The sequence below is a fragment of the Lepidochelys olivacea genome (assembly GCF_965140295.1).
Source record: "Lepidochelys olivacea isolate rLepOli2 genome assembly, chromosome: 14".
In the NCBI taxonomy this organism is placed as follows: Eukaryota; Metazoa; Chordata; order Testudines; family Cheloniidae; genus Lepidochelys; species Lepidochelys olivacea.
Window position 1 is genome coordinate 41,888,263 of NC_140424.1, and position 141,427 is coordinate 42,029,689.

A 141,427-nucleotide genomic window follows, 5' to 3' on the forward strand; every position below is an offset into this window, starting at 1 on the left:
AGTGACTTGACCAGGTCATTCTCTTTAGTCCTGCAGTCAGTTCTATTGAACCGTCTTATGGTGAGCAGGCAGGCGATACGGATTGCTAGCAGTCGTACTGTATCATCTTCTGCCGGGCAGGCAAGAGATGAGGATGGCTAGCAGTCATATTGTACCATCATCTGCCGGGCAGGCAAGAGATGTGGATGGCATGCAGTCCTTCTGCACCGTCTGCTGCCAGCCAAAGATGTAAAAGATAGATGGAGTGGATCAGAACAAGAAATAGACCAGGTTTGTTTTGTACTCATTTGCTTCCCCCCCTCCCCTGTCTAGGGGACTCATTCCTCTAGGTCACACTGCAGTCACTCACAGAGAAGGTGCAGCGAGGTAAATCTAGCCATGCATCAATCAGAGGCCAGGCTAACCTCCTTGTTCCAATAAGAACAATAACTTAGGTGCACCATTTCTTATTGGAACCCTCCGTGAAGTCCTGCCTGAAATACTCCTTGATGTACAGACACCCCCTTTGTTGATTTTAGCTCCCTGAAGCCAACCCTGTAAGCCGTGTTGTCAGTCGCCCCTCCCTCCGTCAGAACAACGGCAGACAATCGTTCCGCGCTTTTTTTCTGTGCGGACGCCATACCAAGGCAAGCATGGAGGCCGCTCAGCTCACTTTGGCAATTAGGAGCACATTAAACACCACACGCATTATCCAGCAGTATATGCAGCACCAGAACCTGGCAAAGCGATACCGGGCGAGGAGGCGACGTCAGCACGGTCACGTGAGTGATCAGGACATGGACAAAGATTTCTCTGAAAGCATGGGCCCTGCCAATGCATGCATCATGGTGCTAATGGGGCAGGTTCATGCTGTGGAATGCCGATTCTGGGCTCGGGAAACAAGCACAGACTGGTGGGACCGCATAGTGTTGCAGGTCTGGGACGATTCCCAGTGGCTGCGAAACTTTCGCATGCGTAAGGGCACTTTCATGGAACTTTGTGACTTGCTTTCCCCTGCCCTGAGGCGCATGAATACCAAGATGAGAGCAGCCCTCACAGTTGAGAAGCGAGTGGCGATAGCCCTGTGGAAGCTTGCAACGCCAGACAGCTACCGGTCAGTTGGGAATCAATTTGGAGTGGGCAAATCTACTGTGGGGGCTGCTGTGATGCAAGTAGCCCATGCAATCAAAGATCTGCTGATATCAAGGGTAGTGACCCTGGGAAATGTGCAGGTCATAGTGGATGGCTTTGCTGCAATGGGATTCCCTAACTGTGGTGGGGCCATAGACGGAACCCATATCCCTATCTTGGCACCGGAGCACCAAGCCGGCGAGTACATAAACCGCAAGGGGTACTTTTCGATAGAGCTGCAAGCTCTGGTGGATCACAAGGGACATTTCACCAACATCAGTGTGGGATGGCCGGGAAAGGTACATGACGCTCGCATCTTCAGGAACTCTGGTCTGTTTCAAAAGCTGCAGGAAGGGACTTTATTCCCAGACCAGAAAATAACTGTTGGGGATGTTGAAATACCTATAGTTATCCTTGGGGACCCAGCCTATCCCTTAATGCCATGGCTCATGAAGCTGTACACAGGCAGCCTGGACAGTAGTCAGGAGCTGTTCAACTACAGGCTGAGCAAGTGCAGAATGGTGGTAGAATGTGCTTTTGGACGTTTAAAGGCGCGCTGGCGCAGTTTACTGACTCGCTTAGACCTCAGCGAAACCAATATTCCCACTGTTATTACTGCTTGCTGTGTGCTCCACAATATCTGTGAGAGTAAGGGGGAGAGGTTTATGGCGGGGTGGGAGGTTGAGGCAAATCGCCTGGCTGCTGGTTACGCACAGCCAGACACCAGGGCAGTTAGAAGAGCACAGGAGGGCGCGGTGCGCATCAGAGAAGCTTTGAAAACCAGTTTCATGACTGGCCAGGCTACGGTGTGAAAGTTCTTTTTGTTTCTCCTTGATGAAACCCCCCGCCCCTTGGTTCACTCTACTTCCCTGTAAGCTAACCACCCTCCCCTCCTCCCTTCAATCACCGCTTGCAGAGGCAATAAAGTCATTGTTGCTTCACATTCATGCATTCTTTATTCATTCATCACACGAATAGGGGGATGACTACCAAGGTAGCCCAGGAGGGGTGGTGGAGGAGGGAAGGAAAATGCCACACAGCACTTTAAGCACAGCACTTTAAAAGTTTACAACTTTAAAATTTATTGAATGCCAGACTTCTTTTTTGGGGGCAAACCTCTGTGGGGGAGTGGCTGGTTGGCCGGAGGCCCCCCCACCGCGTTCTTGGGCGTCTGGGTGTGGAGGCTATGGAACTTGGGGAGGAGGGCAGTTGGTTACAGAGGGGCTGCAGTGGCAGTCTGTGCTCCAGCTGCCTTTGCTGCAGCTCAACCATACACTGGAGCATACTGGTTTGATCCTCCAGCAGCCTCAGCATTGAATCCTGCCTCCTCTCATCACGCTGCCGCCACATTTGAGCTTCAGCCCTGTCTTCAGCCCGCCACTTACTCTCTTCAGCCCGCCACCTCTCCTCCCGGTCATTTTGTGCTTTCCTGCACTCTGACATTATTTGCCTCCACGCATTCGTCTGTGCTCTGTCAGTGTGGGAGGACAGCATGAGCTCAGAGAACATTTCATCTCGAGTGCGTTTTTCTTTCTTTCTAAGCTTCACTAGCCTCTGGGAAGGAGAAGATCCTGTGATCATTGAAACACATGCAGCTGGTGGAGAAAAAAAAGGGACAGCGGTATTTAAAAAGACACATTTTATAAAATAGTGGCTACACTCTTTCAGGGTAAACCTTGCTGTTAACATTACATACATAGCACATGTGCTTTCGTTACAAGGTCGCATTTTGCCTCCCCCCACCGCGTGGCTACCCCCTCAACCCTCCCCCCTCCCCCCGGCTAACAGTGGGGAACATTTCAGTTCAGCAACAGGCAAACAGCCCAGCAGGAACAGGCTCCTCTGAGTGTCCCCTGAAGAAAAGCACTCTATTTCAACCAGGTGACCATGAATTATATCTCACTCTCCTGAGGATAACACAGAGAGATAAAGAACGGATGTTGTTTGAACGCCAGCAAACATACACTGCAATGCTTTGTTGCACAATGATTCCCGAGTACATGTTACTGGCCTGGAGTGTAAAGTGTCCTACCATGGAGGACGCAATAAGGCTGTCCTCCCCAGAAACCTTTTGCAAAGGCTTTGGGAGTACATCCAGGAGAGCCGCGAATGCCAGGGCAAAGTAATCCTTTCACATGCTTGCTTTTAAACCATGTATAGTATTTTAAAAGGTACACTCACCGGAGGTCCCTTCTCCGCCTGCTGGGTCCAGGAGGCAGCCTTGGGTGGGTTCGGGGGGTACTGGCTCCAAGTACAGGGTGAGAAACAGTTCCTGGCTGTCACAAAAACCGGTTTCTCCGCTTGCTTGCTGTGAGCTATCAACAACCTCATCATCATCATCATCTTCTTCATCCCCAAAACCTGCTTCCGTATTGCCTCCGTCTCCATTGAAGGAGTCAAACAACACAGCTGGGGTAGTGGTGGCTGAAACCCCGAAAATGGCTTGCAGCTCATCATAGAAGCGGCATGTTTGGGGCTCTGACCCGGAGCGGCCATTCGCCTCTCTGGTTTTCTGGTAGGCTTGCCTCAGCTCCTTCAGTTTCACGCGGCACTGCTTCGGGTCCCTGTTATGGCCTCTGTCCTTCATGCCTTGGGAGATTTTGACAAAGGTTTTGGCATTTCGAAAACTGGAACGGAGTTCTGATAGCATGGATTCCTCTCCCCATACAGCGATCAGATCCCGTACCTTCCGTTCGGTCCATGCTGGAGCTCTTTTGCGATTCTGGGACTCCATCATGGTCACCTGTGCTGATGAGCTCTGCATGGTCACCTGCAGCTTGCCACGCTGGCCAAACAGGAAATGAGATTCAAAAGTTCGCGGTTCTTTTCCTGTCTACCTGGCCAGTGCATCTGAGTTGAGAGTGCTGTCCAGAGCGGTCACAATGGAGCACTCTGGGATAGCTCCCGGAGGCCAATACCGTCGAATTGTGTCCCAAGTACCCCAAATTCAAGCCAGCAAGGCCGATTTAAGCGCTAATCCACTTGTCAGGGGTGGAGTAAGGAAATTGATTTTAAGAGCCCTTTTAAGTCTAAATAAAGGGCTTCATCGTGTGGACGGGTGCAGGTTTACATCGATTTAATGCTGCTAAATTCGACCTAAGGTCCTAGTGTAGACCAGGGCTCTAATTCTTAATAAGAGCGTCCACACAGGGATTTAATGAGGTTCTACTAATCCATTTTAAAAGTGAATTTGGATTATTTTTTTTCCTCAGTGTCCCCATGTCACACAATCTGTTGAAAACGCTCCCCAGAGAGAACCGGAGAGCAGAGATTGGGACTGTTTACTGTTTGGGTTTGTTTCATATATTTTTCATTTCTTTAATAATAAAGTAGTTGTTTGTTTGCTTGTCTTTAATTATGCCTTCCGCTAAGACATGCGGAGAAGAGCCCCATGAGACAGAAACAGTGTGTGTGTGTCACATCCCAAACGGAGATGCAGAGACAGTTATTAAGATTTGGCTCCCACCACATTTCGCTAGAGACTATGATTTTTTTAAGAGCCAGTTGCGGGCCCCACTCTCACAGTAAGGGGAGGTCAGGCTGGAGGCAGGGGGGTAACTGCAGGTGCGAGGCTGAGGTGTACCAGCAGTGGGCACTGTGTGGGCAAGAGGAACTTGCCCAGCTGCTGCACCCGCACTGGGGACTGACCCTAGACATACACACTCATACACACATGGACTTCACCCTTGCACCTGCAGGGATCCCCTCTAGGGGTCAGAAGGGAGTTGGGGCTCTGGGACCGGGTCTGCTCTCAACCACCCTGCTGAGTCCACTAACCCCGGGGGGCTGGGCAGTGCTGGTGGGAGATGCAGCTACCCCATTAACAACTGGGGCCACACACCCCACAAACCCAGTGTCAACCCAGCCACTGAGTCACACTCACCCCCCCCACACCCATTCAGATCTGGTCCCCATGCTCAACACAACCCCCCAGTGCGGGATAAACAGCCTCCCAGAAATAGGAATAGAACCCAAGAGTCCTGGCTTCCCTATGCTCTAACCACTAGACCCCACTCCCCAGAGCTGGGGAGAGAACCCAAGAGTCCTGAATCCCAGCCCCCTCCTGCTTCTAAACACGAGGCCCACACCACTCCCCTCCCAGAGCTGGGGAGAGAACCCAGGAGTCCCTTTAGAAGAGGAGGTGAGTCTCCTAAGGGGGTCTGGCTCACCCTGGCTAACTACAAGCCGTCAAGAACACTATCCCTGATAATGTCACAGCTAACCTGGTGGCTGAACTTTGTGACTTTGTCCTTACCCATAACTATTTTACATTTGGGGACAATGTATGCCTTCAAATCAGAGGCACTGCTATGGGTACCCGCATGGCCCCACAGTATGCCAACATTTTTATGGCTGACTTAGAACAGCGCTTCCTCAGTTCTCGTCCCCTAATACCCCTACTCTACTTGCGCTATATTGATGACATCCTCATCATCTGGACCCAGGGAAAAGAAGCCCTTGAGGAATTCCACCATGATTTCAACAATTTCCATCCCACCATCAACCTCAGCCTGGTCCAGTCCACACAAGAGATCCACTTCCTGGACACTACCGTGCTAATAAACAATGGTCACATAAACACCACCCTATACCGGAAACCTACTGACCACTATTCCTACCTACATGCCTCCAGCTTTCACCCTGACCACACCACACGATCCATCGTCTACAGCCAAGCTCTGCAATACAACCGCATTTGCTCCAACCCCTCAGACAGAGACAAACACCTACAAGATCTCTGTCAAGCATTCTTACAACTACAATACCCACCTGCTGAAGTGAAGAAACAGATCGACAGTGCCAGAAGAGTTCCCAGAAGTCACCTACTACAGGACAGGCCCAACAAAGAAAATAACAGAACGCCACTAGCCGTCACCTTCAGCCCCCAACTAAAAGCCCTCCAACGCATTATTAAGGATCTACAACCTATCCTGAAGGATGACCCAACACTCTCACAAATCTTGGGAGACAGGCCAGTCCTTGCCTACAGACAGCCCCCCAACCTGAAGCAAATACTCACCAGCAACCACATACCACACAACAGAACCACTAACCCAGGAACCTATCCTTGCAACAAAGCCCGTTGCCAACTGTGCCCACATATCTATTCAGGGGACATCATCACAGGGCCTAATAACATCAGCCACACTATCAGAGGCTCGTTCACCTGCACATCCACCAATGTGATATATGCCATCATGTGCCAGCAATGCCCCTCTGCCATGGACATTGGTCAAACTGGACAGTCTCTACGTAAAAGAATAAATGGACACAAATCAGATGTCAAGAATTATAACATCCATAAACCAGTCAGAGAACACTTCAATCTCTCTGGTCACGCGATTACAGACATGAAAGTTGCGATATTACAACAGAAAAACTTCAAATCCAGACTCCAGCGAGAGACTGCTGAATTGGAATTCATTTGCAAATTGGATACAATTAACTTAGGCTTGAATAGAGACTGGGAGTGGCTAAGTCATTATGCAAGGTAACCTATTTTCCCTTGTTTTTTCCTACCCCCTCCCCCCCCAGACGTTCTTGTGAAACCCTGGATTTGTGCTGGAAATGGCCCACCTTGATTATCATACACATTGTAAGGAGAGTGATCACTTTAGATAAGCTATTACCAGCAGGAGAATGGGGTGGGGGGAGAGAAAACCTTTTGTAGTGGTAAACACCCATTTTTTCATGGTTTGTGTGTATAAAAAGATCTTCTGTACTTTCCACAGTATGCATCCGATGAAGTGAGCTGTAGCTCACGAAAGCTTATGCTCAAATAAATTCGTTAGTCTCTAAGATGCCACAAGTACTCCTTTTCTTTTTGCAAATACAGACTAACACGGCTGCTACTCTGAAACCTGGCTAATTGGTTTGTCATGCTTATAAAGCCTGGCAGAATCTCTGCCCCTCCCTTTCCCATTTGGGCAGTGCGTCACAGGGAGGAAAGGAAAGCGAAAGCTAAGCAGAGGGGAAAGCCAGCTTCTTCTCTGCTTGCTGCTAAGCTGCACATCAGGGACCCAGGAGCAGCATCAGAACTGGTAGGTCTGGGATTCGTACCCCCTACCCCCACCATCCTGCTTCTCTCCTGTCTTCTCCTCGCACTAAGAAAAATAGCTTTCCTCCTCCCCAAGGTGTGGGGATTTCCCACTTCCTCCCCTGGTCTGGATCCTACCCCCTCTGTCCTTGTCTCCCCTTCCTGTGCCCCCCTTCTTTTTCTGTTTCCCCACTGCAGGACCCTCCCCGCTCCAGCCCCAGGGACATGCCCAGCATCCTTCCCACTGGCCCTGCACCCAGTTGGAGTGAGACTGAGAGGCAGAACCTGCTCCACTACCTCTCCCAACCTTCCCAAGAGGCAGTGGTACAAGGCCCCCCTTCTGCACCACAGGGGTGACAGGAGCCCCTCTCCCGCAGTACTGAATGCAGCAGTTAGGGTGTTCCTGCTTGGATAGGGGGTTGGGTCAGCTGTGCTCTTCCTCACAGCACCCCGGCCCCAGGTACTTAATGCCGTATAGAGATACAAGGGGCAGCTTCCTGCTGTCTGAGCATTCGGCTCAGACTCTCGGCAGACTCAGGCAGAAGTCACTGCATCAGTTGCACCTGAGAAAGCATCTCTCCCTCTCAGATCAATGGGCTCAGGCTCTGGACAAACTCAGGCAGACATACACAGAGGACACATTTGGGAGGGTTTCTTCGCAATCATTAGGGCTAGACACTTTCTTTTTGTTCTGAATGAAAGCTGAGATTAGAGATGTGAAGGTCTAGGAGAAAAAAACCTGTAAACGTCTGGGAAAAAATAGAAGGGGGTCCATTTTTTTCCTGACATGTGGGAGAATTGGAAATTTGGGGGCAATCGAAAAGAAAATGTTACATAAAATAGTTATTCTAAGAATTAACAGTGGAAGAAGAGGGAAAATCTTGAGGTATGCTAGCCTTTCCAAGAAAACAGCAGCTGTTTAAGTTACATTATACTGGTTCATAGGATGGCTAGTTTTGTCTGCAGTCACAGCACTTACTGTAGGTATGACGATAATGCACGATTAAAGAATCTGGTGACATTGCTATACAGTTTGGCTATATAGCCGGACTTTTTCTTCTGTATAAACATGATAATGTCAGGTCAGGTCTATTTATCAGGGGTTCTCAAACTGGGGGTCGTGACCCTTCAGCGGTCACAAGGTAGTTACATAGGGGTCATGAGCTGTCAGCTCTGTGGGGCTGACAGCACCGAGCCCCCATTAAATTAAATTGCCTCCCCCCTTTTTAATTTATAAGGAGGGGGTCAGAGGCTTGCTGTGTGAAAGGGATCACTAATACAAAAAGTTTGAAAACCACTGATTTCCATACTATTTCTGAACACGACAATACAGCCTTTGACCACATTTTTTCTCCTTGATTTAAAGAGACACGGTTCCTTTCCAAACGCCTATCAGGACCCGCGTCCTGAAAAGGTGGGACCTGGATTGGGGTACCCTCTGTCACCCCAATCTCTGTCCCCAAGAAGTCAGCTGTGTGCCTGCTCCCCTCTGGGTGGTCAGTTACACAGGTCCCTCTCAAAACCTGAGTCCCAGGCTGGGTGCCTGAGTGCACAGATGTTGAATTAGCCATTCGGTCCTGGGCCTCCTCTCCCAAGTGACCCGTGAGGAGACATTCATGAGCCTTCGCTATTCCTTCCCCTTGAGGCTGGCGAGGCAAAGCCAATCGCTTACAGGATTGCTCATTTCCTACAGCACCTCAACCTTTCCAGACGACTGTCCTCCTTCCAGGAGTCTGATCTGTCTTGCCTACCCCCAAGTTTCACCTCACTTAAAAACGACGTCCTTATAGAATCAGACATAACAATACAGACCTGTCACAGCCGCTCGCACTGGAAAATTGCTGCCTTTCTCATAGAATTATAAAATAAAGCAATTGGGAGATAAATATCGTACTTCCCTTTCAGTGTGTAGCATATGAAGCAGTATGAACAAGTCATGGTCTGTCTGAAATTTTAGTTTGCACTGACTTCACTAGGGCTTTTTAATTAGCCTCTTGTAAAATGTGGCAAATATCCAGAGGAGTTGATGTAATCCTTGGAAGAGCCCCTGGTTGAGAATCACTATCTTATGTGACACGCTTTGTATGAAATAGGACATAATTATATGACAGGAGTGAATATGGGGGTTCCAGGGTGCTGCTTTGAGGTACAGAGTGTCACACACCCCGCCCCCCCAGCCAGGCCTGTGAGGAGGGGGGAAACTCAGCAGAGGGGTGGCCTCCCCCGGCATTTGGGGGGGGGGGGGAGGGGCGCTCGTCCTGGCCACTGTCACCTGTAAGAACTTAAATTAAAATCAATCATAATTGGGACGAACAGGTTAAAAAATAAAAACCAATTTTTTTCCCTATCGAAATTCAAAAATTTAAAAATAAAACATCGAATTCTGCCCCGCCCGGGATTAGCGCAGCCCAACATCAAGCACCTGTGCCAGAGCGACAAGCCAATGCTTTCCAGCTTAAACATACCCCTGCCCAGCCTCCCAGTGGAGATGAACCTGTTGGCACCTTGAATGATTTATCTCCCGGACAAATAATGGGTGTGGCAGCAAAGCAGGAGTTCACTCAGCCTCTGGCATGCAGGGGATAATGGGGTACCCTGCTATGGGATGGGGGAGTGCAGTACACAGCATCCCTGGTGGAGGGAAAGTGGGGGACTCTGGTATGAAGAATGCAGGGCAGACAGATCCCTGGGCATTGGGGGGAGGGGCGATGGCAGGGCACACAGAGCCCATGGCATGGGGAGCGAGGGCAGATGGGGGCAGCCAGAGCCCATGGCATGGGAAGCGAGGGGAGTATGGGGGCAGCGAGCCCATAGCACGGGGAGTGAGGAGGGATGGGGGCAGATGGAGCCTGTGGCATGGGGACCGAGGGGGGATGGGACACAGTGAGCCCCTAGCATTGAGCTGAGAATGGGGGGGAGCTGGAAGTCGGGGAGGGGGGAATAAGGGTGACACAGGGGGAAGATCTGGGTGAGCAGCAGGGAAATAGAGGAAGCTGGGGGCGGGGGAGGAATGGAGCTCCAGGAGCGTGCCCCCCCTTCCCACTAATCCACATATTGCTAGAGAAGGCAGGTCAACGAATGCAGCTGGCACACGGAGCGGACAACAGGGGGCTGGGCTGGCCTTTTGTTCCTGGGGGCACTCAGTCCAGAGTCAGGGCCTGGCCCTTGGAAAAGTTCTGGCTCCCGCCCAGATCAGTTTTACCCTTATCGCCTGGCTCCACGCCCTGCCCAGTTACTCGGTCGCATCTGGCTGCACGTCCCACGTGTTCAGGGCCTGCCCCGGCCTGGCACAGGTGCTGCGTCGCTGGCAGCAAATCACAGGCTAAGCGGACAGAGCAACAGACGCCAGGTTTCCCGGCGGCGAAGGAGCTGGTTGGTCATGGGGCTTGTACCCTGTCCCCCCACCCCCACAACCCCACATCTCTCCAGCCCCCTCCCAACTCCCCTGAGAAAATTACCTTTCCTCCTTCACCCCCAAATGTGAGAATTTCCACGCTCCCATCTCCTGTCTGCCCTCCTCCCGCCTTCCTGGCTCTGGGAGGGGAGTAAGGCCTACTGGTTAAAGCAAGGGGGACTGGGAGTCAGGACTCCTGGGTTCTAGCTTCAGCTCTGGGGCTAGATTAGGTTCTAATAGTGAGAGATATACACTATAACTGGGGTTCTCAAACTGGGGGTCGGGACCCCTCAGGGGGTCGCGAGGTTATTACATGGAGGGGGGGCGTCGGTCGCGAGCTGTCAGCCTCCGCCCCAAACCCCGCTTTGCCTCCAGCATTTATAATGGTGTTAAATATATTTTAAAGTGTTTTTAATGTGTAAGGGGGGGGGTTGCACTCAGGGGCTTGCTATGCGAAAGGGGTCACCAGGACAAAAGTTTGAGAACCACTGCACTATATGCATGTACAGTGCTTAGTCAAATAAGCCCTCCCTCTTGGGTGGGGTCTGTAGGCAGTGCTGCAGGTATAGAGAATACAAGAAATTGGAGGATAATGGGATTCCTTATCAACATGCTGTCCCTTCACACCCTTCTCCCCCCAAATGGGTAGTGGTATTTCCCAGGCTCCACCCACAACCAAAACCCCATCCACTCACAACACCAGTACAAACTGCTTCTTGCAGAGGGACGTGTGGATCGTCAGACCATGCTAGTTCCTTTCTGTTCTTACATGCTTTGATCACCAAAGTGTTTGAAATGTAGTCATTAGGGTTCAGAGTCAATGTTCCACCATGGTGAAGGCGGCAGCCTCTCAGAGCGACTGGCCCAGGCTGCCTGCAGACTCAGGCATCACTGCTTTGGTGACACCGACTCCACGTTTGGGATGTTTTCTTCACTGCTGTGAGGGCTAGAAACAAACTTTTTTCTTTTGCATGAAAGCTGAGATACTGCAGCACAGTGGGACTCCACCCCCATCCCCCACTCCCTTAATCCACAATGCATCAATTTATTTCAGTTCTTGGCAGCTTTCAACCAGGAGGTCGGGGAATTTCTGTGCCAGCTGTGAAGGAACCTTTCGCCTCAGCATAGAATTCACCGTTGAATGCAGCAAGAAAGTGACCCCAATAGACGTCCTCAGGAAAAAGAATGAGCTGGAGGAGAAGGGGCTGATGACGGAGGGTTTGGCTGCCTGCTTCAGCCAGGCTATAGATCTGGTGGCCCAGCAGGACCCCAAGCAGCACTGGCTCTTGAAGAATGCCAGGATCATCATCCAAGGAGATGGACGCTTGCTGGAGTTCAGGACAGGAGACACCAGCCAACACCTGTTGGTGTGGTATGACCAGTACAAAAAGGAGGTTCAAGTCTCCTCCCCGTCCTAGGCTGGGAAGCAATCGTGCTGGATGGTCCCTGGGCCTTGGTCCCTCTCCTTACTGCCCCTAAATAAATGCCCATGATACCTCCCAACTGGAATTGGCTTCTGTGTGTGTAACTGCAGCCTGCCAGCCACACTTGGGTTACACTCTGGCTCTCACCAGCCTGGGTTGTACTGCAGGATGACCCCAACGCACTCCCAGTCTTAGATTCCGTCCCCCTTTCCCCTGAAATGTATGTCCTGTACTGCCCAGCCCTCTCCTGGATAATACAAAGTCAGTTTTTCTTTAATAGAAATAATATGCACACAACTTGCCATCCCAAATGGAGTTTCCCAGACACTTCAATTTAAACACACTGGATTAGATAAAACAATACAAGTTTATTAATTACAAAGAGAGAGATTTTCAGGGAGTAGAAGTCATGAGGCATAAAAGTGAGAAATGGTTACAAGAAAAATATAGATAAAACTCAACTAAATGCCTAACTTAACAAACTTTGTTAAATTTGAAGCTCATCACATGCTCTCAATAGTCTTACTGGCCAAACTTCTTAGGTCAGTTCAACAGCTGCTTCCTTTGTTCCGCATGGTGCAGTGAATCCATGGACAGAGAGAAAGGAAAGAGAAGGGGTATTTGTCCCTCATTTTCATAGTGTCAGCCCCTCCGTTAGAAAACATTTCCAGCTGAGATGCAGGAGACAAAGAGAGTGCAAGTAAGGATGTTTCCTGCTGTTCTTCCTCACCTGCTTGCGGTTCCTTTTCTACCCTTCCTGCTTGATGCCTCTGATTGCTGCTTAAATGCAAATGAAGTGGAGCATACGTTCCTTTGTTTAGGACAGACCTGTTTCCCAACTTCTGTTTGGGCAGGGCTGTGGTTTGGAAAAATGTGTTAACAAGACCATACACCAGCATCTTATAACTTCACATACACTGTTGCCACACATATTTTATCAGGACAATAATGTCCAGCAAATTATGAGTTTACAAATGATACCTCACAAGGTGTACTTTGTACAAAGATTATTATAACAGTGTGCAAGGGGTGAATACAGGGGTAGTCTGTCGCAAGGGGAGAGGGCCCCTGCCTCCTGCAGGCCACCATCCCCTAGCACTGTTCTAGGGTTTTGAGGTCAGCACTGACTGTGTGGGGAGAGTGCCTCCTACTGAATCCCCAGCTACCTGCAGTTCAGTGCCCCCTAGCACTGTTCTGGGAAATTGGGGTTAGCACTGACCTTGAGGGGCAAGTGTCCTCTACTGCAAATCCCACCCCATTCCCTGCAGCACAGCACCCCCTAGCAGTGCCCTGGGGCATTGGGGTCACCACTGACTGTGAGGGAAGCGTGCCCCCTTTAAATACACATGTTGCTATATATGTGTGTCAGAGAAGGTGGGTCAAAGACATATACCTGGCCCCTGGAGCAGAAGGGGAGGTAGGATTGGGGTGGCTCTTCCTTCCTGGGGGAGTTTGATCCACAGTCTGGGACCAGCCACCTGAGAAAGCCCTGTCTCCTGCCTGGAGCAGCTGTCCCCGTATCAGACAGTTCCGCAGAGCCAGAGGTGTGGTCTTCCTTCCCGAGCTTCAGGCGATGTTTGAAATGTCTCATGCAGGCCTGGTTGCTTGAGCAGCCCGAAAAAGGGGATCCCATTGTTTCTCTGTCATCCCATCAGCCTCAGCTTTCTGCATCACCGCTCAGGACGGGAGGCCATGCAGGACTCGGGTCTAGTTCCTATCCTAAGGGGAAAAGGGGCAGTAAGGAAGGGGAGAGATTGGAAGAGAGGAATGTGTGTTGGGAAGAGAAATGAATGTGAGAGGAAACACGCGAGAATGAAAGAAAGTCTCAGTAGCATATGGAATTTAATTCCCTTTGCTCTAACCCACTGAACCCCACTCACCTCCCCAAGCTGGGGCTAGAACCCAGGTGTGCTGGATCTTTACCCCCCCTGCTTTAACCCGCTGGATCTCACTCCCCGCCCAGACCTGGGAAGAGAAACTAGGAGCCCTGGCTCCCAGCCCCCCTGCTCTAACCCACTACACCCCACTCTTCTCACAGAAACAGGGACAGAATCCTGGAATCTGGACGCTCAGCCTCGTAGGCCAACCACTGAGACAAACCCTTCCATTAGAGGAGTGACCTTGCAGGCCTGGCCTCTCCCCACAGCCCCAGACCCAACTTCTGCTTACAGAGAGAGCTGCGCCTTTCCCTTCCCTTAAAGAAGATGGTCACAGAATCCTTGTAACCATCTCCCCCGCCCTGCACTGCTCCAGGGCCCAGAGGCAGCCAGTGGGAAGAGGGGTATGGGCTGGATAGAACTGAGCCACATACACTGGTATCCTGGCCCTTTGGGGGCTGGGATAAGGTGACCGGTGGGGGCTCTCCCCAAGCCCTGGGGAAGGAGCTGGCAACCACATGCATTAGCCAACCTCAGGTCACCTGAGTGCTGCAGATGAGTGTCCCTAGAATTGGGGTCAGAGCAGGGGGACGGTCTGGGAGCCAGGACTCCTGGGTTCTATCCCCAGCTCTGGGAGGGGAGTGGGGCCTAGTGGTTAGAGCAGGGGGGCTGGGCACCAGGACTCTTGGGTTCTATCCCCAGCTCTGGGAGGGGAGTGGGGCCTAGTGGTTAGAGCAGGGGGGGCCTGGGAGCCAGGATTCTTGGGGTCAGTGGGGCATAGGGGACGGGGTCTCTGGTACATTCTCTGTTTCTGCGTCTCTCTTTCTCTCTCTGGTTCGTGAACTGGAGAACAACACGTGGGCCTGATTCCCCGCAGAGAACAGCCCCAGATGCTGCCGGGAGTGGAGCCACCTTTCATGGGACACCGGGGAGGGATTTGGGACCAGACAGGCCCTGGAGACAAACCTCACCTCTGCCCCCTGGAGGGGGAATCCTTTGCAAGGGCAGAGCTGAGGAGCACCAGCCGGGGGGCGCTGTGTGCAATCACAGAGGCCGATCCCATGCTGGGTGAGGATCGGACCCTCCGCGTGTCCTCAGCTCCTGCGCTTCACCCTCTCCCCCTGCAGGAGGCGCTGCCCACGCCACACCCACTCATGCAGAGTGAGGAAGCTCTCCCAGAGTGGGGGCGGCACATTGGCCGGGGTGTGCACCCACGGCCTGAACGCGCTGGAGCTGCTGCGGCTGAAGAACGGGGCGGAGAGGCTGGGGCCCATGACGGAGGGGCTGGCCGCCTGCTTCAGCCGGGCCATGGAAGTGGTGCAGAAGCGGCCCGTGGAGCCCTGGACCAACATCCGGCTCGTCCTGCAGAGTGACGGGAAGTGGCTGGAGCTCCGCGCCGGCCAGATCAAGCAGACGCTGCTGGTCTGGTACGACCCCCACACCGGCACCGTGAGGGAACACCGCATGGGAGCCCCGCGCTGGGGCTTCTGTCCTGCGCCTCCTAGCGCCATGGCAAAATAAAACACCCTGCCACCCAGATCTCGCTCCTTTCTCCTTGTTCCGCCGAGCATTTCAGATCCGCTCCCTTCGCCTCCCAGGGTGAAGAATCAGGCTCCACAGACGCACTCGGGGGGCGGCTCTGAGGCAGAAGGGAGGCCGGAAGTGTGGCTCCTCAAACCCTGGCTCTGCCGTAGACTCTCTGCGTGACCCCATTAAAGGCAGAGTAAGGTCTCCTGGGGCCCTGGGACGGAGCAAGTGGGGCCCTGCCCCTTCCTCCTGCGGCCACGCCCCCATTCCGCTCCTTCTGCTTGCAGCCCCGCCCACAGCCTCGCCCCTTCTACCTGCGGTCTCGCCCACAGCCCACTCCATTCTGCTCCTTCCACCTGTGGCCCCGCCCATGGCCACACCCCATTCTGCCTCTTCCCCCATAGCCCTGCCTTCTGCTCGCTCCTTTCCGCTGCGCCCTCCCCCCCCCGGCAGCTTGCTCACCAGAGAAGCTCTGTTCCCTGGAGCCACAGTGGGGAGTGAGAGCTCCTCCGGCCACGGGGCCACAGCGGGTGGGGGAGAGATTTTTCCCGGGGCCCCAAATTGGCTGGGGCCCCGTGGGCCCATGCAGCAATCCACCACTGGGGTGACCTTGCCCAAGTCAGTACGTGTCTGTAAAATGGGGAGAATGAACCTGCCTGTGTCCATTTAGACTGTAGGGTTTTCAGGGCAGGGATCGTCTCGTGCTGATATCGGTTGCCGCCGATAGGTGCCTCTGAAATTTGTGCAACAGCAATCCTGGAGGGAGGGGAAACCATCCCAGACATTAAAAACCAGAGGTCCCAGGTGAGGAAAGAGCTGGGGGAGCGGAGATTACTAGTTAATTAAAGCACATAGGTGTCTCTGGGAGAAACTGCCACAAGCAATATTCTAAAATGTACCTGTTTGGCTTCGTTACAGAGCCCGTTAAACAGCTGCTTTTGCAACACTCAGAGGCTCCAGCTGAGATCAGGGCCCCGTAGTGCTGGGCGCTGCCCAGACACACAGCGAGAGACAGCCCCTACCCCAGCTGAGATCAGGGCCCCTTAGTGCTGGGCGCTGCCCAGACACACAGCGAGAGACAGCCCCTACCCCAGCTGAGATCAGGGCCCCGTTGTGCCGGGCGCTGCCCAGACACACAGCGAGAGACAGCCCCTACCCCAGCTGAGATCAGGGCCCCGTAGTGCTGGGCGCTGCCCAGACACACAGCGAGAGACAGCCCCTACCCCAGCTGAGATCAGGGCCCCTTAGTGCTGGGCGCTGCCCAGACACACAGCGAGAGACAGCCCCTACCCCAGCTGAGATCAGGGCCCCGTAGTGCTGGGCGCTGCCCAGACACACAGCGAGAGACAGTCTAAATACAGACAGGGTTGGGGAGGTGTATTAACCTCATTTTCCATCTGGAAAATTTCTTTTGTTAACGGTTCAAACCCCTTTCCACCCTCCTGCAATGAATAGCTGAGAAAGGTCCCAGGCTGCATGAGCGTCCTCTAGCAAGCGTTCCCCCAGCGCCATGGAGCTGAGATATGACCCTCCTTCTCCTATTTATACGGGAAAAAAACAAGGAGGAAAAACATCCATTCAGGCCTTTAATCTCTGCTCCATGCACCCAGTGCTCTGAACACAGCTCAGGAGACTTGAGAATTAAGAACATAACAACGGCCATACTGGGTGAGACCAAAAGTCCATCTAGCCCAGGATCCTGTCTTCCCACAGTGGCCAGTGCCAGGTGCCCCAGAGGGAATGAACAGACCACGTAATCCTCAAGTGATCCATCCCCTGTCACCCATTCCCAGCTTCTGGCAAACAGAGGCTAGGGCCACCATCCCTACCCATCCTGGCTAGTAGCCATTGATGGACCCATCCTCCATGAATGTATCTAGTTCTTTTTTGAACCCTGTTATAGTCTTGTCCTTCACAACATCCCCTGGCAAGGAGTTCCACAGGTTGACTGTGTGAAGAAATACTTTCTTGTGTTTGTTTTAAGCTTGCTGCCTATTAATTTAATTGGGTGACCCCTAGTTTTTGTGTTAGGAGATGGAGTAAATAATGAGAAGGAGTAAATATTCTCTCCTGGGTTGGACTAGTGAGGGCTGGGAGCCAGGACTCCTAGCTTCTGTGCCCAGCTCTGGGAGGGAATGGGGTCAAGTGGTTAGAGCGGGAGGGGACTGGGAGACAGGACTCCTGGGTTCTGTGCCCAGCTCTGGGAGGGAGTGGTGTCAAGTGGTTAGAGCAGGAAGGGACTGGGAGACAGGACTCCTGGGTTCTGTCTCCAGCTCTGGGAGGCGAGTGGGTTAGAGCAGTGGGGGTTGAGAGATAGGACTCCTGGGTTCTAGCCCCAGCTCTGGGAGGGGCACAGGGTACTTCTCCCTGCTCTGTGCCTCAGTTTCCCCTTCTGGAGCATGGGAACAATCCTGTTTATCCACTCTGTGTGTGTGTGTGTGTGTTTGAGAAGCAGTTTCTCCTGCTCCGTTGACAGTTTCAGGGGAAAGAGACAAAGCCCTGTGTGTGTGCGTGGGGGTGGGGGGGGGAGTTGCTCCATCCTGCTTGCGTCTGGGCCAGGGCCAAAGCCCTTGGGAGCTGAAGGTCAATAGCTGGGAGCTGTGTGTTTAGGGCAGAGGAGGCAGATAAGCTGGTGTCCCAGCCTTGGGGAGGCTGGACTAGGGTATGGGGGAAGGAGCTGGCATCCACGGGCGAGGATCCCAGCTGAGTGTCACAGTGGGATTAGAGTTGTGGGGGGAATGGGACACATCATCTGACGTTGCATCTCTTCAGCTGCCCCCTGCCCGACTCTTCTCAATTTCTCCATCACCTACCGTGTAAAGGCGACGGGACAGATCCCCCACGGGAGTCACTTGCCCCGGATCCACTGACCTTGGACTCATAGACTTTAAGGTCAGAAGGCACGGGCGGCATGTGAACCCCCATTTTGGGGAGGCCAGGCCCTGGTCCTGCCCCCTTCCGCCTGAGGCCCCAGCCGCTCTGACCCCCGGGCTACCGGCCGGCCTGAGCACTGGCCCAACTTCCAGGACGCAGGCCCAAGCGTGGAGCATGGGCGGGGCCACAGCCCGGGTCCTGATCCTCTAGTCTGACCTCCTGCCTGTCGCAGGCCACAGAACCTCGCCAACCCACTCCTGTGATAGACCTGAACCTTTGACTCAGTTCCTGGCATCCTCAAATCGTGACTGACAGGCTTCAAGTGGCAGAGAATCCACCACTGACACAGGTTTAAACCTGTGAGTGCCCCCCTGGCCCCCCCAGGCTGCAGAGGGAGGCTGCAATGTACACAAGGTGGCAAATTGGCCCTGGATTTCTAGCATCAGCCTCTGGCTAGTGGGCATCGGATCTGTTAGGAGCTTGGCTCTCCGTAGGTTGCTAGATGGGTGCACTGGTCTGATCTAGGGAGGCGGGATACCAGGCTAGATGGGCCTATGGGTCTGACCCAGGATGGTGATGGGGGAGGATATCAGGGTGGTGTGAGAGGGTGGGGGTGGATGTGCCCCTGGTTCTGATCTGGGGCAAAAAGGAGGTGGGGGAATACGGGGCTAGATGGGCCTATGGGTCTGATCCAGGGTGGCAGGGAGGAGGGGTGATACCAGATTGACGGGCCCGTTGATCTAGGGTGGCATGGGGCCAGGATGCTGGGCTGGATGGGCCCATGGATCTGACCAGGGGGATCCAAAACCCATGTATTTCCCACCTTGTCATCTAGGGGGAGGGGATCGAACAGCTGATCTGGCCCCAAAACCTGGTGCAAATTGATCATCGACCTCCATCAGAACCGAACTCAGCAGAGGGCACACGGCCCCCGCCCGAGACGCCACAGCCCCCGGGTAGAGCATCCCATGGAAGACGTGGTTCACTGCAGTGAAGACCTGAGCCAGACCGAAGTGCTGAGGAAGAAGAATGAGCTGGAGGAGAAGGGGCTGATGATGGAGGGGCTGGCTGCCTGCTTCAGCCGGGCCATGGAGCTGCTGAAGAGCCGCCAGCCTGTCTGCATGTGGCTGGGTCAGGACAGCAGGCTCGTCTTGCAGAGCGACGGGTGCTGGGTGGAGTTCAGGGTCGGAAACGCCCAGTTGATCCTGCTGGTGTGGTACGACCCCCACAAGAAGGAGGTTCAGGTCTCCCAGCCCTAAGAGGGGAGGGGATCAGTCCACCTATCAGGCCACTAGCCTCTTTGTGTGAATAAAGGCCCTTGGACCGCTTGAATCTGCCCATTGCTTCTTGCTGATGTTTTTGTAGGGCTCCCTGCAGCACAGTGCCCCCTGGTGGCATTGGGGTCAGCACTGACTGCAAGGGGAGAGCGCCCCCTACTGAGCCCCAGCAGCACAGCGCCCCCTGGTGCCATTGGGGTCAGCACTGACTGCAAGGGGAGAGCGCCCCCTACTGAGCCCCTGCAGCACAGCGCCCCCTGATGCCATTGGGGTCAGCACCGACTGCAAGGGGAGAGCGCCCCCTACTGAGCCCCAGCAGCACAGCGCCCCCTGGTGCCATTGGGGTCAGCACTGACTGCAAGGGGAGAGCGCTCCCTACTGAGTCCCTGCAGCACAGCGCCCCCTGGTGCTACTGGGGTCAGCACCGACTGCAAGGGGAGAGCGCCCCCTACTGAGTCCCTGCAGCACAGTGCCCCCTGGTGCTACTGGGGTCAGCACTGACTGCAAGGGGAGAGCGCCCCCTACTGAGCCCCAGCAGCACAGCACCCCCTGGTGCCATTGGGGTCAGCACTGACTGCAAGGGGAGAGCGCCCCCTACTGAGTCCCAGCAGCACAGCGCCCCCTGGTGCCATTGGGGTCAGCACCGACTGCAAGGGGAGAGCGCCCCCTACTGAGTCCCAGCAGCACAGCGCCCCCTGGTGCCATTGGGGTCAGCACCGACTGCAAGGGGAGAGCGCCCCCTACTGAGCCCCAGCAGCACAGCACCCCCTGGTGCCATTGGGGTCAGCACTGACTGCAAGGGGAGAGCGCCCCCTACTGAGTCCCAGCAGCACAGCGCCCCCTGGTGCCATTGGGGTCAGCACCAACTGCAAGGGGAGAGCGCCCCTTACTGAGTCCCAGCAGCACAGCGCCCCCTGGTGCCATTGGGGTCAGCACCGACTGCAAGGGGAGAGCGCCCCCTACTGAGTCCCAGCAGCACAGCGCCCCCTGGTGCCATTGGGGTCAGCACCGACTGCAAGGGGAGAGCGCCCCCTACTGAGTCCCTGCAGCACAGCGCCCCCTGGTGCCATTGGGGTCAGTGGTGTCCTGGAGGGGATAGCACCCAAGATCTCTCCCATCCCCTTGCCAGGGGCAAGAACATTCCAAATTCCCTCCCTCAGTCTCAGTACATCCCATCCACCAGCGCTACCCTCAGCAAAGCCAGGAATAGCTGGGGGCGGGCCAGGCCGACCAAGGGCACAGGGTGGGACTGGTGGCTCACCTGGGAGTGGCGGGGGGGCGGAGAGCATTAGTGGCAGAGGGGAGGTGGGTGGCAAGTATGAATCAGCCACAGTGTGTGTGAGAGGGCAGGAGCATGAGCCTTAAGGGCAATATCTTGCAGCAAGGAGTACTACAGGTTAACAGCATCTGCATTGCACAGAAGCGTGTGAACTCCCAGGATTGGGGTGGGGGAGGATGGGGATCTCTGACTCAGGTCCCAGGGATAGAGCCCACACCTTCACAACTGCCACCCCTGCATATATATATAAAGCACTCCAATCCAGAGCCCTTACACACACACACACACACACACAAACAGCTCTTCTATCATACACACACACACACACACGCTGTCCCCCCTGTTCAGGGGCAGCTAATCAACCGCACACACCAGGGTTCTGTCTCCAGACTAAACATAAGAACATAAGAACGGCCATACTGGGTCAGACCAAAGGACCATCCAGCCCAGTGTCCTGTCTTCCTACAGTGGCCAACGCCAGGTGCCCCAGAGGGAATGAACAGAACAGGGAATCATCAAGTGATCCATCCCCTGAATATGCTTTAATGCACTCAGGGTGGAGGAGTTGCAGAGGGAGGGTCAATCCATGGATTCCCAGGGGGTTTATTAGCAGGATCCTCGTTAATGAATCGGCAGGCGCCAACAGGAACTGGATGCTCTTGTCTGCAGGGAGGGTTCCCCCCATCAGGGGATTGTAAGTGCTCAGCTCTTCATTCACAGCCCCCTGGGCTGGGCACGTCCTGACTCTGCTCCTGTGAGACACACAGCGAGTGGGGTTAACAGCAGTGGGGATGAGCTCAGACTATGCAGGGTTTGGTCTATTTGCAAACGGGAGGGGAGACCTGCAGGGGAAACCAGGCGCTGCGTGGGCTCGGTGTGGGACGCTCACCCCCAGCAGTCAGTGCTAATCCCCGTGCACTAGGGGGCGCTTTGCTGCAAAGAGCGGCATGGGGGGCTCAGCAGGGGGCTGTCCCGGCACGGTCAGGGCTCCCCCCCAGTGCTATATTCTAGCAGTAGGGGATGCTGTGCTGGTGGAGTTCCCATGTCTCCCAGCACCTGTGAACCCCGGTGCCCAACGAGCAAGGTTCTCTTCTGCCTCCCAGAAGAGGCCCCCTGGCACACAGGATTCCTAGTAACTATTGGATTCTTCTTCGCTCCCTGTGCTACACAGTTACACAGCGGCCGCGCCCCTCCCCAGAGCCAGCTGTGTTTCTTTCTGTCATTGCCTCTTTTCTCTTCCATGCCATTACGGGCCACCTGCCCAGAGCCCCCACTGTCATTGGATCCATCCCTTCACCCCCACTTACCCTGCTGGGAATCCCTCTCTGAGCTCAAGCCCCCTCCGCTGGAATGGGGGCACACTGGGTTGGGCTGATACAGGAAACACGGGTGTCATTGCCCTCCTGGAGGGGTCAAGCAAGTGAAGATGAGTCAGAACCTGTGGCTTCCCACAGCAGATGGGTTCTGGAGTTCCCAGGGGATGCGAGAACTACCCCAGGCAGGAGAATGGACCATCTCGAGGAGCCCAGAACATCCCCTGGAAATGGGAATGTATTCCAGGGTACTAGTGGCACCCTCTATGGGATGCCAGCTCCAATCCAACCCCAGGGGTGGGGGGATTTGCCTGGCTCAGAGGGAGGGGGACATGGGGCCTTTCCCCTCTGGGGTTGCTGTCTCTCACCCCACTGATGCTCACCTGCGGGGCTCAGCTTCTTTACAAGTAGTGATGCCAAGATGCTGCAGCATTGGGTGAGGGCCGTCTTCTCAACCTCAAATGACTCTAGTCCAATGCAGAAGAAGTTCTGTTTTATGGGGTCATAGAGGGGCCACTGCTCTCTCTTGAAGGGGATCCTAGGGAGAAATTCAACAGAGCACACAGAGTTAGTACCCGGGCTTAACAGAGACAGGAACGGGCTCTGGCCAGAGTCTGTCTCCTGGAGGCAGGGGTCATTAGGAGCCAATTTGCAAAGTTTGGCCCCTTTCTAAAATGGCTGCCATTCCCTATTGTTCCCAATGAGAGTGAAGCCAGAGGCTGCCCTCAGTTAAGATGGCTGCTTCCACTTGTTCTCCTTATATGGGGTGACACTACAGGTTGCCCTTAATAAAGATGGTGGCTATCTCCCATTGATCTTGATGACATTGAAGCCACAGGCTGACATGAGTCATGATGGCTGCCATTGGCCTACAGCCCTTTCTAAAGGGAGACTGCCTCTAGGAAAGATGGCCACTGTTTCCAATGGGACTGAAGCCAGGCTTCCCTCAGGGAACATGGGCTGACAGACATAGGAAGAAGCAGTGTGGCAGTCTGAACAATATGGATGAGGGCGACAGAGAGGACACTGCAGTGTTAGTGATCATGGGAGTGCAGATAGGAGGGTCTAAACTGGAAGGCAGTCTGAAGCCACCATTTGCCCTCACTTAAGATGGCCCCTCTCACTTGTCCTTCCAAACAGGATGATGTCACATGCTGCCCTAACTAAAAATGGCTACCATCTCCCACTGCGCTCAATGAAATTGTTGCCACAAGCTGCCCTGAGTTGGCTGCCATTTTACTACAGCCCTATGCTTACCCAGTTCATTCCATTTACCCTTTTTATAAATTGGTACAACATTTACTATCGTCCAGTCTTGTGGAACTTTCCCGCTGCTCCAAGATGTACTGAAAATCAACATAGACAGGCCAGCAAGCTCCTCAGCCAGCTCTTTTAAAACACTTGGGTGTAAATTATCTGGCCCTGCTGATTTAGAAATGTCTAAGTTTAATAGCCTCTGTTTAACATCCTCCCAAGACTTTAGTGGAATAGAAAGAGTGTTATCATCCCCATGCAATGAGACTATATCATCTGTTTTTTTCCCCAAATACAGAACAGAATTATTTATTGAACACGTCTACCTTTTCTGCATTACTATTGATAATTCTGCCGTTTCCACCTAATAATAAATGAACCAATCCCATTATCAGGATTCTTTTTATTCCTAATATATTCAAACAACTCCTTATTGTCCCCAACTCTGCTGACCATAAATTTCTCCATGTGTCTCTTTGCTTCCTTTATCAGATGTCTACAATTCCTAATGTCTGATTTATATTCATTACTATCAACCGTCCCTTTTTTCTATGTATTGGATATTATTTTTTTAATTTTCCCAACTGCTTTCACTTCCCTAATCTGAGAATCAATGGTCCCAAGCTGGATGGTTAGGACTAGAATGGGGGACGTTGAAGACATTTTGTTGAGGTTTTACTTGCTTATTTTTAGTGCAAGGGAGTATGTCTTCTTATCTATCCCCCGGTGTATGCTTAAAAGTTATGTTGCCACAATTGTCTCAGTCAGAGATGTGAAAAAACCCACACACCTGACTGCCACAGCTGTGCTGACCTAGCCCCTAGGGGAGCTGTAGTTATGTTGATGGAAAGATGCTTTTGTCAATGTCGGTCCCGATTTGTTGGGCAGCTGATGTTCCTCCCCAGCTGGAGCAACCCCGTTTGCTGCTGCAGGTTGTATCGACAGGATGAGCTGACATAGCCATGCCCGTATAGTGTTTGTAGCATAAACATCCCCTGCGTTTGTGCGGCAGGGCTGGGAAAGGGCAGGCAGAGCTTTGAGGTCATTCACTACGAGCTGAAAACCTTGTTTCCTTGAATGAGGACGGGCGTATTCATAGGACCAGCGACATCCTGATGTGGGAAGAAGGGAATTATCGCTAACCTGGAATCAAGGGGCTCAGATATTACCTCCCTGAAGTAAGTTCAGCTCTAGGTCAGGGGCTTCAACCAAAGAGATTATCTATTTTTCAAAGGGACCCCTTCTTTGCCATGGCATTGAGAATATTCCTGCATATTGTGGACACCTGGCCAAAGAGTTAGAGCTGCTCTCACGGTCTGGATCAGGGGCACAAGAGGATTCTGGGGGATTCCCTTACCCGCTCCAGGGGTACACCGCAAAGTACTGCATCACCCTGCAGCTCAGCCCCACCTCGGCCTCCATGGGCGTGTGGCTGGCTCCTCCCACAGATGCCAGGGTCCTGAACAGGTAGGGAAATTCAGAGCCTTGCGGTACCCCCATCCACCCAGGTGTGGACAAACCGCTGCTGTGGTTGGTGAAGTAGTAGGCATACACGGGACTGCCGGTCTCCACCTCTCGCCCAGCCACCTTGGCTACTGGACACACAATGAAGTAGTCACCAAGGATTTGATCCATGGCCCATCGGTACCGTGCTTCACCCTACCCCTTTTCCTCCTGGCTGTACCGCAGTGCCACGGCCCGGACGGCCTCTTCTGGTGCCTCTGGAACTATCATCCTCACCACCTGCAGCAGCTCATCCCAGCTGATGGAGCTGGCATTCTCCACATTGAATCTGGAGCCAGCATAGATTACTATACAGGAGCCTTCGCTGGCGTTGATGCCGGTCAGGATGGGCATAGGCTGGCTCTGCTTAGCCTGCAGGAGTCTTGATGGTGTATCAGGAAGAAAATCCCCATCTCCTGTCGGCACAAAGGGAAACCCCAGCTGCTTCCTGCGGCACAAGATGGCAAACTCGTGTTTGGGGAACTCCCCTGCTGCCTTCCCCTGCAGGCAGCCTACCAGGCCGGTCTCATCTCTATCGGTGCAGCCCAGCAGCTGGCCCAGCCTCTGGCCTCTCTCCTTGGCCTCCTCCAGGGAACTCCAAATCCATGGTGCTGTCGGGGCTCCGCTCTGTGGCACAGCGCGGGTGAAGAGGGGCTGGCTCCTCGGGGAGAGTAGGTGGAAGCCCACTGAGGAACCGCCAGCACACTGGCCAACGAGCATCAAACGAGCTGGGTCCCCACTGAAGGCGGCCGCGTTGTCCCGCAGCGCCAGGCGCTCATCCCACAGGCCGGCGTTCCCTGGGGTGGCTGGGGGCAGAGACAGGAAGCCCAGTGCCCCCAGCCGGTAGTTCATGGAGGCCACGATCACGTTCTTGGTGGCGGCTAAGAAGCGCCCATCGCAAACGTCAAGGGAGGCTACACCAGAGACAAAAGCCATGCCATGGATCCAGACGAGGACGGGGGCTGGCTCACAGGGCTGGGGATGGGGCACCCAAATGTTGAGGAAGAGGCAGTCCTCGGACTGCGGTATCTTGGATTTGCAAATATAGGCACCAGGGTAACCAGTAAGTGGAGGCTGGAGGCAGGCGTCGCCAAAGCTGGTGGCCTCCAAGACGTGGCTCCAGGGCTGGTGGGGTTTTGGCTTCTGGAAGCACAAGGCCCTCATGGGGGGCTCGGCCTAGGGGATGCCCAGTAAGGCCATCACTGTGCTGGAGCCGGCCGGGAGGCGCTTGGCCCAGATGGGGCCACTGGTGGTGAGCACCACAGTGCCGTTGTCATCGGAGCCAAGAGCTGGGGCCCGCCAGGAAGAGGAGGAGCAGGCAGGGGAGCGCAGGGAGGAGTCCCAGCATCGCGGCAGCTGGAAGGGAAACCCTCCCGAGGAAGTTATAGGGAACGGGATCTGGGGTCTTTCCCCTCTAGGGGGCGCTGGCTCCCATCCAGTCCCAGCCACGCAAATCCAGACAGCTGTGGGAGCTCCCCATATCAGTCTTGATCCCCTTTCAAAAATACAGCATCTGGTCAGTCACCCCGTTCTCCCAGTCCCAGATCTGTGTCATCCCTGACTCCCAGGCCTCCTGCTCTAACCCATTAGGCCTCACTCCCCACCCAGAGTTGGGGATAAAACCCAAGAGTCCTGCCTCCCAGCCCCTTGCTCTAACCACTAGACCCCATTCTCCTGTAGTCCTGGCTTGACATCAATAATTGGACATGGGTGAGGCCTCATCTCTTGGGAGACAGGATTAGGGAGGTAAATAAATCAGCAGGCTGGAAGCAGAAAGTCTGTCTGAGCTGAAATAAGGGGGAACCCCCAGGGAGCCATTTACGACGGGCATGATAAAAATGGACAAGAGAAGCCTGGAACGTAAGATGAGGGAAAGAGTAAGTCGTCCAATGACAGTGCATGGACAGTGCATGCTGCAGAGGGATTTGTTCCTGCAAAGTGACGGAGCCAGTCCCAAAATACGGGATGCAATGTGTCGCGAATGCCGAGTAACGTGTAAACGTCTACAAAGGAAGAGGTTTGCTGCGTAGCTTTGGGAGTGGGGTAGGCCCTACGCCCGCCCCCTACACTTGAGTCTGATCCACTGAGCGTAGCTTTGCTGTGTGCCAAATACAGGGACCAGAGCGACCGGACTGGAGTGGAACTGAGTTCTTGGGGAACGGAGTGGAAGAGGTTGTGGGGTGACCACAACGTCCGCTCCCACAATTGGGGATAGAACCCAGCGCCCACCCCTGCTCTAATTGACTAGACCCCACTCCCCTCCCGGAGCTGGGGATAAAACCCGGAAATCCTGTCTCCCAGCCCCCATTGCTCTCACCAATTGACCCCACTCCCCTCCCAGAGCTGGGAATAGAACCCAGGTGTCCTGCCTGAAGTTGCCTTTCACAGCGCCTGCCAGAATTGTATCCCTGAGCCCAGCAGCTGTGACCCCGGGCTCTCCTTGGGCAGATGCTCTCTCGGGGATCCTTGCTGGTTCGGGCCTGTTGGGTGCCAGGAGGAGGCAGGCAATGGGTTCAGTAGTGAGAATTCACTGCACAGCCAGGAGGAAACAACCAAAGGCAGATCAGATGCTCCCTTCCCTTGCTGTCCCTGGCTCTGGGACAGGAGAGGGATCTAGTGGGTTAGAGCAGGGGGGCTGGGGACAAGGACTCTTGGGTTCTATTCCCAGCTTTGGAAGAGGAGTGGGGTCTAGTGGGTTAGAGCGGTGGGGACGGGGACCGGGACTCCTGGGTTCTATGCCCAGCTCTGAGAATGGGATCTGTGGAGAGGGTATCAAGTGAGTAATTACCAAGAGTGATCCCAATTCTAGCTGTTATTCCACTTCCTCCACTCCCTTTCCCCCTCTGTTCAAGTCTATATTTATGTAGCTGGCTCTGGATGGGAACCAGCAACCCAAGGGGGAAAGGCCCCATACCTTTCCCAATAACTCCCTCGCAGGGACGGGGCAGTGTTTCCTTCCAACTGCTGTGATGCTTGGACTCCTTCCCATGCTCCTCTGCTGCTCCTCCTTTCCCTGCCGGGCCCCAGCTCTGGCTCCGATGACGATGGCACCATGGTGCTCACTGCCACTGGCCCTATCCGGGGCAAGCACCTCCCGGTCAGCTCCAGAAGAGTGACAGTCTTCCTGGGCATCCTCTACGCTGAGCCCCCTGTGGGGGCCTTGCGCTTCCAGAAGCTGCTTCCTCACCTACCCTGGAGCCACGTCCTGGAGGCCACCAGCTTCGGCAATGCCTGCCTCCAGCCTCCACTTACTGGTTACCCTGAGGCTGAAACGTTCACACCCAAAACACCGCAGGCCGAAGACTGCCTCTTCCTCAACATCTGGGTATCCCATCCCCGGCCCCACACACCGGTCCCTGTCATTGTTTGGATCCATGGCGGGGGGTTCTTCTCAGGTGCAGCCTCACTAGACCTCGATAATGGGAGCTTCTTAGCTGCCACAACAAAAGTGATTGTGACCTCCATGAACTATCAGCTGGGGGCTCTGGGCTTCCTGTCCCTGCCCCCGGACACCACGGGGAATGCCGGCCTGTGGGACCAGCACTTGGCAATGCACTGACTGAGGGACAATGCAGCCGCCTTTGGCAGGGACCCAGCCCATTTCATATTCGCTGAACAGGATGCTGGGGCTGCGTCAGTCAGCTTCCACCTCCTCTCCCCAGGGAGCTGGCCCCTTTTCACCAGCACCGTGCTGATGAGTGGCACCCCAAACACACCATGGGCTTAGATTTCACTTGAGGAGGCCAAGGAGAGAGGCCAGAGGCTGGGCCGGCAACTGGGCTGCTCCAACGGTAACAGCATGGCCCTGGCGGGCTGCCTGCAGGGGAAGAAAGCAGGGGAATTCCCCAAACACGAGTTCTCCGTCTTGAGCCGCAAGAAGCAGCTGGGATTGCCCTTTGTGCCAACACCAGACCGGGATTTCCTCCCTGATACACCACCAAGACTCTTGCAGGCTGAGCACGGCCAGCTGATGCCCATCGTGGCCGGTTTCACCACCAGTGAAGGCTCCGACATACTGCTATTTGCTGCCCCGAGATTCAACTTGGAGAATTCCAGCAACATCGGCTGGGAGGAGCTGCTGTATGTTGTGAGGCTGATAGCGCCTGGGGCACCAGAAGAGGCCGCCCAGGCCATGGCACAGAGATACAGCCAGGAGGGTGAGGAGCAGGGGGAAGGGCAGTACCGATGGGCCATGGATCAAATCTTTGGTGACTACCTCTTTGTGTGCCCGGTAGCAGAGGTGGCTAGGCGAGAGGTAGAGGCCGGCAGTGCTGTCTACACCTACCACTTCGCCCACCGCACTAGCAGCTTGACTATACCTGAGTGGACAGGGGTGCCACCCGGCTCTGAGCTGCCCTACCCATTCAGAACCCCGGCGTCCGTGGTAGGAGCCAACCACACGGAGGCTGAGGTATTGCTGAGCCACAAGGTGATGCAGTATGCTGAGGTGTTTGACAGCGCCGGGTAAGGAAATCCCTCACATTCCTCTTGTCCCCCTGAGTCAGACCATGAGAGCCACTGTAACTCTTTGGCCAGGTGTCCGCAACATCTGGAAAGACCCGGCTCAATGCCATGGCAAAGAAAGGGTCTCTTTGAAAAATAGTTAACCTATTTGGGTGAAGCCCTTGGGGGGAGGGATAGCTCAGTGGTTTGAGCATTGGCCTGCTAAACCCAGGGTTGCGAGTTCAATCTTTGAGGGGGCCATTTAGGGATCTGGGGCAAAAATTGGGGATTGGCCCTGCTTTGAGCAGGGGGTTGGACTAGATGACCTCCTGAGATCCCTTCCAACCTTGATATTCTATGATAAGCCCTGATCTAGAGCTGAAATTACTTCAGGGAGGTAAAATCTGAGCCCTCTAGTTACAGGTTAGGGATAATTCTCTTCTTCCCGCATCAGGATGTCGCTGGTCCTACGAACACACCCATCCTCATTCAAGGAAACAAGGTTTTCAGCTCGTAGTGAATGACCTCAAAGCTCTGCCTGCCCTTTCCCAGCCCTGCCACACAAACGCAGGGGATGTTTATGCTACAAACCCTCTACGGGCATGGCTACGTCAGCTCATCCTGTCGATACAACCTGCGGCAGCAAACGGAGTTGCTCCAGTACTTGGGAAGAATCACCTTCCCAGAAAACAGGAGCTACCCTGGAGCACCTTTCCATCATCATAACTACAGCTCCCCTAGGGGTGAGGTCAGCACAGCTGTGTCAGTCAGGGATGCGTTTTTTTCACATCTCTGCCTGAGGAAACTGTGGTGATGTAACTGTTAAGCACACATTAGAGCATAGATAAAAAAAGACATGCTCCCTTGCATGAAAAATAAACAAGCAAAACCCCAAAAGAAACCTCTTCAACATTCCCCGTTTTGGTTATAGCCACCTAGCTTGGGCCAATTTCTTCCCAGATTAGGGAAGGGAAGGCAGCTGTAAAAAACAAAAACATAATAGACCACACATGGAAGAAAGCACAAATTGACAGTAATGAATATAAATCAGACATTAGGAATTATAGAAAATTGATAAAGGAAGCAAAGAGACACACAGAGAAATCTATGTCCAGCAGAATTTAGGACAATAAGGAGTTCTCTGAATATATTAGGAATAAAAAGAATCCTTACAATAGGATTGGTCCTTTAGAAGGTGGACATGGCAGAATTATTGATAGAAATGCAGAAAAGGCAAAAGCGTTCAATAAATAATTCTGTTCTGTATTTGGGGGGAAACCAGATGATAGAGTCTCATTGTATGGGGATGACAACACCCTCCATTCCACTAGTATCTCTGGAGGCCACCTTTCCTAGGGACAACCTGGCTGCCATGTGCAAGGGCTGTAGGCAAATGGCAGCTGACTCAGGGCAGCTTGTGGCTTCAGTCTCCCTGATCACAGTGAGATTTGTAAGGGCAGCATCCTAGTTGAAAGGACAAGTGAGAGACGCCATCTTAAGTAAGAGCAACACTAGACGCTCCCTTCCAGTTCAGATCCTCCTATCTATGGCCCCACACTCCCTGGCCATGCTCCCCCCCAACACCCCGCATGTTGCTCTGCTCCCCACACTGCCCTGATCGGTCTGTGAGCACAAAGGATGCCCATCTTGGCTGAGGGAAGCCTGGCTTCAGACCCATTACAAACAATGGAAAACAGTGGCCATCTTCCCTAGGGGAAGTCTCATTTTACAAAGGGTCGTAGACCAATTGTAGCCATTATTACTCAGGGCTGCCTGTGGCTTCAATTTCATGGAGAACAACGGAATAAAGTACCCATGTTTATAAAGGGCAACCTGTAGCATCACCCCATATGAAAAGACTGGGAGGCAGCACCCATCTTAACTGAGGGCAGCCTCTGGCATCCCTCTCATTTGCAACAACATGGGATGGCAGCCATTTTGGAAAGAGGCCAAACTTTTCAAGTTGGCTCCTAATCACCCCTGCATCTGGGATGTTAGACACCAGCTGGGGCACGTTCCTGTCCCCACCAAGCCACAGTACTAACCTCAGTGGGGAATGTTCATTTTCCATGCAGGAAACCCATGGTGGGAGAGGGCAGCGGGAAGCAGTGGCCCACCTACGACCCCGCAAAGGAGAACTTTGAGCGCATCAGCCTGAAGCCGCCCAAACCTGAGAAGGCATTACCCGCCTCACGCTGTGAATTCTTGGCATCAATGCTGTCAGAGAAACCAAAGGTCCCAGGTGAGCATCAGTGGGATGAGAGGATGGCAGCCCTAGAGGGGAAAGGCCCCATCTCTCCCCACCCTCTCAGCCATCAAGGCCCCCAACACTTGGGCTGGATTGGAGATGGTTCCCCTCCAGAAGCAAAAGATCCCAGCTCACATTCCCTTTTCCATGGGATCTTCTGGTCTCCTAGAGATGCTCCATTCTCCTGTCTGGGGGAGAACTTGCATATCCTGGGAACTCCAGATCCCATCTGCTGTGGGGCAGCCCCAGGTTCTACCCCATCTTCTCTTGCTCAGCTCCTCTGGGTAGGAAGATGACAACCTTGTTTCCTCTCCATCGGCTCCCCACGTAGCCCCCATTTCAGGGGAGGAGGCATGAGCTCAGACAGAGGGACTCCCGGTAGGGTGGCCGGGGATGAAGAGACGGATCCGAGAACACTGAGGGTAAGTGGCCTGTAATGACACAGAAGAGAACGGTGGCAAAGAAAGAATGACATACAGCTGGCTCTTGGGAGGGATGCAGCCACTGTGTAACTGTGTAAGACAGGGATTGAAGGAGAATCCAATAGTCACTGGGAATCCCGTGTGCCAGGGGGCCGCTTATGGGAGGCAGAACAGAAGCTTCCACGTTGGACCCTGGGGTCACAGATGCTGCGAAACACGGGATCTCTAGCAGAACAGCGTTCCCCACTGCTAGAATATATTACTGGGGGGCACTAAATGTGGGGGGACAGCTCCCTCCTGACTCCCCCCCAAGCCGCTCTTTGCAGAAAAGCACCCCCTAGTGCACAGAGATTAGCACTGACCGTAAGAGATGAGCATCCCATACTGAGCCTTTGCAGCACCTGGTTTCCTCTGCAGATCTCCTCTCCTGTTTACAAGTAGACAAACCCCCACAGAGTCTGAGCTCCTCCCCACTGCTGTTAACCCCACTCATTGTGTGTTCCACAGGAGCAGACCTGCCCAGCCTGGGGGGCCGTGAATGAAGAGCTGAGCAATTACAATCCCCTTATGGGGGGAACCCTCCATGCAGACCAGAGGATCCAGTTCCTGTTAGTGCCTGCCAATTCATTAACGAGGATCCTGCTAATGAACCAGCTGGGAATCCATGGATTGACCCTCCCTCTGCAATTCCTCCACCCCCAGTGCATTAAAGCGTATTCAGTCTGGAGAAAGAGCCCGTGTGTGTGAGGTTGATTAGCTCCTCCTGAGTAGGAGAGAGAGAGCGTGTTGGTGCGATGGGAGTTGTGTTGAGATAATGGGGAACAAAGATTACATCGGGGGTAAATGCTGCTCTGGTGTTTGAAGAGGCAAATGACAAAGTGCAGAGATCACACTCTGCACCCAGAGATATGGAACGCCGGAGTCCTGACTCCCAGCCTCTCCGGTCTAACCAACTAGACCCCAATGCCCTCCAAGATCTGCAACAGAACCCAGGCGTCTTGACTTCCAGCTCACATGTCTCTAACCCTTAGACCCCTCTCGTCCTCAGACAGGGGATAACACCCAGGAGTCCTAACTCCCAGCCCCCCTCTGCTCTAACCACTAGATCCCACTCTCCTCCCAGTCCTTGGGAGAGAACCCAGGAATCCTGACCCCCGGCCTCTCTGCTCTAACCCACTAGCCCCAATCCCCTCCTGGATGGTGCTCACTGGACTGTGAGGAAGAACTGTACACACCAAGGAGTCGAAGGAAATTGGTGGTTTATTGATGATATTTGTGGGCCACTATACAATACAAGCCACTGAGACAGATGTTTTCTCAGCCAGCTGGCAGGGTATGGGGAGGAGGCGAAGTGGGTATAGGGATAAGGAGAGTGCCCCAAATGCACACAGCACCCACTCCCCATGACCCCATTCCCTGCACAGATCTCCTCTGAGGGGCAGGGACTCTGTGGTCCAGTCATTCCTCAGCCTCCCTGCTCAGGAGCTGGTGGAGTTTGGGACAGGGGCCCTGACCCACCTGGGGGTTGGGCTGAGCCTCCACAACTCAGTGCACACAGATGGGAATGACAAAATCTGGAACCAGAGCCCTCGAGAGAGAGAGAGAGTAAAGGCCCCATGTCCCTTTCCCCATCCCCTGAACCAGCTGGTTCCCCCTTCCCTGCCCCTCCCCACATCAGATCCAGCCTCACCTAGAGGAGAAAGGCCCCTGTTCAACCACCTAATCATTGTCCCAGTAAGCGGGGCTGGTGGCACAAACCCCGAGAGCACATGGGCTTGGCACAACTGTTGCAAAACGCCCATCCCCTGGAAGGGCAAGCCCGCCAGATCCTGACTTCCAGCATGCCCTATGGCTCAGTTCTCTCTGTTCAACTCAGACCTCAGTTGAAGAAGCATTGAACCATTATTTCTCCCATCGTTAACTGCTGTATCTATTATTATTTCTCCTGCTCTGACAGGGTGAGTGGCACTTTGCACGCGGGCTGGACTGGGCCGTGCTGGGTTTATAATCTGGATAGGCAAAGAAGGAAGTGGGGTTGGGCTTGGGGCTCGCTCAGACCTAAAATCTGGGGTCTGAAGCCAGCTATGGTTGTGAGGAAAGCTGAGGGGCGGGGAGACTAGGAGTAGGTTTAAGGGTTACATGCTTAAGAGTTAGAGTCAGGTAGTCAGATTTGGGGAGCCAGGTTATAATTAGGGTGTTAGGGTTGGGCAATGGAGCTCAGGGGTTGCAGGTCCCGTTGGCTGTTAGGGGTAAGTATTAATACATGTGTGAGTGGCAGTGTAGACATTGACCCAGGGAGCCAGGACCGGGCTTCGTGGACAATAAACCTGGCTGAGCGCCTTCGCCACCGGACTGAGCCTGTGGTCTTCGTTTGCGAGTAACATCGAGCTCTGCTGAATGAACATGCTGCAGTATCTTCGAAGGACATTGCAGCTCCCAGGACAGAAGCACCGAGTGGCCTCAACAGGGTTACTAATGACGATCCCACCTACGGCACTTAGCCATGCTGGGTAGGGCTCTCGAGGCCTGCTGAACCGGCGATCTGCACAGAGCTGCACAGAGCACGGAAAGAACACGCACACACAAGTCAACTGATTACCCAACGTGTGAGTTGTTTGCATCAACAGAAGAACGAACAGGACAAGGATGCATTAATTAGCCCCAGGGGAAAAATTCACCTAATCTCTATTCACTCCTGACACACAAGCCCCTGGCTATCCCCTCACTGCCCTGGGCTTCCCCTCTCCCCACAGCTCCACCGACACTCCTCAATCCCAATCTGATCCCCCTGCTATCACGGCTCTGGGCTCCATCCCTCTCCCCCAGCTCTGCCGATCACCATCAGTCTCCTCCTGCAAACCCTGCCCCATCCAAGCCCTCACTTCTCCCCACTCCCCACAGATCCTGAGCCACAGCCTCTTGATTTCCCAGCTGTGGGCTTCCCCCCTCCACAGCTCTGCCAGTTCTCCGCAATCCCACCCAGCAGAAACTCCCCTGCTCTCTTGCTGCCCCAGATATCTATGCTAAATCTCCTTAGCGATATTAGGCTTGGAAAGATTACAATACAACGGTACACTTCATAATACATCGATTTTACTGCGCACACACAATCTGATGGAAAAATATTTCCATTGATAATCAATGAAATGTACAGATACTCAAAATAAGGAAAATCCCGCTTGAAAATGTATTGAAGTTCAACTTACTTTATATCTTTTGAGAGGGGGGGGTTGACAATTGATGTTTTACAGTGCATGAAACTTTAACTTATTGGCTCTCACCTGCCATTAAATAATTGTCTGACCTGCCCCCAGAATTTCCCAAAAGCTGAAATTAATAAAAATTGAAAAAAAATCCTTTAAAACGAACTTTGATATTATCCATCAAAATTATAAAGAAATAAACGTTGACTTCTGCCACGCCAAAGTAATATGCAGTCAGCATTCTGCCATGACTCACCCAACTTGGGTCAACAGTGACCAACTTGTGACTAGTGGTGGCAACTAGAAGAAACAAAACCCCTATTGCCAAATGAGGTTAAGAAGCAGCCCAGCACCTTCAGGCAATTTCAGACCTACTCCCACCCTCCCAGGAGGAACAAAGATGCCCAGAGCTGTCATTAATGATCCTGACTCAATCACATGATGTCAGAACCAGGATCTCGCCTGGAGCGGCTCTCCCAAGCTAAGAGGGCTGCAGCAAGGGCAGGATTTGAAAAGGAGACCTCGGAAAATCTGCAGATGCTACAGGGAGCTGGGCAGCGGTGCTGTCCCCAGACAGATTTCAGAGGGGTAGCTTTCAGATGTGTATCAGCAAAAACAACAAGGAGTCCTAGTGGCATCTTAGAGACTAACCAATGTATTTGGGCATAAGCTTTCGTGGGCTATAACCCACTTTATCAATGCATGGAGTGAAAATACAGTAGGCAGGTATAAATATACAGCACCTGAAAAGATAGGAGTTGCCTTAGCAAGCGCGGGGTCAGTACCAACGAGGCCAATTCAATCAAGTTGACAAGAAGGCGTCTGGCATTTGGATGTGCCCTACCACAGGGACGCATTCACTCACTAGGGTCCTCTCCCCTCACAGTCTGTGCTGACCTCCATACCCCAGCGTGGCATTAGGGGGATCAATGCAGCAGGGAGGGGTGTGGGGACTCACTAGGGGGCGCCCTCCCCTTGGAGTCGGTGCAGACCCAAATGCCCCGGACTGGTGCTGGGCTACAGCAAGTGCTCACCTGCTCATTAGCCATAAGCCCCGCTTGTCACTGAACATCCCCAGGCACTATCCTTCCAGGGTGGGGAATGCGCCTGGGTCCCCTGGCTAAACACCCCCTTTACTTCTTCCATTTTGCCCCCTACCCAAAAATCAACACTGTGCTTTCTTTGGACACAGGATCCCCAGTTCATTTCCTGTTACCCAGCTGCCCCTCCGCAGAGGTGGCTGCAATTCAGGGATCACGGCCCTTCAGGCCCTAGACCTCTCACCCTGTGAACCCAACTGGATCTCTGTTCCCAAAGCCCTTGACTCCTCCCCTGCAGCTCCACCCAGTCGGCCCCAATCCTCCTTCCCCCGTGTGTGCACAGCCCAATGAGAACATGGATTTGAGGATAAATAAGTCCCCGTGGCTGCTCCCTGACTGTTAATCTTGCTATCTGAGGCATCCACCCAGCTCCCATTCCTGCTGAGACGCAAGACACGACTGTGAGTGTGCCAAGGAGAAGGGCAGGTGAGTCTGTGCTACCCGGGGCCCCACTGGCTCAAAGATAGGGACAGAGGGGTCCAGGGAGTGAATGAAGTGGAAGAACAGCAGGAATTGGGATCAGTCTAGGCAGTTACCCACCTAATACCCTTTCTACAGACCCCATTCTCAGAACTGGGGAGAGAACCCAAAGAGTCCTGCCTCCCAGCACCCCCTGCTCTCACTCACTGGTCCCCACTGCCTTCCCAGAGCATAAGAACATAAGAATGGCCCTACTGGGTCAGACCAAAGGTCCATCTAGCCCAGGATCCTGTCTTCGCACAGTGGCCAATGCCAGGTACCCCACAGGGAATGAACAGAACAGGGAATCATCAAGTGATCCATCCCCTGTCGCCCATTCCCAGCTTCTGGCAAACAGAGGCTAGGGACACCATCCCTGATCATCCTGGCTAACAGCCATCGATGGACCAATCCTCCATGAATTTATCTAGTTCTTTTCTGAACCTTGTTACGGTCTTGCCCTTCACAACATCCTCCGGCAAGGAGTTCCACAGGGTGACTGTGCGCTGTGTGAAGAAATACTTCCTTTTATTCATTTTAAACCTGCTGCCTATTAATTTCATTGGGGGACCCCTAGTTCTTGTGATATGAGAAGCAGTACACAACACTTCCTTATCTACTTTCTCTACACCAGTCATGATTTTACAGACCTCAATCATATCTCCCCTTAGCCATCTTTTTTCCAAGCTGAAAAGTCCCAGTCTTATTCATCTCTCCTCATACGGAAGCCGTTCCATACCCCGAATCATTTTTCTTGCCCTTCTCTGAACCTTTTCCAATTCCAGTATCGCTTTTTTGAGATGGGGCGACCTCATATGCACACAGTGTTCAAGATGTGGGCATACCATGGATTTATATGAAGGCAACATGATATTTTCTGTCCTATTTCTGCCCGGTAGCAGGACTCTTGACTCCGGTCCCACAGTGGTATAACCCACCATACCCCACTCCCTATCCAGAACCAGTGATAGAACCCAGGAGCTCTGGCTCCCAGAGCCCGACACTCTAGCCCACTAGACCCCACTCCCTTCCCAAAGCTGAGGATAAAACCCAGGAGTCCTCAATCCCAGCCTCCCTCCCATCTCTAACCACTAGATCCCACTCCCCTCCCAGAATGAGAGTCAGGATTGATGCAGAGCAGGGAACACAGCAGGGAGCCAGAGCATGGGTGGAACCGACAAGGGGGTTCTATTTGCTAAAGGGGATCCATGCTGACATAGGGAGCATCCTCCTGCTGTCTGGATTTAGGTGGCTGGGATTGGATGGGACCCAGCACCCCGTAGAGGGGACAGACCATGTATCCAGTTCCCTATAACTCCCTCTGCGGGGGTTTCCCTTCCAGCTGCCGCGATGCTGGGACTCCTCCCCACTTTCCCCTGCCTGCTCCTCCTCTCCCTGCTGGGCTCCAGCTCTGGTTCCGATGACGATGGCACCGTGGTGCTCACCACCAGCGGCCCCATCCGGGGCAAGCGCCTCCAGGTCGGATCCAGCACAGTGACGGCATTCCTGGGCATCCCCTACGCCGAGCCCCCCGTGGGGGCCTTGCGTTTCCAGAAGCCAATTCCCCACCAGCCCTGGAGCCACGTCCTGGAAGCCTCTAGCTTTGGCAATATGTGCCACCAGCCTCTGCTCACTGGTTACCCTCAGACTGAAACACAGACATTCAAAGTGCCACAGTCTGAGGACTGCCTCTTCCTCAATGTCTGGGTGCCCCATCCCCGTCCCTCTCCGCCAGCCGCCATCGTCACCTGGATCCACGGTGGTGGGTTCTTCACAGGGGCAGCCTCACTCGACATCTATGATGGGCGCTTCTTAGCCGCCACTGAGAACCTGATCGTGGCTTCCATGAACTACCGGCTGGGGGCGCTGGGCTTCCTGTCCCTGCCCCCGGCCGCCCCGGGGAACGCCGGCCTATGGGACCAGCGACTGGCGATGCGCTGGCTGCGGGACAACGCGGCCGCCTTCGGTGGGGACCCGGCCCATTTCTTACTCTTCGGCCACGATGCTGGGGCTCGATCAGTCGGCTTCCACCTCCTCTCCCCGGGGAGCCGGCCCCTCTTCACCAGGGCCGCACTGCAGAGCGGAGCCCCGAACGCACCATGCGCTTGGATTTCACTTGAAGAGGCCAAGGCGAGAGGCCAGAGGCTGGGCCAGCTGCTGGGCTGCTCCGATGGTAACAACACGGCCCTGGTGGCCTGCCTGCAGGGGAAGGAACCCGGGGAGTTCCCCAAACACCAGTTCTCCATCTTGAACCGCAAGAAGCAGCTGGGGCTCCCCTTTGTGCCGACACCAGATGGAGATTTCCTCCCTGATACACCACCAAGACTCCTGCAGGGCAGGCACGGCCAGCCAATACCCATCGGGCTTGGTTTCGTCACCAACGAAGGATCCTACATATTATACTTTGCTGCCCCCGGCTTTAACCTGGAGAACGCCAGCTCCATCGGCTGGGAGGAGCTGCTGCAGGTGGTGAGGCTGATAGTGCCAGGGGTGCCAGACAAGGCCATCCAAGCCATGGCACGGTGGTACATCCAGGAAGGGAAGAAGCAGGGAGAGGCACAGTACCGATGGGCCATGGAACAAATCGCTGGTGACTATGTAGTTGTGTGCCCGGTACTGGAGATGGCAAGGCAACAGGCAGAGGCTGGAAATCCTGTGTACACCTACCACTTCGCCCACCGCAGCAGTGGCTTGTCTATACCTGAATGGATGGGGGTGCCACACGGCTCTGAGATCCCCTACGTGTTCGGGACCCTGGCATCCGTGGTAGGATCCAACCACACAGAGGCTGAGGTAGCGCTGAGCCGCAGAGTGATGCAGTACCTTGCGGTGTACGCCTGGAGCGGGTAAGGCAATCCCCCACAATCCTCTTGTCCCCCTGATCCAGAAGACTGGGAGAAAGCTAATGCCATGCCAATTTATAAGAAGGTTTAATGGGATCACCTGGGTAATTATAGGGTCTTGATAAATTGGAAAAGGTCCAGAGAAGAGCCACGAAAATGTCTAAGGGATTAGAAACCTTGCCTTATAGCGATAGACTCAAGGATCTCAATCTATGTAGTTTAACTAGGAGAAGGTTAAGGGGCCTGTCATAAATATAAAGGGAAGGGTAACAACCTTCCTGTATGCAGTACTATAAAATCCCTCCTGGCCAGAGGCACAAAATCCTTTTCCCTGCAAAGGGTTAAGAAGCTCAGGTAACCTGGCTGGAAGCAAGCAATCCAACTCCATCAGAATCAGTAAGTACAAGCAAGGGAATGCATTAGCTTATTTTTGTTTTGGCTTGTGATTTTCTCTGTTCTGAGAGGAAAGTGTATTTCTGGTTTTCTTTTTGTAACCTAAAAGTTTGGCCCAGAAGGAAATCCTCTGTGTTTTTGAATCTTTTGTTACCCTGTAAAATTATTTTCCATCCTGATTTTACAGAGGTGATTTTTACCTTCTTTTTTTTTAAATAAAATCCTTCTTTTAAGAACCTGACTGATTTCTCTATTGTCCTAAGACCCACGGCTTTGGGTCTGTGATCACTTTGTAACCAATTGGTCAGGATATTATTCTCAAGCCTCCCCAGGAAAGGGGGTGTAAGGCTTGGGGGGGATATTTTGGGGGAATAGGAACTCCAAGTGGCCCTTTCCCTAATTCTTTGTTAAATAACTTGGTGGTGGCAGCTTACCCTGATAGGGCGGCATCCTCGTTGAAAGGACAAGTGAGAGATGCCATTTTAAGTAAGAGCAAAACTAGACACTCCCTTCCAGTTCAGATCCTCCTATCTATGCCCCCACATTCCCTGGCCATGTCCCCCCGCACCCCGTATGTTGCTCTGCTCCCCACACTACTCTGACCTGTCTGTGAGCACAAAGGATGTCCATCTTTGCTGAGGGAAGGCTGGTTTCAGACCCATTGCAAACAATGGAAAACAGTGGCCATCTTCCCTAGAGGAAGTCTCATTTTACAATGGCAGCCATTATTACTCAGGGCCGCCTGTGGCTTCAATTTCATGGAGAACAACGAAATAAAGTGGCCAAGTTTATAAAGGGCAACCTGTAGCATCACCCCATATGAAAAGACTGGGAGGCAGCACCCATCTTAACTGAGGGCAGCCTCTGGCTCCACTCTCATTTGCAGCAACATGGGATGGCAGCCATTTTGGAAAGAGGCCAAACCCCTGCATCTGGGATGTTAGACACCAGCTGGGGCACATTCCTGTCCCCACCAAGCCACAATACTAACCTAAGTGAGGCATGTTCATTTTCCATGCAGGAAACCCATGGTGGGAGAGGATAGCGGGAAGCAGTGGCCCACCTATGACCCCGCAAAGCAGAACTTTGAGCGCATCAGCCTGAAGCCGCCCAAACCTGAGAGGGCATTACCCGTCTCACGCTGTGAATTCTTGGCATCATTGCTGTCAGAGAAACCAAAGGTCCCAGGTGAGCATCAGCGGGATGAGAGGATGGCAGCCCTAGAGGGGAAAGGCCCCGTCTCTCCCCACCCCTCTCAGCCATCCAGGCCCCCAACCCTTGGGCTGGATTGGACATGGCTCCCCTCCAGCAGCAAAAGATCCCAGCTCACATTCCCTTTTCCATGGGATCTTCTGGTCTCCTAGATTCTCCTGTCTGGGGGAGAACTTGCATATCCTGGGAACTCCAGATCCCATCTGCTGTGGGGCAGCCCCAGGCTCTACCCCATCTTCTCTTCCTCAGCCCCTCTGGGTAGGAAGATGACAACCTTGTTTCCTCTCCATCGGCTCCCCACGTAGCCCCCATTTCAGGGGAGGAGGCATGAGCTCAGACAGAGGGATTCCCGGTAGGGTGGCTGGGGATGAAGCGATGGATCTGAGGACACTGCGGGCTGAGGGTAAGTGGCCTGTAATGACACAGAAGAGAACGGTGGCAAAGAAAGAATGACATAGAGCTGGCTCTCGGGAGGGATGCAGCCACTGTGTAACTGTGTAAGACAGGGATTGAAGGAGAATCCAATAGTCACTGGGAATCCCGTGTGCCAGGGGGCCGCTTATGGGAGGCAGAACAGAAGCTTCCACGTTGGACCCTGGGGTCACAGATGCTGCGAAACACGGGATCTCTAGCAGAACAGCGTTCCCCACTGCTAGAATATATTACTGGGGGGCACTAAATGTGGGGGGACAGCTCCCTCCTGACTCCCCCCCAAGCCACTCTTTGCAGAAAAGCACCCCCTAGTGCACGGAGATTAGCACTGACCGTAAGAGATGAGCATCCCATACTGAGCCTTTGCAGCACCTGGTTTCCTCTGCAGATCTCCTCTCCTGTTTACAAGTAGACAAACCCCCGCAGAGTCTGAGCTCCTCCCCACTGCTGTTAACCCCACTCATTGTGTGTTCCACAGGAGCAGACCTGCCCAGCCTGGGGGGCCGTGAATGAAGAGCTGAGCAATTACAATCCCCTTATGGGGGGAACCCTCCATGCAGACCAGAGGATCCAGTTCCTGTTAGTGCCTGCCAATTCATTAACGAGGATCCTGCTAATGAACCAGCTGGGAATCCATGGATTGACCCTCCCTCTGCAATTCCTCCACGCCCAGTGCATTAAAGCATATTCAGTCTGGAGACCGAGCCCTGGTGTGTGAGGTTGATTAGCTCCTCCTGAGTAGGAGAGAGAGAGAGAGTGTTGGTGCGATGGGAGTTGTGTTGAGATAATGGGGAACAAAGATTACATCGGGGGTAAATGCTGCTCTGGTGTTTGAAGAGGCAAATGACAAAGTGCAGAGATCACACTCTGCACCCAGAGATATGGAACGCCGGAGTCCTGACTCCCAGCCTCTCCGGTCTAACCAACTAGACCCCAATGCCCTCCAAGGTCTGCGATAGAACCCAGGCGTCTTGACTTCCAGCTCACATGTCTCTAACCCTTAGACCCCCTCTCGTCCTCAGACATGGGATAACACCCAGGAGTCCTAACTCCCAGCCCCCCTCTGCTCTAACCACTAGATCCCACTCTCCTCCCAGTCCTTGGGAGAGAACCTAGGAATCCTGACCCCATCCTCTCTGCTCTAACCCACTAGCCCCAATTCCCTCCTGGATGGTGCTCACTGGACTGTGAGGAAGAACTGTACACACCAAGGAGTCGAAGGAAATTGGTGGTTTATTGATGACATTTGTGGGCCACTATACAATACAAGCCACAGAGACAGATGTTTTCTCAGCCAGCTGGCAGGGTATGGGGAGAGTGCCCCAAATGCACACAGCACCCACTCCCCATGACCCCATTCCCTGCACAGATCTCCTCTGAGGGGCAGGGACTCTGTGGTCCAGTCATTCCTCAGCCTCCCTGCTCAGGAGCTGGTGGAATTTGGGACAGGGGCCCTGGCCCACCTGGGGGTTGGGCTGAGCCTCCACAACTCAGTGCACACAGATGGGAATGACAAAATATGGAACCAGTGCCCTTGAGAGAGTAAAGGCCCCGTGTCCCTTTCCCCATCCCCTGAACCAGCTGGTTCCCCCTTCCCTGCCCCTCCCCACATCAGATCCAGCCTCCCCTAGAGGGGAAAGGCCCCTGTTCAACCACCTAATCATTGTCCCAGTAGCTGGGGTGGTGTCGCAAACCCCTAGAGCACATGGGCTTGGCACAACTCTTGCAAAACACCCATCCCCTGGAAGGGCAAGCCCGCCAGATCCTGACTTCCAGCATGCCCTATGGCTCAGTTCTCTCAGTTCAACTCAGACCTCAGTTGAAGAAGCATTGAACCATCATTTCTCCCAACGTTAACTGCTGTATCTATTATTATTTCTCCTGCTCTGACAGGGTGAGTGGCACTTTGTACGCGGGCTGGACTGGGCCGTGCTGGGTTTATAATCTGGATAGGCAAAGAAGGAAGTGGGGTTGGGCTTGGGGCTCGCTCAGACCTAAAATCTGGGGTCTGAAGCCAGCTATGGTTGTGAGGAAAGCTGAGGGGCGGGGAGACTAGGAGTAGGTTTAAGGGTTACAGGCTTAAGAGTTAGAGTCAGGTAGTCAGATTTGGGGAGCCAGGTTATAATTAGGGTGTTAGGGTTGGGCAATGGAGCTCAGGGGTTGCAGGTCCCGTGGGCTGTTAGGGGTAAGTATTAATACATGTGTGAGTGGCAGTGTAGACATTGACCCAGGGAGCCAGGACCGGGCTTCGTGGACAATAAACCTGGCTGAGCGCCTTCGCCACCGGACTGAGCCTGTGGTCTTCGTTTGCGAGTAACATCGAGCTCTGCTGAATGAACATGCTGCAGTATCTTCGAAGGACATTGCAGCTCCCGGGACAGAAGCACCGAGTGGCCTCAACAGGGTTACTAATGACGATCCCACCTACGGCACTTAGCCATGCTGGGTAGGGCTCTCGAGGCCTGCTGAACCGGCGATCTGCACAGAGCTGCACAGAGCACGGAAAGAACACGCACACACAAGTCAACTGATTACCCAACGTGTGAGTTGTTTGCATCAACAGAAGAACGAACAGGACGAGGATGCATTAATTAGCCCCAGGGGAAAAATTCACCTAATCTCTATTCACTCCTGACACACAAGCCCCTGGCTATCCCCTCACTGCCCTGGGCTTCCCCTCTCCCCACAGCTCCACCGACACTCCTCAATCCCAATCTGATCCCCCTGCTATCACGGCTCTGGGCTCCATCCCTCTCCCCCAGCTCTGCCGATCACCATCAGTCTCCTCCTGCAAACCCTGCCCCATCCAAGCCCTCACTTCTCCCCACTCCCCACAGATCCTGAGCCACAGCCTCTTGATTTCCCAGCTGTGGGCTTCCCCCCTCCACAGCTCTGCCAGTTCTCCGCAATCCCACCCAGCAGAAACTCCCCTGCTCTCTTGCTGCCCCAGATATCTATGCTAAATCTCCTTAGCGATATTAGGCTTGGAAAGATTACAATACAACGGTACACTTCATAATACATCGATTTTACTGCGCACACACAATCTGATGGAAAAATATTTCCATTGATAATCAATGAAATGTACAGATACTCAAAATAAGGAAAATCCCGCTTGAAAATGTATTGAAGTTCAACTTACTTTATATCTTTTGAGAGGGGGGGGTTGACAATTGATGTTTTACAGTGCATGAAACTTTAACTTATTGGCTCTCACCTGCCATTAAATAATTGTCTGACCTGCCCCCAGAATTTCCCAAAAGCTGAAATTAATAAAAATTGAAAAAAAATCCTTTAAAACGAACTTTGATATTATCCATCAAAATTATAAAGAAATAAACGTTGACTTCTGCCACGCCAAAGTAATATGCAGTCAGCATTCTGCCATGACTCACCCAACTTGGGTCAACAGTGACCAACTTGTGACTAGTGGTGGCAACTAGAAGAAACAAAACCCCTATTGCCAAATGAGGTTAAGAAGCAGCCCAGCACCTTCAGGCAATTTCAGACCTACTCCCACCCTCCCAGGAGGAACAAAGATGCCCAGAGCTGTCATTAATGATCCTGACTCAATCACATGATGTCAGAACCAGGATCTCGCCTGGAGCGGCTCTCCCAAGCTAAGAGGGCTGCAGCAAGGGCAGGATTTGAAAAGGAGACCTCGGAAAATCTGCAGATGCTACAGGGAGCTGGGCAGCGGTGCTGTCCCCAGACAGATTTCAGAGGGGTAGCTTTCAGATGTGTATCAGCAAAAACAACAAGGAGTCCTAGTGGCATCTTAGAGACTAACCAATGTATTTGGGCATAAGCTTTCGTGGGCTATAACCCACTTTATCAATGCATGGAGTGAAAATACAGTAGGCAGGTATAAATATACAGCACCTGAAAAGATAGGAGTTGCCTTAGCAAGCGCGGGGTCAGTACCAACGAGGCCAATTCAATCAAGTTGACAAGAAGGCGTCTGGCATTTGGATGTGCCCTACCACAGGGACGCATTCACTCACTAGGGTCCTCTCCCCTCACAGTCTGTGCTGACCTCCATACCCCAGCGTGGCATTAGGGGGATCAATGCAGCAGGGAGGGGTGTGGGGACTCACTAGGGGGCGCCCTCCCCTTGGAGTCGGTGCAGACCCAAATGCCCCGGACTGGTGCTGGGCTACAGCAAGTGCTCACCTGCTCATTAGCCATAAGCCCCGCTTGTCACTGAACATCCCCAGGCACTATCCTTCCAGGGTGGGGAATGCGCCTGGGTCCCCTGGCTAAACACCCCCTTTACTTCTTCCATTTTGCCCCCTACCCAAAAATCAACACTGTGCTTTCTTTGGACACAGGATCCCCAGTTCATTTCCTGTTACCCAGCTGCCCCTCCGCAGAGGTGGCTGCAATTCAGGGATCACGGCCCTTCAGGCCCTAGACCTCTCACCCTGTGAACCCAACTGGATCTCTGTTCCCAAAGCCCTTGACTCCTCCCCTGCAGCTCCACCCAGTCGGCCCCAATCCTCCTTCCCCCGTGTGTGCACAGCCCAATGAGAACATGGATTTGAGGATAAATAAGTCCCCGTGGCTGCTCCCTGACTGTTAATCTTGCTATCTGAGGCATCCACCCAGCTCCCATTCCTGCTGAGACGCAAGACACGACTGTGAGTGTGCCAAGGAGAAGGGCAGGTGAGTCTGTGCTACCCGGGGCCCCACTGGCTCAAAGATAGGGACAGAGGGGTCCAGGGAGTGAATGAAGTGGAAGAACAGCAGGAATTGGGATCAGTCTAGGCAGTTACCCACCTAATACCCTTTCTACAGACCCCATTCTCAGAACTGGGGAGAGAACCCAAAGAGTCCTGCCTCCCAGCACCCCCTGCTCTCACTCACTGGTCCCCACTGCCTTCCCAGAGCATAAGAACATAAGAATGGCCCTACTGGGTCAGACCAAAGGTCCATCTAGCCCAGGATCCTGTCTTCGCACAGTGGCCAATGCCAGGTACCCCACAGGGAATGAACAGAACAGGGAATCATCAAGTGATCCATCCCCTGTCGCCCATTCCCAGCTTCTGGCAAACAGAGGCTAGGGACACCATCCCTGATCATCCTGGCTAACAGCCATCGATGGACCAATCCTCCATGAATTTATCTAGTTCTTTTCTGAACCTTGTTACGGTCTTGCCCTTCACAACATCCTCCGGCAAGGAGTTCCACAGGGTGACTGTGCGCTGTGTGAAGAAATACTTCCTTTTATTCATTTTAAACCTGCTGCCTATTAATTTCATTGGGGGACCCCTAGTTCTTGTGATATGAGAAGCAGTACACAACACTTCCTTATCTACTTTCTCTACACCAGTCATGATTTTACAGACCTCAATCATATCTCCCCTTAGCCATCTTTTTTCCAAGCTGAAAAGTCCCAGTCTTATTCATCTCTCCTCATACGGAAGCCGTTCCATACCCCGAATCATTTTTCTTGCCCTTCTCTGAACCTTTTCCAATTCCAGTATCGCTTTTTTGAGATGGGGCGACCTCATATGCACACAGTGTTCAAGATGTGGGCATACCATGGATTTATATGAAGGCAACATGATATTTTCTGTCCTATTTCTGCCCGGTAGCAGGACTCTTGACTCCGGTCCCACAGTGGTATAACCCACCATACCCCACTCCCTATCCAGAACCAGTGATAGAACCCAGGAGCTCTGGCTCCCAGAGCCCGACACTCTAGCCCACTAGACCCCACTCCCTTCCCAAAGCTGAGGATAAAACCCAGGAGTCCTCAATCCCAGCCTCCCTCCCATCTCTAACCACTAGATCCCACTCCCCTCCCAGAATGAGAGTCAGGATTGATGCAGAGCAGGGAACACAGCAGGGAGCCAGAGCATGGGTGGAACCGACAAGGGGGTTCTATTTGCTAAAGGGGATCCATGCTGACATAGGGAGCATCCTCCTGCTGTCTGGATTTAGGTGGCTGGGATTGGATGGGACCCAGCACCCCGTAGAGGGGACAGACCATGTATCCAGTTCCCTATAACTCCCTCTGCGGGGGTTTCCCTTCCAGCTGCCGCGATGCTGGGACTCCTCCCCACTTTCCCCTGCCTGCTCCTCCTCTCCCTGCTGGGCTCCAGCTCTGGTTCCGATGACGATGGCACCGTGGTGCTCACCACCAGCGGCCCCATCCGGGGCAAGCGCCTCCAGGTCGGATCCAGCACAGTGACGGCATTCCTGGGCATCCCCTACGCCGAGCCCCCCGTGGGGGCCTTGCGTTTCCAGAAGCCAATTCCCCACCAGCCCTGGAGCCACGTCCTGGAAGCCTCTAGCTTTGGCAATATGTGCCACCAGCCTCTGCTCACTGGTTACCCTCAGACTGAAACACAGACATTCAAAGTGCCACAGTCTGAGGACTGCCTCTTCCTCAATGTCTGGGTGCCCCATCCCCGTCCCTCTCCGCCAGCCGCCATCGTCACCTGGATCCACGGTGGTGGGTTCTTCACAGGGGCAGCCTCACTCGACATCTATGATGGGCGCTTCTTAGCCGCCACTGAGAACCTGATCGTGGCTTCCATGAACTACCGGCTGGGGGCGCTGGGCTTCCTGTCCCTGCCCCCGGCCGCCCCGGGGAACGCCGGCCTATGGGACCAGCGACTGGCGATGCGCTGGCTGCGGGACAACGCGGCCGCCTTCGGTGGGGACCCGGCCCATTTCTTACTCTTCGGCCACGATGCTGGGGCTCGATCAGTCGGCTTCCACCTCCTCTCCCCGGGGAGCCGGCCCCTCTTCACCAGGGCCGCACTGCAGAGCGGAGCCCCGAACGCACCATGCGCTTGGATTTCACTTGAAGAGGCCAAGGCGAGAGGCCAGAGGCTGGGCCAGCTGCTGGGCTGCTCCGATGGTAACAACACGGCCCTGGTGGCCTGCCTGCAGGGGAAGGAACCCGGGGAGTTCCCCAAACACCAGTTCTCCATCTTGAACCGCAAGAAGCAGCTGGGGCTCCCCTTTGTGCCGACACCAGATGGAGATTTCCTCCCTGATACACCACCAAGACTCCTGCAGGGCAGGCACGGCCAGCCAATACCCATCGGGCTTGGTTTCGTCACCAACGAAGGATCCTACATATTATACTTTGCTGCCCCCGGCTTTAACCTGGAGAACGCCAGCTCCATCGGCTGGGAGGAGCTGCTGCAGGTGGTGAGGCTGATAGTGCCAGGGGTGCCAGACAAGGCCATCCAAGCCATGGCACGGTGGTACATCCAGGAAGGGAAGAAGCAGGGAGAGGCACAGTACCGATGGGCCATGGAACAAATCGCTGGTGACTATGTAGTTGTGTGCCCGGTACTGGAGATGGCAAGGCAACAGGCAGAGGCTGGAAATCCTGTGTACACCTACCACTTCGCCCACCGCAGCAGTGGCTTGTCTATACCTGAATGGATGGGGGTGCCACACGGCTCTGAGATCCCCTACGTGTTCGGGACCCTGGCATCCGTGGTAGGATCCAACCACACAGAGGCTGAGGTAGCGCTGAGCCGCAGAGTGATGCAGTACCTTGCGGTGTACGCCTGGAGCGGGTAAGGCAATCCCCCACAATCCTCTTGTCCCCCTGATCCAGAAGACTGGGAGAAAGCTAATGCCATGCCAATTTATAAGAAGGTTTAATGGGATCACCTGGGTAATTATAGGGTCTTGATAAATTGGAAAAGGTCCAGAGAAGAGCCACGAAAATGTCTAAGGGATTAGAAACCTTGCCTTATAGCGATAGACTCAAGGATCTCAATCTATGTAGTTTAACTAGGAGAAGGTTAAGGGGCCTGTCATAAATATAAAGGGAAGGGTAACAACCTTCCTGTATGCAGTACTATAAAATCCCTCCTGGCCAGAGGCACAAAATCCTTTTCCCTGCAAAGGGTTAAGAAGCTCAGGTAACCTGGCTGGAAGCAAGCAATCCAACTCCATCAGAATCAGTAAGTACAAGCAAGGGAATGCATTAGCTTATTTTTGTTTTGGCTTGTGATTTTCTCTGTTCTGAGAGGAAAGTGTATTTCTGGTTTTCTTTTTGTAACCTAAAAGTTTGGCCCAGAAGGAAATCCTCTGTGTTTTTGAATCTTTTGTTACCCTGTAAAATTATTTTCCATCCTGATTTTACAGAGGTGATTTTTACCTTCTTTTTTTTTAAATAAAATCCTTCTTTTAAGAACCTGACTGATTTCTCTATTGTCCTAAGACCCACGGCTTTGGGTCTGTGATCACTTTGTAACCAATTGGTCAGGATATTATTCTCAAGCCTCCCCAGGAAAGGGGGTGTAAGGCTTGGGGGGGATATTTTGGGGGAATAGGAACTCCAAGTGGCCCTTTCCCTAATTCTTTGTTAAATAACTTGGTGGTGGCAGCTTACCCTGATAGGGCGGCATCCTCGTTGAAAGGACAAGTGAGAGATGCCATTTTAAGTAAGAGCAAAACTAGACACTCCCTTCCAGTTCAGATCCTCCTATCTATGCCCCCACATTCCCTGGCCATGTCCCCCCGCACCCCGTATGTTGCTCTGCTCCCCACACTACTCTGACCTGTCTGTGAGCACAAAGGATGTCCATCTTTGCTGAGGGAAGGCTGGTTTCAGACCCATTGCAAACAATGGAAAACAGTGGCCATCTTCCCTAGAGGAAGTCTCATTTTACAATGGCAGCCATTATTACTCAGGGCCGCCTGTGGCTTCAATTTCATGGAGAACAACGAAATAAAGTGGCCAAGTTTATAAAGGGCAACCTGTAGCATCACCCCATATGAAAAGACTGGGAGGCAGCACCCATCTTAACTGAGGGCAGCCTCTGGCTCCACTCTCATTTGCAGCAACATGGGATGGCAGCCATTTTGGAAAGAGGCCAAACCCCTGCATCTGGGATGTTAGACACCAGCTGGGGCACATTCCTGTCCCCACCAAGCCACAATACTAACCTAAGTGAGGCATGTTCATTTTCCATGCAGGAAACCCATGGTGGGAGAGGATAGCGGGAAGCAGTGGCCCACCTATGACCCCGCAAAGCAGAACTTTGAGCGCATCAGCCTGAAGCCGCCCAAACCTGAGAGGGCATTACCCGTCTCACGCTGTGAATTCTTGGCATCATTGCTGTCAGAGAAACCAAAGGTCCCAGGTGAGCATCAGCGGGATGAGAGGATGGCAGCCCTAGAGGGGAAAGGCCCCGTCTCTCCCCACCCCTCTCAGCCATCCAGGCCCCCAACCCTTGGGCTGGATTGGACATGGCTCCCCTCCAGCAGCAAAAGATCCCAGCTCACATTCCCTTTTCCATGGGATCTTCTGGTCTCCTAGATTCTCCTGTCTGGGGGAGAACTTGCATATCCTGGGAACTCCAGATCCCATCTGCTGTGGGGCAGCCCCAGGCTCTACCCCATCTTCTCTTCCTCAGCCCCTCTGGGTAGGAAGATGACAACCTTGTTTCCTCTCCATCGGCTCCCCACGTAGCCCCCATTTCAGGGGAGGAGGCATGAGCTCAGACAGAGGGATTCCCGGTAGGGTGGCTGGGGATGAAGCGATGGATCTGAGGACACTGCGGGCTGAGGGTAAGTGGCCTGTAATGACACAGAAGAGAACGGTGGCAAAGAAAGAATGACATAGAGCTGGCTCTCGGGAGGGATGCAGCCACTGTGTAACTGTGTAAGACAGGGATTGAAGGAGAATCCAATAGTCACTGGGAATCCCGTGTGCCAGGGGGCCGCTTATGGGAGGCAGAACAGAAGCTTCCACGTTGGACCCTGGGGTCACAGATGCTGCGAAACACGGGATCTCTAGCAGAACAGCGTTCCCCACTGCTAGAATATATTACTGGGGGGCACTAAATGTGGGGGGACAGCTCCCTCCTGACTCCCCCCCAAGCCACTCTTTGCAGAAAAGCACCCCCTAGTGCACGGAGATTAGCACTGACCGTAAGAGATGAGCATCCCATACTGAGCCTTTGCAGCACCTGGTTTCCTCTGCAGATCTCCTCTCCTGTTTACAAGTAGACAAACCCCCGCAGAGTCTGAGCTCCTCCCCACTGCTGTTAACCCCACTCATTGTGTGTTCCACAGGAGCAGACCTGCCCAGCCTGGGGGGCCGTGAATGAAGAGCTGAGCAATTACAATCCCCTTATGGGGGGAACCCTCCATGCAGACCAGAGGATCCAGTTCCTGTTAGTGCCTGCCAATTCATTAACGAGGATCCTGCTAATGAACCAGCTGGGAATCCATGGATTGACCCTCCCTCTGCAATTCCTCCACGCCCAGTGCATTAAAGCATATTCAGTCTGGAGACCGAGCCCTGGTGTGTGAGGTTGATTAGCTCCTCCTGAGTAGGAGAGAGAGAGAGAGTGTTGGTGCGATGGGAGTTGTGTTGAGATAATGGGGAACAAAGATTACATCGGGGGTAAATGCTGCTCTGGTGTTTGAAGAGGCAAATGACAAAGTGCAGAGATCACACTCTGCACCCAGAGATATGGAACGCCGGAGTCCTGACTCCCAGCCTCTCCGGTCTAACCAACTAGACCCCAATGCCCTCCAAGGTCTGCGATAGAACCCAGGCGTCTTGACTTCCAGCTCACATGTCTCTAACCCTTAGACCCCCTCTCGTCCTCAGACATGGGATAACACCCAGGAGTCCTAACTCCCAGCCCCCCTCTGCTCTAACCACTAGATCCCACTCTCCTCCCAGTCCTTGGGAGAGAACCTAGGAATCCTGACCCCATCCTCTCTGCTCTAACCCACTAGCCCCAATTCCCTCCTGGATGGTGCTCACTGGACTGTGAGGAAGAACTGTACACACCAAGGAGTCGAAGGAAATTGGTGGTTTATTGATGACATTTGTGGGCCACTATACAATACAAGCCACAGAGACAGATGTTTTCTCAGCCAGCTGGCAGGGTATGGGGAGAGTGCCCCAAATGCACACAGCACCCACTCCCCATGACCCCATTCCCTGCACAGATCTCCTCTGAGGGGCAGGGACTCTGTGGTCCAGTCATTCCTCAGCCTCCCTGCTCAGGAGCTGGTGGAATTTGGGACAGGGGCCCTGGCCCACCTGGGGGTTGGGCTGAGCCTCCACAACTCAGTGCACACAGATGGGAATGACAAAATATGGAACCAGTGCCCTTGAGAGAGTAAAGGCCCCGTGTCCCTTTCCCCATCCCCTGAACCAGCTGGTTCCCCCTTCCCTGCCCCTCCCCACATCAGATCCAGCCTCCCCTAGAGGGGAAAGGCCCCTGTTCAACCACCTAATCATTGTCCCAGTAGCTGGGGTGGTGTCGCAAACCCCTAGAGCACATGGGCTTGGCACAACTCTTGCAAAACACCCATCCCCTGGAAGGGCAAGCCCGCCAGATCCTGACTTCCAGCATGCCCTATGGCTCAGTTCTCTCAGTTCAACTCAGACCTCAGTTGAAGAAGCATTGAACCATCATTTCTCCCAACGTTAACTGCTGTATCTATTATTATTTCTCCTGCTCTGACAGGGTGAGTGGCACTTTGTACGCGGGCTGGACTGGGCCGTGCTGGGTTTATAATCTGGATAGGCAAAGAAGGAAGTGGGGTTGGGCTTGGGGCTCGCTCAGACCTAAAATCTGGGGTCTGAAGCCAGCTATGGTTGTGAGGAAAGCTGAGGGGCGGGGAGACTAGGAGTAGGTTTAAGGGTTACAGGCTTAAGAGTTAGAGTCAGGTAGTCAGATTTGGGGAGCCAGGTTATAATTAGGGTGTTAGGGTTGGGGAATGGAGCTCAGGGGTTGCAGGTCCCGTGGGCTGTTAGGGGTAAGTATTAATACATGTGTGAGTGGCAGTGTAGACATTGACCCAGGGAGCCAGGACCGGGCTTCGTGGACAATAAACCTGGCTGAGCGCCTTCGCCACCGGACTGAGCCTGTGGTCTTCGTTTGCGAGTAACATCGAGCTCTGCTGAATGAACATGCTGCAGTATCTTCGAAGGACATTGCAGCTCCCGGGACAGAAGCACCGAGTGGCCTCAACAGGGTTACTAATGACGATCCCACCTACGGCACTTAGCCATGCTGGGTAGGGCTCTCGAGGCCTGCTGAACCGGCGATCTGCACAGAGCTGCACAGAGCACGGAAAGAACACGCACACACAAGTCAACTGATTACCCAACGTGTGAGTTGTTTGCATCAACAGAAGAACGAACAGGACGAGGATGCATTAATTAGCCCCAGGGGAAAAATTCACCTAATCTCTATTCACTCCTGACACACAAGCCCCTGGCTATCCCCTCACTGCCCTGGGCTTCCCCTCTCCCCACAGCTCCACCGACACTCCTCAATCCCAATCTGATCCCCCTGCTATCACGGCTCTGGGCTCCATCCCTCTCCCCCAGCTCTGCCGATCACCATCAGTCTCCTCCTGCAAACCCTGCCCCATCCAAGCCCTCACTTCTCCCCACTCCCCACAGATCCTGAGCCACAGCCTCTTGATTTCCCAGCTGTGGGCTTCCCCCCTCCACAGCTCTGCCAGTTCTCCGCAATCCCACCCAGCAGAAACTCCCCTGCTCTCTTGCTGCCCCAGATATCTATGCTAAATCTCCTTAGCGATATTAGGCTTGGAAAGATTACAATACAACGGTACACTTCATAATACATCGATTTTACTGCGCACACACAATCTGATGGAAAAATATTTCCATTGATAATCAATGAAATGTACAGATACTCAAAATAAGGAAAATCCCGCTTGAAAATGTATTGAAGTTCAACTTACTTTATATCTTTTGAGAGGGGGGGGTTGACAATTGATGTTTTACAGTGCATGAAACTTTAACTTATTGGCTCTCACCTGCCATTAAATAATTGTCTGACCTGCCCCCAGAATTTCCCAAAAGCTGAAATTAATAAAAATTGAAAAAAAATCCTTTAAAACGAACTTTGATATTATCCATCAAAATTATAAAGAAATAAACGTTGACTTCTGCCACGCCAAAGTAATATGCAGTCAGCATTCTGCCATGACTCACCCAACTTGGGTCAACAGTGACCAACTTGTGACTAGTGGTGGCAACTAGAAGAAACAAAACCCCTATTGCCAAATGAGGTTAAGAAGCAGCCCAGCACCTTCAGGCAATTTCAGACCTACTCCCACCCTCCCAGGAGGAACAAAGATGCCCAGAGCTGTCATTAATGATCCTGACTCAATCACATGATGTCAGAACCAGGATCTCGCCTGGAGCGGCTCTCCCAAGCTAAGAGGGCTGCAGCAAGGGCAGGATTTGAAAAGGAGACCTCGGAAAATCTGCAGATGCTACAGGGAGCTGGGCAGCGGTGCTGTCCCCAGACAGATTTCAGAGGGGTAGCTTTCAGATGTGTATCAGCAAAAACAACAAGGAGTCCTAGTGGCATCTTAGAGACTAACCAATGTATTTGGGCATAAGCTTTCGTGGGCTATAACCCACTTTATCAATGCATGGAGTGAAAATACAGTAGGCAGGTATAAATATACAGCACCTGAAAAGATAGGAGTTGCCTTAGCAAGCGCGGGGTCAGTACCAACGAGGCCAATTCAATCAAGTTGACAAGAAGGCGTCTGGCATTTGGATGTGCCCTACCACAGGGACGCATTCACTCACTAGGGTCCTCTCCCCTCACAGTCTGTGCTGACCTCCATACCCCAGCGTGGCATTAGGGGGATCAATGCAGCAGGGAGGGGTGTGGGGACTCACTAGGGGGCGCCCTCCCCTTGGAGTCGGTGCAGACCCAAATGCCCCGGACTGGTGCTGGGCTACAGCAAGTGCTCACCTGCTCATTAGCCATAAGCCCCGCTTGTCACTGAACATCCCCAGGCACTATCCTTCCAGGGTGGGGAATGCGCCTGGGTCCCCTGGCTAAACACCCCCTTTACTTCTTCCATTTTGCCCCCTACCCAAAAATCAACACTGTGCTTTCTTTGGACACAGGATCCCCAGTTCATTTCCTGTTACCCAGCTGCCCCTCCGCAGAGGTGGCTGCAATTCAGGGATCACGGCCCTTCAGGCCCTAGACCTCTCACCCTGTGAACCCAACTGGATCTCTGTTCCCAAAGCCCTTGACTCCTCCCCTGCAGCTCCACCCAGTCGGCCCCAATCCTCCTTCCCCCGTGTGTGCACAGCCCAATGAGAACATGGATTTGAGGATAAATAAGTCCCCGTGGCTGCTCCCTGACTGTTAATCTTGCTATCTGAGGCATCCACCCAGCTCCCATTCCTGCTGAGACGCAAGACACGACTGTGAGTGTGCCAAGGAGAAGGGCAGGTGAGTCTGTGCTACCCGGGGCCCCACTGGCTCAAAGATAGGGACAGAGGGGTCCAGGGAGTGAATGAAGTGGAAGAACAGCAGGAATTGGGATCAGTCTAGGCAGTTACCCACCTAATACCCTTTCTACAGACCCCATTCTCAGAACTGGGGAGAGAACCCAAAGAGTCCTGCCTCCCAGCACCCCCTGCTCTCACTCACTGGTCCCCACTGCCTTCCCAGAGCATAAGAACATAAGAATGGCCCTACTGGGTCAGACCAAAGGTCCATCTAGCCCAGGATCCTGTCTTCGCACAGTGGCCAATGCCAGGTACCCCACAGGGAATGAACAGAACAGGGAATCATCAAGTGATCCATCCCCTGTCGCCCATTCCCAGCTTCTGGCAAACAGAGGCTAGGGACACCATCCCTGATCATCCTGGCTAACAGCCATCGATGGACCAATCCTCCATGAATTTATCTAGTTCTTTTCTGAACCTTGTTACGGTCTTGCCCTTCACAACATCCTCCGGCAAGGAGTTCCACAGGGTGACTGTGCGCTGTGTGAAGAAATACTTCCTTTTATTCATTTTAAACCTGCTGCCTATTAATTTCATTGGGGGACCCCTAGTTCTTGTGATATGAGAAGCAGTACACAACACTTCCTTATCTACTTTCTCTACACCAGTCATGATTTTACAGACCTCAATCATATCTCCCCTTAGCCATCTTTTTTCCAAGCTGAAAAGTCCCAGTCTTATTCATCTCTCCTCATACGGAAGCCGTTCCATACCCCGAATCATTTTTCTTGCCCTTCTCTGAACCTTTTCCAATTCCAGTATCGCTTTTTTGAGATGGGGCGACCTCATATGCACACAGTGTTCAAGATGTGGGCATACCATGGATTTATATGAAGGCAACATGATATTTTCTGTCCTATTTCTGCCCGGTAGCAGGACTCTTGACTCCGGTCCCACAGTGGTATAACCCACCATACCCCACTCCCTATCCAGAACCAGTGATAGAACCCAGGAGCTCTGGCTCCCAGAGCCCGACACTCTAGCCCACTAGACCCCACTCCCTTCCCAAAGCTGAGGATAAAACCCAGGAGTCCTCAATCCCAGCCTCCCTCCCATCTCTAACCACTAGATCCCACTCCCCTCCCAGAATGAGAGTCAGGATTGATGCAGAGCAGGGAACACAGCAGGGAGCCAGAGCATGGGTGGAACCGACAAGGGGGTTCTATTTGCTAAAGGGGATCCATGCTGACATAGGGAGCATCCTCCTGCTGTCTGGATTTAGGTGGCTGGGATTGGATGGGACCCAGCACCCCGTAGAGGGGACAGACCATGTATCCAGTTCCCTATAACTCCCTCTGCGGGGGTTTCCCTTCCAGCTGCCGCGATGCTGGGACTCCTCCCCACTTTCCCCTGCCTGCTCCTCCTCTCCCTGCTGGGCTCCAGCTCTGGTTCCGATGACGATGGCACCGTGGTGCTCACCACCAGCGGCCCCATCCGGGGCAAGCGCCTCCAGGTCGGATCCAGCACAGTGACGGCATTCCTGGGCATCCCCTACGCCGAGCCCCCCGTGGGGGCCTTGCGTTTCCAGAAGCCAATTCCCCACCAGCCCTGGAGCCACGTCCTGGAAGCCTCTAGCTTTGGCAATATGTGCCACCAGCCTCTGCTCACTGGTTACCCTCAGACTGAAACACAGACATTCAAAGTGCCACAGTCTGAGGACTGCCTCTTCCTCAATGTCTGGGTGCCCCATCCCCGTCCCTCTCCGCCAGCCGCCATCGTCACCTGGATCCACGGTGGTGGGTTCTTCACAGGGGCAGCCTCACTCGACATCTATGATGGGCGCTTCTTAGCCGCCACTGAGAACCTGATCGTGGCTTCCATGAACTACCGGCTGGGGGCGCTGGGCTTCCTGTCCCTGCCCCCGGCCGCCCCGGGGAACGCCGGCCTATGGGACCAGCGACTGGCGATGCGCTGGCTGCGGGACAACGCGGCCGCCTTCGGTGGGGACCCGGCCCATTTCTTACTCTTCGGCCACGATGCTGGGGCTCGATCAGTCGGCTTCCACCTCCTCTCCCCGGGGAGCCGGCCCCTCTTCACCAGGGCCGCACTGCAGAGCGGAGCCCCGAACGCACCATGCGCTTGGATTTCACTTGAAGAGGCCAAGGCGAGAGGCCAGAGGCTGGGCCAGCTGCTGGGCTGCTCCGATGGTAACAACACGGCCCTGGTGGCCTGCCTGCAGGGGAAGGAACCCGGGGAGTTCCCCAAACACCAGTTCTCCATCTTGAACCACAAGAAGCAGCTGGGGCTCCCCTTTGTGCCGACACCAGATGGAGATTTCCTCCCTGATACACCACCAAGACTCCTGCAGGGCAGGCACGGCCAGCCAATACCCATCGGGCTTGGTTTCGTCACCAACGAAGGATCCTACATATTATACTTTGCTGCCCCCGGCTTTAACCTGGAGAACGCCAGCTCCATCGGCTGGGAGGAGCTGCTGCAGGTGGTGAGGCTGATAGTGCCAGGGGTGCCAGACAAGGCCATCCAAGCCATGGCACGGTGGTACATCCAGGAAGGGAAGAAGCAGGGAGAGGCACAGTACCGATGGGCCATGGAACAAATCGCTGGTGACTATGTAGTTGTGTGCCCGGTACTGGAGATGGCAAGGCAACAAGCAGAGGCTGGAAATCCTGTGTACACCTACCACTTCGCCCACCGCAGCAGTGGCTTGTCTATACCTGAATGGATGGGGGTGCCACACGGCTCTGAGATCCCCTACGTGTTCGGGACCCTGGCATCCGTGGTAGGATCCAACCACACAGAGGCTGAGGTAGCGCTGAGCCGCAGAGTGATGCAGTACCTTGCGGTGTACGCCTGGAGCGGGTAAGGCAATCCCCCACAATCCTCTTGTCCCCCTGATCCAGAAGACTGGGAGAAAGCTAATGCCATGCCAATTTATAAGAAGGTTTAATGGGATCACCTGGGTAATTATAGGGTCTTGATAAATTGGAAAAGGTCCAGAGAAGAGCCACGAGAATGTCTAAGGGATTAGAAACCTTGCCTTATAGCGATAGACTCAAGGATCTCAATCTATGTAGTTTAACTAGGAGAAGGTTAAGGGGCCTGTCATAAATATAAAGGGAAGGGTAACAACCTTCCTGTATGCAGTACTATAAAATCCCTCCTGGCCAGAGGCACAAAATCCTTTTCCCTGCAAAGGGTTAAGAAGCTCAGGTAACCTGGCTGGAAGCAAGCAATCCAACTCCATCAGAATCAGTAAGTACAAGCAAGGGAATGCATTAGCTTATTTTTGTTTTGGCTTGTGATTTTCTCTGTTCTGAGAGGAAAGTGTATTTCTGGTTTTCTTTTTGTAACCTAAAAGTTTGGCCCAGAAGGAAATCCTCTGTGTTTTTGAATCTTTTGTTACCCTGTAAAATTATTTTCCATCCTGATTTTACAGAGGTGATTTTTACCTTCTTTTTTTTTAAATAAAATCCTTCTTTTAAGAACCTGACTGATTTCTCTATTGTCCTAAGACCCACGGCTTTGGGTCTGTGATCACTTTGTAACCAATTGGTCAGGATATTATTCTCAAGCCTCCCCAGGAAAGGGGGTGTAAGGCTTGGGGGGGATATTTTGGGGGAATAGGAACTCCAAGTGGCCCTTTCCCTAATTCTTTGTTAAATAACTTGGTGGTGGCAGCTTACCCTGATAGGGCGGCATCCTCGTTGAAAGGACAAGTGAGAGATGCCATTTTAAGTAAGAGCAAAACTAGACACTCCCTTCCAGTTCAGATCCTCCTATCTATGCCCCCACATTCCCTGGCCATGTCCCCCCGCACCCCGTATGTTGCTCTGCTCCCCACACTACTCTGACCTGTCTGTGAGCACAAAGGATGTCCATCTTTGCTGAGGGAAGGCTGGTTTCAGACCCATTGCAAACAATGGAAAACAGTGGCCATCTTCCCTAGAGGAAGTCTCATTTTACAATGGCAGCCATTATTACTCAGGGCCGCCTGTGGCTTCAATTTCATGGAGAACAACGAAATAAAGTGGCCAAGTTTATAAAGGGCAACCTGTAGCATCACCCCATATGAAAAGACTGGGAGGCAGCACCCATCTTAACTGAGGGCAGCCTCTGGCTCCACTCTCATTTGCAGCAACATGGGATGGCAGCCATTTTGGAAAGAGGCCAAACCCCTGCATCTGGGATGTTAGACACCAGCTGGGGCACATTCCTGTCCCCACCAAGCCACAATACTAACCTAAGTGAGGCATGTTCATTTTCCATGCAGGAAACCCATGGTGGGAGAGGATAGCGGGAAGCAGTGGCCCACCTACGACCCCGCAAAGGAGAACTTTGAGCGCATCAGCCTGAAGCCGCCCAAACCTGAGAGGGCATTACCCGCCTCACGCTGTGAATTCTTGGCATCATTGCTGTCAGAGAAACCAAAGGTCCCAGGTGAGCATCAGCGGGATGAGAGGATGGCAGCCCTAGAGGGGAAAGGCCCCGTCTCTCCCCACCCCTCTCAGCCATCCAGGCCCCCAACCCTTGGGCTGGATTGGACATGGCTCCCCTCCAGCAGCAAAAGATCCCAGCTCACATTCCCTTTTCCATGGGATCTTCTGGTCTCCTAGATTCTCCTGTCTGGGGGAGAACTTGCATATCCTGGGAACTCCAGATCCCATCTGCTGTGGGGCAGCCCCAGGCTCTACCCCATCTTCTCTTCCTCAGCCCCTCTGGGTAGGAAGATGACAACCTTGTTTCCTCTCCATCGGCTCCCCACGTAGCCCCCATTTCAGGGGAGGAGGCATGAGCTCAGACAGAGGGATTCCCGGTAGGGTGGCTGGGGATGAAGCGATGGATCTGAGGACACTGCGGGCTGAGGGTAAGTGGCCTGTAATGACACAGAAGAGAACGGTGGCAAAGAAAGAATGACATAGAGCTGGCTCTCGGGAGGGATGCAGCCACTGTGTAACTGTGTAAGACAGGGATTGAAGGAGAATCCAATAGTCACTGGGAATCCCGTGTGCCAGGGGGCCGCTTATGGGAGGCAGAACAGAAGCTTCCACGTTGGACCCTGGGGTCACAGATGCTGCGAAACACGGGATCTCTAGCAGAACAGCGTTCCCCACTGCTAGAATATATTACTGGGGGGCACTAAATGTGGGGGAACAGCTCCCTCCTGACTCCCCCCCAAGCCGCTCTTTGCAGAAAAGCACCCCCTACTGCACGGAGATTAGCACTGACCGTAAGAGATGAGCATCCCATACTGAGCCTTTGCAGCACCTGGTTTCCTCTGCAGATCTCCTCTCCTGTTTACAAGTAGACAAACCCCCGCAGAGTCTGAGCTCCTCCCCACTGCTGTTAACCCCACTCATTGTGTGTTCCACAGGAGCAGACCTGCCCAGCCTGGGGGGCCGTGAATGAAGAGCTGAGCAATTACAATCCCCTTATGGGGGGAACCCTCCATGCAGACCAGAGGATCCAGTTCCTGTTAGTGCCTGCCAATTCATTAACGAGGATCCTGCTAATGAACCAGCTGGGAATCCATGGATTGACCCTCCCTCTGCAATTCCTCCACCCCCAGTGCATTAAAGCGTATTCAGTCTGGAGATAGATCCCGTGTGTGTGAGGTTGATTAGCTCCTCCTGAGTAGGAGAGAGAGAGCGTGTTGGTGCGATGGGAGTTGTGTTGAGATAATGGGGAACAAAGATTACATCGGGGGTAAATGCTGCTCTGGTGTTTGAAGAGGCAAATGACAAAGTGCAGAGATCACACTCTGCACCCAGAGATATGGAACGCCGGAGTCCTGACTCCCAGCCTCTCCGGTCTAACCAACTAGACCCCAATGCCCTCCAAGATCTGCAACAGAACCCAGGCGTCTTGACTTCCAGCTCACATGTCTCTAACCCTTAGACCCCTCTCGTCCTCAGACAGGGGATAACACCCAGGAGTCCTAACTCCCAGCCCCCCTCTGCTCTAACCACTAGATCCCACTCTCCTCCCAGTCCTTGGGAGAGAACCCAGGAATCCTGACCCCCGGCCTCTCTGCTCTAACCCACTAGCCCCAATCCTCTCCTGGATGGTGCTCACTGGACTGTGAGGAAGAACTGTACACACCAAGGAGTCGAAGGAAATTGGTGGTTTATTGATGACATTTGTGGGCCACTATACAATACAAGCCACAGAGACAGATGTTTTCTCAGCCAGCTGGCAGGGTATGGGGAGTTGGCGAAGTGGGTATAGGGATAAGGAGAGTGCCCCAAATGCACACATCACCCACTCCCCATGACCCCATTCCCTGCACAGATCTCCTCTGAGGGGCAGGGACTCTGTGGTCCAGTCATTCCTCAGCCTCCCTGCTCAGGAGCTGGTGGAGTTTGGGACAGGGGCCCTGGCCCACCTGGGGGTTGGGCTGAGCCTCCACAACTCAGTGCACACTGATGGGAATGACAAAATCTGGAACCAGTGCCCTAGAGAGAGAGAGTAAAGGCCCCATGTCCCTTTCCCCATCCCCTGAACCAGCTGGTTCCCCCTTCCCTGCCCCTCCCCACATCAGATCCAGCCTCCCCTAGAGGAGAAAGGCCCCTGTTCAACCACCTAATCATTGTCCCAGTAACCGGGGTGGTGTCGCAAACCCCTAGAGCACATGGGCTTGGCACAACTCTTGCAAAACGCCCATCCCCTGGAAGGGCAAGCCCGCCAGATCCTGACTTCCAGCATGCCCTATGGCTCAGTTCTCTCAGTTCAACTCAGACCTCAGTTGAAGAAGCATTGAACCATCATTTCTCCCATCGTTAACTGCTGTATCTATTATTATTACTTCTCCAGCTCTGACAGGGTGAGTGGCACTTTGCACGCGGGCTGGACTGGGCCGTGCTGGGTTTACAATCTGGATAGGCAAGGAAGGAAGTGGGGTTGGGCTTGGGGCTAGCTCAGACCTAAAATCTGGGGTCTGAAGCCAGCTATGGCTGTGAGGAGAGCTGAGGGGCAGGATGACGAGGAGTAGGTTTAAGGGTTACAGGCTTAAGAGTTAGAGTCAGGTAGTCAGATTTGGGGAGCCAGGTTATAATTAGGGTGTTAGGGTTGGGCAATGGAGCCCAGGGGTTGCAGGTCCCGTGGGCTGTTAGGGGTAAGTATTAATACATGTGTGAGTGGCAGTGTATAGAATCATAGAATCATAGAATATCAGGGTTGGAAGGGACCCCAGAAGGTCATCTAGTCCAACCCCCTGCTCAAAGCAGGACCAATTCCCAGTTAAATCATCCCAGCCAGGGCTTTGTCAAGCCTGACCTTAAAAACCTCTAAGGAAGGAGATTCTACCACCTCCCTAGGTAACGCATTCCAGTGTTTCACCACCCTCTTAGTGAAAAAGTTTTTCCTAATATCCAATCTAAACCTCCCCCACTGCAACTTGAGACCATTACTCCTCGTTCTGTCATCTGCTACCATTGAGAACAGTCTAGAGCCATCCTCTTTGGAACCCCCTTTCAGGTAGTTGAAAGCAGCTATCAAATCCCCCCTCATTCTTCTCTTCTGCAGGCTAAACAATCCCAGCTCCCTCAGCCTCTCCTCATAACTCATGTGTTCCAGTCCCCTAATCATTTTTGTTGCCCTTCGCTGGACTCTCTCCAATTTATCCACATCCTTCTTGAAGTGTGGGGCCCAAAACTGGACACAGTACTCCAGATGAGGCCTCACCAATGTCGAATAGAGAGGAACGATCACGTCCCTCGATCTGCTCGCTATGCCCCTACTTATACATCCCAAAATGCCATTGGCCTTCTTGGCAACAAGGGCACACTGCTGACTCATATCCAGCTTCTCGTCCACTGTCACCCCTAGGTCCTTTTCCGCAGAACTGCTGCCTAGCCATTCGGTCCCTAGTCTGTAGCTGTGCATTGGGTTCTTCCGTCCTAAGTGCAGGACCCTGCACTTATCCTTATTGAACCTCATCAGATTCCTTTTGGCCCAATCTTCCAATTGGTCTAGGTCCTTCTGTATCCTATCCCTCCCCTCCAGCGTATCTACCACTCCTCCCAGTTTAGTATCATCTGCAAATTTGCTGAGAGTGCAATCCACACCATCCTCCAGATCATTTATGAAGATATTGAATAAAACCGGCCCCAGGACCGACCCTTGGGGCACTCCACTTGATACCGGCTGCCAACTAGACATGGAGCCATTGATCACTACCCGTTGAGCCCGACAATCTAGCCAGCTTTCTACCCACCTTATAGTGCATTCATCCAGCCCATACTTCCTTAACTTGCTGACAAGAATACTATGGGAGACCGTGTCAAAAGCTTTGCTAAAGTCAAGAAACAATACATCCACTGCTTTCCCTTCATCCACAGAACCAGTAATCTCATCATAAAAGGCGATTAGATTAGTCAGGCATGACCTTCCCTTGGTGAATCCATGCTGGCTGTTCCTGATCACTTTCCTCTCATGCAAGTGCTTCAGGATTGATTCTTTGAGGACCTGCTCCATGATTTTTCCAGGGACTGAGGTGAGGCTGACTGGCCTGTAGTTCCCAGGATCTTCCTTCTTCCCTTTTTTAAAGATTGGCACTACATTAGCCTTTTTCCAGTCATCCGGGACTTCCCCGGTTTGCCACGAGTTTTCAAAGATAATGGCCAGTGGCTCTGCAATCACAGCCGCCAATTCCTTCAGCACTCTCGGATGCAACTCGTCCGGCCCCATGGACTTGTGCACGTCCAGCTTTTCTAAATAGTCCCTAACCGCCTCTATCTCCACAGAGGGCTGGCCATCTCTTCCGCATTTTGTGATGCCCAGCGCAGCAGTCTGGGAGCTGACCTTGTTAGTGAAAACAGAGGCAAAAAAAGCATTGAGTACATTAGCTTTTTCCACATCCTCTGTCACTAGGTTGCCTCCCTCATTCAGTAAGGGGCCCACACATTCCTTGGCTTTCTTCTTGTTGCCAACATACCTGAAGAAACCCTTCTTGTTACTCTTGACATCTCTGGCTAGCTGCAGCTCCAGGTGCATGCCCGAGCAATATTTTTATACTCATCCCTGGTCATATGTCCAACCTTCCACTTCTTGTAAGCTTCTTTTTTATGTTTAAGATCCGCTAGGATTTCACCATTAAGCCAAGCTGGTCGCCTGCCATATTTACTATTCTTTCGACTCATCGGGATGGTTTGTCCCTGTAACCTCAACAGGGATTCCTTGACCCAGGCATTGACCCAGGGAGCCAGGACCGGGCTTCGTGGACAATAAACCTGGCTGAGCGCCTTCGCCACCGGACTGAGCCTGTGGTCTTCGTTTGCGAGTAACATCGAGCTCTGCTGAATGAACATGCTGCAGTATCTTCGAAGGACATTGCAGCTCCCGGGACAGAAGCACCGAGTGGCCTCAACAGGGTTACTAATGACGATCCCTCCTACGGCACTTAGCCATGCTGGGTAGGGCTATCAAGGCCTGCTGAACCGGCGATCTAACCACTGGGATCTAGTGGTCGACCTGAGTTGACCACCTCAAAGAATTCTAGTAGATTAGTGAGGCATGATTTCCCTTTACTGAAACCATGCTGACTCTTCCTCCACAAATTATATTCATCTATATGTCTGACAATATTGTTCTTGATTATAATTTCAACCAGTTTGCCTGGTACCAGGACTCTTGACTCCGGTCCCACAGTGGTATAACCCACCATACCCCATTCCTTTCCCAGACCTGGGGATAGAACCCAGGAGCCCTGGCTCCCAGAGCCCGACGCTCTAGCCCACTAGCCCTGCCTTCCCAAAGCTGAGGATAGAATTCAGGAGTCCTCAATCCCAGCCTCCCTCCCAACTTGAACCACTAGATCCCAGTCCTCTCCCAGAATGGGAATCAGGATTGATGCAGAGCAGGGAATACAGCAGGGAGCCAGAGCATGGGTGGAAAGGACCAGGGGGTTCTATTTGCTAAAGCGGATCCATGCTGATGTAGGGAGCATCCTCCTGCTATCTGGATTTAGGTGGCTGGGACTGGAGGGGACCCAGCACCCTGTAGAGGGGAGAGGCCACGTATCTCGTTCCCTATAACTCCCTCTGGGAGGGGGTTTCCCTTCTAGCTGCCGCGATGCTGGCACTCCTCCTCGCTTCCCCTACCTGCTCCTCCTCTCCCTCTTGGGCCCCAGCTCTGGCTCCGATGACGATGGCACCGTGGTGCTCACCACCAGTGGCCCCATCCGGGGCAAGCTCCTCCAGGTCGGCTCCAGCACAGTGACGGCCTTCCTGGGCATCCCCTACGCCGAGCCCCCCGTGGGAGCCTTGCGCTTTCAGAAGCCAATACCCCACCAGCCCTGGAGCCAGATCCTGGAGGCCACCAGCTTCAGCAATGACTGCCTGCAGTCTCCACTTACTGGTTACCCTGAGGCAGAAACATGGACACCCAAAATGCCACAGTCCGAGGACTGCCTCTTCCTAAACATCTGGGTGCCCCATCCCCGGACCAATGATATGTTCCCCATGATTGTCTGGATCCATGGCGGGGGGTTCTTCTCAGGTGCAGCCTCCCTCGACATCTATGATGGGCGCTTGTTAGCCGCCACCGGGAACATGATCGTGGCCTCCATGAACTACCAGCTGGGGGGCACTGGGCTTCCTGTCCCTGCCCCCGGCCGTCCCGGGGAACACCGGCCTGTGGGACCAGCGACTGGCGATGTGCTGGCTGTGTAAGAACGCAGCTGCCTTCAGTGGAGACCCAGCCAGCTTCCTCCTTTTCGGCCTGGGCGCTGGGGCTGCGTCACTTAGCTTCCGCCACCTCTCCCCAGGAAGCCGGCCCCTCTTCACCCACGCAGCGCTGCAGAGCAGAGCCCCAAATGCACCATGGGCTTGGATTTCACTCAAAGAGGCCCAAGAGAGAGGCCAGAGGCTGGGCCATCTGCTGGGCTGCGCTGAGACACGGCCCTGGTGGGCTGCCTGCAGGGGAAGGAAGCAAGGGAGTTCCCCAAACACCAGTTCTCTGTGTTGCTCCAGAAGGACCTGCTGGCGTTCCCCTTTGTGCCGACACCAGACTGGGATTTCCTCCCTGATACACCACCAAGACTCCTGCAGGCCAGGCACAACCAGCCTATGCCCATCGTGGCCGGTTTCACCGCCAATGAAGGCTCCTACATGCTTATCTATGGTGCTCCCAACCTCAACCTGGAGAACGCCAGCAATGTTGGCTGGGAGGAGCTGCTGCAGGTGGTGAGGCTGATGGTGCCAGAAGCCCCAGAATTGGCCATCCGAGCCGTGGCAGAGCGGTACTGCAAGGAAGGGGAGGGGCAGGGCGAGGCACGATACCGATGGGCCATGGATGAAATTGCTGGCGACTACCCTTTTGTGTGCCCGGTAGCCGAGGTGGCTAGGCGAGAGGCAGAGGCCCGAAGTCCTGTGTACGCCTACTACTTCACCCACCGCACGAGCGGCTTATCTACACCTGAGTGGACGGGGGTGCCATACGGCTCTGGGCTGCCCTACCTGTTCGGGACCCTGGCGTCCGTGGGAGAAGCCAACCACACACACACGGAGGCCGAGGCAACGATGAGCCAAACGATGATGCAGTACTGCGGGAAGTTTGCCGGGAGCAAGTAAGGGAATCTTCTTGTGCCCCTGAGGCAGCCCGGGAAAACAGCTAGCCTGTAACTCTTTGGCCAAGTGTCTGTAACATACAGGAAGACCCGACTCAGAGCCATGGCAAAGAAGGGGTCCCTTTGAAACATAGCTAATCTGTTTGGTTGAAGCCCTTGATCGAGAGCTGAACTTACTTCAGGGAGGTAAAATCTGACCCCCTGATTCCAGGGTAGGGCTAATTCCCTTCTTCCCTCACCAGGATGTCCGTGATCCCATGAACACAACCATCCTCGTTCAAGGAAACAAGGTTTTTAGCTAGGAGCTAGTACTCTCAAAGCTCTGCCTGCTCTTTCCCAGCCCTGCCACACAAACTCAGGGGATGTCTCTGCTACGGAGACTATACGGGCATGGCTACACCAACTATCAAGTAGATGCAGCCTGCACCAGCCAAAAGGGTTTTTCCAGCAGTGGAGCAGCAGTCATATTTGTGGGTTTTCTCACATCTCTGACTGAGTTAAGAGTGGCAACTTAACTTTTAAGCGTACACCAGGGCATAGATACAAAGATACACTCCCTTATGTCAAAAATAAGCAAGCAAAACTCCAAAAAAAAATCTCTTCAACATTCCCCATTCTAGTCCTATCCACGCATCTTGGGTCCGTTGTTTCCTAGATTAGGGAAGGGACGGCAGCTATACAAAAAAATAACAATAATAACAATATACCACACATGGAAGAAATGAGAATTTGATAGCAATGAATATAAATCAGACATTAGCAATTGTAGAAAATTGAGGAGGGAATCAAAGAGTCACAAGGAGAAATCTATGACCAGTGGAGTTAAGGACAATAAGGATTTTTTAAAATGATAGTAAGAACAAAAAGAATCCTGATAATGGGATTAGTCCATTACTAGGTGGAAATGGCAGAATTATCAATAGTAATGCAGAAACGGTGGAAGTCTACAATAAATAATTCTGTTCTGTATTTGGGGGAAAAACAGATGATATAGTCTCATCATATGGGGATGACAACACTCTTTCCATTACACTAGTATCTCTGGAGGATGTTAAACAGAAGCTACCAAAATTAGACATTTTTAAATCAGCAGGTCCAGATAATTTGAATCCAAGAGTTTTAAAAGAGCTGACTAAGGAGCTCTCTGGCTCATTAATGTTGATTTTCAAAATATTTTGGAGCACAGGGGAAGTTCCAGAAGATGGGAAGAAAGATAATGTCATGCCAATTTATAAAAGGGGTAAATGAGATCACCTGGGCAATTATAGGGTGTTGATAAATTGGAGAGGGTCCAGAGAAGAGCCATAAGAATGACAAAAGGATTAGAAAACCTGTTTTATAGTGACAGAATCCAGGATCTCAATCTATGTAGCTTTACTGAGAGAAGGTGAAGAGGTCTATAAATACCTACCTAGGAACCAAATATTTAGTAATGGGCTTTTCAGTCTAGCAGAGTAAGGTCTGACATGATCTAAAGGTGGGAAGTCAAAGCAAGATAAATTCAGACTTCAAATAAGATATACAGAGGAATTAATGATTGGAACAATTTTCTAAGGGTCATGGTAGATTCTCCATCACTGATGATTTTTAAATTAAGATTGCATCTTTTTCTAAAAGATTTGCTCTAGGAATTGTTTGGGGAAACTCCTGTAGCCTGTGTTATAGAGGAGGTCAGATGAGATGATCACTATGGTCCCTTCTGGGCTTGGAATCTATGAATCTAGGAAGGGCCATTGTCTACCCTTTATCCATGTGTTCTCACACCTGCCACCCTGTTCCCATCCCTGCAGTAACACAGCCAATGTGACACATATTGTGAGCTCTACACATGGGAAAATCCCCAACTGTGCAGCATTGGGCACTGCATGGAGTGCCTGGGACATCTGCAAATTACACCTACTAGCAGGATGGTGCCCCTTCTACTTCCCCATCTACCCCACAGGGGGAGCGGGGGAGCTGCATATGCAGATTAGTCCAGGAAGCTGGCCTCTGTTCCCCTACTTTGCCTCCAGAGGGAGCCAGAGAGCACCTATTCCCACAGGCCACCTCCACCATCTTTCCTCCAGGCCACGTCCCTGCTACTTGCAGGCCTTCAAGCAGAGGGAAACCTTCTAAACTTAGGGCAGCCTGTGGCTATTGGCTCCTTTAAGAACAATGGCAGGTGGTGGCCATCTTTCCTAGGGACACCCTGGCTGCCACGTGAAAGGGCTGTAGGCAAAAGGCAGCTGACTCAGGACAGCTTGTGGCTTCAATCTCATTGACCACATTGGGAGATGGTGGCCATTTTTGGTTAGGGTAGCATGTGACCTCATCCTAGTTGGACGGACAACTGAGAGGCGCCATCTTAAGTGAGGACAAATGGTGGCTTCAGATTTCCTTCCAGTTCAGATCCTCCTATCTATGCCCCTATGTTCCCTGACATCCCAGTGTAATTCCCTGTCTCCCCACACACACACACACACACGCATGTTACTCTGCTCCCCACACTGTCCCTTCCTATGTCTATGAGCACAAAGGATGCCCATCTTCCCTGGGGGAAGCCTGGCTTCAGTCCCATTAGAAACAATGGGGAACAGTGGTCATCTTTCCTAGGGTCAGTCTCACTTTACAAAGAGCCGTAGCCCAATGGCAACAATCATAAATCAGGGCAGCCTGTGACTTCCATGTCAACAAGATCAATGGGGACATTACTCAGCTTTATAATGGGCAACCTGTAGAGTCACCCCATATAAAGAAAGTACAAGGCAGCAGCCATCTTAACTCAGGGCAGCCTCTGGCTTCACTCTTATTGGGAATAAGGGATGGCAGCCATTTTGGAAAGTGGCCAAATTGGCTCCTAATGACCCCTGCAACTGGGATGTCAGACTCAAGTCAGAGCATGTTCCCATCCCTGCCCAGGCCTAGTACTAATCTCTGCAGAGTGTGTTGAATTTCCCCACAGGATCCTCAAAGAGATAGGGGTCAGTGGGAGGCAATGGCACCCCTACAACCCCACAAAGCAGAACTTCTTTCGCATCGGACTGGAGCCGCCCCAAGTCAAGGAGACAGCCCCTGCCCACCACTGCACGTTCTTGGCAACACTGCTCACATAGAAGCCGAGCTCTATTGGTGAGTATCAGAGGGCTGAAAGGACAGCGGCCCTAGAGGGGAAAGTCCTCATGTCTCCCCACCCCTCTGACTGTTAAGGAAAAGTTAGCACATGTGACTCCATTTTGGTTTGGGGCCCACCATTGTTTAAATGCCAGCACATCATACACCAGGAGGAGTAATCCTCAGATATTGAATCCCTGTGAAAATCCTCCTCCTTGTCTCCAGCCTGCCTTGACTCCCAGTATCTGGTTTTTGTCAGTCTCTAACTCCCTGTCTCTTGGCCTTGATGTGAGGCCTCCCATCCTGATAATAAAAGTTACTGATGCATAGCTTTAGGACCATGCTGTGTAATTAACATACTGGTATAGCACGAGGAATGCACCAAGCAGGGATAGGTGGTAGATAAGACAAGGGTTTGTTTATTAGCTAAGGTTTCCGATGCACGAGAGCAACATGCTTTGCTAAAAAGTATATAACCTTTGTATAATCTGCATTCAGGGTCCCCTCCTGGCTAGCAGGGGGGCACCACGCTCGAGCGTAATAAACTTAGTGTCTTTTGGGAACTCTGCAGTTGTGGACTTTGTTTCTGTGCCTCAGCCTAGATTCGAACTGTGCGTGTCCTATCAGGTATAATTCGCAGCACTGGTGTGCGTGTCCTATCAGGTATAATTCGCAGCATTTGTGTGCGTGTCCTACAAGGTGTAATTCGTAGCACTTGTGTGCGTGTCCTACCAGGTGTAATTCTTAGCACTTGTGTGCGTGTCCTACAAGGTATAATTCGCAGCAGTTATGTGCGTGTCCTACAAGGTGTAATTCGTAACATGACCCAGCCAGTCCTAGAGGAGAAAGACTCTGAATCATATTCACACTTCCATGGGATCTTCTGGCCTGCTAGAGATGCCCCTTTTTCCTGCCTGGGGTAGATCTCTTGTCCCCTGGGAACTCCAGAATCCATCTACTATGGGGCAGCCCCAGGTTCGGCCCCATCTTCACTTGCTCAACCCCTCTGAGCAGGACAATAACACCCGTGTTTCCTGTACCAGCCAAACTCCATACACACCCCTTTCCAGTGGAGGAGGCATGAGCTAAGACAGGGTGATGCCTAACAGGGGTGGGTGAGGATGGAGGAATGGATCCAAGGACAGAGGGGGCTAGGGGCAGGTGGCCCATAATGGCACTGAAGAGAAAAGAGGCAGTGAAAAAATAACACACAGCTGGCTCTGGGGAGGGGCATGGCCATTGTGTAACTGTGCAGCACAGGAAGTGAAGGAGGATCCAAAAGAGGCTAGGAATCTTTTATGCCAGAGGCGGAGGGGCTCTTATGGGAGGTAGAGCAGAATGTTGCACATTGGACAGTGGGGATCACAGATGCTGGGAAACACAGGACCTCCACGAGCACAGCATCCCATACTGCTAAAATATAGCAGTGGGGGAGCACTGTCTGTGCGGGGACAGCCCTCTGATGATCCCCCCATGCTGCTCTTTGCAGCAAAGCGCCCGCAAGTGCACAGGGATTTGCACCGACTGCAAGGGGTGAGTATCCCATACTGAGCCCGTGCAGCACCTGGTTTCCCCTGCAGGTCTTCCCTCCCATCTGCGACTAGACCAAACCCTGCATAGTCTGAGCTCATCCCCACTGCTGTTAACCCCACTCGCTCTGTGTCCTGCAGGAGCAGACCCAAGAAGACATGTCCGGTTCAGGGGGCTGTGAATGAAGAGCTGAGCACTTACAATCCCCTGACAGGCGGAACCCTCCCTGCAGACAAGAGCATCCAGTGCCTGTTAGTATCTGTTGATTCATTAACGAGGCTCCTGCTAATAAACTCCCTTGGAATCCATGGATTGACCCTCCTTCTGCAACTCTTCCATATACAGTGCATTAAAGATATTCAGTCTAGAGACAAAACCCTGGTGTGTGATGTTGATTAGCTGATCCTGAGCAGGGGAGAGAGAGTGAGTGTGTTTGTGTATGTGTGTATTTGTGTGTGTGTGTTTTGGGGTTAAATGTTGAAATAATGAGTTACACAGATTACATTGGTGGGGAGGGTGAGGAGGTTAAATGATGCTCTGGGTTTTCACAAGGCAAATGACAAAGCCCAGAGATCACACTGTGCATTCAGAGCTAGAAATGAATCCCAAGAGTCCTGACTCCCAGCCTCCGCTGGTCTAACCAACTAGACCCCGATCCCCTCCCAGAGCTGAAATAGAACCCAGGCATCTTGGCTTCCAGCTCACACTTGTCTAATCCACCAAATCCCACTCTCGTCCCCAAGCTGAAGATAATTACTCTTTGGGGAGTTCTGTGCCAAAAAATTAAAAATTCTGTGCACATTATTTTAAAATTCTGCAAAATTCTGCATATTTTATTTGTCAAAGTAACACAATATAATCAGACGTGTTTCAATTATTTTGGTAATTTATCTCAAAATACCTGTCAGCAAGTATGTCTGAAACAATACAGACAACAAAAAAGATTCAGGAAATGTTTTTTGACAAATCATTTCCTTAGTAAGCATATTAATGCAGAACTTTGAGTAATAATTCATTTAAACTACAACGCAGAAACAAATTTCCCGCCCACCCCCAGAAGCAGTTGAAAGGCTTGGGGGAATCAGGGGTAACAGAAGAGCTAAGGGAGAGTGAAGTAATTGCTGGAAAGGAGCCTGTAAAGGACTTGTAAAGGATTGTTGGGAGTGGGTGGGAGAAATATTGGACAAGTGTTTTGGGGGGCAGGGAGGGATTGTTAGGGAGTTGGGGAGCCTCCCCCATGCAGAGCCTGGCTGACCCCTTGGCTCTCTCATGTAGTCAGGCACATCTGCCCCTGTCCCCATATGTCCCTGCACCCCATCCCCCCATCCCCACGTGTCCTTCTATCCCCACTCAGCCACTGTCCTCCACCCATGTGTTCCTACACCCTCTCCCCCTGTTCCCATTTGGCCCTGTGCCCCCATTCAGCCATCCCCTCCCCCATGTTTCCCTGTACACCCTCCCCCCTGTCCCCATGAGGCCCTGTGCCCCCTCTCAGCCACCTCCTTCCTCCATGTGGCCCTGCACACCCTCCCCATCCCAATGTATCCTTGAACACCCTCCCCGCATCCCCTTGTGGCCTTGCACCCCTACTCCAATTCAGCCCCTGCTCCAGTTTCTCCCCCCTTCCAGCTGTTATGAACCCCTGTCTGTGCCCCCCCCCCAAGAAGTTCCATGTGCCCCTCGCTGTCTGTCCCCACATATACCATGCCTCCTGACCTGGCCCCACTGGCAGGGCATTGTGAGGAAGGAAGCCTCTTCTCTTCCCTCTCCCCACCTGGGGCTGGCCAATGAGTGGATGCTTTCTGTTCTGGCACCACAGAGGATCCTAGTGGGCAAAATGCACAACTGCAGCAGAAGGCATTTTCTGTTGCGGGGATGGGGGTGGATTCTGCGTGGCACATGAATTCTGCGCATGTGCAATAACACAGAATTCCTCCAGGAGTAGATAATACCCCGGAGTCCTAACTCCAAGCACCCCCTCTGCTCTAACCACTCCCCTCCCATTTCTTGGGATAGAACTCAGAAGTCCTCTCTCCCAGCCTTCATGATCTAACCCACTGAACCCCTTCCCCTCCTTGCTGGTAATCAGTGGATAGTGAGGAAGAGCCGTACACACCAGCAAGTCTCAGCAAATCAGTGGTTTATTTATAACACTTGTGGGCCATTATATGATACAAGCCACAGAGACAGGTTCTTGCTCAGCCCTTAGCCTCCCTGCTCAGGGGCTTGTGGGGTTTGGCACAGGGGCACCTGCCCACCTGAGGGCTGAGCCTCCACAACTCATTGTGGGAATGATCAACTCCGGAACCAGAGTCCCCACTCCCCCGAGGGCAAAGACCCCATGTCCCTTTCCCCATCCTCCTGAGGCAGATGATTCCCCTTTGGGGGGCAGGGAGAGGGACTCAGACACCCCCTAGTGTGATAGGGGACAGACTGTCAGAGGCAAAGAGAGCAGGGAAAGAGGCTCAGACCACCTTAGAAGGGCAAGCCCTCCAGATCCCCACTTCTAGAATGCCCTATGGCTCAGTTCTCTCAGATCTCCTCGGATCTCAGTTGAAGCAGCATCAAACCACCATTTCTCTCATCATTCACTGCTGCCTTTATTATTATTTCTCTGGCTTTGAAAGGGCAAGTGGGGTGAATCAGATGGGCTGTGCTGGGATGGGTTTACAGTGTGGATAGGCAAGGAAGGAAGTAGGGTGGGATTGGAGCTGGCTCAGACCTAAAATTTGGGGTCTAAAGCCAGCTATAGTTGAGAGGGGGTTGAGAAGAACTGGCAGGCGGGGTGTCTCGGGGTAGATTTAAGGGTTAAAAGTTTAAGAGTTAGAGTCAGGTGGTCAAATGTTGGGACCAGAGTTATAATTAGGGTGTTAGGGTCAGTTTTTGGAGCTTGGCGGATCCAATTCCAGTTGGATGTTAGGGTTAAGTGGTAGGGTGGCTGGAACTGTTACGTTCAGGGTTAGGGTGATGCAGATAAGGTTACAGGAGAGGCAACAGGCTTGTAAAGTAGGACAGGGCGTGGGGTTGAATGGTGGGGTTCTTGGTTAGCATTAGTGGGGATGGGGTAGAGGGCAGAGGTGGGGACAGGATGAGAGGGCTGGGAGGCTGGGTTAGGTGGCAGGGTGATAGGGTTGTGGGATAAGAGAAGCATAATAGGGTTACAATTAGGGTGTAGAACAGGGGTCTCAAACTCAAAGGACCACGAGGGCCACATGAGGACTAGTACATTGGCCCAAGGGCCGCATCACTGACCCCACTCCACCCCTTCCATGAGGCCCTGCCCCTGCCCCACCTCTTCCCACCCCTTCCCTGCCCCCATTCCAACCCCTTTCCTGAAATCCCCACCCCAACTTCACCCCCTCCCTGCCCCCAGGGTGTGCAGGAGGAGTGCAGGGTGCAGCAGGGGGCTCAGGGCAGGGAGTTGGGGTGCAGGAGGGGTGTGGGGTACGCAAGGGGCTCAGGGCAGGGGGTCCGAGAGCGGGGTGCAGCAGGGGACTCAGGGCAGGTGGTCGGGGTGCAGGACGGGTGTGGGGTGTGGCAGGGGGTTCGGCTGCAGGAGGGGTTCTGGGGGCAGGCTCCAGCCCATGCACCGGGAGCAGGGCAGGCTCCCCACCTGCCTGCCCTGCCCCTGCGCCGCTCTGGGAAGCAGCCAGAACCTGGTGGGAGGGCCGGGGGGACACAGGGGTCTGTGTATTGCCTTGGCCGCGCCTCCAGGCACCACCCCCCGCAGCTCCCATTGGCTGGGAACGGGGAACCGCAGCCAATGGGAGCTTCGGGGGAGGTACCTGGAGGCGCGTCCAGGGCAACACACAGACCCCTATGTCCTGTCCCCCTCCCATCCTCCTCCTCCTCCCCCAGGTCCCGGCCACTTTCCAGAGCGGCAAGGGGGCAGGGCAGGCAGGCAGGGAGCCTGCCCTGCCCCCAGTGCAGGCTGGGCCAGGCCGGAGCCTCTGTAGGTAAACGCCGAGGGAGTTGGCGGGCCGCAGAAAATAACCCCGCGGGCCATGTGTTTGAGACCCCTGCTGCAGAATAAGGGTTGGTCGACAGGATTAAGGGATTGGCTTTGGGCACTAGCAATTGGGCGGGTTAGGTTTGGGGTTTCAGTGTTAGGGTTAGGGCTATGGATATGGGGTTAAGGCAAGAGTGTTAGCATTAGGGCTATTGGTATGCGGTTAAGAAATGAGTGTTAGGGTTTGGGTTTCACTGTTAAGGTTTCAGAGTAGCAGCCGTGTCAGTCTGTATTCGCAAAAAGAAAAGGAGGACTTGTGGCACCTTAGAGACTAACCAATTTATTTGAGCATGAGCTTTCGTGAGCTACAGCTCACTCCATTGGATGCATACTGTGGAAAGTACAGAAGATCTTTTTATACAGACAAACCATGAAAAAATGGGTGTTTACCACTAGAAAAGGTTTTCTCTTCCCCCACCCCACTCTCCTGCTGGTAATAGTGTGATGACTGTGATGACACTGCAGAACTGGCCTGGCTCAGGGGTGCAGGTGTCCCCATTCGGCATGCAACCAACCTGGGGGATCGCAATGGTGCACTCCCGGCACTGCAGGCCCCCCGCAGTGGGTACAAATGGGCACAGAGAGAGCGTCAGAGAGATGGACAGAATGGGGGAAAATAGAGAGATGGAGGATGGAGAGAGGTGCTTGCCTATCTGCACACAGAGCCCTATCTGCAGTGAGCTTATCCCTGGGGGTACACGCTGCAGAAGAATCCCCCAGCTGGCCCTAGGAGCTAAGCCAGCCAAAGCTGTCCCCGAGTCTCTGCACAGGCCGAGCCAAGCCACCCCTCCCCCAGACTTACCCCCCAGCACAAAGAACAGCAGGGCAGTGGCTGTGAGGAGCAAAGCCCAGGCCATGCTGGGCTACTCCAGGTCACTGGCAGACGCTGGGGCCAGGGAGAGATGATACCCCGACAGTATTCCTGATTCCTGAGAGAGAGCAGATTTGGTTCTAAGGCATGGGAACCGCCAGTGCAGGAATTTCCCAGAGGGGGAATTATACAGGGAAAGGAACTGTCCCTTTTTGGATCAACAGGAGAATAAACAGGATGCAGGATACATTAAATTAGCCCCAGGAAAACTCTTTGCTGACACCTATTTACTCCTGATTCATAGCCCCCAGCTATCCCCTCACAGCCCTTGGCTCCCCACAGCTCCGCTGATGCTCCTCAATCCCGACCCCCAGCCCTCTGCTATCCCACCCCCTAGGCATCCCCCACAGCTCTGCTGATACCCCTCAATGCAGATCCACAGCCCCCTGGTAACCTAGCTCTGAGAACCCACCCCCCAAAGCTCTGCCAATGACCCTCAATCCCAACCCACAGACTCCTGCTAACCCCTCCCTCAGCTCCCCCAGACCTCATGGCTCATCCAATGCCTGTCAGTCCTGAGTCCTGCCCTCCAGCCCTCTGCTATCCCGGCTCTGGGCTCCCCACACAGCTCTATCGGTAACCCTCAACCCCAACCCGCAGACCCTGCTGTCCCAGCCCTGGACTCCCCCATTCCTGCAGCTGTTAGTGTCCCTCAGTCTCATGCAGCACAGCTCCCCCTCTCCGGCTGCCACACCACAAATCTGGGCTAAACCTTTTCACCTAATATGCACTCAGAGTCCCGCTCTGACTTACCCAACTTAGCTCAGTTGTGACCAACTTGTGACCGATGATGGCAACTAGAAAAAACAAAACCCCTATTGGCGAATGACTAGGGGTATGTCTACACTACGGAATAAGGTCGAATTTATAGAAGTCGGTTTTTTAGAAATCGGTTTTATATATTCGAGTGTGTGTGTCCCCACAGAAAATGCTCTAAGTGCATTAAGTGCATTAACTCGGCGGAGCGCTTCCACAGTACCGAGGCTAGAGTTGACTTCCGGAGCGTTGCACTGTGGGTAGCTAGCCCACAGTTCCCGCAGTCTCCGCTGCCCATTGGAATTCTGGGTTGAGATCCCAATGCCTGATGGGGCTAAAACATTGTCGCGGGTGGTTCTGGGTACATATCATCAGGCCCCTGTTCCCTCCCTCCCTCCGTGAAAGCAAGGGCAGACAATCATTTCGCGCCTTTTTTCCTGAGTTACCTGTGCAGACGCCATACCACGGCAAGCATGGAGCCCGCTCAGGTAACCGTCACCCTATGTCTCCTGGGTGCTGGCAGACGCGGTACGGCATTGCTACACAGTAGCAGCAACCCCTTGCCTTGTGGCAGCAGACGGTACAGTACGACTGGTAGCCCTCATCGTCATGTCCGAGGTGCTCCTGGCCACGTCGGCTGGGAGCGCCTGGGCAGACATGGGCGCAGGGACTAAATTTGGAGTGACTTGACCAGGTCATTCTCTTTAGTCCTGCAGTCAGTCCTATTGAACTGTCTTATGGTGAGCGGACAGGCGATACGGACTGCTAGCAGTCGTACTGTACCATCTTCTGCCAGGCAGGCAAGAGATGAGGATTGCTAGTAGTCGTATTGTACCATCTTCTGCCAGGCAGGCAAGAGATGAGGATGGCTAGCAGTCGTACTGTACCATCTTCTGCCGAGCAGCCATGAGATGTGGATGGCATGCAGTCCTTCTGCACCGTCTGCTGCCAGCCAAAGATGTAAAAGATAGATGGAGTGGGTCAAAACAAGAAATAGACCAGATTTGTTTTGTATTCATTTGCCTCCTCCCCTGTCTAGGGGACTCATTCCTCTAGGTCACACTGTAGTCACTCACAGAGAAGGTGCAGCGAGGTAAATCTAGCCATGTATCAATCAGAGGCCAGGCTAACCTCCTTGTTCCAATAAGAACGATAACTTAGGTGCACCATTTCTTATTGGAATCCTCCGTGAAGTCCTGCCTGAAATACTCCTTGATGTACAGACACCCCCTTTGTTGATTTTAGCTCCCTGAAGCCAACCCTGTAAGCCGTGTCGTCAGTCGCCCCTCCCTCCGTCAGAGCAACGGCAGACAATCGTTCGGCGCCTTTTTTCTGTGCGGACGCCATACCAAGGCAAGCATGGAGGCCGCTCAGCTCACTTTGGCAATTAGGAGCACATTAAACACCACACGCATTATCCAGCAGTATATGCAGCACCAGAACCTGGCAAAGCGATACTGGGCGAGGAGGCGACGTCAGCGCGGTCACGTGAGTGATCAGGACATGGACACAGATTTCTCTGAAAGCATGGGCCCTGCCAATGCATGCATCATAGTGCTAATGGGGCAGGTTCATGCTGTGGAACGCCGATTCTGGGCTCGGGAAACAAGCACAGACTGGTGGGACCGCATAGTGTTGCAGGTCTGGGACGATTCCCAGTGGCTGCGAAACTTTCGCATGCGTAAGGGCACTTCCATGGAACTTTGTGACTTGCTTTCCCCTGCCCTGAGGCGCATGAATACCAAGATGAGAGCAGCCCTCACAGTTGAGAAGCGAGTGGCGATAGCCCTGTGGAAGCTTGCAACGCCAGACAGCTACCGGTCAGTTGGGAATCAATTTGGAGTGGGCAAATCTACTGTGGGGGCTGCTGTGATGCAAGTAGCCCATGCAATCAAAGATCTGCTGATATCAAGGGTAGTGACCCTGGGAAATGTGCAGGTCATAGTGGATGGCTTTGCTGCAATGGGATTCCCTAACTGTGGTGGGGCTATAGACGGAACCCATATCCCTATCTTGGCACCGGAGCACCAAGCCGCCGAGTACATAAACCGCAAGGGGTACTTTTCAATAGTGCTGCAAGCTCTGGTGGATCACAAGGGACGTTTCACCAACATCAACGTGGGATGGCCGGGAAAGGTGCATGATGCTCGCATCTTCAGGAACTCTGGTCTGTTTCAAAAGCTGCAGGAAGGGACTTTATTCCCAGACCAGAAAATAACTGTTGGGGATGTTGAAATGCCTATATGTATCCTTGGGGACCCAGCCTACCCCTTAATGCCATGGCTCATGAAGCCGTACACAGGCAGCCTGGACAGTAGTCAGGAGCTGTTCAACTACAGGCTGAGCAAGTGCAGAATGGTGGTAGAATGTGCATTTGGACGTTTAAAGGCGCGCTGGCGCAGTTTACTGACTCACTTAGACCTCAGCGAAACCAATATTCCCACTGTTATTACTGCTTGATGTGTGCTCCACAATATCTGTGAGAGTAAGAGGGAGACGTTTATGGCGAGGTGGGAGGTTGAGGCAAATCGCCTGGCTGCTGGTTACGCGCAGCCAGACACCAGGGCGGTTAGAAGAGCACAGGAGGGCGCGGTACGCATCAGAGAAGCTTTGAAAACCAGTTTCATGACTGGCCAGGCTACAGTGTGAAAGTTCTGTTTGTTTCTCCTTGATGAAACCCCCCGCCCCTTGGTTCACTCTACTTCCCTGTAAGCTAACCACCCGCCCCTCCTCCCTTCAATCACCGCTTGCAGAGGCAATAAAGTCATTGTTGCTTCACATTCATGCATTCTTTATTCATTCATCACACAAATAGGGGGATGACTACCAAGGTAGCCCAGGAGGGGTGGTGGAGGAGGGAAGGAAAATGCCACACAGCACTTTAAGCACAGCACTTTAAAAGTTTACAACTTTAAAATTTATTGAATGACAGCCTTCTTTTTTTTGGGCAATCCTCTGTGGTGGAGTGGCTGGTTGGCCGGAGGCCCCCCCACCGCGTTCTTGGGCGTCTGGGTGTGGAGGCTATGGAACTTGGGGAGGAGGGCGGTTGGTTACAGAGGGGCTGCAGTGGCAGTCTGTGCTCCAGCTGCCTTTGCTGCAGCTCAACCATACACTGGAGCATACTGGTTTGGTCCTGCAGCAGCCTCAGCATTGAATCCTACCTCCTCTCATCACGCTGCCGCCACATTTGAACTTCAGCCCTGTCTTCAGCCCGCCACTTACTCTCTTCAGCCCACCACTTACTCTCTTCAGCCCGCCACCTCTCCTCCCAGTCATTTTGTGCTTTCCTGCACTCTGACATTATTTGCCTCCACGCATTCGTCTGTGCTCTGTCAGTGTGGGAGGACAGCATGAGCTCGGAGAACATTTCATCGCGAGTGCGTTTTTTTTTCTTTCTAAGCTTCACTAGCCTCTGGGAAGGAGAAGATCCTGTGATCATTGAAACACATGCAGCTGGTGGAGAAGAAAAAAGGGACAGCGGTATTTAAAAAGACACATTTTATAAAACAGTGGCTACACTCTTTCAGGGTAAACCTTGCTGTTAACATTACATACATAGCACATGTGCTTTCGTTACAAGGTCGCATTTTGCCTCCTCCCACCGCGTGACTACCCCCTCAACCTTCCCCCCTCCCTGTGGCTAACAGCGGGGAACATTTCTGTTTAGCCACAGGCAAACAGCCCAGCAGGAATGGGCTCCTCTGAGTGTCCCCTGAAGAAAAGCACTCTATTTCAACCAGGTGACCATGAATTATATCTCACTCTCCTGAGGATAACACAGAGAGATAAAGAACGGATGTTGTTTGAATGCCAGCAAACATACACTGCAATGCTTTGTTCTACAATGAGTCCCGAGTACGTGTTACTGGCCTGGAGTGGTAAAGTGTCCTACCATGAAGGACGCAATAAGGCTGCCCTCCCCAGAAACCTTTTGCAAAGGCTTTAGGACTACATCTAGGAGAACCGCAAATGCAAGGGCAAAGTAATCCTTTCACATGCTTGCTTTTAAACCATGTATAGTATTTTAAAAGGTACACTCACCAGAGGTCCCTTCTCCGCCTGCTGGGTCCAGGGGGCAGCCTTGGGTGGGTTCGGGGGGTACTGGCTCCAGGTCTAGGGTGAGAAACAGTTCCTGGCTGTCGGGAAAACCGGTTTCTCCGCTTGCTTGCTGTGAGCTATCTACAACCTCCTCATCATCATCATCTTCTTCGTCCCCAAAACCTGCTTCCGTATTGCCTCCATCTCCATTGAAGGAGTCAAACAACACAGCTGGGGTAGTGGTGGCTGAACCCCCTAAAATGGCATGCAGCTCATCATAGAAGCGGCATGTTTGGGGCTCTGACCCGGAGCGGCCGTTCGCCTCTCTGGTTTTCTGGTAGGCTTGCCTCAGCTCCTTCAGTTTCACGCGGCACTGCTTCGGGTCCCTGTTATGGCCTCTGTCCTTCATGCCCTGGGAGATTTTGACAAAGGTTTTGGCATTTCGAAAACTGGAACGGAGTTCTGATAGCACGGATTCCTCTCCCCAAACAGCGATCAGATCCCGTACCTCCTGTTCGGTCCATGCTGGAGCTCTTTTGCGATTCTGGGACTCCATCATGGTCACCTGTGCTGATGAGCTCTGCATGGTCACCTGCAGCTTGCCACGCTGGCCAAACAGGAAATGAGATTCAAAAGTTCGCGGTTCTTTTCCTGTCTACCTGGCCAGTGCATCTGAGTTGAAAGTGCTGTCCAGAGCGGTCATAATGGAGCACTCTGGGATAGCTCCCGGAGGCCAATACCATCGAATTATGTCCACAGTACCCCAAATTCGAGCCGCCAACATCGATTTAAGCGCTAATCCACTTGTCAGGGGTGGAGTAAGGAAATCGATTTTAAGAGCCCTTTAAGTCGAAATAAAGGGCTTCATTGTGTGGACGGGTGCAGGTTTACATCGATTTAACGCTGCTAAATTCGACCTAAAGTCCTAGTGTAGACCAGGGCTATGAGAAGCAACCCAGGGACCTCAGGGCAATTTCAGACCCACCTACCCCCAGGAGGAACAAACAGGCCCAGAGCCGTTAATAATGTTCATGCCTCACTCGACATCTATGATGGGCGCTTCTTAGCTGCCACTGGGAAAGTGATTGTTGCCTCCATGAACTACCGGCTGGGGGCACTGGGCTTCCTGTCTCTGCCCCCAGCCGCCCCGGGGAACGCCGGCTTGTGGGACCAGCGACTGGTGATGCGCTGGCTGCAGGACAACGCGGCCGCCTTCGGTGGGGACCCAGCCCATTTCATACTCTTTGGCCAGGACGCTGGGGCTGCGTCAGTCGGCTTCCACCTTCTTTCCCCAGGGAGCCGGCCCCTCTTCACCAGGGCCGCACTGCAGAGCAGAGCCCCGAATGCACCATGGGCTTGGATTTTGCTTGAGGAGGCCAAGGAGAGAGGCCAGAGGCTGGGCCAGCTGCTGGACTGTACCGATAGCGATGACACGGCCTTGGTGGGCTGCCTGCAGGGGAAAGGAACCCGGAGAGTTCCCCAAACACGAGTTCTCCATTTTGAACCGCAAGAAGTAGCTGGGGCTGCCCTTTGTGCCACCACCAGATGGGGATTTTCTCCCTGATGCACCACCAAGACTCCTGCAGGCCAGGCACGACCAGCCTATGACAATCGGATTTGGTTCCTCCTCAAACGAAGGCTCCTACATACTAATTTTTGCTATCCCCAGCTTCAACCTGGAGAATGCCAGCTCCATCGGCTGGGAGGAGCTGCTGTAGGTGGTGAGGCTGATAGTGCCAGAGGCACCAGAAGAGAAGGTGCTGCAGTATGTTGCGGCGTTCACCAGAAGCAGGTGAGGGAATCCCCCAGAATCCCCTTGCCCCCATGAGCCAGACCCTGAGCGCAGCTGTATCTTTGTGGCCAGGTGTCCACATCTTCCAGGAAGACCCGGGTCAATGCCATGTGGAAGAAGGGATCCCTCTGAAAAATACTTAATCTATTTGGGTGAAGCCCCTGACCTAGAGCTCATCTTACTTGAAGAAGGTAAAATCTGAGCCCCCTAGTTACAAGTTAGGGATAATTCCCTTCTTCCCACATCAGGATGTCGGTGATCCCACAAACACACCCATCCTCATTCAAGGAAACAAGACTTTTAGCCAGTAGCCAGTGATCTCAAAGCTCTGCCTGCCCTTTCCCAGCCCTGCCACACAAACTCCAGGGCTGTCCATGCGACAAATACTATACAGGCATCGCTATAGCACCCATCATGTCAATACAGCCTGCAGCAGCCAAAGGGGTTGCTCCAGCGGTGGAGGAAATCACCTGCCCAAAAACCAGGAGCCACATCGACAAAAGCCGCTTTCCAACAACATAACTACAGCTGCTCCAGGGGCTAAGTCAGCACAGCTTTGGCAGTCTGGGTATGTTTTTTTCACGTCTCCGACTGAGATAACTGTGGCAACTTAACTATTAAGTGTACATCCGGGCATATGTAGACTGGCATGCTCCCTTGCAGAAAAAATAAACAAGTGTAAGCAAGGTCTGGATGAGCTCTTCCCTGACATCGAGTGATGAGCTGGAGAAGAGGATTTCAGGTGCTGATCTCGTTTGCATGGGCACAAGCCCCCTGCCTAGGGGCTTAGCATGATGGCATTTCTTTGCCCAAATGATCACTTTTGGCTGGTGTTGGATCCCCAGACTCTTTGTTATTGGAACAGGGGTAATAAAGGGTTGTTATCTTTGTTGTGTGAATCAAGGGCAGCAGAACTGCTTGTACCCTGATTGAGGGACTCACCCTCAACTAAACGGCACTCGCTAGGCAGGGGACATGGGTGCCAAAGCTCCGTGAGTTATGAAAAGGTGGGGATAAGCACTTGTGCCTGGTGGTGTGGGCTTTGCTTAAGTACCCTGGACATTCTTTAATCCTTTTTCTCTTTAGTGTGTGATAACCAAGTTGATTGAGAGTCTTATTACACACCGCAAAGCTGAAATCACTGATAACCAGCTCTAAGTATTAGATCTGCTTTGGGACAGTGTCTCTGATGCAAGAGACTGCCCAGTATGTATTAGTAAGCTCGTGCACTGACAGCTAAAATCACTGAGACCTGTGTTAAGTGGTGGGACCTGAAAACGTCATGGCAAGTGGGCTGGCAGGGTGGCCAGCAGAGAGGAGCAGTGAACAAGTGCCCAGACAGTGGAGCGAGCAAGGTACCTTCTTCCCCGCCACTCCACCCGGGGGGGGAAGTGAACTCTGCAGATGCACCTCTGAACTCTGGGCCTGCACTAACCAAGGACAACAACTGTGAGTGGGGTGCAGGGAATGGGACGGGCATGTCAAAGGGACATTTGGTTGCTGGACTTAAGAACCTGAGGGAAAAGGAACTGCCCAACTTACTCGGGAGTGGGTCTTTTGCTCATGCCTAATGTTTATGAACTCTTTTTGGGGCATTTTCCCAAATTAATGATGGGTTACTTCCCTCCTGTCATGAAAAGTTTCTTTCCTACACTCAGATTCCAGACTTCCGAGAGGGGAAGTACATAAGAACATAAGAACTGCCATATTGGGTCAGTGGAAGATGGTGACCGTTTTTATTAGGGCAGCATGTCACATCATCCTAGTTGAAAGGACAAGTGAGAGAGGCCATCTTAAATGAGGGCAAATGGTGGCTTCAGACTCCCTTCCCAATTCAGGTCTTCCTATGTTCCCTGACATCCCAGTGTCATTCCCTGTCCTTCCCCATCCACCCCCCCCCCCACCCCGCTGCATGTTGCTCTGTCCCCCACGCTGCCCTTTCCTGTGTCTGTGAGCACAAAGGATGCCCATCTGCCTGGCTTCAGTCCCATTGCAAACAATGGAAAACAGTGGCCATCTTCCCTAGGGAAGGTCTCACTTTACAAGGGGCTCTAGGCCAATGGCAGCCATTATAACTCAGGGCTGCCTGTGGCTTCAATCTCATAGAGATAATTGGAAGACAGTGGCCATGTTTATACAGGGAAACCTGTAGCATCACCCCATATGTAAAGACCGGGTGGCAGCAGCCATCTTAACTGAGAACATCCTATGGCTTTCCTCTAATTTGAAACAACACAAGATGGCAGCCATTTTGGAAAGGGGCCAAACTTTTCAAGTTGGCTCATCATCACCCCTGCATCTGGGATGCCAGCTGGTGCCAGCTCCCTGTTCCTGTCCCTGCCAATCCCTGATACTAACCTCAGTGGAGCATGTTCATTTTCCACAAAGGAAACCCATGGTGGGGAAAGGTAGTGCGAAGCAGTGGCCCCGCTATGACCTCACAAAGCAGAACTTTGAGCGCGTCAGCTTTAAGCCACCCCAAGTTGAGAAGGCATCTCCCACCTTGCACTGTGAATTCTTGGCATCACAGCTGTCAGAGAAACCAAGAGTCCCAGATGAGCATCAGTAGGATGGGAGGATGGCAGCCCTAGAGGGGAAAGGTCCCGTGTCTCCCCACCCCTCTGAGTCCCCCAGTTCCCCAAACGTGGGGCTGGATTGGAGATGGCTCCCCTCTAGAAGAGAAAGATCCCAGCTCACATTCTTATTTCCATGGGATCTTCTGGCCTCCTAGAGAGGCCCCATTCTCCTGCCTGGGGTAGAAATCGCATCCCCTGGGAACTCCAGAACTCATCTACTGTAGGGAAGACACAGGTTCTACCCCTTCTTCTATTGCTTGGCTGGGTAGGAAGATGACAACCATGTTTCCTCTCCAAGGTTCCCCCATATACCCTCCATTCCAATGAAGCAGGAATGAGCTCAGACACATGGATTCCTCGCAGGGTGGATGGGGATGGATCCAAGGACACTGGGCGATGGGGGCAGGTGGCTGGTAATGGTACAGAAGAGAAAGGAGGCAGTGAAAGAATGACATGCAGCTGAGTCTCGGGAGGGGCACAGCCATTGTGTAATTGTGTACAACAGGGACTGAATGAGAATCCAGTGGCTGCTGGGAATCCTGAATGCCAGGGGCCCTCTTAGGTGAGGCAGAACAGAACCTTGCACACTGGACCCCGGGGTTCACAGATGCTGGGAAACACGGGAACTCCAGCAGCAGAGCATCCCCTACTGCAACAATGTAGCACTAGGGGACAGCCCTGACCGTGCAGGGACTGCCCCCTGCTGAACCCCCCATGCCACTATCTGCAGCAAAGCACCCCCTAGTGCACGGGGAATAGCACTGACTGTAGGGGGCGAGTGTCCGATACCGAGCCCACGCAGCGCCTGGTTTCCCCTGCAGGTCTCCCCTCCCATTTGCAAGTAGACCTAACCCTGCATAGTCTGAGCTCATCCCCACTGCTGTTAACCCCATTCGCTCTGTGTCCTGCAGGAGCAGACCCAAGTTGTGCCCAGCCTGGGCGGCTGGGGATGAAGAGCTGAGCACTTACAATCCTCTGATGGGAGGAACCCTCCATGCAGACAAGAGCATCCAGTTCCTATTAGCGCCCGCCGATTCATTAACGAGAATCCTGCTCATAAACCTGCTGGGAATCCATTAATTGACCCTCCCTCTGTATCTCCTCCACCCCAGTGCATTAAAGTATATTCAGTCTGGAGACAGAGCCCTGGTGTGTGGGTTGATTAGAAGCTCCTGAGCAGGGGGGACAGTGTGTGTGTGTGTGTGTGTGTGTGTGAGAGAGAGAGAGAGAGAGAGAGAGAGAGAGAGAGAGAGAATTGTGGGTGGGGTTGGGAGTTAAGTGGTGAGATAATGAGGGACACAGATTATATAAGGGAGTAAATGATGCTCTGGGGTTTGAAGAGGCAAATGACAAAGCCCAGAGATCACACTGTGCATCCAGAGCCAGATATGGAACCCAGGAGTTCTGACTTCCAGGCTCCCCTGGTCTAACCAACTAGACCCCAATTGCCTCGTGGAACTGGGATAGAACCCAGGCATTTTGGCTTCCAGCTCACATTTGTCTACTCCACTAAACCCTACTCTCATCTCCAAGCTGGAGATAACACCCAGGAGTCCTAACTCCCAGCCCTCCTCTGCTTTAACCACTAGATCCCACTCCCCTCCCAGTTCTTGGGAGAGAACCGAGGAGTTCTGACTCCCATCCTCCATGCTCTAACCCACTAGAAACAAACCCTCCCCTTGCTGGTGCTCAGTGGACAGTGAGGAAGAACCGTACACACCAGGGAGTCTCAGTAAATGGGTAGTTTATTGATGACACTTGTGGGCCATTATACGATACAAGCCACAGACACAGGTACTTTCCCAGCGAGCTGGCAGGGTGCGGAGGAGAAGGCTAAGTGGGTATAGGGACAGGGAGAGCTCCACAAACACACAGCACAACCCCCTCCCCCTCCCATGACCCATATCCCTGCACAGATCCCCTCTGAGAAGCAGGTACTCTGTGGTCCAATCAGCTCTCAGCCTCCCTGCTCAGGGGCTGGTGGGGTTTGGGACAGGGGGGCTGGGCAGAGCCTCCACAACTCACTATGAACTGATGGAAATGATCAACACTGGAATCAGAGCTGACCCTATCTCCCTTTCCCCATTCCCATGAGCCAGACAGTACCCTGCAGTCCATGGGGCTGGATGACAGCCAGCAGCCCCGAGAGGGGAAAGACCCATATCCCATCAGCTACTCATTGTCCCAGTAGCTGGGGTTGGGATTGCGGACCCCCAAAGCATGTACTTTTCAGGGTGCCGGGAAAGGGGTTCAAACACCCTCCAGAGGGGCAGGGGATCCTCATGTCATAAATATAAAGGGAAGGGTTAAGAAGCTCTGATACAGTACTATAAAATTTTCTTCCCTGTAGGGGGTTAAGAAACTCCAGTAACCTGGTTGGCACCTGACCAAAAGAACCAATAAGGGGACAAGATACTTTCAAATCTGGGGAGGGGGGAAGAAGGCTTTGTCTGTCTGTGTGATGCCTTTGCCAGGGACAGATCAAGAAAGCAAGCAATCCAACTCCTATAGAGTTAGTAAGTAATCTGGCTAGAAAATGCATTCGATTTTCTTTTGTTTTTGGCTTGTGAAATTTGCCGTGCTGGAGGGATTGTGTATTCCTGGGGGGTTTGTTTGTGGGTTTGTTTGTTTTCTTCTTTCTGTAATTTAAGGTTCTGCCTAGAGGGATTCTCTATGTTTTGAATCTGACTGCCTGTGAGATTATCTTCCATTCTAATCTTACAGAGTTGTTCTTTTATCTTTGTTTTGTTCTTCTAATAAAGTTCTGTTTTTTAAGAATCTGATTGGGTTTTTAGGGTCCTAAAAACCCAAGGCTGGTCTTTGCTCATCTTGTTTATTCTCAAGCCTCCCCGGGAAAGGGGGTGTAAGGCTTGGGGGGATATTTTGGGGGAATAGGAACTTCAAGTGGTCCTTTCCCTAATTCTTTGTTAAATCACTTGGTGGTGGCAGTGTACCCTCCAAGCACGAAGAGTTTGTGCCTTGGGGAAGTTTTACCCTAAACTGGTAGAAATAAGCGTAGGGGGTCTTTCATGCGGGTCCTCACATCTGTACCCTTGAGTTCAGAGTGGGGAGGGAACCTTGATACCTCATATACAGGAACAGGCACTGAGGGCATGGAAAGAGGCTCAGACTCTCTTAGAAGGGCAAGCCGCCCAGATCCTGACTTCCAGCATGCCCCACAGCTCAGCTCTGTCAGATGTCAGCTGAAGAAGCATCAAACCACTATTTCTCTCATCATTTTCTGCTACTTTTATTATTATTTCTCCAGCTCAGACAGGGCAAGTGGGACTCTGCTGATGGGCCTTGTCGTGATGGGTTTACATCCTGGTTAGGCAAGGAAGGCAGCGGAGTTGGGATTGGGGCTGGTTCAAACCTAAATTTTGGGAGTCTGAAGCTGGCTAAAGCTGGGAAGGGCTTGAGGAGAGCTGAGGGGCAGGGTGGCTAAGGTTAGTCTTAATGTTAAAGGTTTATGAGTTAGGGTCAGATTTGGGGAGCAGAATTATAAGTAGGGTGTTAGGGCTGGGAACTGGGATTTATGGGTTCCGGTTGCAGCTGAGGGTTAGGGTTAAGTGGAAGGATGATGGGGCATAGTTGGAACTGTTCAGTTCAGAGCTACGGGGTGACTGTTAGGATTGTAGAAGATGCAACAGGCTTATAGGGTAGGGCTGGGTGTGGGGGTAAATGGTGGGGTTCTTGGTTAGCATTAGTGGGGATGGGGTAGAGTGTAAAGGGGAGAGAGCGAGAGCGCTGGGGGGGCTGGGCGAGGTGACAGGATTATAGGGCTATGGGATACAAGGAGCATAATAGGGTTTGAATTAGGGGGTAGAATAAGGGTTGGGAGACAGGATTAAGGGATATCATTTGGGCATTAGCAATGGTGTGGGTTAGGTTTGAGGTGTCAGGGTTAGGGTTAGGGCTATGGGCACACGGTTAAGGTAACAGTGTGAGGGATTTGGCTATGGTGTGGGGTTAAGAAATGAGTGTTAGGGTTGGGGTGTCACTGTGCAGGTTAGGGTGCTGGGAATAGGGTTAAGATATTAGGGTTATGGGCATAGGATTAAAATGTCAGTGTTAGGGTTAGGGCTATAGGCATAGGGTTAAGGTAGAATCATAGAATCATAGAATATCAGGGTTGGAAGGGACCTCAGGAAGTCATCTAGCCCAACCCCCTGCTCAAAGCAGGACCGATCCCCAATTAAATCATCCCAGCCAGGGCTTTGTCAAGCCTGACCTTAAAAACTTCTAAGGAAGGAGATTCCACCACCTCCCTAGGTAACGCATTCCAGTGTTTCACCACACTCCTAGTGAAAAAGTTTTTCCTAATATCCAACCTAAACCTCCCCCACTGCAACTTGAGACCATTACTCCTTGTTCTGTCATCTGCTACCACTGAGAACAGTTTAGAGCCATCCTCTTTGGAACCCCCTTTCAGGTAGTTGAAAGCAGCTATCAAATCCCCCCTCATTCTTCTCTTCCGTAGACTAAACAATCCCAGTTCCCTCAGCCTCTCCTCATAACTCATGTGTTCCAGTCCCCTAATCATTTTTGTTGCCCTCCGCTGGACGTTTTCCAATTTTTCCACATCCTTCTTGTTGTGTGGGGCCCAAAACTGGACACAGTACTCCAGATGAGGCCTCACCAATGTCGAATAGAAGGGGTTAGGGTTATGGGGATAGGGTTAAGATGTCAGGGTTAGCACTATGGGCATAGGGTCATGGTGTCAGTATGAGAGTTAGGTCTACGTCCATATAGCGTTACCGTGTCAGTGTTGAGGCATCTGCTGAGGCATCAGGGGATGTTGCAGAAAACCTTGTGGCTGCAGCATCGCCATGCTGAGCTCTATCACTGCTGGGTGCAAACGGACACCGAGAGGGAGTCCGAGAAACGGACGGGGTGGGGGGAGATAGAGAGATGTGGGACGGGAGAGAGGGGGGTGTCCATCTGTGCACAGCCCCCTGTAGCCAGCTCATTCTGTGGGGTACTTGCAGCACCAGAATCCTTACTGCTGTCCCTAGGGGCCAAGCCAGCCAAAACTGTCCCTGAGTCTCTGCACCAAATGAGCTGTGCCATCCTCCCCCAGACCTAACCCCCCCCGCAGCATGAGGCACAGCAGAGCAGCAGCTGTGAGGAGCAGAGTCCGGGCCATGCTGGGCTTCTCCAGGTTACTGGCAGATGCTGGGCCATGGAAAGATGATTCCCCAGCACAGAGAGACGACAGGTTCCCTGCTGCCCCGGAGGCAGCAGATCTGGTTCTGAGGCCTGGGAAACGTCCAGGCAGGAATTTCCCAGCGGGGGATCACTCAGGGAAAGGGACAGTGCCTTTTTGGATCAACAGGAGAACAAACAGGATGGGGGATACATTAAATTAGCCCCAGGAAAAAACTTTGCTGACACCAACTCATTCGTAACCCCCACCCCCACTCCCCACAGCCATGCTACTGCTCCTCAGTCCCAACCCCCAGCCCTCTGTATCCCACCCCTAGGCATCCCCCCACAGCTCTGCTGATACCTCTCAAAGCTGATCCATAGCCCCCTGGTATCCCAGCTCTGGGATCCCATGCCCCCCACAGCTCTGCTGATGGCCCTCGGTCCCAACCCACAGCCTCCTGCTAACCCATCTCTCAGCTCCCCCCACACCCTGCAGCTCATCCAATGCCCTTCAGTCCCGAACCCCAGCCCCCTGCTATCCCAGCCCTGGGCTCCCCCACTCCCACAACACTGTTGATGCCCCTCAATCCCACGCGTCAGCAATTCCCTTCCCCTGCTGCCACAACAGATATCTAGGCTACATTTTTTGGCATAATGTGCACTCAGGGTCCCACTGTGACTCACCCAACTTCAGACAAATGGTGACAACTAGAAATAACAAAACCCTACTGCCATGTGACTATGAGAAGCAACGCAGGGACCTCAGGGCAATTTCAGACCAACCCCACAGGAGAAACAAACATGCCCAAAGCTGTCAATAATGTTCATGACCCAACCACATGTTGTCAGAACCAGGATCTCCCCTGGAGGCGCTCTCACAAGCTAAGAGGGTGGCAGCAGTGGGGTCCTGCAGGGATCAGTTCTGGATCAGTTCTGGGTCCGGTTCTGTTCAATATCTTCATCAATGATTTAGATAATGACATAGAGAGTATACTGATAAAGTTTGCAGACAATACCGAGCTGGGAGGGGTTGCAAGTGCTTTGGAGGATAGGGTTAAAATTCAAAATGATCTGAACATGCAGGAGAAATCGTCTGAAGTAAATAGGATGAAATTCAGTAAGGACAAACGCAAAGTACTCCATTTAGGAAGGAACAATCAGTTGCACACATACATAATGGGAAATGACTGCCAGATAGAAGTACTGCAGAAAGGGATTTTGGGGTCATAGTTAAGGCTACGTGTTAGTCATATTTTTAGTAAAAGTCACGGACAGGTCAGAGGCAGTCAACAAAAATTCACAGCCTGTGACCTGTCCATGACTTTTACTATATATAGTACTATACTATATATGTGTAAGCAGAGTCAGGATGAGCTCCACCCTGACATCTGGTGGTGAGGTGTGGCAAGTTGTGGAGAAGAACTTCAGGGGCTGATCTCATTTGCATAGGCACACCCACCCCACCTAGAATGAGGCCATAGCTGCCCAAATGGTCACTTTGGCTGCTGTGAGATCCCCAGTGTCTCTGTTATTGCGGCAGGAAGAATAAATTGTTATTACCCTGATTATGGGAATCAAGGACAGTAGAACTGTACTTGGCTTTTTGTTATGATGGAGGGACTCACCATCAACTAAGCAGCACTCGCTAGGCAAGGGTCATCGGTTCCAAAACCCACTGAATGGAGAGAGGCTGGGGGTAGGTATTAATACTTGGTGGTATGGGCCCCCTGGTGAGGGCCTTACATGGTAATTGCACTTCCTCCTCGCTCCACTGTGGAATATCAGAGCTAGTTTTGATTCTATTAGGAGTCTAGTTACAGGCTGCTGAACTGAATTCACTTTGGGCTAATGGTGCACCAGCACTAAGGCTCCCTTACTACAAGCTGAAATCACAAAAGAGCTGAAACTGACTAAGAGCTGAAATCACTGAGCGTTGTGTTAAGTAGGGGGGGAGCCTGAGGATATATCGTGGAAGAGTTTGCGAGACGGCAGGAGCTGCTTGTGGGACGCAGAGCGGAGCAGTTCGTGGACCGGCTGGTGGAGCGGAGCGGAGCGAAGCCCTGTGGAGCTTTGGGGCAGTCAGCTTCAGATCATGTAAGGTGCCCCTTACCTCTTCCCCACCCCCATCTCCACCCAGGTTGGGAGGTAAAACTCTGCAGATAAACTTTCGAACTCTGGGGCTTCCCTGACCAGGGACAGAGATTTTTGGGTCATTGGACTTTTGGGACTTTGGGTGATTCGGGGTTGCTGGACTCAAGAACCAAAGGGAAAGGGCATGCCCCAATTTGCTTGGGGTGGGTTTTTTTGCTCATGGGTTGTGTTAGGAATCCTGTTGGTGGTGTTTCCCCAACACAATGCCACATTGTTTCTCTCTGTTATTAAAAGGCTTTTTGCTACACTCAGACTCTGTGCTTGCCAGAGGGGAAGTATTGCCTCTTGGAGGCGCCCAGCGGGGGTGGTATATATTTGTCCCAGGTCACGGGGTGGGGGCTCGAGCCGGTTTGCATTGTGTTATTGGAATGGATCCCCTAGATACTGAACCCGGCCCTTGTTGCTGCCAACTCTGACGGGCAGAAGGGTTGCATGTATATATTTTACTTTTTTATAAGTAAAACCTGGGCCAGGGGGGCCACAGCTGCTGGGGGAGGGCGGACTGGGGGCACCGCGAGTGCTGGGGACCTCTGCTGGTGCTGGGTGTGAGGCAGACAGCAGCACACGGTACAGGACCCCCACTGGTGCTGGGTGGGGAGGGTTGATGGGACTCGCAGGCTCTATACCCAGCTTCGCATGTCCCTGCAGACAGAGGGGCAGCCAGAGGGGCTTCATGTGTCCTAGGCAGAGGGGCAGCCAGGGGGGCTCTGTGCGATACTCCTACCACAAGTGCCCACTCCGCAGCCCCCATTGGCTGGGACCTGCAGCCAATGGGAGTTTGGGAGCAGCGGCTGCAGATGAGGGCAGTGCATGGAACCCCCTAGCTCCTCTCCCTAGGAACTGCAGGGACATTCCAGAGGGAGCTGGGTTCCACCCCCCCCCCCGCCACCCACCCACCAGCTAAGTGCCGCCCCGCATCCCAACCTTCTGCCCCAGCCTTGAGCCCCCTTCCACATACCCAAACTGCTGCTGCTAGCCCTGAGACAGTACTGGCCGCTACAGAAGTCACGGAAAGTCACAAAATCCGTGACCTCCGTGACAGATACTCAGCCTTAGTCATAGTGGATCAAAATGTAAATATGAGTCAACAGTGTAACACTGTTGCAAAAAAAGCAAACATCATTCTGGGATGTATTAGCAGGAGTGTTGTAAGCAAGACACGAGAAGTCATTCTTCCACTCTACTCCAAGCGGATTAGGCCTCAACTGGAATATTGTGCCCAGTTCTGGGCACCACATTTCAGGAAAGATGTGGACAAATTGGAGACAGTCCAGAGAAGAGCAAAAAAAATGAATAAAGGTCTAGAAAACGTGACCTATGAGGCAAGATTGAAAACACTGGGTTTGTTTAGTCTGGAGAAGAGAAGACTGAGAGGGGACATGATAACAGTTTTCAAGAATATGAATGGTTGTTACAAGGAGGAGGAGAAAAATTATTCTCCTTAGCCTCTGAGCCCTGGTCTACACTAGGACTTTAGGTCGAATTTAGCAATGTTAAATCGATTTAAACCTGCACCCGTCCACACAGTGAAGCCCTTTATTTCGACTTAAAGGGCTCTTAAAATCGATTTTCTTACTCCACCCCTGACAAGTGGATAAGCGCTTAAATCGACGTTGCCGGCTCAAATTTGGGGTACTGTGGACACAATTCGATGGTATTGGCCTCCGGGAGCTATCCCAGAGTGCTCCATTGTGACCGCTCTGGACAGCACTCTCAACTCAGATGCACTGGCCAGGTAGACAGGAAAAGAACCGCGAACTTTTGAATCTCATTTCCTGTTTGGCCTGCGTGGCAAGCTGCAGGTGACCATGCAGAGCTCATCAGCACAGGTGATCATGATGGAGTCCCAGAATCACAAAAGAGCTCCAGCATGGACCGAACGGGAGGTACGGGATCTGATCGCTGTTTGGGGAGAGGAATCCGTGCTATCAGAACTCCGTTCCAGTTTTCGAAATGCCAAAACCTTTGTCAAAATCTCCCAGGGCATGAAGGACAGAGGCCATAACAGGGACCCGAAGCAGTGCCGCGTGAAACTGAAGGAGCTGAGGCAAGCCTACCAGAAAACCAGAGAGGCGAACGGCCGCTCCGGGTCAGAGCCCCAAACATGCCGCTTCTATGATGAGCTGCATGCCATTTTAGGGGGTTCAGCCACCACTACCCCAGCCGTGTTGTTTGACTCCTTCAATGGAGATGGAGGCAATACGGAAGCAGGTTTTGGGGATGAAGAAGATGAAGAAGATGATGATGAGGAGGAGGTTGTAGATAGCTCACAGCAAGCAAGCAGAGAAACCGGTTTTCCCGACAGCCAGGAACTGTTTCTCACCCTAGACCTGGAGCCAGTACCCCCCGAACCCACCCAAGGCTGCCCCCTGGACCCAGCAGGCGGAGAAGGGACCTCTGGTGAGTGTACCTTTTAAAATACTATACATGGTTTAAAAGCAAGCATGTGAAAGGATTACTTTGCCCTGGCATTTGCGGTTCTCCTAGATGTAGTCCTAAAGCCTTTGCAAAAGGTTTCTGGGGAGGGCAGCCTTATTGCGTCCTTCATGGTAGGACACTTTACCACTCCAGGCCAGTAACACGTACTCGGGAATCATTGTAGAACAAAGCATTGCAGTGTATGTTTGCTGGCATTCAAACAACATCCGTTCTTTATCTCTCTGTGTTATCCTCAGGAGAGTGAGATATAATTCATGGTCACCTGGTTGAAATAGAGTGCTTTTCTTCAGGGGACACTCAGAGGAGCCCATTCCTGCTGGGCTGTTTGCCTGTGGCTAAACAGAAATGTTCCCCGCTGTTAGCCACAGGGAGGGGGGAAGGTTGAGGGGGTAGTCACGTGGTGGGAGGAGGCAAAATGCAACCTTGTAACGAAAGCACATGTGCTATGTATGTAATGTTAACAGCAAGGTTTACCCTGAAAGAGTGTAGCCACTATTTTATAAAATGTGTCTTTTTAAATACCGCTGTCCCTTTTTTTTTCTCCACCAGCTGCATGTGTTTCAATGATCACAGGATCTTCTCCTTCCCAGAGGCTAGTGAAGCTTAGAAAGAAAGAAAAATGCACTCGCGATGAAATGTTCTCTGAGCTCATGCTGTCCTCCCACACTGACAGAGCACAGACGAATGCGTGGAGGCAAATAATGTCAGAGTGCAGGAAAGCACAAAATGACCGGGAGGAGAGGTGGCGGGCTGAAGAGAGTAAGTGGTGGGCTGAAGACAGGGCTGAAGCTCAAATGTGGTGGCAGCATGATGAGAGGAGGCAGGATTCAATGCTGAGGCTGCTGCAGGACCAAACCAGTATGCTCCAGTGTATGGTTGAGCTGCAGCAAAGGCAGCTGGAGCACAGACTGCCACTGCAGCCCCTCTGTAACCAACTGCCCTCCTCCCCAAGTTCCATAGCCTCCACACCCAGATGCCCAAGAACGCGGTGGGGGGGCCTCCGGCCAACCAGCCACTCCACCACAGAGGATTGCCCAAAAAAAAGAAGGCTGTCATTCAATAAATTTTAAAGTTGTAAACTTTTAAAGTGCTGTGCTTAAAGTGCTGTGTGGCATTTTCCTTCCCTCCTCCACCACCCCTCCTGGGCTACCTTGGTAGTCATCCCCCTATTTGTGTGATGAATGAATAAAGAATGCATGAATGTGAAGCAACAATGACTTTATTGCCTCTGCAAGCGGTGATTGAAGGGAGGAGGGGCGGGTGGTTAGCTTACAGGGAAGTAGAGTGAACCAAGGGGCGGGGGGTTTCATCAAGGAGAAACAAACAGAACTTTCACACCGTAGCCTGGCCAGTCATGAAACTGGTTTTCAAAGGTTCTCTGATGCGCACCGCGCCCTCCTGTGCTCTTCTAACCGCCCTGGTGTCTGGCTGCGCGTAACCAGCAGCCAGGCGATTTGCCTCAACCTCCCACCCCGCCATAAATGTCTCCCCCTTACTCTCACAGATATTGTGGAGCACACAGCAAGCAGTAATAACAGTGGGAATATTGGTTTCGCTGAGGTCTAAGCGAGTCAGTAAACTGCGCCAGCGCGCCTTTAAACGTCCAAATGCACATTCTACCACCATTCTGCACTTGCTCAGCCTGTAGTTGAACAGCTCCTGACTACTGTCCAGGCTGCCTGTGTACGGCTTCATGAACCATGGCATTAAGGGGTAGGCTGGGTCCCCAAGGATACATATAGGCATTTCAACATCCCCAACAGTTATTTTCTGGTCTGGGAATAAAGTCCCTTCCTGCAGCTTTTGAAAGAGACCAGAGTTCCTGAAGATGCGAGCATCATGCACCTTTCCCGGCCATCCCACGTTGATGTCGGTGAAACGTCCCTTGTGATCCACCAGAGCTTGCAGCACTATCGAAAAGTACCCCTTGCGGTTTATGTACTCGGCGGCTTGGTGCTCCGGTGCCAAGATAGGGATATGGGTTCCGTCTATGGCCCCACCACAGTTAAGGAATCCCATTGCAGCAAAGCCATCCACTATGACCTGCACATTTCCCAGGGTCACTACCCTTGATATCAGCAGATCTTTGATTGCATGGGCTACTTGCATCACAGCAGCCCCCACAGTAGATTTGCCCACTCCAAATTGATTCCCAACTGACCGGTAGCTGTCTGGCGTTGCAAGCTTCCACAGGGCTATCGCCACTCGCTTCTCAACTGTGAGGGCTGCTCTCATCTTGGTATTCATGCGCCTCAGGGCAGGGGAAAGCAAGTCACAAAGTTCCATGAAAGTGCCCTTACGCATGCGAAAGTTTCGCAGCCACTGGGAATCGTCCCAGACCTGCAACACTATGCGGTCCCACCAGTCTGTGCTTGTTTCCCGAGCCCAGAATCGGCGTTCCACAGCATGAACCTGCCCCATTAGCACCATGATGCATGCATCGGCAGGGCCCATGCTTTCAGAGAAGATGGTCCATGTCCTGATCATTCACGTGACCGCGCTGACGTCGCCTCCTCGCCCGGTATCGCTTTACCAGGTTCCGGTGCTGCATATACTGCTGGATAATGCGTGTGGTGTTTAATGTGCTCCTAATTGCCAAAGTGAGCTGAGCGGCCTCCATGCTTGCCTTGGTATGGCGTCCGCACAGAAAAAAAGCGCGGAACGATTGTCTGCCATTGCTCTGATGGAGGGAGGGGCGACTAACGACACGGCTTACAGGGTTGGCTTCAGGGAGCTAAAATCAACAAAGGGGGTGTCTGTACATCAAGGAGTATTTCAAGCAGGACTTCACGGAGGATTCCAATAAGAAATGGTGCACCTAAGTTATCGTTCTTATTGGAACAAGGAGGTTAGCCTGGCCTCTGATTGATACATGGCTAGATTTACCTCGCTGCACCTTCTCTGTGAGTGACTGCAGTGTGACCTAGAGGAATGAGTCCCCTAGACAGGGGAGGAGGCAAATGAGTACAAAACAAATCTGGTCTATTTCTTGTTTTGACCCACTCCATCTATCTTTTACATCTTTGGCTGGCAGCAGACGGTGCAGAAGGACTGCATGCCATCCACATCTCATGGCTGCTCGGCAGAAGATGGTACAGTACGACTGCATGCCATCCACATCTCATGGCTGCTCGGCAGAAGATGGTACAGTACGACTGCTAGCCATCCTCATCTCCTGCCTGCCTGGCAGAAGATGGTACAGTACGACTGCTAGCAGTCCGTATCGCCTGCCCGCTCACCATAAGACAGTTCAATAGGACTGACTGCAGGACTAAAGAGAATGACCTGGTCAAGTCACTCCAAATTTAGTCCCTGCGCCCATGTCTGCCCAGGCGCTCCCAGCCGACGTGGCCAGGAGCACCTCGGACACGACGAGGACGACTACCAATCGTATTGCACCGTCTGCTGCCACAAGGCAAGGGGTTGCTGCTACTGTGTAGCAAAGCCGTACCGCGTCTGCCAGCACCCAGGAGACATAGGGTGACGGTTACCTGAGCGGGCTCCATGCTTGACGTGGTATGGCGTCTGCACAGGTAACTCAGGAAAAAAGGCACGAAACGATTGTCTGCCCTTGCTTTCACGGAGGGAGGGAGGGAACGGGGGCCTGACGATATGTACCCAGAACCACCCGCGACAATGTTTTAGCCCCATCAGGCATTGGGATCTCAACCCAGAATTCCAATGGGCAGCGGAGACTGCGGGAACTGTGGGATAGCTACCCACAGTGCAACGCTCCGGAAGTCGACTCTAGCCTCGGTACTGTGGAAGCACTCCGCCGAGTTAATGCACTTAATGCACTTAGAGCATTTTCTGTGGGGACACACACACTCGAATATATAAAATCGATTTCTAAAAAACCAACTTCTATAAATTCGACCTTATTCCATAGTGTAGACATACCCTTAGTCCTGCCATGAGTGCAGGGGACTGGACTAGATGAACTCTCAAGGTCCCTTCCAGTCCTAGGATTCTATGATCTCCTATCAATTTCTCTCAGTGGTGCGGTATGAACCCTAGTCTCCTGTCTATATGCCCCCTTCAGTTATTCCTTTCTGCCCCCTCCCCTAAAATCTACATGTGCTTTATTTGGACACACGATTCCTTATGAACTTCCGAGTACCCAGCGGAACGACCCCCATCCTCCGAGGTGGCTGCAATTCAGGGATCATGGCCCATCTATCCCTAGAACTCTCACGCTGTTTACCCAGCTGAGTCTGTTTGCAAAGCCCTTGGCTCTTCTCCAACAGCCCCATCCTCCAGCTCAGATCCTCCTCCCGCTTTGTGTGCACAGGCCAAAGAGGACACAGATTTGAGGATAAATAAGCCCCAGTGGCTGCTCCCTGGCTGTTATTCTCAGCATTGGAGGCTTCCCATTTGCTCCAGCATCCCCTCGTTCACCGCCGTCCTGAGCTGTGAGACACAGAGAGAGCCACAACGCTGCGATTGCGCCAACGAGAAGGGTAGGAGAGTCTGTGCCACTGGGTGCGAGATAGGGACAGGGGGTCAAGGGAGAGAAGGAAATGGAAGAAGTGGGAATTGGGATCACTGTTGGTAACTGCCCAGCTAATACCCTTTCCATGGACCCCATTCTCAAACATGGGGCTAGAACCCAGGAGTCCTGACTCCCAGCCTCCCCTGCTCTAACCCACTAGACCCCACTCCCATCCCAAACCTGGGGATAGAACTGAGGAGTCCCGGCTCCCCGCCCCCCACTACTCGAAACCCACTGTTAGGGGGCTTATTCCTTCACCCACTTACTTCCCTGGTCCTTCTCGCATGAACAGAGAGCAACAATACCCGAAGTCCAAAGGTGCAAACAATTCGATGTTTATTGGGGTGAACTTCCAGCAAGCATGATTCCAGTTTCCTTCCTTAGTATCCTCCTTCCCAGCTCTGACACCACAGAGCCTTACACCTGTGTCCCTGTTCCCATTCCTACCCTTAGCCAAACATGATTCCAACTTCCTTACTCCCATTCCCTGTTCCCATTTCCCCCTTTAGCAAAACATGATTCCAATTTTCTTATCCCCATTCCCTGTTCCCATCTCCCTCCCCCACACGCCCACCCCCTCCCACCCACTCACTTCCTCATTGACTACAGATTATATAGTAAAACTTGAGTTCTGCTTAGCTATACCTTAACCAATCATTTTTCTGAAATTTAACTAACCAATCCTAACATATTGTAACATGATTATGTAACCAATTATATCCCACCACCTTAATTAGTTTACACCCAGCAAAATTAATTATACAGCAGACAGGAACAATCACAGAACCAGAGAGATTATACAGACAAATAGCAAAGTGGGAACTATAATGACAAAACAATACAGAAGTGAGGATTTCACATCCCAGCTATTGATAAGTGAGTTCTTGCCAGACAGGATGCTATCAAACTAAGTTTCCTTTTACATTTTCTAGGCACTTCCCTTTCTCTGGAGGTGATAGGAATACAATCCTGTCCTGATAGTGCCTAACAGCCCAATAGCACCTTATTTCAATGTGACTAGTTTGGAATGTGAGGAGGTGACCAGTCGCTTCCCAGCTTATGGCTGCCTCTGCTGCTTAGCCAAAGGCCTTAGCCTAAGAACAGGGCCACAAACTGTCACAGTAAGAGAAGGCCCTTACACCAGCAGACAGTGATTTTGATTCTTTCTTTTATACCTCTAGAACTAGCCAAGTGATAAGAATACACCTAAATTCTTAGAGTATAGGCCGTTACAGACAGGCCTGAATATCTTTATCCGAACACCCACTAGACCCCAATATCCTCCCAGAGATGGGGATGAAACACAGGAGTCCTGGCTCCCAGTCCCCCTTCCCCACATTATAACCCACTAGACTTCACTCCTCTTCCAGAGCTAGACTCAGTGCTGACGCACATCTGGAGCTCAGCGGTGAGCTGGAGCATAGACAGAAAAGACATGGGGTTTGGGTTGTATTTTCTAAAGGGGATCCAGGCTGATATAGGGAGTTCTGACCTGCTGTCTGGATTTAGGTGGCTGGGTCTGGATGGGAGCCAGCACCCCTTAGAGGGGAAAGGCTCCAGATCCATTCCCTATAACTCCCTCTTGGGGGGTTTCCCTTACAGCTGCTGCAATGCTGGGACTTCTTCCCGCGGTCCCCTGCCTCCTCCTCCTGTCCCTGCCAGGCCCCAGCTCTGGCTTGGAGGATGATGACACCATGGTGCTCACCACCAGCGGCCCCATCCGGGGCAAGCGCCTCCAGGCTGGCTCCGGCACAGTGACGGCCTTTCTGGGCATCCCCTATGCTGAGCCCCCCGTGGGGGCCTTGCGCTTCCAGAAACCACTTCCCCACCAGCCCTGGAGCCAAGTCCTGGAGGCCACCAGCTTTGGCAACGCCTGCCCCCAGCCTCAACTTACTGGTTACCCTGAGATCGAAACATGGACATCCAAAACGCCACAGTCCGAGGACTGCCTCTTCCTCAACGTCTGGGTGCCCCATCCCCGGCCCCTCACATCGGCCCCCATCCTCGTCTGGATCCATGGTGGGGGGTTCTTCTCAGGTGCAGCCTCACTCGACATCTATGATGGGCGCTTCTTAGCTGCCACCAAGAACCTGATCGTGGCTTCAATGAACTACCGGCTGGGGGCGCTGGGTTTCCTGTCCCTGCCCCCGGCCACCCCAGGGAACGTCGGCCTATGGGACCAGCGACTGGCGATGCGCTGGCTGCAGGACAATGCAGCCGCCTTCGGAGGGGATCTGGTCCATTTCCTGCTCTTCGGCCAGGGCGCTGGGGCTGCATCAGTCGGCTTCCACCTCCTCTCTCCAGGGAGCCGGCCCCTCTTCACCCACGCCATTCTGCTGAGTGGAGCCCCGAATGCACCATGGGCTTGGATTTCGCTTGAGGAGGCCAAGAAGAGAGGCCGAAGGCTGGGCCAGCTGCTTGGCTGCACTGATAACGATGACATGGCCCTGGTGGGCTGCCTGCAGGAGAAGGAACCCGGGGAGTTCCCCAAACACGAGTTCTCCATCTTGCGCCACAAGGAGCTGCTGGGGCTGCCCTTTGTGCCGACACCAGATGGGGATTTCCTCCCTGATACACCACCAAGACTTATGCAGGCTCAGCAGAGCCACCCTATACCAATCGGGGCTGGCTTCACTGCCAACGAAGGCTCCTATATATTAATATTTGGTGCTCCCAGACTCAACCTGGAGAACGCCAGCTCCATCGGCTGGGAGGAGCTGCTGCAGGTGGTGAGGCTGATGGTTCCAGGAGCCCCGGAAGAGGCTGTCTGGGCTGTGGCACTGTGGTACAGCTGGGAGGGGAAGGGGCAGGGCGAGGCACGCTACCGATGGGCCATGGATCAAATTACTGGTAACTACCTATTTGTGTGCCCGGTAGCCGAGCTGGCTAGTCAGGAAGCAGAGGCTGGCAATCCTGTGTACGCCTACTACTTCACCCACCGCACCAGCAGCTTGTCTACACCTGAATGGACGGGGGTGCCACACGGCTCTGCGCTTCCCTACGTGTTCGGGACCCTGGCATCTGTAGGAGGAGCCAACCACACGCACACGGAGGCTGAGGTGGCGCTGAGCCACATGGGAATGCGGCACTTTGCAGAGTTTGCCAGCAGCGGGTAAGGGAATCCCCCACAATCCATCTGTAACTCTTTGGCCAGGTATCCACAACATCCAGGAAGACCCGCTCAATGCCATGTCAAAGAAGGGGTCCCTTAGAACAATAGTAAATCTATTTGGTTGAAGCCCCTAACCTAGAGCTGAACTTACTTCAATGAAATAAAAGCTAAGTCCCCTGGTTCCAGGTTAGGGTTAATTCCCTTCTTCCCTCATCCGAATGTCGGCAATCCTACGAATTCTCATTCAAAGACACAAGGTTTTTTACCTAGTAGTCAGTGCTTTCAAAACTCTGCCTGTCCTTTCCCAGCCCTGCCACACAAACTCAGGGGATGTCTCTGCTATGGAGACTGTACAGGCATATGTACATCCACCCGTCACGTAGATACAGCCTGCAGCAGCGAAAGGGGTGGCTCCAGAACTGGAGGAACATCGCTTGCCCAAAATCAGGAGCTACCTTAACAAAAGCATCTTTCCTTCAACATAACTGCAGCTAACCTAGGGCTAGGTCAGCACAGCTGTGGCAGTCAGGGGGGTGGTTTTGTCACATCTCTGACGGAGACAAATGTGGCCATTTAAGATTTAAGCGTATACCTGGGCTTAGATACAAAGACTTGTGCCCTTGCACCGGAAATAAGCCAGCAAGACTCCAATACAAATATCTTCAGCCTTCTGCCTGTTGGTTCGCACCACCCAGCTTGGGCCCAGTAATTCCCAGACTAGGGGAGTGAAGGCAGCTGTGAAAATTAAAAAAAAAAAGGAAAAAAAATCCAACATATGGAAGACAGGGAAAGTTGATCGTAATGAATATAAATCAGACTTTAGGAACTGAAGAGAACTGATAATACAATGCTCCCTTCTGGCCTTGGAGTCTATGAATCTAGGGAAGGCCACTTGCTAACCCCGCCCCCATGCATTCTCACACTTGCCACCTTCTTCCCCTCCCCGCAGTCAACATGACACAGACGGTGAGTGTCAAACATGAAGAAATCCCCGGCGGGCACTGCATGGAGCACCTGAGACATCTATGCAGATTACACCTGCGGGCTGGCGGGAGCCTCATCCCACTTCCCCATGTACCCACAGGGGGAGCCGGGAAGCTGCGTATGCATTTAGCCAATCAGCAGATAGAAAGGCTGACTCTGGTCCCTCTCTTCACCTCCAGAGGGAGCCAAAGAGCCGCTCTTCCCACAGGCTGTCGCTGCCATCTTTGTTACAGGCAACGTCCCTGCTACTTCCCAGGCTTCAGACAGAGGGAGGCCATCTTAACTCAGGGCAGCCTCTGGCTTCTGGCTCCTTAAGAACAATGGCAGGTGGTGGCCATCTTTCCTAGGGACAGCCTAGTTGGGACATACGAGGACTGTATGAAAATGGCAGCCAACTCAGGGCAATCATATTGTAACTTCAGTCTCATCCAGCACAGTGGGAGATGGTGGCCATTTTTGATTAGGGCAGTTCAGTTTGGAAGGACGAGTCAATCTAAAGAAAGGACATATGGTGATTTTGGACCATCTTCCAGTGCAGATCCTCCTATCTCTGCTCCCTTGTTCTCTAACACCCCTGTGACTTTCCCTGTCCCCTCATGTTACTCCACTCCCCACACTGCCTCTTCCTACATCTGTGAGCACAAAGGATGCCCATCTTCCCTGGGGGAAGCCTGGCTTCAGTCCCTTTGGAAACAATGGGGAACAGTGGCCATCTTTCCTAGGGGCAAACTCACTTTGCAAAGGGCTGTAGGCCAATGGCAGCCATCGTGACTCATGGCAGACTGTGGCTTCAATGTCATCAAGATCAATGGGAGACAGTGGCCATCTTTAGCCTGTAGCCTCACCCCACATGAGACAAACAAGAGGAAGTGACCATCTTAACTAAGGGCAGCCTGTGGCTTCATGCTCATTGGGAACAAGAGCGGATGGGAGCTATTTAGGAAAGGGGTCAAATTTTTCAAGTTGGCTGCTAATCACCCCTACACCTGGGATGTCAAGCTCCAGTTGGAGTTTGTTACCCTCTCTGCCAAGTCCAGGTACAAACCTCTGTGTGGCATGTTGAATTTTCCCCCAGGACTCCTTTGGGGTTGAGGGACAGAGGGAAGCAGTGGCCCCGCTACGACCCCACAAAGCAGAACTTCGAGCACATCAGCACGGAGCCACCCAAGGTCGAGAAGATATCGCCCGCCCGGCGCTGCAGTTTCTTGGAATCAGTGCTCGCAGGTGAGCATCAGTGGAGTCAGAGGATGGCAGCCCTAGAGGAGAAAGGCCTTATGTTTCCACCCCCCTGAGTCAGTCACTCCCCACACCTTCGACCTGGATTGGAGCTAGCACCCCCTAAAGGGGAGATACCCATTTCCATGGGATCTTCTGGCCTCCTAGAGTTGCCCCATTCTCCTGCCTGGGGTAGATCTCAATTATCCTAGGGACACCAGAACCCATCTGCTATAGGGAGCCTCAGGTTCTACCCCATCTTCACTTGCTCAGCCACTCTGGGAAGGAGGATGGCACCCGTGTTTCCTGTACCCCCACTTCCAGTGGAGGAGGCTTGAACGCAGAAGGGGATCCCCATCACGGTGAATGGGGATGGAGGGAGGGATCCAAGGATAGTGGGGGCAAGGGGCAGGTGGCCCAAAATGGGAAAAGGGGCAATGACAGAAAGAAACACAGCTGGCTCTGGGGAGAGGCATGACTGCTGTGTAACTGTGTAGCACAGGAAGTGAAGGAGAATCCCATATCCACTGGGAATCTTTTGTGCCAGGGGAGCTCTTAGGGGTGGCAAAACAGAGCCTTGCACATTGGACACCGGAGTTCACAGATGCTGGGAAACATGGAAAATCGAGCAGCACAGCATCCCCTACTGCTAAAATGTAGCACTGGGAGGAGCACTGACTGTGGAAGGACAGCCAACTCCAGAACCCCCCATGTCGCTCTTTGCAGCATAGCGCCCCCTAGTGCACGGGGAATAGCACTGACTGTAGGGGGCGAGTGTCCCATACTGAGCCCATCCAGCACCTGGTTTCCCCTGCAGGTCTCCCCTCCCGTTTACAAGTAGACCAAACGCTACATAGTCTGAGCTCATCCCCACTGCTGTTAACCTCACTCGCTGTATGTCCTGCAGGAGCAGACCCAGGACGTGCCCAGCCCAAGGAGCAGTGAATGAAGACTTGAGCAATTACAATCCCCTCACAGAGGGAACATTCCCTGCAGACAAGAGCATCCAGTTCCTGTTAGCACCTGCTAATTCACTGATGAGGATCCTGCTAATAAACCTCCTTGGGCCATGGATTGGCCCTCCCTCTGCAATCCCTCCACCCCCAGTGCATTAAAGCATATTCAGTCTGGAGACATGTTATCTGTCTGATGATTAGCTGCTCCTGAGCAGGGGGGATAGTGTGTGTGTTGGGGGTTGGGTTGGAAGTTAAGTGTTGTGATAATGAGGGACACCGATTACATTGGTGGTGGGGCTAAATGATCCTCTGGGGTTTGAACAGGCAAATGATGAAACCGGAAGATCACACTGTGCATCCAGAGCCAGATATGGAACCCAAAAGTCCGGACGCCCAGCCTCCCCTGGTCTAGCCAACTAGACCCCAATCCCCTCACGGAACTGGGATCGAACCCAGGCATCTTGGCTTCCAGCTCACATTTGTCTAATCCACTAAACCCTACTCTCATCTCCAACCTGGGGATAACACCCAGAAGTCCTAACTCTCAGTCCCCCTCTGCTCTAACCACTAGAACCCACTTCCCTCCCAGTCCTTAGGAGAGAACCCAGGAGTCATGAATTCCATCCTCTGTGCTCTAACCCACTAGACCCCAGTCCCCTCCGTGATGGTGCTCAGTGTACAGTGAGAAAGAACCATACATACCAGGGAATCTAAGGAAATCAGTGGTTTATTGATGACACTTGTGGGCCATTATACAAGCCACAGAGACAGGTTCTTGCCCAATCAGCTGGAAGTGTACAGAAAGGAGATTAAATGGGTATAGGGACAGAAAGAGCTCCACAAACATACACAGCCCCCCTCGCCATGACCACTTCCCTGCACAGATCCCCTCTGGGAGCAGGGACTCTGGTACAATCAGCCCCCAGCCTCCCTGCTCAGGAGCTGGAGGGGTTTGGGACAGGGGGGGCTGGACTGAGCCTCCACAATTCACTATGCACTGATGGGAATGATCAACACTGGAACCAGAGCCACCCAAAGACCCCATATCCCTTTCCCCATTCCCATGAGCCAGACAGTTCCCTGCAGTCTGTGGGGCTGGATGGCAGCCAGCAGCCCCTAGAGGGGAAAGGCTCATATCCCATCACCTACTCATTCTCCTAGCAGCTAGACCTGGTGGTGTAGACCCCCAGAGCATATGCTTTCCAGAGTGCAGGGAAAGAGGCTCAAACACTCCCGAGAGGGACGGGGGACCCCCGTATACTGACATGTGCACAGAGGGCAGGGAAAGAGGCTCAGACCCTCTGAGAAGGGCAAGCCCCCCAGATCCTGACTTCCAGCATGCCCCATGGCTCAGTTCTGCTCAGCTCCCAGTTGAAGAAGCATCACACCATTTCTGTCATCATCTGCTGGTGCCTTTAGGATTATTTCTCCAGCTCTGACAGGGTGAGTGGGGCTCTGCAGACAGGTGGTGAGGTCATAGGGTTACCACCTGCATAAGCAAGGAAGGAAGCAGAATTGGGGCTGGCTCAGGCCTAAGTTTAGGGGTCTGAAGTTGGCTAAGGTTGGTAGGGGCTTGAGGAGAGGGTTAGCATGGGCCCCTTCCCCTCCACAGCCCAAAGCTGTTCTCATGAGAGGGTGAAAGGAGCTCGGCAGCTCAGGACAGCCCTGCCCTCTCCTTCCCCCGCCCCTCCTGTGAGCAATGGGGTCATGTCTGCTCCTGCCCCCTGCCTGGGAAGGGGCACTGGGGAATGAAGAGCCCCTGGAGCTGCCCCCTCCCGGGCTGCAAGCGGGGGTCCCTGATGCAGCCCCCCCCCAGCCCTGGGGGTGGGGGTTGAAGAATCCCAGGAGCAGCAGAGCTGAGGCTGGGGGACAGGACGGATGGGATCAGGGGCTGGGTGGGGATGGAACTGATGGGGGCACTGGAGAGACAGGATGGGTGGGGGAGTTTGGGGGAGCAGCAGGAATAGCTGGGCAGGGTGGTGGGAAGAAACCAGGAGCCACAACCGCCTGACCCAATCGATTTGGGATCCTTGGCCAGACTGATTTTCGCACGCGCACACACGGGAGGGGTGGGGGGGAGTTCAAAAATCAAAAGACAGACCAGGGAAAACCAGAAGATGAGCTGTTGCTTTTTTAAAATATTATTTTGGGGACGATCTCATGATTTACGGGGTGGGGGAGGGGTCTGACTTGAATTCCTACGTTTGGCAATATGGGCCCCTGCCCCACACACGTCCCAGAGCTGGAGGCTGAGAATCTGCCCCCTCCACACACACACGCCCATAGCTGCTCCGCCCAACAACCCTTCTGCTCCCAGCCTCTGCCATAAGAGGCACCGCCCAGAATCACTTCCCCCACCCCAGCCAGCCTCTTGAAGTTACCCATCTCCCCCTCTTCCCCCTGCCCATTTACATGGCATCACCTGCTCCTAAATGGTCTGGGTGAGACCACCTAAGGCAGACGCCATCCTGGGACCCAAGAACAGAGGCAGCCCCCCGTGTCCTGAGCTAAACACTGTATGATAGTGCAGAAATGGGTGGCCGGGGGGGGTGGGGGGGGCTGAATCATTAATTCAGTTTTCAGAGTAGCAGCCGTGTTTAGTCTGTATTCGCAAAAAGAAAAGGAGGACTTGTGGCACCTTAGAGACTAACCAATGTATTTGAGCATAAGCTTTCGTGAGCTACAGCTCACTTCATCGGATGCATTCAGTGGAAAATACAGTGGGGAGATTTATATACACACAGAACATGAAAGAATGGGTGTTACCATACACACTGTAAGGAGAGTGATCACTTAAGATGAGCTATTACCAGCAGGAGAGTGGGGGGGGGGGTGGTGAAGGGGGAAGAAAACCTTTTGTAGTGATAATCAAGGTGGGCCATTTCCAGCAGTTAACAAGAACATCTGAGGAACGGGGGCGGGGAGGGGGGGAATAGTTTTACTTTGTGTAATGACTCATCCACTCCCAGTCTCTATTCAAGCCTAAGTTAATTGTATCCAGTTTGCAAATTAATTCCAATTCAGCAGTCTCTCGCTGGAGTCTGTTTTTGAAGTCTTTTTGTTGTAATATTGTGACTTTTAGGTCAGAGATCAAGTCACACACTAGTCCTCTGGCAGTTGTCCCCCAGCAGATAACAGCCCTACCACTGCTGCAAGCTAAGATAGCTCTCTTTTCAGTCCAAGTGACAGCTCTTTGCTGTGGCGCTGAAGGTCCTGGATTCTCTCCCAGCTGGTGATCATGGGGGTTTGTGTGTAAATGAAGGCACATAAGGGAGGGTGAATGGGGGTGTCTCAGACTCACATTTGATGACTGTGATGTCGCTGCAGAACTGGCCCAGCCCAGCGGTGCAGGCGTCCCCCTTTGGCATGCGGCCAACCTGGGGGATCGCAATGGCACACTCCCGGCACTGCAGGCCCCCCACAGCAGGGTACAAATGGACACAGAGAAGGAGACAGAGAGATGGGCGGAGTAGGGGGAGATAGAGAGATGCAGGGAGAGAGAGAGGTGGTGCCCATCTGTGCGCAGTCCCCCTGCAGCCTGCACAGGCCTGTGGGGTATACACTGTACCAGAATCCCCCCTGCTGGCCATAGGGGCCAAGCCAGCCAAAGCTGTCCCCAAGTCTCTGCACAGGCCGAGCCATGACATCCCCTCCTCCAGATCTACCCCCCGACATGAGACACAGCATGGCAGAGGCTGCATGGAGCAGAGCCTGGGCCACTCCGGGCTTCTCTGGGTCACTGTCTGGCAGATGTTGGGCCAGGGAGAGACAATTCCCCGGTGCAGAGAGACGACAGCTTCCTGGTGTAAATAGAGTTCAGGAGGCACACCGCCAGTTCTGAGGCCTGGGAACACCCCGGGCAGGAATTTCCCAGGGAGGAATGATGTAGGGAAAGGGCCAGGGGTTGGTTTGGATCAACTGGAGAACAAACAGGATGGAGATACATTAAATTAGCAACAGGAGAAAAACTAACGTGACACCTACTCGTTCCTGACCCACAGCACCTAGCTATACGCTCACACTCCTGAGCTCCCCTATTCCCCGGAGCTCTGCCGATGTCCCTGAGTCCTGACCCATAGCATCCTGCTACCCCAGCTCTAGGCTCCTCCACCCCATACTCCACAACTCTGCGAATGCCCCTCAGGCCTGACCCACAGCATCCTGCTATTCCAGCTCTGCTGATGTGTTTCAATCTCAGCCTGCAGCCCCCTATCTCCTCCCATAGCTCTGCCATTTCCCCTCAGTCCCACCCCACAGCGCTGCCCCTCCTCTGCTACCACACCAGATATCCAAGTGACATTTTTTGATGTAACATGCACTCAGCTGTGACTCATCCAACTCAGGTCCACAGTGACCAACCTGTGACCAATGCTGGCAACTAGAAATAACAAAACTCCTATAGTGATTACTAAGAGAAGCAACCCAGGGAACTTAGGGCAATTTCAGACCCAGGAGGAACAAACATTTCCACAGCTCTCACTAATGATGGTGACGCAACCATGTGTTGTCAAAACCAGGATCTTGCCTGGAGCGGCTCTCACCAGTGAATGCAGAACGGGTAGGATTTCAAAGGAGCCCGACAGAAGTCAGCAGATATGACAGGGAGCACTGTAGGGGTGCTGTACCTGACAATCAGCACTGTCCCCAATGTCCCAGTGTGCCACTAGGGGGCGCAATGCTGCAGGACAGTCTGCCTTGCACATGAGAAATAACTACACTTGGAATGAACCGATTTTTAACAGTAAATGTCTGTCGACATCGCCTCCATGGTAAACAGGTGCAAAAAATATTTCCACCGATAATCGTGGAAATTTACAGGTAGGCCAAGTAAGAAGAAACATAGAAATGTGGGACTGGAAGGGCCTTGAGAAGTCATCAAGTCCAGCCCCCTGTGCTGAGGTAGGACCAAATAAACCTAGACTGTCCCTGACAGGTCTTTGTCCAGTCTGTCCTTAAAAACCTCCAGTGAGAGATTTCATAACCTCAGCTGGAGGTCTGTTCCAGAGTTTAATTCCCCTGCTGCTTGAGGACACCGTAGATTTAAGGCTATTGACTTTGTATAGGTTGCCGTTTGACGTTGACCACTTGTGTTTTAACAGTTTAAAAGGCTTTACCTTTTTGAATCCCCGCATCCACTGTCATTAAATAATTACTGTTTGACACAACACCCTGTACCTTTGTGGAAAATTTTTAATGGATAGAAATAGAAAAATCTGGTTAAAGATAAAGATCGATATTCTCTGTCAACATTTTTTGTTTAAATCGAATTCAGCCAAAGTAATAAATAAGCAAATCTCTGTCCCTGCTTTGTCTTTCAACATCCCCTAGCACTTTCACTCATTGGTAGGGTATGAACCCTGGTCTCCTGGCTAAATACCCCCTTTATATATTCCATTCTGCCTGCCCCTCTAAAATCCACTTCTGCTTTATTTGGACACAGGATTCCCCATTGGCTTCCTGGTACCCAGCTGCCCCACCCCAGAGGTGGCTGCCTCTCAGTGCTGGCCAATGGAATTGGAACAGTCTATTGTGCAGCTGTTATCGGCTGTCCCACCCCAGAGGTGGCTGCAATTCAGGGATCACATCCCTTCCGTCCCTAGAAATCTCATGCTTAAGGTTAAGATTTTGGCACAGGGATTTTTATTAAAATTCACGGGCAGTAGATGGGCAATAAACCATAAATTATGGAAGTCGAAGCCCCGTGCTGTGGGGACTGACTGCTGAACCCCCACTGGCCATGGGGGACTGACAGCCGGAGCCCCACTGGCTGCGGGGGGGCTGAAGCATCTGCCACGATGGGTTGACAGAGCATCACTGGCTGGGGCTGAAGTGGAAATCACGGAGCTCTGTTAAAGTCATGGAATCCATGACCTCCGTAACCAAATCATATCCTTACTCATGCTGTTTACCCGCCCTGGATCTCTGTTTCCAAAGCCCTTGGCTCCAGTCCAACAGTGCCATCCGGTTGGCCAGATCCCCCTCCCACTGTGTTTGCAGAGCCGACCTGAGGATAAATATGCTCCGATGGCTGTTTTTGCCGTTCTCAGCATCTGGGAGGCATCCAGTCAGCTTCAGCACCAGCCAATACCCTTCGCACTCAGCACGAAACCCTGCAAGGGCCACGAAGCCGCGACTGCACCAAGGAGAGAAGCAAGTGAGTCTGAGCTGCCTGGGTCCCACCAGCTCCAACATGGGAGAGATAAGCTGCCCTGCCCGAGAGCCAGATCTCACCCCTAGGGCTACGATCATCTCACTGCATTCTTTATCAATGTCACTGCAGAGGTGCAGGGTGTGGGGGGGAATCTGATCAGTCACCGAAATGGAGGGAGCGGGTGGCCATGGGGATGGAGAGTCAGCTCACCCCCCCCTGCCCCCGCACTCACCCCACACACACACACGCCCTGCAGCAGCTGCTGGGTCCAAGTTCCCCCACTCCGGGCGTTGGGACCTGGTACACAGGGTCACCGTAGATGGAGACAGAAGGGCAGGTGGACCAAACCTGAGCAGCACAGCAGCCCCCTGTGCCAGGTTGTGACACCACTCGATTTGGGGGAGTTTCATGGACTTTAGTCAAATTCATGGTTTCCATCCCCTCCGTAGCCTTGCTCGCAGCTGCTGGGCTCAGGGGTACAATTCCTGCAGACGTCATGCAAGGCAACCGGGCAGGACTCCTGGCTTCTATCCCCAGCTCTGGGAGGGGAGTGGGGATTAGTGGTTAGAGTAGGGGGATGGGATGGGAGGCAGGACTCCTGGGTTCTAGTCCCAGCTGTAGGAGGGGAGTTGGGTCTAGCTGTTGGAGCAGGGTGGGTTGAGAGTCAGGACTCCTGGGTTCTCTCCTTGGCACCAGGAGGGGAGTGGAGTCTAGTGGGTTAGAGCCAGGTGCGGGGCTGGGAGCCAGGACTCCTGGGTTCTACCCTCAGCTCAGGCAAGGAGCGTGTAGATGCCTGTCCCAGCCTGTTAAACTTTGTCCCTGGCAGGAAGGGGCCTCTTGACTGCAGTGGGGAACACAGCAAAGTGCACTGACATGGAGCTGGGGCCTCCGGAGTGCTGTGGCGGGGACAGACCAGAGGGTTGTAACAGGAGCTCCCTCCTACTGTCTGTATTTGGATGGCTGGCGATGGATGGGTGACAGAACCCCTATCCCGTTCCTTGTGGCAATGCTATTCCCGCCTGTGAACTAAATGTACACACACAGCCAGATGAGGCAAGGAAAGTAAAGGCTCCACTCTTTTCAAACCTGCCCCTCTCGGCGACATTCGACTCTTCTTCCCCCTGGCTCTTCTTCACTTTTCTGCTCTCCTCCATCTACTTTCACTCCTCTGTATGGCACCAACTCAGTTGACCACAACACCTCGTTGGTTAACCTGTCTATCCTAACCCCCTGAGGCAGGCTGCACTCATTTCTTGAGCACCCCCTTGCTGCCCCAGCGTGGTACTGCCACTCTCTTTGGCTCCCCCCACCCCCTGGGCAGGCTGCCAGCCTACTTCCATGGGTCTTCTGTGGCTCAGGCTACACAATCCATAGCCTCCTTCTGGAGTGCAACGAATTCAGAATAGAGAAGTTTCTTGCCCTTCAGGGCCAGTTATGAACAAAATAGTTTCTTGCCCTTCTGTCACATTCCGGGGTGCAATCCAGACCAGTGGGGGGCTGTGTCACCACATGCCCTGCAACCTGGGGGGCCTTTTGCTGCTGTAGCTCCCAACCTGGGTCCCTCACAATTCGCCTGCCAGCATGCATGTCACACCCTGAGTGTCCATGTATAGCCACAGCCCTGGTCCAGCAATCCTGACCCCCGCAGCCTGTCCACAAACATCAGCCACACTCTGGGTTCCACCAGCCTGGGTTACTACTTGCAGAGTGACCCCAACACACTCCTAGTCCTGGATTTTCCCCAAAAAACATGTGTTCTGCACTGTCCAGCCCTCCCCTGTACAGTCCAGGTATATCAGATCCATTGCTCCTCTAAGGGGATCAACATACAACAGCCTGCTACCTTAAAGGGAGTTACCCAAATGATCCACAACACTGGGTGAGTTTTAAATTAAATTAAATTAAAGAATCAAACAAGTTTATCTAACTACAAAGAGACAGATTTTAAGTGATGAGGCATGAAGTCAGGAATGGCTACAACAAAGATAAGACACTTTCTAAACTTAACAAACTAGACTCAGGTCAAGGTGAAGTCCCTTACCACATCTGTTCAGTACATTGCTGACCAGACTCTCAGGCCAGGATCTGTTCCCAAAGCCCGATGGCTGTTTCTTTTGTCTTCTTAGATGAAAAGAGAGAGATGGATAGGGAGAGATACCACTGGGGTGTTTTTGCCCCTCGCTTTTATAGTTCAGTCACCCTCTGAAAGGCATTTTTCTGAGTGTAACCCCCAGAAAAAGTTCTTTCCAACTGAGAGCAAGGAGGCATGGAGTCTGGGAGTGGGGGAAGGAGGTTTCATGCTGTTGCTTGCTAAGATCAGGTCTGTTTGTTCCTGCCCCCCACCCCGCTCCACTTCCTTATCAAAGAATGGCCACTTGACAGGTGATGGCCCATCAGCTTTGATGACACCTGGCTGGGGTGTCACCTTGTCCTTTATCCTTGAGAAACAGGTTTACCCCCTCCCCAGACTTGTCTGAAAAACACCGGATTTCAGCTTATGTTCATAACTTTACAGAGAATGTTGTTATACACATTTCACCATGACGTTATTGACCAGGGAGGTATTCATTTTCAAATGATACCTCACACGGCATATTTTGCACAAAGGTTATTGCAATAGCGTGAAGGGTGTGAATGCAGGGGTGTATTCCGTCACACCTTCTGAGTTAAATCCCCTCTCAGGGACTGAATCAGCGAGGCTCCTTCTGAACACCAGCCACTGATGGTGGCCCAGCCTGGGCTGCACTCAACTTGTGGGCTCACTCCACTAACTCCAACCAAGAACTGTCAAGCTAGCAGCCAGTAGGTCCTTTAATTTCAGCCTGCTGGGTCTTGATTGGCCCTTGCTAATCCCCAATCCTTCTAGCTGCTGGAGGACCGGGTGTCCAAAATGGCTGCCAGCTGGGAGGTCTAATATTCACTGCTCTTTTCCTCTCAGAAAGCTGTTTCCTTGAGGGTGCAGCAGAGTAGCAGGGCCTCCAGCCTGGGCCACCCTCCACAGGCCCTTGTTAACAACCTTCTTGTGCGTAAATCACAATAAGTAACCTAAACCAATGCACTTTTACTTCTCCTGCTAATCTTGAATTACACCTAGCCCATCTCTGCCTTGCTCTTACACATCCACGCACCCGCCAGGTGTTCTGACCTTCCAACAGTTGTTATACTTCTTACTGCTCTGTTTCTGTGGTTTGCTTCTTCATGCCCAGCTGGCGTTAACAGCTCCCTCCTGACCCTCAGCTTCATCCTGCTATATTCACAGCCCAAGGATTTTACAGGTCAGACACACAAGCCAGTTATTGGATGTGCAAACGGTCGCAGCAAAGTCAAAAGTGCTGTATTATCAAAATCACATGCAAAAGCAAAAATTCCTGTATATTTTCTTATACTGTTATATATATAATATCCATGCCTCTTGCATTATTTAGTATATATTTGACTAACACAATTCATAACACAGTTCTCCAACACATCCCTTCCAGCTGCTGCTATGCTGGGACTCCTCCACGTGGTTCCCTCCCTGCTCCTTCTCTCCCTGCCGGGCCCCAGCTCTGGCTCCGATGACGACGGCACCGTGGTGCTCACCACCAGCGGCCCGATCCGGGGCAAGCGCCTCCCGGCTGGTTCTGGCACAGTGACAGCTTTCCTGGGCATCCCCTACGCCGAGCCCCCCGTGGGGGCCTTGCGCTTCCAGAAACCACTTCCCCACCGGCCCTGGAGCCACGTCCTGCAGGCCACCGGCTTCGGCAAGGCCTGCCACCAGCCTCCGCTTACTAGTTACCCCGATGCCGAAATTTTCTTCGTCAGTATGCCACAGTCCGAGGACTGCCTCTTCCTCAACGTCTGGGTGCCCCATCCCCGGCCTCTCGTGCCGGCCCCCGTCCTTGTCTGGATCCACGGCGGGGGGTTTTATATGGGTGCAACCTCTGTAGAGCTCCACAGTGGCCGCTTCTTAGCCGCCACCGAGAACATGATCGTGGCCTCCATGAACTACCGGCTGGGGGCGCTGGGCTTCCTGTCCCTGCCCCCGGCCGCCCCGGGGAACGCCGGCCTGTGGGACCAGCGACTGGCGCTGCGCTGGCTGCGGGACAACGCGGCCGCCTTCGGTGGGGACCCAGCCCGCGTGATGCTCTTCGGCCAGAGCGCCGGGGCTGCGTCAGTCGGCTTCCACCTCCTCTCCCCGGGGAGCCGGCCCCTCTTCACCCGTGTCGCGATGCAGAGCGGAGCCCCGACAGCACCGTGGGCTTGGATTTCCCCCGCGAAGGCCAAGCGGAGGGGCTGGAGGCTGGGCCAGCTGCTGGGCTGCACCGCTGGTGACAACACCGCCCTGGTGGGCTGCCTGCAGGGGAAGGAACCCGGGGAGTTCCCCAAACACCAGTTCTCCGTCTTGCAGTACCCGGATCTGATCGGGACGTCCTTTGGGCCAACACCAGATGGGGATTTCCTCCCTGATACACCACCAAGGCTACTCCAGGCCCAGCATGACCAGCCTATAATACCCATCCTGACTGGCATCACTGCCAACGAAGGCTCCTACTTGCTAAGGGACAGTGTCCACAGCTTCAACCTGGAGAATGCCAGCTCCATCGGGTGGCATGAGCTGCTGAAACTGGTGAGGCTGATAGCGCCAGAGGCACCAGAAAAGGCCGTCCAGGACATGGCACAGCAGTACAGCCAGGAGGGGGAGGAGCAGGGGGAAGGGTAGTACCGATGGGCCATGGAACAAATCTTTGGTGACTATTCCGTTGTGTGCCCGGTAGCCGAGGTGGCTGGGCGAGAGGCGGAGGCTGGCAATCCCATGTATGCCTACTACTTCACCCACCGCAGCAGCGGTTTGTCTTCACCTGAGTGGACGGGGGTGCCACACAGCTCTGATCTGCTCTTCACGTTCGGGACCCTGGTGTCCGTGAGAGGAGCCAACCACACGCACACGGAGGCTGAGGTGGGGCTGAGCCGCAGGGTGATGCAGTACTGGTCAGAATTCGCCAGGTGCGGGTAAGGGAATTCCCCAGAATCCTCTTGTGCCCCTGATCCAGACCATGAGAGCTGCTGTAACCCTTTGGCCAGGTGAACACAACATCCAGGAAGACCCGGCTCAATGCCATGGCAAGAAGGCGTCCCTGTGAAAAACAGTTAATCTATTTGGTGGAAGCCCCTGACCTAGAGCTGAACTTACTTCGGGGATGTAAAATCTGAGCCCCCTGATTCCTGGTTAGGGATAATTGCCTTCTTCCCTTATCAGGAGGTCGGTGATCCCATGAACACACCCGCTCTCATTAAAGGAAACATGTTTTTTAGCTAGTAGCCCATGATCTCAGAACTCTGCCTGCCCTTTCCCAGCCCTGCCACACAAACTCAGGGGATGTCTATGCTACGAAGACCATATGATCATGGCTCCGGCACCGTAGCTAGACCGGGGTCACCCCATAGTGTAGACACAGCCTACCTCAAGGGAAGGGGATTTTCCATCGGTGTAGGAACAGCGCCTCCCACAGCCACAACCACTGCATTCACAGCACCATCCTTCTACCAACACTGGGAGTTGGGTCGGCACAGCTTCCTCAGTCAGCTATGGCAGACTAACTTTTAGGGCTTAGATAACGGAAAACAGTGGCCATCGTTCATGGGTGGCACGTGAACCGCTGGCTGGGGGAGGCTAGCCCCCCCAGCCCTGCCCCTTCAACCCAAGGCCGTGCCCCTTCTGCACCCCCCACTGGAGCCCACAGCTCCCCCAGCCTATGATACCCACCACCCATGCCGTCGTTCCTAGGAGCAGTCTCACTTTATGCAATGGCCGTAGGCCAATGGCAGCCATCATAACCTAGGGCAGCCTGTGGCTTCAATCTTGAGAACACCTGGAGACAGCAGCCATCTTTATAAAGGGCAACCTGTGGCATCACCCCATATGAGGAGACGGGAGGTAGCCACCATCTTAACAGAGGGCAGCCTGCGGCTTCACTCTCCTTAAGAACAACAAAGGATGGTAGCCATTTTGGAAAAGGGCTAGACTTTGCAACTTTAATGACCCCTTGGTCTGGGATGTCCGATTCCAGCAGAAGCATGTTCCCATCCCTGCCCAGGCCTGGTACTAACCTCTGTGGGGCGTGTTTCCCCCCAGGAATCCCACAGGGGCAGGGAACAGCAGGGAGCAGTGGCCCCACTATGACCCCACGGAGCAGAACTTCTTCCGCATTGGCATGGAGCTGCCCCAGGTCAAGGGGCCATCGCCTGCCCGGCACTGCAAGTTCTTGGCGTGGCTGACCAGAATGCAGCCGAACACCAAAGGTGAGCAGCAGTGGGGTGAGAAGACAGCAGCTGTAGAGGGGAAAGGCCCTGTGACCCTCCCCCCACCCCTCTGAGCCAGCCAGTCCCCCCTCTGCACTGGGCCTCAATCAGAGCCAGCGCCCCCAAAGGGGAAGGGCCTCATATCTGAGTCCCCTTACCCCATGGGGACATTGGATGTCACACCTCCACGGTGTGTCTTCCCAAGAGTCAAAACTTGCTTGCGCGCTAAAGAACTTTGGAAGACTACATAACAGCGCCACCTAGTGGTGCTTCCTCTTTGGCCTTTTTCTTCTCTTTGTATCCCCCCAAAAGCGTGATTTTGTCCCCGGAGTGAGGGTGCCCTCCCTTTCCCCGCCCCATGATTCATTCGCCGGTGTCTTGTCTCCTGAGTTAACTTCAAATCCTCATGTGGATGCCGTACATAAGTGAGGCTTCGGTTACTGGGGCACCGAGATAGACAGGTGAATAAGCCATCCTTTGTCCGGCAGAACTCTACTTTTCCCTTGGTCTCCAAAACATATTTTTAGTACTTAAACACAGCTCCTTAAACATCCCCCGTACATACCTCTCGCAATGATTACAGGGCTTGGGATCACAGAAGCTTCACATGGCGGAGTTTATGGACAAATACCGTGACAGCAGGGTGTTAGGTGTAGTGAGTTTCTCAGGCCTGTCAGAAGTGGCTGTTACAGACAGTAAAATATTTGCCAGCTGGGACCAGCTCTGTGTCAGCATGACAGGATGGATCCAAAAACAGAGGGGGCTGGGGGCCAGTAAGGGCGAGGAAGAGAAAGAAGGTGATGAAAGAATGAAATGCAGCTGGGTTCTGGGGACAGGCCCGGCCGCTGTGTAACAAGGGAATGAAGGAGAAACCAATAGACACTGGGAATCCTGTGTGCCACTGGCCTCTTATGGGAGGCAGAACAGAACTTTCCATGTTGGACACTGGCGTTCACAGCTACTTGGAAACACGGGAACTCCAGCAGGACAGCATCCCCTACTGGTAGAATGTAGCATTGTGGTCTGAACGGACTGCGAGGGGACAGCGCCCCCTACTGAGTCCCCACCCTGCTCCCTGCAGCACAGCGCCCCCTAGGGCCACACCAGGGTCAGCACTGCCTGCGGGGGGACAGCGCCCCCTACTGAGCCCCTGCCCTGCTCCCTGCAGCACAGCGCCCCCTAGGGCCACACCAGGGTCAGCACTGCCTGCAGGGGGGACAGCGCCCCCTACTGAGCCCCTCCTTCCAGCACCTAGGCTTCGGCTGCAGGTTTCCCATCCCGCTTTCAGCCAGACCAAACCCTGCTCAGGCTGAGTTTATCCCCCGCCTCGCTGTGTATCCCACAGGACAACGCCGAAGAAGTCGGGGGATCAGGAAGCAGCGTATGAGGAACTGAGCAATTACAATTCCCCTGCTGGGGGGACCCGACCTTCTTGCAGATGAGAGCTTCCACTTCCTGTTAGCGCCTGCGGCAGCTGCTGATTTATTAATCCCACCACTGATAAACCCCTCGGGCATCGCCGGACTAAACCGACCCCTGCAGCCTCCCGGTGCATTAAAGCATATTCAGTCTACAGACACTGCCCTGATGTGCGAGATTGGTTAGCTGCTCCTAAGCAGTGGGGAGGGAGAGCGAGAGAGTATGTGTGTTGGGGGCTGGGAGGTCTGTGTTGAGATAACAGGGGGCACAGATTGCACGGGGAGGTGAATGATGCTCTGGGGTTTCGACAGACAGTTGATGAAGCCCAGAGATCACACTCCCAACCCAGAGCCAGAAATAGAACCCAGGAGTCCTGGCTCCCAGCCTGTCCTGCTCTAACCACTAGACCCCCACTCCCCTCCCAGAGCTGGGGATAGAACCCAGGAGTCCAGGGTCTCATCCCTCTGCTCTAACCCCTAGACCCCACTCCTGTCTATGCTGGTGCTCAGTGGACAGTGGGGAAGAGCTGGAGTCTCAAAAAATCAGTGTTTTATTGATGACAAGTTGCAGGCCATTATACAAGACAAGCCACAGGGACAGTTCCTGCCTGGCCAGTTGTCACCCCGCATATGCCAGGGATGTGGTGGAGGCTTCTTTGTATCCCAATATACAGAGACAGGGGCCAGAAGGGGAAAGGCCCCATGTCCCACTCCCCACCGCCCCGGGGCCTGGATTCTATATTTGCCATTGCTCCCAGGAGATACATTTCCAAGCAGGGTTTGATGCGCCGAACCTGGCTCTCCAGTGCAGACGTCAGCTCACGCATGCACGAGTTACACACAGCGTGGTTGAAACCTTTGAAGCCCTAACCCTCTCCCCGATCCTTCCCCCCAAGCTGCTGGAGCAGGGAGTCGATCCTTCACCCCAACTGCCACTGGGGCGGCCACTCTGCCATGTACTGCCTGGGGCAGAAAACATATTCCCCAAGGTCTTTCCAATGAGGCCTGCCCCCCGACGCTTCCCACACCCCCACTAAGTCTTGGGAGGTGAACTCAGCCTTCCCAGCTCCTATGCAATTCCGTGACTCCTAAACCATTACGTTACCTTCCCGTGTGCTCAATGGCTGCTGTGCCCCACCCCAGAGGCGGCTACATCTCGGTGCCGAGGGAGCAATGCCCGAGCAGCACTGCTGGGTGGATGTGATTCGTTGCCCCACCCCAGAGGTGGCTGCATTTCAGCCGGCGGAGCCTTTCCGCTGTGCCTCGAAGCCTTCGGCCCCTGCCCTGGACTCCCTCCGGCTGGCCCATGCCCCCCTTCTCCCTGCATGAGCTGAGCTCAACAAGGTCACTGCTCTCCGGATCAATAAACCACGGGGGCCGTAAGTCTCTGGGTTGGAGCCATCCAGTCGGATCCATCATCCCCCATTCGCTGAACCGTGAGCCGCAGTGAGAGCCACAAAGCGGCGACTGCACTGGGGGGACGGACAGGTGAGTCTGTGCTGCTGCTGGTCCCCCTAGCTCCAAGACGGGGAGAGAGGGTCAAGGGAGGGAATGATGCGGCATCGGGGGCTGGATCTGGGATCTGCCCTGCGAATTACCCATCCAATACACCATTTCTCAGACCCCACACCAAGAGCTGGGGATAGAACCCAGGAGTCCTGTCTCCAGCCCCCCCTCCCCGCTCTAACCACTAGACCCCACTTCCCTCCCAGAGCCAGGGATAGAACCCAGGAGTCCTAACTCCCAGCCCCCACTGCTCCGAGACCCCACTCCCCTCTTTGCTCGTGCTCAATGGACATCAAGGAAAAGCCGTATTCTCCGGGGTGCCCATGAAAATCAGTGGTTTCTTGATGACAGTTGCAGGTCCTTATACAATACAAGCCGCAGGGACAGGTTCCTTCCCCGGCCAGATGGCAGTGCACATGACAGTCACCCCACACACACAGGTGGATGAGTCTTCTTTCTACCCCAATATATGGAGACAGGGGCAGGGGGATCTGGGCCGGGATCAGAGCCAGCATCCCCTGGAGGGGAAAGGCCCCATGTCTCATTCCCTGCCCCCGAACCCAGCCAGTCCCCGACCTTGGGTCTGGATTCTATATTTCCCGTTGCTCCCAGGAGATGCATTTCCAAGGAGGGTTTGATGCTCCGAACCTGCCTCTTCAGTTCTGACTCCCAGCCCCCATTGTCTAACCCACTAGGCCCCACTCCCCTGCCAGAGTTCGGGCTAGAACCCAGGATGCCCGACCCCCCAACCCACTAGATCCTGTGCCCATCCACACAGACGCTGCAGCTTCCTCCCCAGGTCTGGACCACCTGTTTGTCACTGTCCCCCCATTCCCTCTGCCCTGTCTTGTTCTTCTGCTCTCTGCTGCCTTGGTCAGTGTCTCGGGTCTCACAGCTCAGGGGTACAATTTGTGTAGCCACTGTGTGAGATGACCATGAGCCGGACTCCTGGGTTCTATCCCCACCTCTGGCAAGGGAGTGGGGTCTCGTGGGTTAGAGCAGTGGGGGCTGGGAGTCAGGACTCCTGGGTTCTATCCCCAGCTCTGGGAGGGGAGTGGAGTCTAGGGGGTTAGAGATGGGCAAGATGGGGTCTACCGGTAGGGGAGTGTGATGGTCGCCCTCCTGTCCAGACGTGTTCTCCCAGGGCAGGAAGGGCGCTCTCACCTGCAGTGAGGTGAAGGACATACCATAGTGAGCTCAGCAAAAGACTCAGTGTGCCAGGGTGACTGACCGGCAGGGCTGTATTTGCTCAAGGGGCTCAAGGACAGCAAAGGAAACCTCCTGCCCCCATCTATTGGTGGAGGGCTTGGATCAGATGAGGACTGGCAATGGCTGAAGGGGAAAGGCCCTATGGCTCTTCCCCTGTAACTCCCTCTGGTGGGGTGTTTCCCTTCCAGCTGCCGCAATGCTGGGACTCCTCCCCTGCCTGCTCCTTCTCTCCCTGCCGGGCCCCAGCTCTGGCTCCGATGACAACTGCACCGTGGTGCTCACCACCAGCGGCCCCATCCGGGGCAAGCGCCTCCCGGCCGGCTCCAGCTCAGTAACGGCCTTCCTGGGCATCCCCTACGCCGAGCCCCCCGTGGGGGCCTTGCGCTTCCAGAAACCACTTCCCCACCAGCCCTGGAGCCACGTCCAGGAAGCCACCGACTTCGGCAATGCCTGCCACCAGCCTCTGTTTACTGGTATCCCTGAGGCTGAGGTCTGGTCACCCAAAACACCGCTGTCTGAGGACTGCCTCTTCCTCAACGTCTGGGTGCCCCATCCCCGGCCCAACGGGACAGCCCCTGTCCTCGTCTGGATCCACGGTGGGGGGTACATTTCTGGCTCTGCCTCTCTCAGCGTCTATGATGGGCGCTTCTTAGCCGCTACCGAGAACGTGATTGTGGCCTCCATGAACTACCGGCTGGGGGCGCTGGGCTTCCTGTCCCTGCCCCCGGCTGCCCCGGGGAACGCCGGCCTGTGGGACCAGCGACTGGCGATGCGCTGGCTGCGGGACAACGCGGCCGCCTTCGGTGGGGACCCAGCCCGCGTGATGCTCTTCGGCGTGAGCGCCGGTGGTTCCTCAGTCGGCTTCCACCTCCTCTCCCCAGGGAGCCGGCCCCTCTTCACCCGCGCTGTGCTACAGAGCGGAGCCCCGAACGCACCGTGGGCTTGGATTTCACTTGAGGGGGCCAGGGAGAGAGGCCGGAGGCTGGGCCAGCTGCTGGGCTGCGCCGATGGTGACGACACCGCCCTGGTGGGCTGCCTGCTGGGGAAGGAACCCGGGGAGTTCCCCAAACACGATAACTCCATCTTGCGCAGCAAGGAGATGCTGATGATGGTCTTTGTGCCAACACCAGATGGGGATTTCCTCCCTGATACACCATCAAGGCTGCTGAGGGCTGGGCAGAGCCAGCCTATGCCCATCCTGACCGGGTTCACCGCCAATGAAGGCAGCTACATGTTAAAATTCAGTCCTCTTGACTTCAGCCTGGAGAACATCAGCCACATCGGCTGGGAGGAGCTGCTGCAGGTGGTGAGGCTGACAGTGCCAGGGGCCCCAGAAGAGGCCATCCAGATCGTGGCACGGCGGTACATCCAGGAGAGGCAGGATGAGGCACGATACTTATGGGCCATGGATCAATCCACCGGTGACCACCTCTTCGTGTGCCCGGTAGCTGAGGTGGCTGAGCAAGAGGCGGAGGCCGGCAGTCCTGTGTACACCTACTACTTCACCCACCGCAGTCCCGGCTTGTCTTTACCAGAGTGGATGGGGGTGCCACACAGCTCCGAGGTGCCCTACCTCTTCGGGACCCTGACGGCCATGTGGGGCGCCAACTACACTCTCACGGAGGCCGAGACCGGGCTGAGCCGCAGGGTGATGCGGTACTGGGCGGAGTTTGCCAGGAGCGGGTAAGGGAATCCCCCAGAATCCTCTCATGCCCTCTAATCCTAACAGCCCAAAAAGCAGCCCCAGTGATCAAACCAGAAGAGTGAGTGTCCCCCTTGAGCCAGTTGTCCACAACGTGGTCTGACAGCCAAGTCTAGGAAGAGTTCCTTTTTAAATATAGAAAACCAGTTCAACTTCCACCCCCGGCTAGAGGAAGAACTAAATTTTTATGAGGGAGACAAAATTTTAAACATGATGATTCACAGTTAGTAACAGCCCCTTTCCTTTTTCACACAGGAATTTTGAAAACACAACAACACAATTGCATTCCCGCAGGAAAATTAGCAGCTTAGAAAACAGCTTCTCTTCCCTTGCCTAACCCCAACAATGGCAAAACTACAAACCGCAACCACGCAAAAACCACCACCACCACAAATGTTTTTGTTCTTGGCTCCTGACTACCCAAAGTGGGTCCACTGACTCCCAGATTAGGGCTAGCCACTTTCCCCATTATCGAACCACCACGAGTTCTCACACTTGCCACCCCATTCGCATCTCTCCAGCCACCTGGCCAAGGTGACACAGATTGTGAGCATCAAATACAGGGAACCCCCCAACTGTGCAGCTTTGGGCATTGCATGGCACTCCTTGGACATCTATGCAAATTATACCTGGAGCCCCTCCCTCTTCTCCATTTACTCAAAGTGGGAGCCAGGAAGCTGCATATGCAAATCAGCTCAGCGGCAGGTAGAAAGGCGGCCTCCATTACCCCACTTCACCTCCAGAGGGAGCCAAAGAGCTGCTGTTACCACAGGCCAGGCCAGCCGTCTTCGCTACAGGCAATCTCACTGCTACTTGCCTAGGAGGCAGGCAGAAGGAGGCCATCTTAACTGTGGGCAGCCTCTGGCTTCTCTCACTCTAGGAACAATAGGAGGTGATTGCCATCTTTTCTATAGTCAGCCCGCCCTGCAAGTGCTGTAGGCGAATGGCAGCCATCATAACTCAGGACAGCCAGAGGCTTCAATCCCATTGAGAACATTAGAAGGAAGTGGCCATCTTTAGTTAGGGAAGCACATGGCTATCTCCTGTTTGGAAGGACAAGAGACAGCGGACATCTTAACTGAGGGCAAACTGTGGCTTCAGCCTCCTTCCCAGCCCAGATCTGTGCCCCCATGTTTCCCCACCACTGCAGTGTCCTTCCCTCTGCCTCTATGTTGCTCTGCTCCCCACACTGCCCACCCTATGTCTGAGAGCACAAAAGGAAAGCCATCTTCACTGAGGGCAGCATGTGGCTTCAGTCTCATAGAGAACAATGGCACCATGAGTATTAGTCCATTTGAGAAGAACAGGAGGCTGCAGCCATCTTCACTGAGGGTGGCCATTTTGGAAAGGGGCCAGACTTTGCGGTTTGACTCCCAGTGACTCCTGCATCTGGGATGTCAGACTCCAGCTGGAGCACATTCCCATCCCCGCCCAGGTCCAGTATTAACTTCCACGGGACGTGTTGAATTTCCCCCCAGGAACCCCACAGGGTCAGAGGGCAGCGAGGAGCAGTGGCCCCTCTACAACTCCAAGGAGCAGAACTTCGTCCGCATCAGCACAGAGCCGCTCCAGGTCAAGGGAACATCGCCCACCCGGCACTGCGGCTTCTTAGCATCGGTGCTCAAAGAGAAGCCAAGCCCCACAGGTGAGCATCAGTAGAGTAAGAGGATTGCAGCGTTACAGGGGAAAGGCCTCATGTCACATTCCCCATCCCCCTGGAGCAGCCAGTGCCCCCATCCTAGGGCCAGATTGGAGCTGGCACACCTTATAGGGAAAATTCCCTGTGTGCCATTCCCTGCCCTCCCAAGCCAGCCAGTCCCCTAGATCTGAGGATGGATTACAGCTGACTTCCCCTAGAGGGAAAAAGCCTTGTGTCCCATTTGCTGCTTTTTATGTGAACATGGGATGATCCTCTGGCCTTCTAGAGGATCAGACACCTGTGGGGAGTTCTCTCATCCCCTGAAGTCACCAGAACCCACGTGCTGTGGGGCAGCCCCAAACTCAAGCACAGTTTGTGGTTGTTTGGGCCTTTTCAGTGGGAGAATGACATCTGCATTTCCTCCCCCAGCTGAGACCCACAGAACTGCTGAACCCACAAGGAAGAGGGAACACGAGGAAGAGAAGGAGAACTGAGCCCCATGAGGAAGCCAGGACCTGCAGCATCAAATCCCAGATGCCTACCACCAGCTGAGCAAAGGGAGTAATTTGCTCAGCTGGAAGTCAGTAGACGGCTGCTGTAGTAATTCATCTGGCCACTAGATGGAGATACGAAAAGGAGTACTTTTGGCACCTTAGAGACTAACAAATTTATTTGAGCATAAGCTTTCATGAGCTGCAGCTCACTTCATCGGTTGCATCCGATGCTCAAATAAATGTATTAGTCTCTAAGGAGCCACAAGTCCTTTTCTTTCTCCAGGCATGTTTCCTTGCAGTATGTCATTCTGCCATTAGATGTCGCTGTGTTCAGCATATCGCTCCAGCCAATGTGGTGTCCCTGATGAACAAGGGAGACAACTCTGGACTGAGAGCTGTGTAGAGGCCTGTTTGGGTCAGTACCTGCTTTCTTTAATAAATGCCTTCTGTTATTATTATTTATTATGTGCATCACCAAGTGAGACAGAAGAACCCAGGAGTCCTGATTGCTAGCCCCCTCCAGCCCAGTAGGCCCCACTCCTCTCCCGAAGCCATGGATAGAACCCAGGAGTCCTGACTTCCAGCCCCCCGCCACACACACACACTCCCGTCATTGTACATTGCGGAGTGACACCACTTTTCCCCTCCTGAGGTTCTGTCAGTTTGGCTGGGTTACCCCAGACGTCTCTATGGCCGAGCAGAGATCTGGTGGGTTGCTGACCCGAGACGTGCCAGGGAAGTGGCTTATGCATGACTGAGAGGACCCAGGGCTGTGATTCATCCTCTTTCAGTGGCACTGCGGGGGTTGTTCACTCTGGATTGACTCAAGGTCCTGGTGGAAAAGCTGCCTGTGTTGAGCACGTAACCCCTGGCATGGCAGGCAGAGACCGGCGATCCCCATCCACACCTCTGAGTCCTCCAAGGAGAGCTCCCCCACCTCCAGGGATACTAATTGACAGGGCGGTTTCCAGGGCAGCTGCATGCATGCATTTGAGTCAACTCATTAGACGGAAGCCACACCAAGGGGCTGATTTCAGCATCTTCAACACTCATTTGTCCACCCCAGAGGAAAGGGGGCTGGGAGCTGGGTCCTCTCATTGGCTCTAAAAGGGGAGTGAAGGAGCTGGGAGTCAGGACTCCTGGGTTCTTTTCCCAGATCTGGAAGGGGAGTGGGATCTAGGGGGTTACAGCCAGGGGGGAGGGGCTGGGAGTCAGGACTGCTGGGATCTATCCCAGCTCTGGGAGGGGAGTGGGGTCTAGTGGTAAGAGCAGGGGGTGTCTGGAAGCCAGGACTTCTGGGTTCCATTCCAGGTCTGAGAGGGGTGTGGGGTCTAGTGGATTAGTGCAGGGGGGGCTGGGAGCCAGGACTCTTGGGTTCTATCCCTGGCTCTGGGAAGAGAGTGGGTTCTAGTGGGTTAGAATGGGGCATGGGTGGGGGCTGGGAGTCAGGACTCCTGGGTTCTATCCCTGGCTCTGTGTAGGGAGTTGGGTCTAGTGGGTTCTGCGGGAGCTAGGAGTCAGGACTCCTGGGTTCTATCCCCAGCTCTGAGAGAGGAGTGGGGTCTAGTGGTAAGAGCAGGGGGCTGGCAGTCAGACCCTAGGCATGCTGGGCTTCTCTGAGCCAGGACAGGTGCTGGGTGCAGGGAGTACAGAGGGCTTAGATGAGAATGACACACACTCCTGACTGATCACAGGGGGGCTGGGAACTGGCATTTTCCTTCTGTGCTGAGGTGGCCAGCCATGCAGGGAGCATCACCCGGCGGGGGGGCTGGCTGGAGGGACAGAGCAAAGCCATTTCATAGTAGCTGCCTACACAAAGAACAATCACTGCTGGGCACGGATCAGTCTCCACAGCTAGATTCAGTGGGGGGCTGGAAACCCGGACTCCTGGGTTCTCTCCCTGGCTCTGGAAGGGGAGTGAGTCTAGCAGATAGAACCAGGGATGGAACTGGTGTATTCAGGGTCTTTATTTTATATTTTATCTCCAGGCATCAGGGTCAGCACTCACTGCGAAGGGAGAGTGCCCCCTACTGAGCCCCCACCCCAATCCCTGCAGCACAGCGCCCCCTAGCATCACAGAGGGGTTGCCACTGAGTCAATAGCAGGTAAATATGAGGGAGGCAGTGTCCTAATTCCCTCATGAACAGATCAAGCCGAACCCATTAACTGTGAGAACAAAGTGTTTGTCCTTATTTATGCCAGTTCAACAGGATTCATTCCACCTCCGCACAGGATATTTATAGCTTCGTAGATTCATATATTCCAAGGCCAGAAAGAGCCATTGAGATCATCCAGTCTGACCCACTGTGTGACACAGGGCAGAGAACTGCCCCCCACAATAATTCCTACAGCAGATCGCAGATGGTGAGGTTACATATCGTCCTGCTTTGAGCAGGGGGTGGGACTAGATGACCTCCTGAGTTCCCTTCCAACCCTGATATTCTATGATTATCTATGATTAAATATATTTCTTGGCTGATGCCATTTTGTTTACAAATGAGGATAAAAGTCTTGCCAAAAACCAATGGTAGGCCTAGGACAAGAACCCAGAATCCTCGTTTCCCCTGCTCTAACCACTATGTCCCACTCCACACCCAAAGCCAGGGATGGAACCCAGGAGTCCTGGCTCCCAGCTCTAACCACTAGACTCCCCTCCCCTCCCAGAACTGGGGATGGAACCCAGGAGTCCTGACTCCCAGCTCCCCCACCTCTAACCACTAGAGTCCACTCCCCTCCCAAAGCTGGGGTCGGAACCCAAGAGTCCTGGCTCCCAACCTCCCCTACCCCAGCTTACTAGACCCCACTCCACTCTCACTGTCAGGGAGAAAATCCAGGAGTCCTGACTCCCAGTCTTCTGCTGGTATCCCTGGTGGGGGTAGGGTGGGTGTTGCTTCTAGGCAGCGGCTGTTCTCTGTGTGGGAGTCCACCTGGCAATCTCCTTGGACATCAGCCACAGTCCAGTGCGTCCCGTCTCATTGTCCTCCACCCCCACCCCAGTGAGTGATCTGCGGGGGTTGGCCCTCAGGGGATTGTGGGAGGATAAAGCCAGCTCTGAGCCCACCTGCAATCAGCCAGGAGTCTGCATCTCCACCAGCTGAGAACTCTCCACTCCCCTGACCCAGCACTTGCCTTGATCCAGAGGAGCCCAGCATGGCCCGGACTCTGCTCCTCGCAGTCTCTGCCCTGCTCTGCCTCATGCTAGGCGGTAAGCGCCACCTCGGGCTGTGGGGGGTTCGGGGGGGGGGGGAATTCCACTACAGTGTGACATATACAGACCCTGAGCTGCTTCTGCTGTGGGGGACCCCTCTCTCCTCCTATGGCTGGAGATAGAACCCAGGAATCCTGACACCCAGCCCTCCTGCTCTAACCCACTAGACCTCATCTCCCCTCTAGAGCTGGGGATAGAACCCAGGAGTCCTGGCTCCCAGCTCCCCCGATGTAACTACTAGATCCCACTCCCCTCCCAGAGCCAAGCCCCAGAGGTTGCAGTAGGGGAGGCCAGTGGTGGGCCCTGCTGGGGAGCACTCCTCTGGGGGGGACGTCTGGGTGATGGTTGGGCGGCCACAGCCTGATGGGTGCTCATCTCTCGTGTCCCTCCGCAGCTGACGCCCTGCGCTGCCGGCTCTGCAGCTCCTTGCAGCCAGGGATGCCCTGCATGCCCCAAAAAATGACCTGCAACTCCCACCCTCCCAAGGAAGCCTGCCTCTCCGTCACCATCTCCTACGGTAAGGACCCAGGCATTCGGCTGCCATTGTCTCCTTTCTCCAATAGTGGCTCTGCTGGCACCCATCCAGAGGCAAGAGCCTCCCCCGGCTCACTTCTGTCTAAAACTCTTACTCCCTCCACCCCGCTTCACACCCCTCACCTTATCCCCCACCCACATCTGAGCGGAGGTGGTTAGCTCCACCCACAGTGTTGGCCACACCCACTCAAAACCAATAAGCCACACCCCTTTCCTCCTTGGGCTATTATTGGCCTCTCACCTTCCACTGCTGGTCCATCAGTGTCTGAGCTGGCCCTGCCCCCTCTGTTCACTGCACCCACCTAGAGGCCGTAGGCCCGCCACCCCCATCCTTCCAAGACATGGCTGGCGTTATCTGGACCACAGCCCATGGCATAACTTTAAACTGCATCCCATCCCCCCACCCTCCCTGGCCCTTCCTTATAGGACCCCCGTGGCTCCACCTCCTTTGCCCCCAGCCAATCAGCACCTCCACCTTTCCATGCCCCCTAGGTGGCACTGTGATCTTTCTCTCCCCCTCCAATAACCTTCCTTCCTCCTGCACATACTAGGACACCTTGATCCCACCTTGATCTGCACGTGATGGGATCCAACCCCTGAACCCCACATGCTGCTAAGCCTCCTACTCCTGATCATTGTTTCCCACTCCAGCTCTCTCAGGCACACTCCCAGGTGCACCCCATCTCCTACACCCATGCTGGCAGTGGGGACCCTGCAGGTCGTCTGCCGAGGCCCCGAAACCAGTGTCTCTGCCCTACCCAGCCTCTCAGTTACTCAGACACATTCTCTCCAAGTCCACCTCAATGGCAGAGCTATAGTTTCTCTAACACACACACACACACACACACACACTTATTTTCATCTAGGCTGACTTCTGTATAACTAAGCTTGGCAGACTTCAATTTTTATTTTTTTATAATTTTGACACCTAATATCAATGTTTATTTTTAAGCATTTTTATATCTATTTAAATTTTCACAGTTGTGCAAAATTTGGGGGTTTCAACATTTTTTTTTCCAATTTTTTTGTTTTAAATTTTCACAATTGCAGGTAATCGGGGCGGGGGTGGGGCAGTGTCAGACAATAAGAGGGGGGTTGGACAATAATTATTTCCTGACAGTAGATGTTGAGATTTGAAAAACTAAAGCTTTTATAGCCCATAAAACACAAATTATCAACATCACATATCAAAACGTATAATGGAAATAGCCTTAAAGCAAACTCGGATAAGCAGCATTGGAAATGTATTTTGTCGGTTTATGTGTGTGTGGTGAAATGGACATTTACTGATAAAAATAGAGTCTTTCCAAACCTACACATAACACAGCCTGTGTTGTTCACGCCATGCTCTGAACCTCCGATGGCTAAAAGCTGGGACTGGATGACCGGAGATGGATCACTTGATAATCGCCCTGTTCCGGTCATTGCCTCTGAAGAATCTGCTGCCAGACACTATAGGAAGACAGAAGACTGGGCTAGATGGACCATTGGGCTGACCCAATATTGCCGTTCTTATGTTCTTATGGTCATACACTGGGTGACCCTTAACCTCTGACTGCCAGGAGCTGGGAGTGGACGACAGGGGCTGGATCACTCGATAATTGCCCTGTTCTGTTCATTCCCTCTGAAGCCCCTGGCATTGGCCACTGTCGGAAGACAGGATGCTGGGCTGGGTGGACCATTGGTCTGACTCAGTGCTCAGGGTTTAGTTGATCGCCATATTTGGGGTTGGGAAGGAATTTTCCTCCAGGGCAGATTGGAAGAGGCCCTGGAGGTTTTTCGCCTTCCTCTGTAGCATGGGGCACGGGACACTTGCTGGAGGATTCTCTGCACCTTGAAGTCTTTAAACCATGATTTGAGGACTTCAATAGCTCAGACATAGGTGAGAGGTTTTTCGCAGGAGTGGGTGGGTGAGATTCTGTGGCCTGCATTGTGCAGGAGGTCGGACTAGATGATCATAATCGTCCCTTCTGACCTTAATATCTATGAATCTATGAGTGTGGCCGTTCTTATGTGATCACTCAGTGCTTACGCAAGCGTTCTGCTTTCTTCAGGGCCCAGCTCCAACTGGCTGCACAATGCCAAGAGCTTCGCAGGCAGCGTCCCGCCAGGCCTGTCTGGGAAGCTCAGCCCTCAGAGGCACGGTCCCCCACCCGACCCGGGCCATTCGGTGTCACCCCTCCTGCCCCCCAAACCCACTGCGGGTGGGGCTGTGTCCCTTTCATCCCACCGGGGGAAGCTAAAGCGACTCAACTCGCTGGTGTAGGCGAGTGGGAGCCGCTGGCTCACCCCTGCTCTCTCTGCCTCCCCCCTTGCAGGCGGCCAGGTGGAGCAGAAGATGCTGGGCTGCATCCAGGCGGATAACAAGAAGTGCGGCCTGAAGTGGGACGACCCGCAGACCGGGCGCCACGCCGAGTACACGTGCTGCTCCGACAGGGACCACTGCAACGAATAGCGGCCCCAGCTCCGGCCTGCGGCGCCCCCCCCCGGGTGGGGGCGAGGGGTGACGGTGCAAACTGGGCACTCGCGCCCCCCAGCTGGCGCTTCCAGCTCCGCAGCAGAGTCAATTACAAGCCGAGTCCAGAGCCCTGGTGTCCGTGCGGTTCATTTCAATCGGGGGCGTCGTGAGCTCTGAAAAACACCCCACAGCCACGTGGGAGGGGACACAGGGTGGTGGGAGGGAGCTCAGCTTGGTATGCTCCACATGGGGGGGGATATGCATTTGGTACATTCCGCAAAGGGGGTGTGCATTTGGTACATTCCACAGAGGGGCGGGCATGAAATTGGTACATTCCACAAAGGGACGTTTGATATGTCCCACAAAGGGGGGGAGGGTGTGAATTTGGTACCGCCTACAAAGAGGTGGCTATGAAGTTTGGGATGCTCCACAAACGGGGAGGGGAAGTATGAATTTGGTACATGCCACAAAGGAGCGGCTATGAAATTGGTATGTTTCACACAGGGGGGAATGAATTTGGTACGCTCCATATGGAAGGTGACGAGAGAAGGCGGGGCCGTTTCTGGTCGGGGCAGACCCCTTTCCTGCCTGCGACTGTCAGCTTATGGAAGCCGCTGGCTGGCGTCACTTCCGGTGAGGGCGCCGAGCCCCGGGAAAGGTCGGCGCAGGGACTTCCGCTCTGTGGCCGGAAACCCGACACCCCTCCTCCCTCACGGTTTCCGCTGGGGGGCGGGCGGCCTGAGCCTCCGTGTCGTCACTTCCGCCCTGGGCCCAGACCGGGGCAGCCCGGGGCTCCTGTGTCCCCACCGGGAGGAGGAGGCGGGCGGAGGTGAGTGCGGGGGGGTTTCTGTGTGACCCACCGTAATTACCCCTCCCCCCCCCAGCCGCGGGGGGAGAGACACCCCCCTGTCACGGGGGACCCGCCCCGCCCCCACACACAGACAGCCCGTCCCCTCCCCCCATCCCAGGAGAGACCCCTCCCACTGCCTCACATTCATGGGAGATACACCCCCCCCCCGCCAACAATCAGGGCAGAGACTCTCCTATTGCCTCCCCCAGCCCCCCACCCATCTCCCCCTCGCAGAGCAGCAGCAGGCGTCATCCAGCAGTATTCACTGCTTCCAAAGAAATGGTACCACCCCCCCCCATCCCTAGCTTACCAGTTCCACCTCAGCTCTTTCACTCAGCCCCAGAGATCAGCTGCAATAATTCACCCCCCCACACACACCCCTCCCTGCCCTTCCTGCACACACACACACACACACACACACTAATTGCAATGCAGAGATACAGCATCCCCTAGGGCGGTGGCTCTCAACATTGCCAGGCGAGTGTGCCCCTTTCAGGAGTCTGATTTCTCGTGCGTGCCCCCAAGTTTCACCTCATTTAAAAAAGGCCTGCTCACAAAATCAGACATGAAAATACAAAAGTATCACCGCCCCTAGTACTGAAAAATTGTTGATTTGCTCATTTTTACCGGATAATTATAAAATAAATCCATGGGACTATCAATATTGTACTTACATTTCAGTGTATAGTCTATAGAGCAGTGTAAACAAGTCATGGTCTGTATGAAATTTTAGTTTGTACTGGCTTTGCTGGTGCTTTTTATGTAGCCTGTTGCAAAACAAGGCAAATATCTCGATGAGCTGATGGAAGATTTCTGTGTACCCCTGATCGAGAACCACTGCCCTAGGTATTCCTGTTTCTTCTTCCCAGTATAGTGAGTCCACCTTGCTGTTTCTTTCCCAGCAACTGCAGAATACCCCCAGTCTCCACCACAAGTGCTCTTCACTCAATTAAACAGAAATCACTTTAAAAAAAAAAAATCTGTTCTGGTAACACCCTCTTAACTCAAATGCCCAGTCAACAGGTGGGAGGGAAGTTCTGTGTTAAAGATTTCTCGCTTGATGTAAACCTTTCTGCCATTAATAGTCTTTTGTGAGGAAAAAAATGGGGTAAATAAGAGCAGGATTTCTAAATAAAATTATTTTATTTTACCCCGCTAACTCCCTTTGCAGGCTGCCTTCCTCATAAAGAAGCAGTTTTAAGAATGAGCAGAAACCCAGTTAATTTTGTCCTTCCCTAGTGGCTTCAAAATCTATGCTATGGAGGTAGAAAAGCATATCATGAATTACGCCTTGGATAGGAAGCATAGCCCAATGGGTAGAGCATTGGACTGGGAATCAGAACTCCAGTCTCCTGGCTCTGCCACTGACTTTGGACAAGTCAAATTATCTGGCTGTGCCTTCATTTCCACCTCCCGTCCTGTCTAGTTAGACTGTAAACTCTTCAGGTCAGGGACTGGCTCTTATGGTCTCTTTGTACCGGGGTCCCTGATCTCTAGGTGTTAGCATAATAAATAACAACAAACTTCCTCCTAAGGCCTTAATGTAAGTGGGAAATTGTGAGTAGCCTGGGGTAGGGCCCTCTTGTGTTGTGTTTGTCTGTACAAGCCGCCTTTATTCTTAATAGGCTATCTCACAGGGAAATAATAAGGTTAGTGAGACTCGTATAAGTGTAGGGCTGGAAGGGACCTCAAAAAGTCATCAAGTCCAGCCCCCTGTGCTGAGGCAGGACCAAGTAAACGTAGGCCATCCCTGACAGGGGTTTATCCAACCTGGCCTTAGAAACTTCCAGTCATGGGGACTCCACAACCTCCTTTGGATGCCTATTCCAAAACTTAACTGTCCTACTTCACAAAAAGAAAAGGAGTACTTGGGGCACCTTAGAGACTAACAAAATTATTTGAGCATAAACTTTCGTGAGCTACAGCTCGCTTCATCGGATGCATTCAGTGGAACATACGGTCGGGAGATTTATATACATAGAGAACATGAAACAATGGGTGTTACCATACACACTGTAACGAGAGTGATCACTTAAGGTGAGATATTACCAGCCGGGGGGGGAAGGACCTTTTGTACTGATAATCAAGGTGGGCCATTTCCAGCAGTTGACAAGAACATCTGAGGAACCGTGGGGGGTAGAATAAACATGGGGAAATAGTTTTACTTTGTGTAATGACCCATCCACTCCCAGTCTCTATTCAAGCCTAAGTTAATTGTATCCAGTTTGCAAATTAATTCCAATTCAGCAGTCTCTCGTTGGAGTCCATTTTTGAAGTTTCTTTGTTGAAGAATTGCAACTTTTAGGTCTGTAATCGAATGACCAAAGAGACTGAAGTGTTCTACGGCTGGTTTTTGAATGTTATAATTCTTGACGTCTGATTTGTGTCCATGTAGTCTTTTACGTAGAGACTGTCCAGTTTGACCAATGTCCATGGCAGAGGGGCATTGCTGGCACATGATGGCATATATCATATTGGTAGATGTGCTGGTGAACGAGCCTCTGATAGCGTGGCTGATGTGATTAGGCCCTATGATGGTGTCCCCTGAATAGATATGTGGACACAGTTGGCAACGGGCTTTGTTGCAAGGATAGGTTCCTGGGTTAGTGTTTTTGTTGTGTGGTTGCTGGTGAGTATTTGCTTCAGGTTGGGGGGCTGTCTGTAAGCAAGGACTGGTCTGTCTCCCAAGATCTGTGAGAGTGATGGGTCGTCCTTCAGGATAGGTTGTAGATCCTTGATGATGCGTTGGAGAGGTTTTAGTTGGGGGCTGAAGGTGATAGCTAGTGGTGTTCTGTTATTTTCTTTGTTGGGCCTGTCCTATAGTAGGTGACTTCTGGGTACTCTTCTGGCTCTGTCAGTCTGTTTCTTCATTTCAACAGGTGGGTATTGTAGTTGTAAGAATGCATTACCCTCTGATCCCACTGAGGGTTACCAAGAGAAACTACACCGTTTGCTCAAGAAACTCCCTGAAAAAACACAAGAACAAATCCGCACAGATACACCCCTGGAACCCCGACCTGGGGTATTCTATCTGCTACCCAAAATACATAAATCTGGAAATCCTGGACGCCCCATCATCTCAGGCATTAGCACCCTGACAGCAGGATTGTCTGGCTATGTAGCCTCCCTCCTCAGGCCCTATGCTACCAGCACTCCCAGCTATCTTCAAGACACCACTGCCTTTCTCAGGAAACTACAATCCATCGGTGAAAGAAGAAGAATAATGACTGGAAGTTTCTAAGGCCAGGTTGGATAAACCCCTGTCAGGGATGGCCTACGTTTACTTGGTCCTGCCTCAGCACAGGGGGCTGGACTTGATGACTTTTTGAGGTCCCTTCCAGCCCTACACTTATACGAGTCTCACTAACCTTATTATTTCCCTGTGAGATAGCCTATTAAGAATAAAGGCGGCTTGTACAGACAAACACAACACAAGAGGGCCCTACCCCAGGCTGCTCACAATTTCCCACTTACATTAAGGCCTTAGGAGGAAGTTTGTTGTTATTTATTATGCTAACACCTAGAGATCAGGGACCCCGGTACAAAGAGACCATAAGAGCCAGTCCCTGACCTGAAGAGTTTACAGTCTAACTAGACAGGACGGGAGGTGGAAATGAAGGCACAGCCAGAGAATCAGACTAACACGGCTGCTACTCAGAAACCTGTCCTACTTCAGTTTTCTAGTATCTAACCTAAATCTCCCTTGAAGCAGACTAAGCCCATTACTTCTTGTCCTTTCTTCAGTAAACATCGTGAACAATTGATCACATTCATCTTTATAACAGCCCTTAACATTTGAAAACTATTAGCAGGCCCCACTTCCGTTTTCTCTTCTGAAGACTAAACAGGCTGAGCTTTTTTTAACCTTTCCTCATAGGCCAGGTTTTCTGAGCCCTCCTCTGAACTCTCTTCCAACTTGTCCACCTTTTTTCCAAAGTGTGCCCAGAATTATACACAATACTCGAGCTGAGGCCTCACTAGTGCTGAGTCGAGCAGGACCGTCACCTTCCTTGTCTTACATATGACACTCATGTTAAGGCAACCCAAGAAGCAATCTCTTGGGCTCTGGGCATTTGGGGATAGCTGTTCCAAGATTCCCACGGTGCACTAGTCAATGTATGGACAAAGAGGTTGATTTCTCTTCAGTGCCTTTGGGTGGTAATTGAGATCTAGTTCTTGTTGTCAGTAGTTGGCTGCGCGTGTGTTCTCTCTGTCTGCTGTACTGGCTCTGGCCAGGTAGATGGCAGAGCAGACCTCGATTGAACTGCCCAAAAAGACCACAAACTCTGGTGCTTGGCCAGCTTTATTGCCGACAAAGCATGGTACTAGCACCCCATAGACTCTACAGGAATACTATTATATGTATGCCCATGACAAAGGACCAGCTCAGTCAGTGGTGGGACTTACCACTGCCACCTAGCCTGGACTAAGGGTTACGGCGAGGTACCTCAACATTTATAGACTGAAACAAACAATCGGGGATAAGCAACTTGCGTGTCACTTTACGTGTTTCATGACATGTTTGCTGTCTCCCCTTGTACCTTTATCGTGATGCTTCAGACAAAACGTCCCTATTAACCACCCGTCTTTGTGCTTTACTCCTGATGTTCTAGATCAAACACCCCCCATTCATCGCTTCTGTCAAACCATCTTGTGCCACGCTGGGGTGTCCCTGTGCTGGCCTGCTGGAATGTGTTTACATATTCAGTGTGTTTTAGCAACGCCATCCATACTTGTGCCAAGTTTACGTACCGGACAGTGAACTTGCTGGCAAGCATCTGCTTTTTGACAGGGCCTGACTTTTGCTCATAGCATAACTTTTGCTGACTTTGGTTCAGGCCTTAAGTCTTTCACCAGGCCCATGCTTCAGGCTCTGTCTTCCTACTATATTCCCCCTCCTTATGGCTTTTTCCTGGGAGGATGTTTACTCATCATCCCTGGGAAAACCATAATGCATGAACTTCGGATGACCCAGAGGGCTAAACACTGTTACATGGCCACCTTACATTACCATTCACACATTCATTCCCTGTCTGTCCTTTGGCCTGAACATTCACTCAATTAGATTTTCATTTGCAGTGTTCGTAGTCCCATATAGTGGTCCTGGGAATGTTAGGTCCGGGACTTTGGTTAAGGGATATAGTTTTAGAGTTGTTCTGAAATACTGCAGGAGATATTATTACAACGTGTCCCACAGTGCTATGTGTATGAGGAATAAACCAAAAATTTGGAGTAGTGACATCACAAATGAGGTCTTCGTATATACATTTTCTCTGTAATCGGTTACTATACAGTTTTGCCCATCCACTTTATAGGTTTCCCTTACCCAATGGTGACATCCAGCAGTAATTTTCACTGGGCAGGAAACAGGAGTGGCTCACTTATCTGTACCATTCATTTGGCCTGAATTATTGTGACCACGCACTGGAGTTGTGATGTCAACAACGTTCCTGGCATAACAAGCCACCGTGCGATGCTCTTTAGGTTTGCCTTGCTGCATGGTACACCAGTAGTTGACGTAGATACAGTTGTTTCTTTTAAACGCTGTCTACCAGATAAATTGATTACTGTCCGTTAAGTAGGTATCAAGTATTGCTGTGTCAGGGATTTAATGTTGGTAATATTGGAACAAGATTGTATTAAATAGCACATGCCTCAGTTAGGATGCACTGTCGTTGACCCCAAATTATGACTGGTGCTAACAGGGAATTTGTCCATATGACCTGACATTGTCAGTTCTCCACTGTTTTTGTTATACACTGAGCGCAAAGCTAGTTAGCTGTGAATCACTAATAAGGTTAGGCAATTTTCTCTGGCTTTTTTTAATGTTCTCTAATGAGTTGGTTATGGAAGTTACTATGTAACTCTCATAAGCAATATAAATAATTTCTTTACCAATTTGGGGTTTTTTTTCTTGCCTTCATATTGTTTGCTGCCATTAGTTTGTTAATTTTTATTTGTGTTTGCTTAAACAGTTTAGCGATGTCGTGCACATTGTAAATGGTGCACTGTTTCTTCAGTAATTAGGCCCTTAAGATCATGAATTACAGGTTCAGAAACAGTTTCCACTGCCTGGTGGTCAAAATAGTTAATGTTTTGTTATATAAATGTTCATATTGTCCCTGTTCCAAATTGGTCCCCAGAGTCAAACAATCTTGAAATGCAACCCATAATTCCCTCTAGATTTTGAAGTCACCTATTTTAAGAGATCCCAGACGGCTGAATAGTCTCTTATCCAGCCCTTAATTCTTATCATTCCTGATAAGAAGCTAGTATATCAATTAACAAAGTATATGGCAATAACACAGTTGCTTTTACACAATAAAACCACAGGCATATGAATTCACTTTGCTCAGTAAGATACAGTTTAAATGGCAGTTAAACCTGGTCCAACTAGTGGATTCTAGCTGATTGCCTACTTAATTGTCCATAATATGGTAGTCTGAGGTGTACTTGACCAGTCTGTTGTTTATAAAGCACTTCATTTTTCTTACTTGATGCCAGGGGGTTTCTTCACTGTGCATTGATATCTTCTGGAATCTTTGGTCTGTGGGATGCACCCTTAAACAGCTTAAGTTGGTTAACATAGTAAAGGTTTGGCTTGTTTGCTTGTACATTTCTCTTGTTTTCAATAACCCAAATTTAGTACACAAATTAACTTAGTTTGTTTACACTGTAATAGGAACCAAGTCTTTTATAACACAAGGGATGCTTTTGTTATGATTTTCCCAATTCTTTAGCACAAATAGACCTGTTTTAGATACGTTTGCTTTTGTTGCATAGACATTCCTTTTTAGTAAATGTATGCATTACCAATTTTTTCATAATATAATGCTCAACTGCTAAAATGGGTGCTCACAGTCTTCTGTGAGAAGGTATATGGCTCTATCAAGGTTCCTTGCCCGCTCTGAACTCTAGGGTACAGATGTGGGGACCAGCATGAAAACCCCCGAAGCTTATTTATACCAGCTTAGGTTAAAACTTCCCCAAAACTATTTTACCTTTTGCCCTTGGACTTTATTGCTGCCACCACCAAGCGTCTAACAGATATATAACTGGGAAAGAGCCCACTTGGAAACGTCTTTCCCCCAAAAAGTCCTCCTCAAACCCTACATCCCCTTTCCTGGGGAAGGCTTAATAAAAATCCTCACCAATTTGCATAAGTGAACACAGACCCAAACCCTTGGATTTTAAGAACAATGAAAAAGCAATCAGGTTCTTAAAAGAAGAATTTTAATTGAAGAAAAAAAGTAAAAGAATCACCTCTGTAAAATCAGGATGGTAAATACCTTACAGGGTAGTCAGATTCAAAACATAGAGAATCCCTCTAGGCAAAACCTTAAGTTACAAAAGTCACAAAAACAGGA

The 141,427-nt window shown here is 52.8% G+C and overlaps 6 protein-coding genes and 5 pseudogenes across 13 annotated transcripts in view; 10 read left to right on the plus strand and 1 right to left on the minus strand.

Moving 5' to 3' along the window:
* Positions 1–5,391: 5,391 nt before the first annotated feature.
* On the plus strand, positions 5,392–15,379 carry LOC311531018 (uncharacterized protein; the record flags this gene model as incomplete). The annotated part of the gene is made up of 3 exons (XM_084648078.1): positions 5,392–5,424; positions 7,042–7,151; positions 14,970–15,379. The coding sequence occupies 3 exons, from the start codon at positions 5,392–5,394 to the stop codon at positions 15,361–15,363; spliced, it is 537 nt and encodes a 178-aa protein (XP_084504204.1). The 3' UTR covers positions 15,364–15,379.
* A 6,134-nt stretch (positions 15,380–21,513) lies between these two features.
* Positions 21,514–26,217, minus strand: LOC311531019 (acetylcholinesterase pseudogene; annotated as a pseudogene). Its single transcript has 3 exons — positions 24,724–26,217; positions 22,496–22,650; positions 21,514–21,551 (listed from the first exon to the last, which is right to left on the minus strand). The product of its transcript is annotated as an acetylcholinesterase pseudogene (transcript).
* Positions 26,218–27,838: 1,621 nt separating this feature from the next.
* LOC311531020 (acetylcholinesterase pseudogene) lies at positions 27,839–32,524 on the plus strand (annotated as a pseudogene). Its single transcript has 3 exons — positions 27,839–29,333; positions 31,388–31,554; positions 32,490–32,524. The product of its transcript is annotated as an acetylcholinesterase pseudogene (transcript).
* Positions 32,525–36,655: 4,131 nt separating this feature from the next.
* LOC311531021 (acetylcholinesterase pseudogene) lies at positions 36,656–39,594 on the plus strand (annotated as a pseudogene). The gene is made up of 2 exons: positions 36,656–36,711; positions 38,087–39,594. The product of its transcript is annotated as an acetylcholinesterase pseudogene (transcript).
* A 6,639-nt stretch (positions 39,595–46,233) lies between these two features.
* Positions 46,234–86,105, plus strand: LOC311531022 (acetylcholinesterase-like; the record flags this gene model as incomplete). The annotated part of the gene is made up of 7 exons (XM_084648079.1): positions 46,234–46,289; positions 47,665–48,812; positions 67,089–67,450; positions 72,030–72,073; positions 82,812–83,185; positions 83,331–83,458; positions 85,925–86,105. Exons 2-7 carry the CDS (start codon positions 47,673–47,675, stop codon positions 86,103–86,105), a joined length of 2,229 nt encoding a protein of 742 aa, XP_084504205.1. The 5' UTR covers positions 46,234–46,289; positions 47,665–47,672.
* On the plus strand, positions 55,812–58,750 carry LOC311530226 (acetylcholinesterase pseudogene; annotated as a pseudogene). Its single transcript has 2 exons — positions 55,812–55,867; positions 57,243–58,750. The product of its transcript is annotated as an acetylcholinesterase pseudogene (transcript).
* On the plus strand, positions 60,165–66,776 carry LOC311530227 (acetylcholinesterase-like; annotated as a pseudogene). Its single transcript has 4 exons — positions 60,165–60,324; positions 65,071–65,164; positions 65,948–66,620; positions 66,677–66,776. The product of its transcript is annotated as an acetylcholinesterase-like (transcript).
* Positions 86,106–100,160: 14,055 nt separating the features above from the next.
* LOC311531024 (uncharacterized protein) lies at positions 100,161–120,545 on the plus strand. The gene is given in 8 exon segments (XM_084648083.1): positions 100,161–100,310; positions 101,945–103,454; positions 105,514–105,662; positions 115,967–116,035; positions 116,240–117,459; positions 117,463–117,752; positions 118,876–119,042; positions 120,388–120,545. Coding segments are annotated over 7 exon segments (3,447 nt in total). The 5' UTR covers positions 100,161–100,310; positions 101,945–101,952; the 3' UTR covers positions 120,438–120,545.
* Positions 120,546–121,827: 1,282 nt separating this feature from the next.
* On the plus strand, positions 121,828–127,468 carry LOC311530847 (acetylcholinesterase-like). The gene is made up of 4 exons (XM_084647796.1): positions 121,828–121,948; positions 123,364–124,858; positions 126,356–126,522; positions 126,946–127,468. The coding sequence occupies exons 2-4, from the start codon at positions 123,372–123,374 to the stop codon at positions 127,008–127,010; spliced, it is 1,719 nt and encodes a 572-aa protein (XP_084503922.1). The 5' UTR covers positions 121,828–121,948; positions 123,364–123,371; the 3' UTR covers positions 127,011–127,468.
* On the plus strand, positions 127,329–133,338 carry LOC311530928 (uncharacterized protein; the record flags this gene model as incomplete). 2 transcript variants are annotated; one of them, XM_084647990.1, is made up of 5 exons in its annotated part: positions 127,344–127,425; positions 128,999–129,115; positions 130,008–130,215; positions 130,613–130,735; positions 133,071–133,338. In XM_084647990.1, the coding sequence occupies 3 exons, from the start codon at positions 130,161–130,163 to the stop codon at positions 133,205–133,207; spliced, it is 315 nt and encodes a 104-aa protein (XP_084504116.1). In that variant the 3' UTR covers positions 133,208–133,338. The 2 variants fall into 2 exon arrangements, with proteins under 2 accessions (XP_084504115.1, XP_084504116.1); XM_084647989.1 differs by lacking the exons at positions 128,999–129,115; positions 130,008–130,215 and having other exon boundaries at positions 127,329–127,425.
* Positions 133,339–133,960: 622 nt separating this feature from the next.
* LOC311530873 (E3 ubiquitin-protein ligase TRIM39-like) overlaps positions 133,961–141,427 on the plus strand; it is a 28,358-nt gene continuing 20,891 nt past the window's right edge. The window contains exon 1 of one of the 2 annotated variants that reach the window (XM_084647858.1): positions 133,961–134,039. The gene's annotated coding sequence lies outside the window, so the exon portion shown is untranslated. The remainder of the gene's footprint in view (positions 134,040–141,427) is intronic. The other variant, XM_084647859.1, reaches the window with a different exon arrangement.

What these genes read in the sequence shown, in the direction of transcription:
- LOC311530847 (XM_084647796.1), top strand. Translation starts at nt 123,372, where the DNA reads ATGCTGGGACTCCTCCCCTGCCTGCTCCTTCTCTCCCTGCCGGGCCCC. An exon ending in GCGGAGTTTGCCAGGAGCGG is followed by an intron (nt 124,859 to 126,355) that starts GTAAGGGAATCC and finishes ATTTCCCCCCAG; the next exon opens with GAACCCCACAGGGTCAGAGG. An exon ending in AGAGAAGCCAAGCCCCACAG is followed by an intron (nt 126,523 to 126,945) that starts GTGAGCATCAGT and finishes TTCCTCCCCCAG; the next exon opens with CTGAGACCCACAGAACTGCT.